The following is a 144179-nucleotide window of genomic DNA, read 5'->3' on the forward strand; positions in this document are numbered from 1 at the left end:
CCAACTTTTCATTGCCAATTGATTGTGTCCATATCACTGCACCCAAAAAATTGTTCCATGTGATAGAGGGGTCAAAGACTCAAAGTTGAACGAAAGTTGCGCTAATATTTTAGAAATAGGTCAACAATACAAATTACGTTAGTTTTGTGGATTAATTTACATTTAATAAGTGACCCCAGTGCCCCCCACAAAATGACCGGAACTACTTAATATTCACCAAAACCAGAGCAGAACTCCCACCACGGGACTCGGGCAAATCAATTAATACAGTTGCAACCATTACATTCTGAACTATCCCTTTAAGAGTGCAAACTGACAGTGAAAAGTGGACTGTAATCAAATGTCAGGTGTGGGGAATTTGGCAGGTGTAGGCTGGGGTTGTCTCAATTGGCTCAGGCAGAGCTAGGTTAAAGATGAATGACCCCTGGTGGACATTCTTGAGTGTCAGCTAAGCCTTGGAGTTGGTATCTTGTCATTTTCTTACACTTGTAATATGAAGGCCTGTGCTAAGCTAAGATGCCAACTGTGCAATGCCTGTTAATGCTTTCAGTACATGCCCTGTCAAAAAGGGTTACATTTCATAGACATTGAAGACACATTCAGTAGTTCATTGTTATTTACTAGTTTATTTCATGTTGTCAGGACTATTTACAATGTTGTAAAAAAAAACAACTGCCAGTGTTAATGTGATTAATTCAACAAATTAGAACGTTTGACATGTCCTGAGAGATCTCAGAAGTGCTACTTCCCGTGCCTGTCCTCTCTCCTGTCTATATTTAGTTAATATAGACATTTGCTTCCGTGTGTAAACCGTGGTCCATTTATGGCAGGACCCCAAATCACTCAATGTGCCTTTTGTCGCTGTGGAAACCTTGTATGTTCAAAACAGGAACTGGGGGGAAACAAATAACCTGTGTTTCTTAGTTATTATTTAGTCTAATACTCGTTATTGGTTCAGTATAAAACCCACAAACAGACTGGGCCACATTGACTTATACTTCCCCACTTTCTTAAATATCTCAGATCTACAAGCTCACAATGCATGCTGTGAGCTTGTAGATCAGTTATTTTCACTACATTTGTGCAACACTGTTGTACGACAAAGTAGGCGTAGTAGGGCATTCAAGAAAAAATAACTATGGAGATACAAGGATTCTACCCGGCAGCCACGCCACGCTATATAAACCACATTCCACTCAAGGCAAGCCACTTCCCAGTCCTCGACCCTTGCTGTTGCAACCACATTCAACATTCGCTGTCTTGTCCTCCAACGAAAATGGAAGAGCTTTTCAACGACTCCCGTCTCCTCACTTCGCCGACCTCGCCATCCTCCGGCCGAGCGGCGGATGAGTCCTCCCCGAGCGCGGCTAAAGTGACTGCGGCGGTTTTCCTGGGCCTGCTCTTCGTCCTGGGCACTCTGGGGAACGTCAGCGTGCTGGTGCTCCTGCTGCGCAAGCTGGAGCTGAAGGACTTCACCCACCTGCTGATGCTGAACCTGGTCTGCTGCGACCTGCTGTGTCTCACCATCCTGCCGGTGTGGATCGGTGACACGGTGGGAAGCTGGGACCTGAGCTACGGCCTCTGCAAGGCGCTCACCTTCGTGACCTTCTGCAGCCACTACGCCAACCTGTACATCATCACGCTGATGAGCGTGCAGCGCTTCATGCGGGTGCTCCACCGTCGCCGGTGGGCGCGGATGGGCGCCCGGGGCGAGAGGGTGCTGATCGCGGTACTCTGGGCCGTGTCCGGCCTCATGACATGGCCTTCCGTGGCCTCCTTCGGCCGGGTGAAGGACGGCCGCTTTGACTGCAGCCGACCGCCGCAGATGGTCGGGCAAACGCTGGCCGCCGCCGTGCTCGACCTGCTGTTCGGCTTCGTGGTGCCCTTCTCCGTCATGACGTCCTTCTACCTCTGCCTCTACCGGAAGGTGAAAGAGGTGGCGCTGTCCGGCTGCAAGAGAACGAGCCAGCTCATCTCCAGGATCATCGTAACCTTCATCGTCCTCTGGGTTCCCATCCACGTCGTTGGCGCTGTGGGCATAGTGGGGGCGTCACTACGTACGTCGCGGCCTGACGTGACGTACAAGCTGGAGTGCTACATGGATACGTTCGAATCGAAAATGGTTTATATTTTCCCCTTGTTCAGGTTAGTCATAGACCCGTTTCTCTATGCCTTTTCTTTTCGCAAAATTTGGCCAAGTAACAGAGCAAGAGGGGATTCTCTGCGGTTTAGCAATGTGTGACCTTTTTGTTAAAAGCCATATAGGTCAATGAATTCTGTATATTTCAAAGACAAAATGTTATATTTCATAGACTCCACTATATGTCTAGGAAGCTACTGTCACTTAAGCCCTATTTCAAAAGTTGCTAAATTAGCTGATGTACAAGCTCGCAACGTGTCACATTGAGATGGGTTGTGAACTCGTGGATCGGCTGTTTTCACGAAAATGTTTTAACATTTTTGGGGAAAAATGTCAATACAGCAATGCATAGATAAAAACACATTGTGCTTTGTAATTGGTACATTTGAATGATTAAGTGTTGTTTAAAGCATGTAGCTATATTTTAAAACGCAAGTACTCCAGTACCTTTTTAGCTGAATAAGTTGAGACGAATAACAGTCTATGTCCATAATTTATTCTGACCCCTCCCTGAAAAGGCCTATCTGTCCTGACCACTTATCTATGATTTATACATTATGGATAATTAGTGTGGACTTAAGTGTTAAGGCTCATTCATAGTATGGATTTTCGGTGGTGAGGTGACCACCGAACTACAACATGACGTCACGAGCCGTGGTGAAGAGCAAACCACCACCACCGCCCCAGCCCTTCTCTCTGTTTTTACCTCACCACCGAAAATCCAGACTATGAATGAGCCTTTAGACTGTTATTCGTCTCAACTGCTCAGTGACCAGAGTAGGCTATCTACTTTGACTCAAGTAATGGGGTTGAGCACTTTGTCCACCAGACCAAAACTGTTTTTATTAGTCACTGAAATAGCTCGGGGTTCTAGTGTGTTGGTAGAGATAATGTGTAGGCCAATTTGTTTAAAAAAAATTCAATAGGCCTATAGTCTCTTGCACACCTACAAAGCACCTTATTAATTTATTTTCTTTAAAAAAAAAAGTTTTTCAAGTTTCGTTTTTAATTGGAACCAAGTTCAATTAACGCTGAGGATTTTTCTGTGTCCCAGAGATTTAAATAAATACATAAAAAAGGGTTTCAAATGAGGGTCCGTGGCCTATATGCATATCAAACTGGTGGTCCTTGAAATTAAGAAGTTTGAGAATCACTGACTTACTTACAAAGTGTATAGATTCATGTAGTGAGATATATGCAATATTTGTATTGTGTCTTCTTGCGTCGTTCTGCTGTTCTGTAATTTGAGGTTCTGTTTTCTCTGTATGTCTTTATCCTGCTATCATGCTGTTGTACTGCACATGGCACTGTGCTATACTGTATTGTACTGTCTGGAACAGTGCTCTTTGGGCATGCCATTAACTGCTACAGTTGGGTGCCACCGATATTGTCCCTTATCATTTGACCCATTTAGGCCTGACCTCAAAATTTAAAAAAATCCTTCTAAATCCTCCAGTTTTCTGAAATAAATATTTTCACGATTTTTCAAAAATAGCAGACCTACAAGCTCGTAGCGCGCCACTCAGTGGCGCGCTATGAGCTTGTAGATCTGCTATTTTTCAATAGCTAAATTATAACATAATGTTTAAAACACCAAAAGGGGTTCCCGCCCAAAATGGGTTAACTGTCCTTTTGCGCAGATCACACAAACCTCAGCAAAAAGAAAAGGACAATATCGATGGCCTCCAACTGTATACTGTATTGTACTGTCTGGAACAGTGCTCTTTGGGCATGCCATTAACTGCCTATAAGTATATTGTTGTATTCTATGTTTTTGCTATTTTTTTTAACCATGCACTTTTTTCTTTTTCTTTTCTTTTTTTTTTACATTTGTAAACCTGTTGTGGGACAATAAATTTGAAGTTGAAACAACGTTTTGGTTTTCAGCCTCAAATTTCCATTCCGCTACAGTTAATCTGATCTTTCCATTTCCTATGTTTGAACTTTTGCATGTCTCAGACTCAGATACTGAAACAGATCTAGAGTGTATCTGCTATTTTGATGTATTTATTCATTCATTTTGACAGATCTTGACAAACATATCCTTGGCCTAATGGGGGGCCGTGACACGGAAATGTTTGAGAAGCACTAATAGCCCACTAAATCAGTCAGGATGTCGAATGGAGTCAGAGTCACTTTATATTACAAAGATAGAAACAGTATTTACAAAAGCTCATGGGAGAAGTAGGCCTAGATTAAACTCTCTGGATGGCGTTCAAGTAGTTCTCATATAGAGCATAATAGTCGCTATACTGTATACAAATAATACAGTGGTGGCCAGGCCAAGTAGTTCTCATCAGAGCATACTGTAGACTACTAGCCTGGTTTCCAGCCCATAGACCCCGCCCAGGCGCCCACTCGACTGAGTGCTCTAGTTCTTTGGAGGCTCAGAGTCTGACAATCAGGCTAATAGACTACTGTATGGGCTAGCTACTGACACTGTATGCAACACGAGCTCAGTGGCCTTGTGATCAGACTGTCAGCCCTGAGACTGGGAGGTCATACCAAAGACTCTGAAAAATGGGACCCAATGCCTCCCTGCTTGCTTGGCACGCAGCATCAAGAGTTAGATTGGGCTACGTCCCTGGGACGTACTAGCATCATGTCCAGGGGGTGTACTTGTACATCAAGCTGCCTGACGCTACAGAAACAGGTGAGACACCTTGAATAGTCCGGCAGCCGGGGGTGTGGAGTTGGAAATTTGATATATCGGTTTTTTTATTGGCCTAAAATATTGTCTATACCTATACATACATTCATGAATCCACTTGCTGACCAGCTGTCTGTATTGAGCAATTTTTTTATAGGGGTTTATATCATGTACCATACCAATACCATTAACATAAGACAAAATGTCAAAAATGTCAACATTTCATTATGCTTTAAGTAGCATGTCAAACTAGGGGGTTTTATGATTCTGAATCCATTCCAAGAATTCGTTTTGCACAAAAAACACTCCTTGGGCTAAAAACGGCCATAGGCCTCATCACAAGGTCAGCACATTTTGGGCACATGGTTATGGCAGTTTTTAGCCCAAGGAGTGTTTTATGTGAAAACCTAATGCTTGGAATGAATGTCACATAATGAATCTTCCTAATCTTGCTAATAGTATGGTATGGTCACATATATCCTTCTATAAAATAATTGCTCAATACCGACAGCCGGTCAGCAAGTGGATTCATGAATGTATGTATATAGACAATATTTTCGGCAAAAAAATAAAATCCCACTTTAAAACAAAAGAAGCCTGTTGGCTGCTGGACTAGAAGCTGCTTTGCAAATTAGGAACCCTTATTAGGCCTACAGTACTGTATTTGACCATCAGGTGGCACCATAAACGTGTATTGAACTAGAGTCTAAACATCTTTCTGTTGAAATAGAAATATGCCAAATGAAAATAGTATCAAGAATAATCTGCAGTCTCTCTCTCCCATATGTTTCCTGTCTCTCTCCACTCTACAGTATCCTGGCTATAAGCCTATATCAATAAAAGCAGAAACAAAATGTATCTAAAAAAAGAAAAGGGTCACTCTCACCCACCCAAGCCAATGCTAACTATAGGCTACAATGCTTTCAATCAGGGGGTTTCAACCATTTATTTCAACGTCCATTATTTATTCGCCATTTGTTTGTGTTAGTGACAAAACAAACATTAAACTCTGTCCATTGTCAATGGCGTGGCGTCAACAAATTAAACAAAATCATTTCAAGATCCAATGTGAATCTGAAACCTGTGCCTAGTGGGCCATTAATGGCTATAATTTAAGGCCAGGAAGTGGAGTTAATCCATTTAGCCTACTATTTACCAGAATTAACTGCAGAGTTGAGAGTTCTCCTCTACCGTGGATTAAAAGGGGATCATGTCTGGCTGTGTTTGTTGTTACAGGGGAATATAAATACCTTGGCCTACCTCTGGCAGTGGTTCAAACCATAGAGTATATGGTTCAAACCCCCAGAGGTCCTTGGGGGGGTTCCAGGGGGTCCCCAGTTCAAAACCACTTAAGCACTTTAACCCTTTAATACTGGAAGTGATGTCAAGTTGTCAACACAAATAAATGAACGGAAAAAAATTGGATTTGGAAAACTTTCAAATTAAAGCTGATAAATGTAGGCTACAAGTATACTCTCTCCTGATTGGACAACATTAGGCAACCCACCTGAAAATGTATTTCCTTTTTAGCTGGAGCTGGAGACATGGGGAGACTCCTGTTACTATAGCAATTATTGCTGTCAGAATATAGAGCTTTATAAGCTTTTAACAAAACACAACTCTTGTCCCCAAAATATTGTTATGGGTCCCTTTATTGTGTTTCCCAAAAAAGGAAAACTATTTCACGAATTAAAATTTGCATATCAAACGCGGGGGGAGGGGGGGGTTACAATTAAAAGGGTTGATTAACACTTCAATAATAAACTCATCCAATTAAGCAGCCCCCACAACCTCCCCCCATCCCATTCCATTCACATTCACATCCATGTCGACTGCGGCAGCCAGAGTAGAGCCTGCCCTCCTCCAACCACACACACACACACACACACACACACACACACACACAGAGAGAGCTTCTACCACTGGGGGAAGAGAGACTCCACAATACAGTTTTCCCCGGCCCTTTGTTCCGCCGCGGACACACATTATATACCCACACACAGAACCGTTACATTGTAGCGACGTTTAATTACATTGTAGCGAACCGGTCCCGTCTGATAAACTAAAAAAAGTGTCCAGTTTGGTTTGTGCTCGGGGTCTTTTGGGGGATTGTTTACCAAGATAAACATGGCTGCTAGTGCTGCTGCTGCTGAGACGCAGTCTTCTGGAGGAGGAGGACAAGAGCTACCGCGGTGTTGAGCCGTTTTACACCGAAGACGAGGCGAGCCCAGCCGGGGCCGAGCCCAACGCGGACCACCACCTCCTTTTTATAGCTTCTGTCGGATTTAAACAGAGGTTTCGCAGCCTATTTGTAACCAAAACACTGTGTGTGGGTGACCATCAAATCCTAGCCCGTTCGGCTACGATGGCTGCTTTTACCCACCACTTTTACTCTTCTACAATTCTTTAGTTTATCTTTTTTTGTATTTCTACCCAACAAAAAGCTCAAACAATACAGCTACGACTGGAAATCCCGGTGGTTGTGTGTTTTTGTGCGTTAGTGTGTGTATTGAACATGCATGCTAACGGTCCAACATGCAGGACACCAGTAGCAGCAGGCTCCAGGAGGAGGACGGATCTTGCGGGCAGATAATCGGAGCAACCTGGGTAGGCTTCAGAAGGCCTTTGATACCGTGGGCTTTGATTCAGCCTGTTCCAGCAGCACCGGGAGTAGAGGCTGGTGGCATGGCGATGGTGGACCCAGGGCTAGGAGGAGGAGGAGGGGGGAAGCAGCTGGTCCTCTTCAGGCAGCAGTTCGGTACCAGCGGTACCACCGGCGGTGGTGGAGCCAACTCTACTACTAGCCTGCGCCGGGGGATCATCAACAGATACCTGGCCGTGTGCGCCGTGGTCTTCTACTTCGTGCTCGTCACCCACGCGTCCTCCCCGGCCAGCAGCAAGCAGCAGAGCTGCGACGACAAGGGCTGCCTGTCCGGGAAGTGTGTCAACGGCTCCTGCGTCTGCGACCGAGGCTGGGCCGGGGAGCTGTGCCAGCACTGCCACGGGAGGTTCAAGTAAGTGTGTGTGCCCTTTAAAATGAACTTGTATCAGTGAGTGGTTCTCAAAGTTAACTTTTTAATTTCAAGGACCCCCCCCCCCCGCCCCCCAATAACTCAGCGTTACAGACCTACAAGGGTCTATATTTTGAACCCCCTCAATGAACCCCGGGAGTCCCTGAGAGCCACCCCACTCCTCAGTCAGTTCTCTGAGAGTGCAAGCAACTTGCAAGCATTTAACCAAGGGGACTAATCAAGGGAGCCATCCTTGGGGACCAGTGCAAGCAAGCACTGCCAAGAAAGGTCCAAGTAAAGTGGGTATAGCATATTTAATGTAATGCTATCTATCCTCTTTGGCTAATCTAGCTCTGAGAGTGTAAGGAAGGTTTAAGTGGTGAACTGGGCATAGTATGCCTTGCCGAGTTATGAGGGCCATTATCCTCTGTGTAGTATGTCTGGGTCTGATATGATGCATGGTGGGGTCAGGGTGGTCCTGGGTTCTGATATGATGCATGGTGGGGTCAGGGTGGTCCTGGGTTCTGATATGATGCATGGTGGGGCCAGGGGGGTCCTGGGTTCAAACCTAGCAGACAGGGCAGGGGCCTCTCTGTGTGTACTGGAGTTGGCATGATTCATGTTCCCCTGTTGTGGAATGTCCTCCTACACCAAAATGCACAGACTACTGGGATAGAATACGTAATTGGCAAGCAATTTAAGAACAACAAGTGTCACCATTCAAACGCGTCAATGTGGATTAGACGCAAACAAGCCAAAGCTTGTTTGTTTCCATTGTGGTCCACTAAACCCAACAGACAAACAAACAACCATATATTGACAGTCACCGTTGAGAACAATACAGACAAGCGGCTTTATTGTGAAATAAGTGTTAAATAGCTATATTCTGATAGCACTCATTGCTGTATAGAGTGTTTGTTCAGTAACAGGAGTCCCCATGTCTCTTCATCTCTTTATTTAAACAGAAAATTCATTTTCAGGTTGGGATTACCAATTTTATCCAATTAACCAAGTCTGGACTTTTAATGTTTGTTTAGAGCCTTATTAACAAAAAGCGTTTGCTAGCCAAGTCTATGCATTCCAGTGTGTAGTGCCTGCGTAATAAAACACATTCTTACCCTTAAGCGTCCTAAACCTGGGGGCTTTGGGGGGGACAAGATCAAAATAAATCCCTTGGCTGTATGATACCCATGAGCATCCCTCACTATTCGACACAATAATTAAGCGAGTACTTGGGAACTAAGCCATTTAGGATCTGGAAAAGCAAACGAAAGCTGGGAAACTCCTCCGCTCTAAGCCAGATCCCTAGATCAGTGGTTCTCAAAGTGGGGTCCTCCAGGGACCCTCAGCGTTCCAGTGATGTAAATAGGGTTTCAGTGTAATGGGTCCTGGGACCCAGGGGCAGTCTTTTAGACGGCACTGTTTATTATATAATAAAATCACACCCGTGTGAACTGTGAACACTCAAAGTTGTCCATTTATTGTCAATGGAATTTGTGTTGGGACAAAGTTTGTGTTTGTCCTTGAAATTATAAAGTTTGAGAATCACTGCGTTCACTAGAGTCTAGACTCTAGGGCCTAGACTACTGAAATTAATGAACAGAGGTTAAATGATACCTGTATGTTAGGAGGAGGGGTCGAGTCCTGGTAGTGTCCTGCCACTAGGCTCCAGTCTCGTGTTCAGTGGCTGCCCACTGCTCCTTAATAGTTAGGATGAGTCAAATATGTGACTATATTTGGTAAATAAAATGTGTCAGTGTCCAGAGTCGTGCTGCGTGCATCCCTCTCCAGAGCAACATTGGTAACTTCCTCCTGGGGGATGGTGTTCCAAGGCCAGTGTGGAGATGTAAACCCCCCCATCTGGTCCTTGGTCTGCCAGGGGGGCTCTTATCAGTGGGACGTGCATCGAGGACCTCCCTAGGGAGATGCTCGGGAGGCATCCTTCTTGAAGATCTACTGTGATCTTTTTTTTTTATTATCGTTATTTACAGTAGCCAATTCTTTTTTTATTATGTCAATTAATTCCTCCCAGCGCATTTTTCTGTGTTGCCACCACTGTTGTATCCTACTGGCTCACCTGCCAGCCAGTGAAGAGCCCTCACCGGGAGGACGTAGAGACTCCGTCCTACACGTTGAACATCCCCTGTTGACAGGCTGGAGTGCGCTCAGTGACAAATATCATCCTTCCCGCCCCGGCTTCCCTCCACCAAACAGAACAGTTGGACGCTCGGCCAAGGCGCGTGCGCCACAGTGGATTTGAACCCCTAGACTCCGGGGTGGTGGGCGGGTACTTCACCCCGGGATCCGCGGCCAAATATATATAATTCTGGGCGTCCTTGACACAAAAAGGATTGAGAACCACTGACATAGAAACATTGGTTTTTCAGAAAACTGTCAGGATTTAGAAGACATTTTGTAGAATCTGGTTTCAGGCTTTCAATTATCTTTCAGGCTGATCCAACTTGGGCAGTTGGGTGGGTGCGCAAATAAAAATACACTACTCGACTGGGTTAATAAGAAATCACTGGTAGACATTTACAGTCTATAACCCACAGCATTTTTTACATAATATTCATTTGCATGTAAAAAAGTCACACCCGTGTGAACTGAGTGGTGCAGTGACGTCACACACTAACCATAGCAACCATGCTCGTTTTTTTGGTACGAACACGTGTACACGGGTACAAAGCCAGTTGTTGGAGTGGTTTGCACCTCTCAAAAAGAAAGAAAGAAAACCATTAACAAAATCCTAAAATACTTGTCAGTTCTATTAGTCAGATGGCTATTGAGAGGCCCATATCTTTTCAGTCTTAACCTACACTACAGACAGTATAATGATTGATTGAATACGGCGCAACACACACAAAGCTGGGCATAGGAGGATAACCCATTAATACATGTCATCAACAAATGTTCTTACTGTTTTAGTCAAACAGTAAGAACATTTAGGCTGAAAGGATGACGCAAAACACACAAAGCTGGGCATAGGAGGATAACCCATTAATACATGTCATCAACAAAATTGAGTACCACAGACGAATAACAGTCTAAGTCCACACTATTGATCCATAATATATAAATGATAGATAAGGGTTCAGGACAACAAGGCCTTTTCGTGGAGGGGTCAGTCTGAAATTTGGACTTAGACTGTTTTTCGTCTGTGGTACTCAAATGTTCTTACTGTTTTAGTCAAACAGTAAGAACATTTAGGATGAAAGGATGACGCAAAACACACAAAGCTGGGCATAGGAGCCGGGGCGACTGGCTCAAGAGGTAGAGCAGGTCGTCCAATGATCCATGGGTCGGTGGTTCGAATCCCGGCTCCTCCTGTCTACATGTCAAAGTGTCCTTGGGCAAGACACTGAACCCCAAATTGCTCCCGATGTGCTGGTTGGTACCTTGCATGGCTTCCGCCGCAATCGGTGTATGAATGTGTGTGTGAATGGGTGAATGTAATGCACAATCTATGTAAAGCGCCTTGGATAAAGGCGCTATATAAATGCACCATTTACCATTTATAGGAGGATAACCCATTAATACACGTCGTCAAAACAAATGGAAGGAAAAAGGGAAAAACGCTGGCAGTGTCTGATCCCTCATTTCAATGAAATTGAAACTATAAAAGGATTCACATACTTTTAATAGATGATTTCAGGGCATTCCAGTTCCAGTATGGTGACAGTAGTAGAATGAGAGTTTCACTGGCTTTGAAGTATTGCAGGCACTCTCCCTTGGCTTTGAGTATCTTAAATACCAATCCTATAGCAAAAATATATGGCATAGCAAACTGGCCTGAAAGTAAAAATAGCTGTGAGATTCACCAGTCTACACTCACTGATACCATACTGTCTTATCTATGCTCTGTGGTTGTTGGTGCTTATTGTTTTACAATGGATTTAAATGGATTAGTTGGAACAACCTCTCTACCTACTGACACACCATACTGCATCGTTTTGTTTGATATTAAACCTTAGTAACATTCCTGATGGCTACAAGTCTCAGCAACCGCATGATGATGTCTCACTGCCTGTCACCATAGCAACAGAGGTTGCTGTAGGTGGCTGGTATACTTGTTTTTGAGCAACTTCTGTCATTTGTAAGATGTCTATCTTTAACAGCAACTTTGACCCATGTAAAATAGGGAAGTGCATGTGTGTGAGACAAATGGGGAGTTCCCATCCCCCTTTTGTATTTTTCTAGGTAGTTGAGACAGCTGAGAGCTGCTAGACATAAATGCTAAACACCTTGGCACTATTTTTTTCTAAATTTAGAACAGCCAATTACCCCCCTTTATTCACCAATTTAGTCGTTACTAATTAATTCCTGCTGTTGTATCCTACTGACCTGCCAGTGAGGAGCCCCCACCGAGACGACGTAGGGTCTTCATCATACTCTTCCCGACCAACAACACTCCCCGCTGACAGGTGCCTGCCCCCAACGTGCAGGAGTATATGAAACCCCGCCCGGATTCGTCCCCCGGCCCGAACACGAGCCAATTGTGTTTGTGTGTAGTAGACACTCGACAAAGCCGGATGCACCACCTCGGTGGATTCGTACCCGCGACCTCCGTGGGGGTGGGCAGGCCTTGCCGCTATTGTTCACACTATAATTCTTTGTAGGTATGATACTTCCAGCTAAACTGTTATATGGGGCTATAGAGCGTCGCAGTCCCGCCCTCTACCATGGCCTAGGAAATGAATCCCAATGCATTTTTCCCATAGACATTTCAAAAAGTATTTATTTAAAGACGGTTACGCCGCGGACAAAGCCAACTCGAGTCGTGACAACTCATGACAACACAAACAATATTTTGGACCAAACAAATAATTACAAAGAAGAAAAACAACAAAAAAAGTGTTGTAACCTGCCGTTTTTTTCTTCTTTCTAATTATTTGTTCGGCCCAAAAAATTGTGTTTGTTGTCATGATTTGTCACGACTCGAGTTGGCTTTGTCCGCGGCGTAAACGTCTTTAAATAAATACTTTCTGAAATGTCTATGAGGAAAATGAACGGAGAATCATTTCCTGGGCCATGGTAGGGGGCGGGACTGCGACGCTCTATAGCTGACACAGTGATACCTCCAAATGGCATCTCTGGACAATCAGACTTTATGCGGAAAATAATATCACTCTTTATTACACGGCTTTCTTGAATGCTTGATTCTGATTGGTCAACTGCTGAATTCAGCGGTGTGTTATTTCTTGATAATGACCCACTCTATCACAGACCGCTGTCTAATCAAAGCCTCAGAGCACCTGGCTACGCTGCTTAGATTTTGTGCTTTATCCAACGTGACAGCCATGTAGACAAACACACCATGTCATTTACAGCTAAAAACGTTGCTCTCAAAAATGTTTTTGAAAAGATTTGAAGCGACGATATAATAACCAAACATATATTCTATTTGATCAACACTCACTTCCTTGTTTTTCGAGGCGACTGTGCTGCAGCTGGGCAGATGGCCAACCACTTTCATACTTTCATTATCGTAAGAAATAATATGTATGACACGGTCGCGGCGGTAGTTGTTTAGAAATAACGCCCGGTCATTATTTCTCAACAACTCGATCTCAATCACATATTCTTCCATTTGTACACTCTCAGAGTCATGATGGTCCTTGAAAGTCAACAGTTTGACTGAGAGAACCATCACTATTGTAAAGGCTTATTCAATGTCCAGTTTTCGGTGGACAATGCTTTCGCTCACACAACACATCTCTCCGTTTTTACTAACCTCTTCGTCAACTCTTCACCAAAAGCTGGACTATGAATAGGCCTTGATTGTAAGGCAGACATGAAGTCCACACAACGGCCCAGACAGCGTGATAGAACTGCTTCCAGAAACCGTCACATCCAAATGCGATGGAATTCCTGTTCCTATGTTTTGGATCTGGTTTGTCCGTTTAGGTTTGGGTTGACGTGCAAAGCCATCAACTGCTTGTCCCACGCCCATGCTGCAAGTGATTTTTTGGGGTAAAAACAAAAAGTATAACCCATTTTGACCTGAGATCAGATTCTATAAATGTCTTCTACATCCTGACAGTTTTCTGAAAAAGCTATGTTTCTATGTCAGTCGTTCTTCGATTTTTCAAAAATAGCAGACCTACAAGCTCGTAGCGCGCCACTCGGTGGCGCGCTATGAGCTTGTAGATATGCTTATTTTTCAATAGCTAAAGCATAACATAATGCTAACACCAAAAGGGGTTCCCGCCCAGAATGGGCCTAATGCTATAGACTACTAGAGTGTTTTTTTTATCAGCTTTTACAAATTTACAGTGTTCCAGCTCCATTTCTGTCTGCTCATTTCCTTTGTGTCATCACTTCCAATTGTATTTGTTTAATATGTATCCTGCTGAGTTCTCTATCCTGATTGGATACAATTGGTATTCCACCCATCCTGAAAATGCATTTTCTGTTTAATAAAGAGCTGGATATATCTCTATATCAGAATATAGAGCTATTTAACGTTATTTTAACAAAACCAACCAAACAAACAAAAACACTTTAAAATGAGAACATGTGTTTCTAGCCAATCAAATCTGTTAGCATTTTCAATGTACAGTAGTCTCTCTCACACACACACACACACACACACACACACACACACACACACACACACACACACACACACACACACACACACACACACAGTACAATGAAAGGAAATGTCCTGCAGGGAATTTGAGCCCATGTCGTTTAATTAAAACCTGCGTGATTCATCATTTGTGAGGAGGAGGATATCCGTGCAGAGTCGGTGCAACAGGCATTCTTTCCCATTAAGAAAGACTGGGAAAGCAACTGCGTAACCATTTTAGATTTGAGCTTAAAAGCATTATTTTGGATTAATAAAAATCACAACTGAAGTGAAGTGAGGGGCACTCATATCATCGTACATCATGACATAACATGCCGATTTGCTCGTCCACATATGACGTACATTCTCCATTCATTGTCGATGGGAATTGAATGTTTGTGTAAGACCATAATCTACACTACAATATAGAATATATGAATATACTGTAGGAGGGGCTAGTGCCCCTCAAAAGCAGATGTACAATTCTAATATAATAACTGTAACCAAATGGACCTTTAACTCTTGAGATTGTGAAATGAAACCAAATGGACCCATACGGGGCCAGTTTGGTTTCATTTTTTATTGTTAAGCATCTCCATTACTTCATTTACAAGAAGAAGAATTGTTATTTTGATCAACATTTGCCTGTTATCTCTCCTATTGTACCAACATCAACACCACAAAATCTTATCCGACAACAAAATATTCTAAGTTTTGGGTCTGAGAGGCTAGATGTCATCAAACGGTGGTCCGTGGCTCAAATGCCAAATAAATAACGGGCCTCGATATGAAATGGGTTGAAGACGCCTCTTCTAATGCATTGGTTGAACTGATCATGCTAATATTTACCACCATTCTATTGTTTCATTGGTTGAAGTGATCATGCTAATATTTACCACCATTCTATTGTTTCATTGGTTGAACTGATCATGCTAATATTTACCACCATGCTGTTGTTTCAGGTTGACGGAGCCCTCGGGGTACCTGACGGACGGGCCAATCAACTACAAGTACAAAACCAAATGTACCTGGCTCATTGAAGGATAGTAAGTACACTTTTGTTTTTGCAAAGTCAAATAAACAGTAGCATACCTAAAGTGGAGTGTAATTTATACTATACTTTTGCTTTCCAAAAATCCAGCAGTGGAAAGTAACTAGGTATATTTACTGTACGTAACGTACAGTACAGTACAGTACAGTACAGTACAGTACAGTACACCTTCGATGTATTTTAACTTTACTGGAGTATTTCCAGTTTTCAGTACTTTTTCTTCTACTCCACAACATCTCACAGGCAAATAGGCCTATTGTACTTTAACTCCACCAATTATTTGAGAACTTTAACTACTAGTTACTTTGTAGATTTGGATTATTATTACAAAACGTACAGTAACCACTTCAGCCCTATATTATATACTTTCAGGCCATTTGAAAATAGCCGATCCGACGCATTGTGAGCTTGTAGATCTGCTATTCTTAAAATATCTTTATACATTTAAAAACTTGTGAGACGGGACATTCTGCATAATGAGTACTTTCTACTTTTGGTACTTTAAGTACAGTTTGATTGCCAATACTTTTGTACTTTTACTCATGTCATTTTGAATTGCAGACTTTTACAGAGTATGTCTACATTGCAGTATTGGTACTTTTATCTAAGTAAAACATTGTAGTACGTTTTCCACCAGTGCCAAACATAACTTGGCCGGTAGCTTGCAGATCTGTTTGTTTTTGGCAAGCCACGCTGTCGTGTGATGGAATGTAAAAGAAGACTAATCTGGACAGAGTGCCTTTATAGCTTGCCTCAGCTGATCTGTACTGCTGCTACTGCTGCTGCACTGTGAAGTAGATCTGGTCTGAACTATTTAACCCATTTAGGCCTGACGTTGAAATAAAAAAAAACGTTCGCTCTGAAAGAACATACCTATTCAAGGATTTGTGCCGCATTTTTACGATTTTTCAAAAATAGCAGACCTACAAGTTCATAGCGCGCCACTCGGTGGCGCGCTATGAGCTTGTAGATCTGCTATTTTTCAATAGCTAAAGTATAACAGAATGCTTGAAACACCAAAAGGGGTTCCCGCCCAACATGGGTTAAAGTCCTGGGATGTTTGCTCAGATGGGGTTTGCATACATACTTTCATTTCAATCTGACAACTTGATAATACACTGTGCCCTGCCTTTATTTCTGTCACGCTCTGATTCCTCATACAATCTAGAGTTTCCTTTGAATGAATGATAAGATGCACTCACAGGCCACTTTTATTGGGTACGCCTCGCTGGTACCGTGTTGTTTATTGGACCCCCTTTTGCCTTCAGAACTGCCATAACCCACAGACTGAGACCTGCGGCAGATTCTACAAATGCATTCTAAAATCCTATGTTGCTATATATATTGTTGCTGTCGAGCAGAAAACCCGTATCTTCATATTTTAAGCGTCACACAAAAGCATCAAAAGTAGCAGTCTAGCAGATCTATTTATCTACAAGCTTGAAGCGCAGAGCGAAGCGGCACATTTTGAGCTTGTGGATCTGCTACTTTTGAATTTGAATCCTGAAAAGTTGCAGTTTTGGACATATGAGTTTTCCACCTGACAGTATATATATAGCCAAAATCTGAAATGACACAGATGCTTTCCCGTTTTTTTGTTTTTTTTAAAGATATATTTTTTGGCCTTTTCTGCCTTTATTGATACTGTAGGTGAAAGTATACCGACAGGAAATGGGGAGAGAGATGGGGGGGGGGGGGGGGGGAGACAAGTGGGAAAGTCCGTCGGGATTGGGAGTCGAACCCGTGGCACGCTGTCCGGCTGGCTCAGCAGCCTAGATACCCAGACGTTTGAGCTAACCGTCCGGGCCAACCGGTTTTAATAGGTTGATTAATCCTTGCCATAGATTCAATAAGGAACTTGAGAGGCCCTGAGGCACTACACTGTCTCTCTGCATTTGATGTATGTGTTTAGCTTTCTTAAAGTCTGCCAAATGCCTAAATTGTAAAGGGCCAGCTGCCAGAATATGTACACTATTTCATATGGCCACACACATTGTTCCCACTGGTTGACGCGGGAGACAAATTCTGGGTGTGTGCAAACATATGTCACAAATAAATAAAACCAACAACCCAAAGCTGTGATTTGGCCTATAAGAACTGGAGATCAGGTGCTTGGAATATACCGAGGCATGTTACGTTTATTTATTTTATGTTGTTTACTTGGGGTTTTGCGATTTGGGAGCGAGTCCATATAGGTACAGGTTAAGAAAAATAAACTTCAGCAGCCACAGTACTTTTAGTCTTTAAAAAGACAATATTTTTCTACCAAATATCACTTGGCTCTCTCTGTGCCCACTAACAGCTGAACAGCGAATAGCAGTGCTGTTTATAGAATCTTTTTTCGTTTCTTTTTTTTCGGTCAGGAAATAGGAAATGGGTCAGGTTCTACTGAAACCGGTGTTTCTGCTGTCAGGGTTGCCATGTCTGCTTATTATAAGGACATTGGTCTTGCTTTTCTGTAAAGTCACTTTTAAATATTGGTAGTTGTGGGTTGCTTTTTTGGGGGGGGGGGGGGCGTTACCCCGCAGCATCCCTATTCTGGGGGTAACGTTCACCAAAGAAATAGGCAATCTTGTAGAGCGGCTATTTCTGGTGAAGAGACTTGTGTATTTTAGACTGAAAAAGAATGCACCGGTGAATCTCAGGTCTGTGTTACTAAGTATAGAGGGTCTAAGTCGGGGGTATTCAGCTAGATTAGGCAGGTGCCAACTGTAGAATAATTGTGTGGGGTGGGCCATGCAGCATGCGCTATGCAGCGTGTGCTATGCAGTGTGCGGCGTGTGCTATGCAGCGTGTGGCGTGTGCTATGCAGCGTGTGCTATGCAGTGTGCGGCGTGTGCTATGCAGCGTGTGGCGTGTGCTATGCAGCGTGTGCTATGCAGTGTGTGGCGTGTGCTATGCAGCGTGTGGCGTGTGCTATGCAGCGTGTGCTATGCAGTGTGCGGCGTGTGCTATGCAGCGTGTGGCGTGTGCTATGCAGCGTGTGCTATGCAGTGTGCGGCGTGTGCTATGCAGCGTGTGGCGTGTGCTATGCAGCGTGTGCTATGCAGTGTGCGGCGTGTGCTATGCAGCGTGTGGCGTGTGCTATGCAGCGTGTGCTATGCAGTGTGAAGCGTGTGCTATGCAGTGTGAGGCGTGCGCTATGCAGCGTGCGCTATGCAGCGTGCGCTATGCAGTGTGAGGCGTGTGCTATGCAGCGTGTGCTATGCAGCGTGTGCTATGCAGTGTGAGGCGTGTGCTATGCAGCGTGTGCTATGCAGCGTGTGCTATGCAGCGTGTGCTATGCAGTGAGAGGCGTGTGCTATGCAGCGTGTGCTATGCAGTGTGCGGCGTGCGCTATGCAGCGTGTGCTATGCAGCGTGTGCTATGCAGTGAGAGGCGTGTGCTATGCAGCGTGTGCTATGCAGTGTGCGGCGTGCGCTATGCAGCGCTGCATAGCATTCCACGCGCATCGCGTATGTGGAACGTTTTGGGGTTCTCAAAATGCATTTTGTGCTCAAACACGAAGATTTATGTATTGTATAATACATTTGTTCACAGTAATGAACAGGATATTAACTTAAACTTAAACTCCACATTAATAATGCCAATTGGTATTGTATTTTATATCATTTTAATCGTTGATTAGTCACCTTTTACAATGAGGTACAGCTTGTAAGGACCAGGCGCTCGTGGAATAAGCAACACTGCTAAACGGCACAAAAAATGTGCCAAAATTGCAAATGGTTGGTATTCAACCCTTGCTTTGAGTTGTTTAGTGGATTGGATGTTTGCACTCACCCACAGTAATAAGGAAAAAAGCCAATTCTTACACCTTATTCATTCTACAGTTGGGGAACTCGGTATCGCCTGGAAGAGGTGCCAATCTGTTGCGGCTGAGTTACATAACACTGAGTGTAGAATTAATAAAGTGTAAAAATGTTTTTTCCTTATTACTGTGGGAGAGTTCAATCATCCAATCCAACTTCATTTGAAGTAGTTAGGCCCATTTAAGTTGTATATTGTTTATGTTAATGTATGTTGACATAGAAGTACGGTACACCAGTGGTACTTGAGGTTTGTGTGTGCGATGTGCATGTGTGTGCGTGTGTGAAATACGCCGGACGGATGTTCCGGCCCGACACTTCCGGCAGAACACTCTCTGCCCAGACCAGGATTTTCTCTTCTCAGATGAGTAAGGCTGGGAATGAGACTCTGAAAACCACTGGTTTTCACCTTGTCATATATGGCCTGTGCAATTTGTGATTACGAATCCTAAAAGGCAAACAGAAATACAAATTGGAACGTTCCAATGTTTAATGCAAAAAAAGAATACACAATTAAATTGTTATTCGCAATTAGGGTATATGTGTGACAATTAATCGTCAACTTACATTTGTAACCGTGGCAGTGTTGATTCATCTATTCTTCATCTATACAAATCAGTCAACATGTCTAGGTCACATAGCTCAATGTCAGAGATGAAAATAATTCTAATCAAGTTGCTCTGTGTGTTCTTTTCCTCCTCCAGTCCAAATGCAGTGCTGAGGTTACGCTTTAACCACTTTGCCACAGAGTGCAGTTGGGACCACATGTACATCTACGATGGAGACTCGGTATACGCCCCTCTGGTGGCTGTTTTCAGGTAAGACACTGATGAACTCATTTACCGCCTACATTGCCATCTAGTGGCTGAAAAGGAACTTGCGGCTTGCCACCCGTTCACTTCAATGTTGGAGCGTCTTAGTTTGAAAGCCGATGTATAACGGAAAATGAGAGGGAGGACATGAAAAACCGCTAACTTTATTGCCAAGCATGTCACGCTCAGCCATGTGTTTATCAGCAGAAGAACTGGCTCGGTTTGTTGTTAAATATTTAGAAATATCTCTCATCCATGCTGCAGACTGCATTTTGTCTATGGGTTGTCACGATCATTTTGTCTATTCATTGTCATACAAATAATAGTGATTAACGATTTTATGTTTATTTATTGCACTGAACTTTGGAACATATGAATCAAAGTTACATTTATGTTTGACTTTTAGGCTATGTAAACAAAACACGACACAGGTCAGGTATGAGAAATTACTTAAATATGCAAAGAAATGACTGCACCAATGATGAAACTATATGTAATGCACTATGGGAAACAGGCCTTGCATTTAATAATTATTAAAAAAAATAGTAAAAATAGCCGATTTACAAGCTCACAACAGACACACAGTGCATCACGTGTTGTGAGCTTGTAGAGTGGCTATTTTGATGTACAGATGAATGGGAACTATTCTGATGATTATGTATATCAATGGAACAATGCAAATGATTATTCCAAAATAATTGCCGTCATCTCAAATACTCGTGATCAGGTGATTATGTCAGCCATGTTGTGACAGCAAAAATCTAAGCAGCAATCAGTGCAGCTTCTACATTGTTCATATAAATTCTATTGGGAGGAGAAAAATCTCTGTGTTGGAAATCTCGTCCCAGGCAGTGATGGAAAGCAACTATGTAACTTATTACTTAAAGTCTTATTACCTTTTTCAATATAACTAATTACTTTAACATTTTGAGTAATACTATTTTCCAAAAGTAACCTGTTACTATTTTCACCGGCATTGGTGGTACTGTGGGCTTGAGTGTTTATTATAATTTATAATGGTAGACTGAGTTGGAATCAAGTTGCTTTGCAGGCTGCTGATCCGGTCTATATCTAGACTCTAGAGCGGCTACAGAAACAATGCACAATTGTCTGTACGTGTGAATTAACAGATGCGGAAGGGCGGGCTTTAACCGTCCGGAGCAAAATAGGTAGTGTGAGACGTTTGGGAACAAAATATGCTTGGGGCAAGGAAAGAAAAGACTCATGTAACAAGAAGTAACTAGTTACTTTTGGCAGGGATTAATATGTAAAGTAATATTACTTTTTTTTAAATGAGTAACTAGTAATAGGTAATATATCACTGTTTCTGTGTAACTTTTCCAGCACTGGTCCCAGGTTATGTAAAAAAAACCCTGTTGAAATCCTACATTTTACGTAGGCTGGCGAAGGTTTTCCAACGCAGAGTGAGCAAGCTCTCATCACACGGAATACATTTTATAAATTAAAAAAACAATCAAATCAGTACGTTTTCATGCCACTTTAAAGCATTGGTTCTCAAACATTTTCAAGTCAAGGACCCCCACATTGATGTGTATTTGGCAACGGACCCTTATGTGAAAATAGTTTGTGTCACGGAAGATTCATCAACATTTGTCAAATGGCAGATCTACAAGCTGTGATATAAACTTCTTCATTTTGCAGGGGGATTCCCCCCTCAAGGAACCCCACTTTGAGAAACAATGCTTTAAAGGATGTCATATTTCTGTACAGAAACAGCAAGTCTGTTGCACACCTACAAAGTTGACAGGTGCGTAGGAGAAGACGTTGCACCAAACGAGGGTCTGACTCACTGAAAAAGAAGAGAGAAAAATAAATCCTGCACACTGTCTTCACATGCAGTTAAAGGCTTTATTGGGAAATCACAATGTTTCGGTCTAGAAGACCTTCATCAGGCTATCTTTTAAAGCTGTATGTAGAAGGATATCAAACGGAACACAACCACCCTAAAGACTAATCATTGTGTATATTCCTGCATTATACCTGCATCCAGTGATCTTGGTACATGTAAATTGATCTATTGAAGATTCTGACTTTCAAATGTAATTTTTTTAGTTTTGATTGTATTGCTGTATTGTGCTTTCTGCTTTGGCAATGTAAACGTATGTTTTCTCATGCCAATAAAGCCCTTTGAATTGAATTGAATTGTGTGTGTCCGTGTGTGTGTGTTCGTGTGCGTGCGTGCGTGCGTGCAGTGGTGTGATCGTACCGGAGACGAGGGGCAACGAGACGGTTCCGGAGGTGGAGACCACCTCGGGCTACGCTCTGCTGCACTTCTTCAGCGACGCCGCCTACAACCTGACCGGCTTCGACATCTTCTACTCGTGAGTACACGGATTAAAGATGTCTGTCGCCACCACTGCTTTCAGTCTTTTGGGTTACACAGAAGCCAGCATGTCTCTGCTTTTAGTGCTATTCACAGTTTCACACACATTCATACACCTATGGCGGAGGAAACTATGCAAGGCACATCTGAAGCAATTACCGGTTCAGACCGGTGCTTACCGATTACCGGTGCTCAAGGACACTGCGACACTAACTCTGGGGGAGCCCGGGATCGAACTCCAGCAGACCAGCACATCCAGCCACTCTACCGGCTACTCTACCCCTGAGCCACTGCCGACCTCCACAAGTTGGAGATGGGTGGTTTGACTGACAGTTTGAGGATCCAATGGACTTTGACCCATTTAGGCCTGACGTCGAAATAAAACGTTCTCTCTGAAAGAATATATACCTATTCAAAGATTTGGGCCGCATTTTTACTATTTTTCAAAAATAGCAGACCTACAAGTTCATAGCGCGCCACTCGGTGGCGCGCTATGAGCTTGTAGATCTGCTATTTTTCAATAGCTAAAGTATAACATAATGCTTAGTTAAAATACCAAAAGGGGTTCCCGCCCAAAATGGGTTAAGAGGTTTAGTCAGAAGCGCCTTTTTAATACTTTTCACTGGTTCAATGTTTGTAAAAAGGGTGTTCAATAGCACTGATTTATTGAACAAAATTAAAAAGTTGAAATATGGAGACAGCTGGTTTCTGCCCGACAGTGACGGTATCTTCTATGGAAGCATGCTGTGCATCACAACACGTGTACAGGCTTACAGCGTGACGTGTTGTGTGCTTGTAGATCTGCTATTTTTGGTTATTGGTTATTTTAAGTGTATTTGAAGTGCTCAAACTAGCAATAGAAAACACGTTTAGAAGCACCTAATTCACTCCCATTAAAGCCTCAATCTGTGACTTCTTCAACTGCTTGGCTGTATGTGGAACAGAACAGCAGCAGCATAGGTTTAGAAAAAAATAATACCTAAACATCATTCCATTTTCAGTCATCAGATTTGATTTAGCTTTGTTCCATGTGAGTATATACAGTGCCCCCTCCAGGGCATCAGTAAACATTGCATCTTATTTGATCTAGGGGCACTTAAAGCCATTTTCAACCATATCTTCACATCCTCACTGATGCTCGTTATATTATAATATCATAATCTTGTAATCAGATTTCCGTCCACTCACTCTGCGTCTCATTGGCTGTAGACAGTTCAGAAAACAATGACATCATCAACGGGGATTCCAAGCTAATAGAAAGCCTTTCTCTTCTTGGAAAGTTGGCATGCTGAAATATAAACCATTGTTCTTGCATTAAAAAAACATTTTGAAATCTTATTTGACATTACTGGTGGTCAGCATTCTGAACTGCCCACAGCCCTCCTCTGAGACAGAGTGAGCAGACGGAATGAGTATTGGTGAGAAGTCTAAACTCTTAGGGCTCCATTTTCGTCACCACTAAACCCCTTATTTGCAAAACATATTTGAATAGTTCAACTAGCCAATCTACATTGACACGTTGTGAGCTTGTAGACTGGCCATTTTAACTATTAAAAAATCTTTGCAAAATAGTAAAAAAAGGCAAAGAAGTTTAGGGATAAGGGGTTTAGCGGTGACACAAATGGAGCCCCTAATGTCCCCAGAAGTGTAGTAATAAAACGTGTGTGTCTGTCTTTAGGATCAACTCGTGTCCCAACAACTGCTCGGGTCATGGTAAGTGCACCACGGGGAACTCCATCGCCAGCCGGGTGTACTGTGAGTGTGACAAGTACTGGAAGGGCGAGGCCTGTGACATCCCGTACTGCAGGAACAACTGTGGCAGCCCCGACCACGGGTACTGTGACCTGACCGGGGAGAAGCTGTGCGTCTGCAACGACAGCTGGCAAGGTACGGTAGTACATAACGCTGTGTGTGTAGGGCTGTCGAGCAGGGGCGTAACGGACAATTATCAAATGGAAACCGCAAGTTGTGCAACTGTACTTCCGTCCCTACTGGTTGGGACGATAGTAGTGCGAAAGTGCCATTTGTCATATTAGACTAGTAGGCTGTTATTGTAGGCCTACCCTAAATCATCATCATACTTTTTTGACCATTGCCATCCCCAGTTCCTGCTTACTGATGCATGTGTCCCTAGTGATGACATCAGGGAATGACAGTTTTCTACCTCTGGTCTGCTTTGAGGCAGGATTCCAGAGAAGAAGGGAAGATATAACCTCATTGTCAGCTCTGTAGCAGTGGCCGGCCAACTGTGTTCTTCTGGATCGGACTAGTGAAGAAACACAGGGAAGGTTGCCGTATATTCGATTAGTCGATGGGTGGCTGTTCCAAGAGAGATTTTGCGCTCTCATTAGAAGGCGGGTGTAAGTGCCATCCAGCCGTTTCTCCAATTTCCAAAGTAGTGTCCATGTCTCTGAGCCATAGAGTAGAATCGGCTCGACGGTCGTCCTAAATACCCTACCCTAAATAATATTTCTATTCCCTAACCTAAATATATTTACCCTAAATAATATTTCCTCTTACTACCTTCGTTGACGTGAAGCCTCCACCATGTGAACAATTTCTGGGAAGAACATTATTAGCAGATACTGCTATACCGTTCTGTGTGATTCTCATTGCATTGAACGTACGTGTTGTTGTTTGTTTCAGGTCCCGACTGCTCCCTCACGGTGCCGTCGGCCGAGTCCTTCTGGGTGCTGCCCAGTGTCAAGCCCTTCAGCACGTCGCTGGCCCGGGCCTCCCACCGGACGCTGGTCCAGGACAAGGTCATGTGGGTGGTGGGCGGCTACACCTTCAACTACAGCTCCTTCCAGATGATCCTCAAGTAAGTCGTGGCATGAGTCTGATCCCCAACTTTCCACCATAGAGGCTATGCACGTGACATCATCATACCCAGAAGTTATGTAGGAAACGGCTACTGAGTGGCAAAAAATACAACAACTTTCTGAGGCGCACAGCCTCAAACCGATGTTTCAAAGCCGAGCTACACTGAGTGAACGAACATCAATTGCTTCCATTCGGGGTTCCTCCGACAGATCTGACGGCGCGTGAAAGAGCCAAAAATACCTTCCCGAGCTGAGTTAGGACTTACTTGGAATCCATTCTGAAGCTCCTGTAATTAATCCCATGAGTGAAATGCACAAGTCGCTGCCAGAATCACCTGCAAGGTCCCTGATAGTCTATGCCACGGTGTTTCCTGACAGGCTGATATTAGCAGAAGCCTGTCTCTTCTCGAGACAGCACAGCTCATGCATGCTGTGATAACCCCCCCCCCCCCCCCCCCCCCTCAGTATGGCTGCTTCCATGCAGCAGATATTTAATTGGCAGTACTATAGCTACTGTTGACAGCTTTATCATAAGTCTCTTGAACACAAATTGTAGTTCTTTTTTCCACCCAGAGCTGCTTCAAGCTCATTTAACTGTTTGCCTTCGAAGTCGTCCTTGCACACTTTTCAATATTTCGGCTTCGTAATAACAAATTGCACAGGGCAGATATGACAAATGAATATACAAAGAAAACACTGACACATTTCATATTTTTGTATATTTCTATTCTTTCCAAAAAATGTACAAAATGGCAAAAATAGTTGACAATACTTCAAGCTTGTAGATCTGCTATTTCTGCTATTTTTGAAAAATGTATGGACATTTTCTACATGGAAACAATTGGCGATTGTAATGCCCAGGATTCGAACTCGGGTCTCCCGTGTGAAAGTCCATCATCTTAACCACTAGACCAAAGGGATATCGCTATGGACTGGGGGAGATAACCACTAGACCAAAGGGATATCCCTATGGACTGAACCACTAGACCAAAGGGATATTCCTATGGACTGGGGGAGATATTAGACTTTTGAGGCCATCAGGCAGAGGCTCTGAGCCACTCTGCTACACCTACGTGTGCTTTGTTTCAGATAGGTTATTTTCACAATTTCAGAAAACCTTGAAAATGTTGAATTCCTTTGAAGTCTTTGGCCGATTCTTTGCGTATAAATGACATGGCCAGAATATGGCTGCCAGATTGAAAGTAGTTCAACGTAAAGTGTGTTTATTCCACAGCTACAACCTGGACAGTGGGGTGTGGAACACGGTTCCCATCAACAGTGGGCCTCTGCCAAGATACGGACACTCCTTAGCTGCTTATCAGGTGAGCATATGCACGCACGCACGCACGCACGCACGCACGCACGCACGCACGCACGCACGCACGCACGCACGCACGCACGCACGCACGCACGCACGCACGCACGCACGCATGCACGCACGCACGCACGCACGCACGCACGCACGCACGCAAGCAAGCGCACACACACACGCATGCATTTCAATTTCATGTATTATCATGTGTTGTTGTTGTCTACTTTTAAGTCGCTCTGGAATAAGATCTTCTGCTAAATCCCTAAATTGTGATTTAGTACAACTCGTCTCAAAGGCCCGTATGTAGAGTGTGCAGCCATCATGTGGCAATAGACTGTAATAGCAGTGACTGGGTGATTGTAATGCACAATCTATGTAAAGCGCTTTGGATAAAAGTGCTATATAAATGCAAATGATTTAGCATTTACCATTTACCATGCGAGTAGTTTCTTCCATCACTGGTGACAATAAAGTTGATTGTGTGTGCGTGCCTGTGTCCGTGTCCCACAGGACGACATCTTCATGTTCGGCGGGAAGCTGGAGGCCGGCTCGGGGAACGTGACGGACGAGCTGTGGGTGTTCAACGTGCCCAGCCGGACGTGGCAGCAGAGGACGCCCGTGGTCCCGGGGGGACCCCCGTCGGGGGGCCCGTCGTCGGGGGCCCAGGTGTACGCCGTGGAGGGCCACACGGCCCACTGCGTCCTGCTGGAGGGGGGCGAGGCGGTCATGGTGGTCATCTTCGGCTACTCGCCCATCTACAGCTACGTGAGCAACGTGCAGGAGTACCACCTCAGTAAGACCCCCACCCACCCACCCAGCACACGTCCTGCTTCCCACCGTCATGGACCCATTTAGACCCGAGACCAGATTCTACAAATCATGACCAAATCATGATCAAGTTTTCTGAAAATGTTTCTATGTCTTGCCAGTGGTGCTTTTCATGTCAAGGACCCCCAGAATGATTTGTATTTGGTCTGCAAGCAATACATGAGCTTGTATATCTGCTATTTTTCAACAGCTAAAGTTTATGCCATTAATATACCCTAGAGTTGTTGTGTGGAAACAATAAAAAGCCCCCCCCCCCTTCTGTTTAGCCTATAACTGGAGGTGTAGAACTTGGGGTCATGTGATCAGTGACATCACGACGGTGTACTCTGCAGGCTAAGGAGTACACTGTCGTGAATTGTGATGTCACATGACCTCACATGACCTCACGTGACCTCAAGTTCTAGATATTGAGTTCTAGGCTAAACAGAATGGGAGGACTTTTTATTATAATTTACACACAACAACCCTAAGGTATATTAATGACATAGTTCAATGTTGAAATGTAGTGGTATTCCCCTTTAACCACTTAACGACAAAGAGCGGACGTAACTTGTGAGCTTGTAGATCAGCTTTCTTAACCCATTCTGGGCGGGAACCGCTTTTGGTGTTCTAAGTTACCCTTCTCGACGGGAACCCCTCTTGGGGTTCTGTACAGTATGTACAGTATTCAAAAATTACAAAAAATTATGCTGCTATATAAATATTTGAAGTTTTTCAGAAAACTTAGGTCAGGATTTAGAAGGCTTTTTAGAGCAACGTATTGTCAACGCCAGGCCGAAGGCTATGTGTTGTGCTTTTGTCCGTCCGTCCGTGAGTCCGTGGACAGGTAATCTCTGGTAGAGAACTAATTAGTAACTAAAGTTTTCAAATAAATCTAGTGGAGTAAAAGTACAATATTTGTCTCTGAGATGTAGTGGAGTAGAAGTAAAAGTATTGGAAATTGGAAATAGCCAAATAAAGTACAAATACCTCAACATTGTACTTAAGTACAGTACTAGTAGATGTACTTCCCACCACTGCCTATGAGATTATAAGGAAATCACATCAATGTTTCCAGGCAGTGAAAAATAATGACGTTCCAACACGTGTGAACTTCCTGTTTGTCCCGTTGCCCTGGGAAACGGCATAAACTAACAGAGAGGAAATGTCCATGAGGATGTTTATATGCATTGTTATCGTTGTTGTTAGCAACCGTGGTGGAAGAATTACTATGATGTTTTACTTAGTAGAAGTATCATTGACATCAATATAAAAAATGTCTGTGAACAAGTAAAAGCCTTGTACTCAACATTTGACCTGAGTAAGTATTGGCATCAAAATAATATACTTAAAATGACCAAATATTCTAAAAATAGCAGATCTGCAAGATATTGTTGTAGATCAATAGAATAGACAGTAGTATAACATTGGGCTTAATTGGTTAACTCTATCTCTACCGCTAGCTGTTAGCATAAACCCCAGTTCCCAGTGCCAGCGTGCACTTTAAAAGACGGAGTGTCCCGTTGGGGGCGTTGCTATAGGAACCGGACCAATGTTAAAAGCTTCCGTAGGCCTCAACCATTATATAGATGGAGTATACATTGGGGTACGTACTGTGTGTATATATACGGACCTGGGATATGACGCCACCTAGCGTCGACGTCCGTACGGACTTGGGGGGAAAAAAGAGTTAATGTATGCTTTGTTATACCGGTAATAATCTAAATCTATAAAGTAACTGGTAACAACATTTTTCAATTTATTTTGAAAGTACAATATTTGAGACGTGGGATAGAAGTATAAAAATGTAAAGCAAAAGTACCATAGAACAGCCATATTGTAAAGAAATGGAGCCTCTTCCTTCACTCGTGTTTTCCAATGATACTAATGAAGGCTCTGTTCCATGTAGTGTAGCACAGTGGTTCTGAGAGTGTTACAAATGAGTTACACACCCATAAGGGGCCATTTGGAACCCCCTCAACTTGGAACCATATGAGAACACACTTTGAGACCCACTGGTGTATAGCAGTTTTTCCAGTGAGCCAACATGCACAATATCAGCACCCTGACTCTGTTTGACCAGAATGTCACAGAGCCTTCATTAGTATTATTGGTAACACCTGCAAAGGAAGTATGGCTGCTGGTGTGCATATAGCCTATTGTACAGTACCTGAGTAAATGTACTTTCTAGCATTGGTTGTAACGGTGTGTGTGTGTGTGTGTGTGTGTGTGTGTTCAGGACAGAACATGTGGACCATGCCAGAGACGCGGGGTGCGGTGGCGCAGGGCGGCTACGGTCACACCAGCTCCTATGACAGTGCCAGTGGCAGTGTGTTCGTCCACGGAGGATACAAGGCCCTGCCCGCCAACAAGTACGGACTGGTGGACGACCTCTATCGCTACGAGGTCAACACGCGCACCTGGTAGGTACATGCACCGTGTCGCGTGCACTCACTCGTACGAAGCCAGCAGTGTGTGTGTTTGTATAGTTTCAATGTACGTAATTCTTATTATTGTTTTTATATTATACAGTGTGTGTGTGCGTGTGTGCGCGCACGTGCGTGCGTGCGTGCGGGGGCATTGATTTGGTTGTCCGGCCACCAAATCTGCCGGAGATGCTGAGTGACATTAACATCCATTCATGTTGTATAGTGCAGACAAGATGTGCCATGACTTTGTGAATGCACCCTTAACTGCACCGGTAATGTTTGTCCTTGTGTAAATTATTGAAATGTGTGTGTGTGTGTGTGTGTGTGTGTGTGTGTGTGTGTGTGTGTGTGTGTGTGTGTGTGTATTCCAGGACCATCCTCAGAGAGAGTGGCTTCCCTCGGTACCTTCACTCTGCGGTGCTGCTCAGTGGAACCCTGCTGGTGTTCGGGGGGAACACGCACAACGACACGTCGCTCAGCAACGGGGCCAAGTGCTTCTCCGCCGACTTCCTGGCCTACGACATCGGTAATGCTCTTTGATACGCTGACCTGACACACGTATACAGTATACGTCTCTGCTGTCGGGACCAAACCTATCTCCAAAATGTTCATTTTTCAGGAAATGAAAACTATACATTTTTCAGGAAATAAGGAAACATCCTTTTTTTCCCCTAAAACAATGCAATACTGCCTCATGTTGGTATTGTGAATTACTTGCATGAGAGGGTGGGAGAAGTGGTGGAGTTTGAGGGTCCAGTGGAGTTAAGAGGTTTTGTCCGAAGTGCTTTTGAATACTTTTCATTGGTTCAATATTCTTTAAACCAACAGGCGGATGTAAAAGGTGTTCAATAGCATTGATTTATGAAAAAAGAAATACAATGAAATCTAAAACCTCAAAAATGGAGTTAGGTGGTTTCCTCCCGACATCGACAAGTAAATCGCTTATTTTGATCGCCCACACATCTGTCTTTCATAATGACCAAATGCACATTGTTTTGTCCCAAATGGGCTTCCGTAAAAAAGGCGAACGTGTTTAAGACCCAGCGTGCATGCTCTGAGCTGCGGTGCGCTCTGGATGGAGTTCTGTAATTTTTCACCCGTACCACTCGTTATTGGATATAACATCAGATTAAGGTTAAGAAAATGGTTATTAATGTGGAATTCTGCTTTAACCTTGGACTCTCCGTCTACAGTCTACGCCAAACCTCTTTGCCAAAAATAGTCGATAGATCTACAAAATTGTAGATCTGCTAATTTTGTCCCTTTATGTACACCGTTCTTTTTTTTGGGCACAGTTTTATGTTGAATAAAATTGCAGAGCAAGACATACGGTGTACACAGTAGATGGAAAAAGACTGTCCAAGTACAGAGCCAGGTCCGTGTTTACTAAGTCTAGACGGTTCAAGTGTCTAACTAACCCATTAAGATCTGGAGCACATCGGTGTTACCGTAGCGCTCCAGATCTTAATGGGTTAGTTAGACACTTGAACCGTCTAGACTTAGTAAACACGGACCTGGCTCTGTACTTGGATCAAGTGTCTAACCCATTAAGATCTGGAGCGCATCTGTGTTACCTTAGCTTTTAACCACTTTAACCATTATTTTAATCTTTAGCTATTGAAAATAGCAGATCTACAAGATCACTCGTGCCACGCTATGAGCTTATAGATCTGCTATTTTTGAGTGGTGTAAACCACTCCTACAACTGGCTTTGTTAGTCTGTCTGTGCTAAAAAAATGAGCACGGTTGCTATGGTCACCCAGTTCACACGGATGTGATTTCGTTACGTCAGACATTACGTCAGACCAGCTGATCAGTCTATATAAGACCTTACACTCAGTTCACACGGGTGTGATTTTTCTTTTAATCGTGAAAATGTGTGCAAATCTTTGAAAGTTTGAATATATATTCTTTCACAGCAAACGTTTTAACTCAAATCTTTGCTTCTGGGGTCTTTATTCATGTTTATAAATGTGTGGTTTTCTGTAGCGTGTGACGAGTGGAAGCTCCTGCCCAAACCTGACCTGCACCGAGATGTCAACCGCTTTGGTCACTCCGCTGTGGTCAGCAATGGGTCAGTTCTGCAAGCACGTGCACATGCACACACACACACACACACACACACACACACACACACACACACACACACACACACACTGTGTTGTTTTAGAATGCAATAAAACAAGAACCGCTGGGGGGAGAGCAGTCTGCGAGCAAAATGGTGGCGAGTGTGTTTTGAGTTACCTACCGTCTACATACGTACTAACCCCAACCTACTCTCTGTGTCGCTGTTGTTGTTGTTATTAGGTCCATGTACGTGTTTGGGGGCTTCTCCAGCATGCTGTTGAACGACGTGCTGGTGTACAGACCTCCCAGCTGCCGCGCCTTCCTGGGGCCAGAGAGCTGCGCGGGGGCCGGCCCGGGGGTCCGCTGTGTGTGGAACAAGGGCCGCTGTGGCCCCTGGGAGCCCAGCATGGCCGACGACGAGGGCCTCAAACCCGCAACATTCTGTCCCGCGAAAGCTGGTGAGAGAAAGCTCCTCGGTAGCCTTTGCTTAAACCCTGATATGGTTGACCGGAGTCCCTCAGGGCTCTATGCTAGTGTGTTTTCTGTTATTGTGGGGAAAGCTTTCGCTGGAGAACCGATTCTGCTATGTTCCACGAAATCCTTCCCCACAATATATATGCTGGGGTTTAAGCAGTGGTTGGAAAACGTTCTCAATCGTTGTTGTAATGAAGGACTCTGAGGTCGATGTCTGATGGACTCTTTGATGTCAGAAGGACCCTTTGATGTTAATGAACGACCCTTTGATGTTGACGTTTAATGACTCTTTGATGTTGATGTTAATGAACGACCCTTTTGCTGTTGACGTTTAAGGACTCTTTGATGTTTGATGTTTACTAATTGTTCTCTTTGATGTTTAACTAGTTGGGTCATCATGACCGTATGTGAGCCAGTGTGACCATATGTGTGTTGAAGCACTTGTTTGATGTTTTGGGTGTTCAGCTCAGAGAGAGAGGGGCAGCAATTACAGCCAGGTGTGTTCAATTGAGTTTGTTCTTTGTAGGGAGGGTTTTTGGTTTGTGAGTCAGTCAGTTTGCAGCTTTCACAGAGGGAAGACCTCTTCTCTGTTGGACATAGGAATACCAGTTTTTGATCGTGTTTGGACTATTTCTCATTGAGGATACCTTTTGTTTTATTATCTGCAATACAGGGCTGTTTTTGGGCAGCCTTTTTCTGTACAAGTATTTACAATAAACAGCTTTGAGGAATAAGAAGCCTTTCTGCATTTTTACCGATGCACCACAGTGGTCGCCACTTTCCAAACCAGTGAAATAGTTTGTCTACATTACAAACGGTCCTTCGAGCCGGAGAAAGTGACTGCTGTGGAGAGAGCGAAGATGTTTCCATCCGACAAAAATGGAGTTACGCAGCCGGCCGACGCCCGCACCAAACGCCAGGTGCGTGCGCCCGCATGGCTTGCTGAATTCGACTATTCTCTGCCCGCCTTTGGGAGACCTATCACCGATGGACCCCCCTCAGCTGCAGCTGCCTCAACCCAGTACCCCCTTCAGCAACCCCAATACGTGCAGGAGCCCTACTATAGTAAGGAGAGGGTTTCTGATATGCAATATCTCACCCCCCTGCTATCCGATCAGTGGAGCCCATCGGCTGGTGCTCGCCCAAAGCTCCCCAGAGAGTCAGTGTACTCGGGACCCCAGCACCACAGTACCCCAGACCCACTGTCATCCCGTGCAGAACCAGAGGCTTCACTTGCTATATTGGAAGTACTGAGACAGATGAGAGAAGATAACCAGAGGCTGCAACTCACTGTCATTGACATGCAAAGGCAGATGAATACCAGCAGAGGGCAAGGCCTACCCTCTCCCCCTCCCCCCTCCTCATACAGTTATCCTCCTCCTCCCACCACGCCATACAGCTCACACATCTATCCTCCTCCACCTCCCCCCACTCCATACAGCCTACCAAGCACAGCGCTACAGGCCATGGCTAACTATCCAACAAGGTCGGTGCATGCAGCACGGAAGGAAGATGGGGACTGGCGACTCCCCCCTCCTCCAGTAGCGGAGGAGGACACAAGGCGTCAGTTATCCACTGCAGTGATGCACACCAAACCCCCTGTACCCACTACCACACTGCCCACAGACCTAGTGGCAGAGCTGACCACATGCCTTAAGAATCTGGGAAGGACCTCAGTGCCCAGACCCCCAACACCTGAGTACTGTGAGCCATACGAGTCTGAGTCGGAGGGGTCACACCATTCCTCAGAATCACCAGTCATCCTACATAGATCGGCCTACCCCGCTCCTACACATCGAGGCCACCCGGATGACCAGAGACATGAGGACTTCTACCCCAGCCGTCACACAGAGTACGTGTACCGGGGCCCTCAACCCACCATCCCAGACTTCAGTAGAGGGGATCCCCGTGAGTTTGCCAGACTAAAGACCTCCCTGGAGAACCTCCTCCCTAAGGATGCCACAGAGAGGTTCAAATATCAGATCCTGGTAGATCATCTCAAATTCGAAGAAGCACTTCTCATCGCTGACTCGTACACAAACTCTGCAACGCCCTATACAAACACCATGGCGTCTCTAACAGAGCATTATGGGCAACCCCACCAGCTGGCGTTAAGGCGCATTGCCGACCTAATGGAGGCCCCTAGCATCCGTAGCCAAGACACAGGTGCTTTCAAATGTTTTGCCCTCAGAGTGAGAGCCTTGGTTGGCATGCTCGACCAGCTTGGACCGAAAGGCCGCATTGAGCTACAGTGTGGGTCCCACGTCACTAGATTGATGTCCAAGCTCCCCCAGAGTATGAGATCTGAGTTCATGAGGTACATTTTCCCCCAACATGTCGGTGTCCCTACTCTGCTACACTTTGCAGACTGGCTGGAGTTCGAGCTGAAGATTCAGGAGTATGGTTATGAGTCTCAACCTCAACACAGAGAGGGCAAAGAAAACACTGAGGCGAAGAGGGACAGGCAGAAGGATTCAAGGTCTGGCAGACCCACCACCGTCCTCCATGGTGCCGAACAGACAGTATGTAGCACCGCTGTCTCAGACCCCCCAGCCATTAGTGCCAATACACCAGGAAAAGTCATACTGCCGTGCCCATACTGTGGGGACGCACCGCACTACCTGAACCAGTGTACTAAGTTCCCCCAGCTTTCAACTGAGCAGCAGAAAGCCTGGATCAAGAGTAACAGACGGTGCTGGCGTTGCTGTCGCACCCACCAGGCTGCACAGTGCAGATTAAGGGCCAAGTGCAAGAAATGTGACGGCAAACATCTGGATGTTCTCCATGACGTCAACCAGAGGCCTGCCACAGTGGACACCTCCTGCCTGGTAAATACTGCCAATGAGGTGCTGTACTTGGACAGGCAGTCCGGCTGCAGTCAGGTACATCTGAAGGTGACCAAGGTCATGCTGCACAATGGAGAACAGACTATGGAGACATACGCGATTTTGGACGACGGATCGGAACGCACCATGCTCCTACCAGCGGCTGCTAAGGTGCTTAAACTGCAAGGAGAGCCAGAGGCCCTTGCCTTGAGGACTGTGCGCCAAGATCTCAGAGTCCTGCATGGTTTGTCTGTGTCCTTCTCCATTTCCCCTGCAAGCCAACCACAGAATACGTTCAAGATCCAGAGAGCCTTCACTGCTGATCAGCTGGGCTTGGCGGAGCACTCACAGCCCGTAGAGACACTCCAGCGTAAGTATAAGCACCTGAGAGGCCTTCCCCTTCAAACGCTGGACCGAGCCCATCCCATGGTCCTCATTGGTTCGGACTACCCCCACTTAATCACCCCAACTGCTCCGGTCCGTCTGGGACCCCCAGGAGGACCAGCTGCTGTGAAGACCAGGCTGGGCTGGACTATTCAAGGGCCTACCAGTGTTGTCCGCCAGTACCTTGAGCCACAGCAGTGTCTCCATATAGCCACCAAGTCACCGAATGATGAGCTCCTTCATCATGTGCAGCAGCTCTGGCAAATGGATGTGTTGCCTTACAGGAGCGAAAAGATGGTGACGCGGTCAAGACAAGACCAAGAAGCAATACACATGCTGGAAACTCAAACTGTAAGGGTGGAAGTTGATGGAGTGCAACGCTATGCTACCCCCTTGCTGCGTGTGAAGGACATGCCCCGTCTGCATACCCCTAAAGAGGCAGTCTTGCCTTGTCTAAGGAGCACTGAGAGACGCCTGATGAAAGACTCAGCCCGAGCATCAGCCTATAGTGCTGAGATCCTGAAACTGGAGCAGGCTGGATATGTGAAGAAGGTGGCCGAAAAGGAGCTGAGCAAGTCATCTGAGTCCTGGTTTATCCCACACCACATGGTGAGTCATAATGAGAAAAATCGGATTGTATTTAACTGTTCCTTCACCCACAAGGGTTGTAACCTGAACGAGCTGCTACTACCAGGCCCTACTCTGACCTCCAGCCTGCTAGGTGTCCTGCTGAGATTCAGAGAGCATGTCGTCGCCATCAGCAGTGACATTAAAGGCATGTTCCACCAGGTCAGGTTGCTGCCTGAAGACAGGCCCTTGGTCCGTTTCTTGTGGAGAGACTTGCACAGAGAGGCACCACCCACCATTTATGAATGGCAGGTCCTCCCCTTTGGAACGACCTGTAGCCCATGCTGCGCCACGTTTGCACTCCAGAAGCATGTGGCAGATCACAGCCAGCCAGAGGAGGACGTCAGGGTGGCCATCGAGCAGTACTTCTATGTGGACAACCACCTACAAAGTCTCTCCTCCCCCACTGTGGCCAGGCAGCTGGTCGACAAACTGAAGACGATATTAGCCACAGGCGGATTTGAGCTGCGGCAGTGGACCAGCAACGTCCCAGAAGTCATCAGCCATTTGCCAAAGGAGGCAAGATCGGAGAGTAGTGAGTTGTGGCTCACAGAGTCAATGGCAGATCCACAGGAGCTCGCACTTGGACTCCGATGGTATTGTGCCTCCGACACCCTTGGCTACAAGTGCCGCCTCACCGACCGTCCCCTACCGACTATGAGGAACATTTACAGCACACTGGCGAAGCTTTACGATCCTCTAGGCTTCCTAGTCCCCTTCACTACACGGGCTAAAGTCATTGTGCAGCACTTGTGGGACAAAGAGAGAGAGTGGGACGACCCGTCCCTGCCAGAGGACGCTCTCAATGCGTGGCTAACCTGGGAAGATGAGCTACAACATCTGCCAGATATCAGTCTTCCACGATGCTACACGACACCTGCTCTAGACCACCCCAACTCCGTGAGAAGCCTCCACATATTCGGTGATGCATCTGAGAGAGCCTATGGCTCAGTTGCGTACCTGCGCACCGAAGGCCATGACGGGAACGTGGGGGTGTCTTTCCTGACAGCACGATCAAGAGTTGCTCCCAAGCGGCAACAATCTATACCCCGTTTGGAGTTATGTGCAGCGCTAACTGGTGCACAGCTGGCTGCGCTGTTGCAGCGCGAACTCACCCTGGTGCTCGACGAGGTGGTACTCTGGACAGACTCCACCACAGTTCTCACATGGCTGCAGTCTGACTCTTGTCGTTTTAAAGTGTTTGTGGGTACGAGAGTCGCCGAGATCCAGGAGCTGACTGAAGCCCAATCCTGGAGATACGTGGACTCGGCCAACAACCCCGCAGATGACCTCACCCGGGGAAAGACACTGAAGGAACTAGCAGCGGAAACCCGGTGGAGCAACGGCCCAGCATTCTTGCTCCTTTCACCACAGTGCTGGCCCACAAAACCACAAGTGGAGCCCTTGGATGGCACAGAGCTGCGGAAGACTGCATTCTGCGGTTCTATCACCACTGCCCCTCTTCCTCCTCAAGTTGATGCCAGTCAGTTCACAAGTTTCAGGGGTATGGTGGAGGCAGTTGTGCAGGCACGCCACGGGGCGGCAGGTGATCAGTCTACCCCATCTGCACAAGATTATCGAGAGGCTGAGAGAGACATGCTGAGACAATCCCAGATTGACTGTTTTGCCGGTGACCTTCAGTACCTGTCAGACAACAAGCCAGTTCTCTCCACCAGCCGTTTGATCACCCTTGCCCCTGAGTATGACAAGCAACTGGAGCTGATCCGAGTTGGAGGTAGGCTGCGTCGCAGTGACCTTCTGGAACCAGAAACCATTCACCCTATAGTTCTGGACCCAGCCCACCAGGTGACCAAACTTATCATCCATGATGTGGATCAAGATCTACATCACCCAGGTGCTGAGAGGCTCTTTGCGGAGCTCAGGCGCAAGTATTGGATCCTCCGTGGAAGAGAGGCTGTAAGGCGACACCAGCACGCCTGCCCGGATTGTCAGAGATGGAGGGCGAAACCTGCAGTACCTCGGATGGCAGACCTACCCCCTGCACGTCTGAGGCTGTTCAAACCACCGTTCTTCTCGACAGGAATGGATTGTTTTGGGCCCTTCACCGTACGAGTTGGACGGCGAAACGAGAAACGGTGGGGTATACTCTTCAAGTGCCTCACCACCCGTGCAGTCCACATAGATGTCCTCAGTAGTATGGACCAGGATTCCTTCCTAATGGCCCTCCGTCGATTCATCTCACGCCGGGGGAAACCAGCAGAGCTTTTATCGGATCAGGGCACCAACTTCAAAGGTGGTGAGAGGGAGCTCCACGACTCGTTCAATGCTATGCATCCTACTCTACAGTCTGAACTGGCCAAACAGCAAGTCAAGTTCAGATTCAACCCTCCAAGTGCACCTCACTTCGGTGGGGCCTGGGAGAGGGAGATAAAGTCGATCAAAGCTGCTCTGTATGCTACTACCCAGATGCAGACCGTAACAGAGGAGGTTCTGCGCACTGTGCTGATCGAGGTAGAGGGCATTCTAAACTCGAAGCCCCTGGGGTATGTTTCCAGCGATGTAGCCGACCCAGACCCGGTAACCCCGAACATGCTCTTGATGGGGCGGCCCGACCCTTCGCTGCCTCAGATACTATACCCAGAGTCTGAACTGTTGAGCCGCCGCCGCTGGAGACACACACAGGTCCTTGCAGACCAATTCTGGAGGAAATTCATCCGGCTCTACCTCCCAGCTCAGCAGACCCGCACCAAGTGGCAGAAAGAGACCGCCCCTCTGCAAACTGGTGTGGTCGCCATGATTGTGGACCCTCAGCTCCCGCGAGCACTTTGGCCTATCGGTCGCATCACCAAGGTCATTCCGGGGGTGGACGGGAGGATTCGGACAGCGGAGATTCAAGTTAACAAGAAGACGTACACCAGGCCGGTTGCCCGTCTCATCCCGCTCCCTGCCATTCCTGAGACGGTACCCGAGACTTTCAGTCCTTCTCAGGGTTAGCAAAATTGACTGTGCATTTTTGGGGGCGGCTGTAATGAAGGACTCTGAGGTCGATGTCTGATGGACTCTTTGATGTCAGAAGGACCCTTTGATGTTAATGAACGACCCTTTGATGTTGACGTTTAATGACTCTTTGATGTTGATGTTAATGAACGACCCTTTTGCTGTTGACGTTTAAGGACTCTTTGATGTTTGATGTTTACTAATTGTTCTCTTTGATGTTTAACTAGTTGGGTCATCATGACCGTATGTGAGCCAGTGTGACCATATGTGTGTTGAAGCACTTGTTTGATGTTTTGGGTGTTCAGCTCAGAGAGAGAGGGGCAGCAATTACAGCCAGGTGTGTTCAATTGAGTTTGTTCTTTGTAGGGAGGGTTTTTGGTTTGTGAGTCAGTCAGTTTGCAGCTTTCACAGAGGGAAGACCTCTTCTCTGTTGGACATAGGAATACCAGTTTTTGATCGTGTTTGGACTATTTCTCATTGAGGATACCTTTTGTTTTATTATCTGCAATACAGGGCTGTTTTTGGGCAGCCTTTTTCTGTACAAGTATTTACAATAAACAGCTTTGAGGAATAAGAAGCCTTTCTGCATTTTTACCGATGCACCACAGTGGTCGCCACTTTCCAAACCAGTGAAATAGTTTGTCTACATTACAGTTGTAATTTCAGGGTCCGCCAGTTCAGTATGTATTAACCCCGCTTGAAATTAAAACAGGTTTGAGAACCACTGTGCTACACTAAACGGAACAGAGCCTTCATTTGTATCATTGGTTATACCTGTGAAGGAAGTAAGGCAGGGGCCCAATTTCATTCCAATATGGCTGCTGCTGTGCATAGCGCCCACCCTTTCAGCATGCAAACTAAAGCAGTGGTTCCTAAAGTGGGGTCCGGGGACCCCCAGGGGTCCTTATGGGAGTACCAGGGGGTCCCCAGCTAAATGATAGTTTGGAACCAAATGGACCCTTATGGGTCCGTAACTCTGAGAGTGTACAAATTTGTACACTTTCAGAGTTACATTAACGGTTTGAGAATCACTGCTAGAGCCGTAAAATCTTCTCTTATGGGGGTCCCTGGCATATGTTTTCAAATGGGGGTCCGCGGGCTAATTAGTGTCAATTTGGGGGTCCTTGACATGAAAAAGTTTGGGAACCACTGAACTAAAGAGACTCTCTCTCTCTCTATCTCTATCTCTATCTCTCTCTATCTCTCCTCTCTCCTCTCTTCTCTCTTCTCTCTCTCTCTCTCTCTCTCTCTCTCTCTCTCTCTCTCTCTCTCTCTCTCTCTCTCTCTCTCTCTCTCTCTCTCTCTCTCTCTCTCTCTCTCACAGCCACGGTGGACGAGCGGTGCTATCGTTTCTCAGACTGTGCCAGCTGTGCGTCCAACACCAACGGCTGCCAGTGGTGCGACGATAAGAAGTGTCTCTCCGCCTCTAGCAACTGCACCACTGTGAGTCTGCCACCGGATGGCACTGTGGGGCCGTCTTTTGAACCACTCACACACAATTTCAGCAGTGAATGCTGAACGTCAGTCATCCCTGTTGATGTTTTACACAGGACATGTTCTTCTTCCAAACTGTTTTTTCCCTGGCCTTTGAGTAGTTACAAGTGTAGACAGCTACAGAAGTGTAGACAGACAGGAAACGGAGAGAGAGAGAGCGCCGGGGTGCAGTGACAGCAAAGGTCCCTTTGCACCAGACTCTACAGTATTATGTGGAAATATGTATCTGAAGCACTCCCATTACATGGCACAGTTTGAGTCGGTGCTGATGTCTGTGCATGTTTAAAACAGAAGGATGAAGCGCTTCTGTCCACAAGTTGTACTTGTCTGCATTCAGCAGACTATAGGGAGAACAAGGCCCCCCTCTTCAGGTGGCAAAAATGTATGTATTTATTGCCGAGCATGGCAACAGAGAATGACCAACGCTAAACTTGGGTTTCCAACAGGGTCTGACAATCAGGGTGATTAGTCACACTTTTTTTTGGTTAGTACGGTAATAGTATTTTATTTAGAGACTAAGTAGCCAATTATTTTTACCCCCTTTTTTCTACCCAATTTAGTCTTTATGCCACAATATGTTATCTTTATGTTACAAATATTAACATTTCGGGTGACTTATAAAAAGGTTGCTGCTAAAAGTAGCCTATCCAATCGTTCCTTCCGGTTCAGGGGTCATGCATTTTTGCGTCTTCAAAATAAGATATCCGGTTTGGAGACAGGGAAGGGACATGGACTGAAACAATTCTGGCAGTCAATGAGTTAAGCAAATCAGGACCTCCCAAAACATTGTGGGGGACCCCGGTTTGGGAAGCAACTGGGGTCTCTACAGGACACGGTTTGACGTGGTGTTGAATGTTGCTCTGTCTCCTCCAGAACGTGAAGAACTTCACCCAGTGTCCGGTGAGGAACGAGCAGGTGTGCAGCAAGCTGGCCAACTGCAAGAGCTGCTCCCTCAACCTCAACTGCCAGTGGGACCAGAACCAGTCGGAATGCCACGCTGTGCCTGGTGAGACCACAGCAATATTGTATTTTTTATTTTATTTTTTACCTAAGGAAGGTCAATTGAGAGAAAGTCAGACTATTTTCCAATGACGCACTGATTACAGCAAACATACTGCAGCATAAAATTAAACAAAACAAATTACAAGGTAACAAACTGTGTGTGTGCGTGTGCGTGTGTGTGCGTTGTCCCGGCAGCCCAGCAGTGCAGCGAGGGGTGGAGTCAGGTGGAGGAGGCGTGTCTCCGCATCAACGCCAGCAGGGAGAGCTACGACAACGCGCAGCACTATTGCAAAAACCTGAACGGGAACATCGCCTCGCTCACCTCCACCCCGCAGGTGGACTTTGTTCTGGAGGAGCTGCGCAAGCTGCAGCTGCAGGACCAGGTGAGGACCATCCCCCCTGCTACGCAGTGCCAATGGGCTCTATGCACACAGCAGCCATTTTGGAAGTAACTGGGGCCCCTTCCCTACTTCCTTCACAGGTGTTACTGATGATACTAATGAAAGTTCTGTTCCATTCTGGTCAAACAGAGTCAGGGTGCTGCTATTGTGTATGTTGGCTCACTGAAAACACTCAAAGTGTCCTTGAGTGGGTTCCAAATGGCCCTGAACAGGTGTGTAACTCTGAGAGTGTACAAATGGAACCAAATGCACCCGTAGGGAAATCACACCTGTGTGATGTGAGGGGCGCTCTTATCATCATACATCATCTCATTCTGGCCAATCACAATTTGTGTCCTCACTTTTTCATCTTTACTTTTATCTTCATTGTTTGTGTTTACACGAACCCGGAAAGCAGGGCATAGGAAGGCCTAGCGCCCCTCAAAAAAGGTTGAGGACCACTGTACATTAAATGGAACACAGCCTTAATTAGTATCATTGGTAACACCTGTGAAGGAAGTAGGAAGGGGCCCCTAAGTAGGGAGAGTTATTCTGTGTGCATAGAGTCTATTCCGTCGACTAAAGCTATGACGAAAAATGTCCATCGACTACCTTTTTTCACTGATGAACTACATGGAAATAAAAACTAAGCTATGATGACCAAATATGAGACTAAATATGTTGACAATTTCATCAACTAATACTAAAATTATTATGTTAAGGAGCGGGACTACTAGTGAAGAAGAAATGCAGTAGAACTAAAACACAAGTAATTTGAAACTTCGGTTGCACTCAGGTGTTGCACCCTGAAAATAGCCCATCTACAAGCTCACACCGCGTCGCAGCACAAAGTGTAAAATCAGCTATTACGACGCCGTCAAGGCCCGGCAAAATATAACTAAATACATTTGTATTCAAAAGACTGACTAAAACTAAAACGAAATGTGTCGTCATAATGAACACTGCCTACTACTGGGAGCAACCGCATACAACCAGGGTTTCTCAAACCTCTTCAACTAGAGACCCACAAGATAAAATCACCCAGACGTCCCAAAATTCATTATGAATTCATCACAGATGGCCAAAGGGGTCGTAGAGAAGGAAGGGACAGAATCATTGTTTTAAGTGTTTCAGAATAGCATGCTATTGTATGTACACTCTGGGCCCTATCTTACTCCTTGTTTAGTATGCCTAAACCTTTAGCAATTTTTTACTATTTTGAAAAAACATTTTAAAATAACATTGTGAGCTTGTAGATCGGCTATTTGAATTATTATGTGTTTTTCAAAATGGTAAAAACAAATGCCCAAAATGTTTTGGCAGGCAAGATAGGGTCCTCTGTGTCTTGTTTAGTTGAGATGTAACGTAATCGACAGAACAGTCGCTAATCGTCAGTCGCAGCCCTACTACTTGACCGACGTCCCATGTGTCCCCCCCCCTCCCTGTCCTCTGTAGCGTCTGTCCCCCTGGGTGGGCCTGAGGAAGATCAACGTGTCGTACTGGGGCTGGGAGGACACGTCTCCGTTCACCAACAGCAGCCTGCGCTGGCTGCCCGGCGAGCCCAGCGACAGCGGCTTCTGTGCCTACCTGGAGGAGCCCCATGTGACGGGTCTGAGGGCCAACCCCTGCACCGCCACGGCGCACGGACTCATCTGTGAGAAGGCTGTCGGTAAGCATTACCCCAGCCCAAATCCCACTCTAAATATCAATCCCATTGATTTTGTCTTCCACCACGAGACACCCCGAAACTAGTAAAGTGTGTTGGAATAAGGTGGGGCCATGGGCTCGAGGGTGAGTAGTTAGTCATTTTGTTTGGTCTGAAGTTTAGTTTTTGCCAGCTGCTTTCAAAGCAGCTGGACAACATGTTGATCTACCTCTACTAGCGACCTTAGTAGTGACCTAGTCTGCCTCCTAAGCCAATGGGAGACGAACCCATAAAACCCATAGTCTGAACAGCATCATTAAAACTCATACTGTATTGGCTGCTTACTCTGAACGTGAGCTGAAAACCTTTTCAAAATAATGATTGGATTGGGTGCAAAAAAAAAAAAGAGCTTGCTGCAGCTTTTTTTCTCCTCCTCTCTCCCCAGGGAGTCCCAGTACGAGCAGTCGTCCCTCCTGTAAGAAGCCGTGCGCGCTGCACACCACCTGCGCCAACTGCACCAGCCAGGCCATGGAGTGCATGTGGTGCGGCAGCACGCAGCGCTGCGTGGACTCCACCGCCTACATCATCTCCTTCCCCTACGGACAGTGTCTAGAGTGGCAGACCGGAGACTGCGTCGGTAAGACCACTCACCATGAGAATAGGAAGTGCGGCGCAGTGCTAAAGTTGCCTGGGTTCGAATTAGAGCTGCTGAACCGTATGGTACACCCTGCATGGTGCAATTGTAGCAGAGTGGCTCAGAGCCTCTGCCTGATGGCCTCAATAGTCTAATATCTGATATCTCCCCCGGTCCATAGGGATATGGTCTAGTTACACAATGCGCTTTTATGGACCGCAGTTTTTCTGAATAAAACAAGGTTCCCTGCGACCCGCGAGTTAATCCAGCTGGTGTTGTTTGCCAAAAAACAGCTGATCCACAAGCATCAATATTTTAAAATGCATGGTATAGAATAGATCATTGGTTCCCAACCTTTTTATACTGAAGTACCACCTCAGAAAACATTTGGCTCTCCAAGTACCACCATAAAAACTGATGTTAAAATACAGGAGCGTATGCCTGCCCTTTTTGTTCCATTCCTAAGCCAATAATGCTGCTGCTCTGACAAAACTGTCTAATTATTAATCAGCACAACTGATGATATATGTAATTAATCCGTTCTCACATCTTCTATTAACGGCTAGGTGTGCTGTCATGCTCATTTCAGCACGGCTGGATAGCCTATTTCAACCAATAGCTTGGTCAGAAGAACTACCTGTAGTAATATAAATATTTCATTCCACTTTTGTCTTTTTTCCTCCTTGTTTGGGCGCCTCCTCTGTGTACCACCAGAGGGGGCTCAAGTACCACCACAGACTAAGTACCTCTGTGTACCACCAGAGGGTGCTCAAGTACCACCACAGTGGTACAAGTACCTCTGTGTACCACCAGAGGGGGCTCAAGTACCACCACAGTGGTACAAGTACCTCTGTGTACCACCAGAGGAGGCTCAAGTACCACCACAGTGGTACAAGTACCTCTGTGTACCACCAGAGGGGGCTCAAGTACCACCACAGTGGTACAAGTACCTCTGTGTACCACCAGAGGAGGCTCAAGTACCACCACAGTGGTACAAGTACCTCTGTGTACCACCAGAGGGGGCTCAAGTACCACCACAGTGGTACAAGTACCAGTGGGTGGGAACCTCGGGTGTAGCTCCTTTGAAAGTGTGAGCTACTGGTTTAGAATGCGTTTAGAATCGGCCTGCAGGTCATTAACCCTTCCCTTTACAATTGCCACTGCCCTTCCGTCCACCGCTTTGAAAAGCGGCATCTCGGAGAAGTCAAAGTGGAGACAACGTGTGGTCGTATTGCTTTGTGAGACCTGCTGTAACCTTACAGTGTGTCGGAAGCCCCTGCCTCAGCCATCCGTATCCAGTGCTGGATATTGGGTCACAAAAGGTCGCTGATGGAAACAACAGTCTCTGCGTGGAAGTCATTTGTGTGGCTGTGGCGAGGGGGGGACGGGGAACGGATGGACGACAAAAACAATACACCATTAGCCTCTGCTGACCGTCCTACAAAGCCTTACCGTTGTTTCCTTGCTCCGTAATGGCCAATTATTCTTCCAATTAGACGAGTCCACACACAGCAGGTGGATTTCCCTCGTGGCCAGGTGGTCACGCAGCCGAGCTGGATGTTCACACGAGTTCAGAGATAGCCTACAGGGGTCATTTTCGACTAAAACTATGATGGAAAATGTTCGGCGACTACCTATTTTCACTGACGAAAAGTTAAAACTAAATAAAAACTAAGCCATGATGACTAAACCCATGACTGAATATACTGATAATTTCGTCAACATAGTGGAAAATAGATTTTATGGAAAATGGCCGATCTACAACGCGTTGTGCTGCGACACGTTGTGAGCTTATAGATCGGCTATTTTCAGCCTGCAACCAAGTGTAAAATTGCCATTATTATGATTCCATCAAGGCCTGCCAAAATACATACTTGTCATGGACAGGTACATTAGCTTATCAATATGCAGCATTTCCAGAAGTGTGCAGGTGATGTGCATAATATCGTCTCTGTCGGGTGGAAACGGGTTACTTTTCAAGATTCAAATTTCAAAAGGGCAAAAGTGGCAGATCTACAAACTCAAAACGCCTGCTTCGCTCCACATTTTGAGCTCTCAGATCTGCTACTTTCGGTACTTTTATGTGACGGCGCCATAGTATGAAAGTAGGACATTGATTTACGGAAAAACCACCAAAACCTAAAAATATGGAGATAAGAGATTTCTGCCTGGCAGCAACAATATACTGCATCTGTACATATCTGTGTAGGTATACAGTAATGTGCATAAGCGTATCTAATCAATAGCAACAATATCACATTGGAGCATAATGCGGTGATGATGTAATGATCTCATATTTCTCTATGAAGGATATGTTCTATATTTATGTTGCATTATGCCTGTGATGTATTGACCATTTTACTATCTTTCTGAAGCGGTTTTACACTACTTGTGGATGTGTTGTGGTGGGGACGATGGCATGCAACACAACCTCATTCTTATTCTTATGCAGCATAAAAATAGATTTGTGCCCTCGTGTTTTTTACAACGCTCTGACGGAGTCTCTTTGCTCCAGCCACGCTCGCAGCGTGAAGTGGCACGATTAAAACATTTTTTTTGCATTTCTATGTCATCGGGTGTTGATATTTGCACAACTGCGGGAACAAGTCACCTATGTCAAATTATCTAGGAGGGAATTCATGATAATTGTGCACTTTTTTTGTTTTTAGTTTAGTTTTTGGTATGGTGTTAGTCAAATTCAAAGGAAAAGAGGGCACTGTTTTTCCTTTGTTTTGCCAATGGTTTCCCAGATTGGGCAACCAAATCAACTGTAGTTGACTATCATCTAAATAACAAGATCGACAAACTAAAACATTTCAGATGACTAAAATATGAATAAAACAAAACACTTGTTTTGTTTTATGTTTTGTTTCAAAATTATTTTTTTTTGTCAAAAATCAACACGGCCAATCCAACTTGCTCTCTCTTTCCTCCCCCCCCTCAGCTCAGAACTGCTCCGGCCTTCGTACGTGCGGCCAGTGCCTGGAGCAGCCGGAGTGCGGCTGGTGCGGGGACCCCAGCAGCACGGGCCGGGGTCTCTGCATGGAGGGCTCGTACCGCGGGCCCATGAAGAGGCCCTCCTCCAAGGTGGGCCTGCAGCAGGGCCACTACCAGGACATGAGCCTGGAGCCGGCCCTCTGCCCCAAGGACAAGAGCTACGAGTGGGCCTTCATCCACTGTCCTGGTAAGAGAGACACCATGCCCCATTTTATACGCATTTTAAAACTACTGAAAATAGCAAGCTAGCAAGCACAGCATGTGAGTTCGCTGATCTGCTACTTTTTTCTAAATTTGTAATATGTACTAATCTACTAAATCTAGTACATTTCATCTAAATTCCCCATCCAAATTGATTGGGTGCTTGCAGGTCTGCTATTTTTTGTAAATTTGATAAATAAAATACCAATACTAATAAATGTTCCTCCCAAATATGTATAAAATATAATATAATATAATATAATATAATATAATATAATATAATATAATATAATATAATATAATATAATATAATATAATATAATATAATATAATATATGTATCAATTAGTCTGATTAACTATTGTATTACACTGTGCTGTTTTTAGTTTTATTTTACGAGTGTGATATCTGGTTTCGTGTCGTTTGTTAAAATAAATGCATTGGGAATTCTCATACAGGAAGTGGTTCTCACTGGAAAGTGTATCAGCGTTACAGCTACACAGTGTATCAGTGATACAGTCTGCATACAGTATGACCGCCTATGCATGGACATGCAGATTGATAAACAGACAGGCTTCAGTTACACATCAACGGTGACATCTTAGATTTCGTCTGCCGGGTGGAAACCTTGTATGTCCAAAACTAACATTTCATCCATTGAATCCAATGGATTCAATGTAGTTTTCATTTTCGTTGCAAGCTCTTGTTAATACGTTCCATTGGTTTAAGCTTGTAGATCGTCTATTTTTGCTACCTTCGCGTGACACTGTCGAATGAAGAAGTAGGGCTTCAATTTATTATGGGGGGGGAGTTGAAATATGGAGATACAAGGTTTCTGCCCGACAGCGAAGATTTAAAGAGATGCTCTTAGAGCGGCAGGATGCCTCCTCCCTCCGTCGTGGAAACTAATCCCATCCCTGTTGACTCAGTGCAGTGTGTGTAGACAACATATGCGATTGAGTCATGCAATACTCTATCGAAACCACAATCTATACGGCCGCGCGGCGAGCAAGATGATATCGCTGCCCCCGCCCCGGAAACTCCGGCAGGTCTCGGCGTGATGGGCTCACAGCTGTCTCTTCCTATCATAATCGTCCCTTGTCGGGTGGAAACCTCACAGGTCCAAAACTGTTACTTTTCAGGGTTCAAAATGGCAAAAGCATCGGATCTCGAAACGATCCTACCTTTGCTGCTGTGTGTGTGTGTGACGCTGTCGTGCAGGTGCTTTCAACCCGTTTCATAGCATTATTTATTAGGCATTTGAGCCACGGACCATAGAGTACTCAACGGGCCTGAAAAATAAGGCCTGGCCCTAACTGGGCCCTGACTGGTCCAGCCCGAGGCCTCCCTTGTTTTTATATTAACGTGCAAGACTTTTGCACACCTACAAAGCAGCCAGTCTGTAAGATAAGCTCAACGCAGAAGAAAGCCTCCCACATACTTAAAATAATAAAAATTTCAAATAAAATACAAAAATACAGTTTTATGGGAAAACTAGGACATATTGGACGATGACGACAGAGCATCGCAGTCCCGCCCCCTCTCAGAACGACGAGGCACCAGGAAATAATTCCCCATTAATTTTTGCCATAGGCGTTTCAAAAATATTTATTTAAAGACCTGTAAGCCTCGGACAAAGCCAACAGCCAAGTTGACAAATCATGACAATAAACACATTTTTTTGGGCCGAACAAATACTATAGAAAGAAGAAAAACACTAAAAATAGTGTTGTACCCTGCCCTTTCTAATTATTTGTTCGCCCCCCAAAAAACTTGTTTATTGTCATGATTTGTCAACTTGGCTGTTGGCTTTGTCCGAGGCTTAAATGTTTTTAAATTACTTTTTGAAATGTATATGGGAAGAATGAATAGGGAATTAATTCCTGGTGCCTTCGTTCTGAAAGGGGGCGGGACTGCGACGCTCTATAAACTGGTATTCATCTCATATTTATCGAGATTAGCTGAGATTTTTCTTACGTGTGTGTGTGTGTGTGTGTGTGTGTGTGTGTGTGTGTGTTTGTGTGTGTGTGTGGTTGTCCACAGCGTGCCAGTGCAACGGACACAGTACGTGTGTGAACGGCAGTGTGTGCGAGCAGTGCAGGAACCTCACCACCGGCCCACACTGTCAGACCTGCATGCCTGGCTACCACGGAGACCCCACCAACGGAGGCAAATGTCAAGGTGAGAGAAAACATGTCTGTACAGCAGGGGTTAAAGGCGGATTATGAGAAAACGGGCCCCTGTCGGGCCCCCGACACACATATCCTGTGCATTACATTCACCCATACACACACACATTCACATACTGATAGCAGAGGAAACCATGCAAGGCACCAACCTGCTCATCGGGAGCAGTTTGAGGTTCAGTGTCTTGCTCAAGGACACTTCGGCTGCGGCCGAACTTAGTAAGTTCGGCACTAACCCAGGGAAACCGCGGTTTTGTCCTCAACACAGGGTTCAGTGGGACACCATTCATGGAGATTTATATTTTGTTAGTTTTTTTTGTCACATTCCTGAGCCAATAATCCCATATTTTACTGATTTGAAGTTAAAGTGATATTTCAATTCAATTTCAATTTAACATGGTTAAAATGGAGTTTGAAGTTAACAATGGGTTTGTATAGGAAGGGGGCGGGGCAGATACAATGAATATCAAATATCAAAATACTAAATCAAGCAACTCAAAACTGTTTGGGGTGTTCACATAAGCCTGAGTAGACAATAAAATGACCAAACACGTTTTTGAAAGTGAAATATTCCTTTAATAGTAAAACTATCTTAACGAGAGCAAAACCATATTTAAAACATAACTTTGAACCTGGATCATCAGTACGCTCATCATCAGTGATTACACTGAGTTGTTTTGGAGTTGATATTATTATTTTATATAGTTTATTGGTCTCCTACTGTACCACACCAGCACATATTGGATTATTGGCTCATAAAATGTATACGACAAAAAATAAAAAATAATAATTCAAGGCTTCATGGGGTGAATAATTACTGGGAAAAAGTATTTCCATTATTCCTTGGAAAACACACACACACACACACACACACACACACACACACACACACACACACACACACACACACACACTCACACACACTCACACTCACACACACACACACTCACATAATGAGCGTGAAGCAGCCTGGAAGTGAAATATGACAGTACTTAATGTTTAAAAGCTAATAAGAAACGTGAACCCACAGATAAAACGCTGCCGATTAGTAAAAGGTCAAGCATTACTATCGCACTCCAAACAGGTGTGGTGTGGGTGGGTGATAATGTGGAACCATACTAATACCATGCTAGCTATTAAATCACACAGCAAAATGTTATGCAAATACAACCTCTGCATAAATCATAATTCATGTACAGTGTACTCTGTTGCATTGTGAGTTTCTAGATTGTCTATTTTCTCTTCTTTTATGTATGAAAGTATGAATTAGGGCATTCATTCACGAAAAGAAAAACATTCAAATATTAAATCTGGAGAAATACGTTTTCTGATATACTGCGATGAAATCTAGCTTCATGTACATACATCTAATTATAGATTGGCTATTTCCACCATATTCGGCCATTTCTTCGCATTTTTACATTATTTGTATCTGCCTTTTGCAACGTTTGACAGAAATGTAATTTGTCATGTTTTGTCATGTCCAACCACCCCCCCAAAAAAAGATTAAATTGTTAATCCCTGTATGACAAATTAAATGTCATGATTGTGAGAGCCTATATCTCGTAGGATGTGGCATGTTCTATATAATTGACATTCAACCAGTCCTTTCCCTTTCAAGCCAGGCTCTCCGTCCTGGGCTAGAAGTGAAAACATTTCTCCGGCTGTGCTTTTCTACAGCTGTGAAATTGCTGTTAAACCATCGCAGCTGCAGCAATGTTTACTAACTATGCTACTGTATGACTGTCATAATTTAACCCATTTAGACCTGAGGAGTCAACGATTCTTAAAAAAAAAATCTTCTAAACAATTTTCTAAAAAACCTATGTTTCTATGTCGGTGGTGCTCAACCTTTTTCATGTCAAGGAGCCCCAGAATTATCTGTATTTGGCTGGTGGACCCCCATCTGAAAATATGTTTCAGGGACCCCCCAGAAGCTAATATTTGAGTTAAAAATCTTCACTGTGAAAGAATATTTATTCAAAGATTTGCGCCACGTTTTCACGATTTTCCAAAAATAGCAGATCTACAAGATCTACAAAGCATTCAAGTTGTATTTATTCTCGAAATTACACAGAGTAATTAAACTCATTTTCAGTGTTGTCAAGTAATACAATATCATATAAAAAACATCACAATTATCAGAAGATCAGGAAAAGGAAAACAAAAGGTATATATGAATTATATAGGTTACAAATAGGAGCTAAGACAAATTTCAAAACGATCTAAAAACAGTTACATATTGTGGGGATCTGTATGCTCACCAAGGTTTTAAAATGACTCAGGGGTACCAATGTGGTCAATTTTAACCTTAGTTTGCAGGTCATTCCATGTATTAGGGCCACAAAAGCTAAAAGCAACCAAGTTCCAAGTTCAGAGTTAACTTTTGGTGCCTTGAATTTGGGGAAATGACTTGATCTGGTGTGTTATACAAGAACAGGTGCCAATGCAGTTGTCTCTCTGTCAGGGAGGACCATCCAACCTTGTTATATAAGATACAATGGTGAGTACCATAGCTATCACCTGTAATAAATCTAATCGATGATACACAGAGTCTATCATCGGAAGAGGAAGAGGAGGGCTCGGGCTGTGCGCGGTCCAAGCGGGCCAACATCCTTCTATTGGGCGGCGCAGAAAGTAATAGATGCCTCATTGGCCACTGCAGTTGATTGGAGCGACGTGTATCGACGCGTCTTTTCCGGGACTCAATTCAATCCAAAGAAGCTTTATTGGCATGAGAAAACAAAGATTTACATTGCCTCTGATTGGCCGAATCGAATGTCTGCTCTGTGACGCACGTGGAAGCATCTGTGAAGCACCAACACGGAAGCTTGCCCTCACTTGGAGCACAGACGCCCCAGAGCCGAAGGGGGCGGCGCCCAGGGCCCCAGAGTCAAATTCAAGGAAACACACAGCAGAGGGTGCTGTATTTTTTTTGACAATGGGTTCCCAGATTGGTCATAATTAGATTGACACATACTGTACACATGCAAAGGAAGTGGGTGCTACACCTGTAATGATGTAACCTCGCGTCACCAGACTTTCCACCTCGGAGGAAGGCCTGGAATTCGTTCCAAAATAGCCTGTGTGATCCGATGAGAGAAAACAAAAACAAGAAAAAACATCTGGTTCCGGTAAGGTGCTTCTGGTTTTACCTTTTCAGATGGGACATTATCTCAGTGAATCCAGCAGGCATATTTGTATTTTCCAAAAAGCTCACTGCAGCTTTGATGTGGAGATGTCTACTCCTAAATAATAAATATTAAATTTGCAAACGTGCACAAGCCACATTTGTTTTTAATGTAAAGCTTTTAATTGTGCATTATTATTATGCATTATAGCAATCGGGTATAAGATCCAAAATAGCTATTGCCTGTTGCCTAAACCCAACAAAACATCGTTTTGAGGTGAGAAAGACTCCATCTTTCACGGTGTGTCACATCAAGTAGACACACTGCTCGATGAAACCGGTTTAACACCCTCTAGGTTTACGGGTCCATTTAGTTCCATTGTATGCTGTGCACACTCTCAGAGTCAACATTAACAACTGAGCTTTTAGCAGAGACAAGGGAGCAGACAATGCCAAATGCCACCACCAGGGGTCACACCACATCCGTTGCATCAGCAGAGCATCTTGAACTCTCCACATGACTTTGCTTTAACCTTTCTCAGCGCTGCAACCCCAAGCCCCCCACCCCCCCCCCCCCTCCCCCTGCCAGACAGAAACATAGAAGGACCTCCCCCTACCCCCAATCCCCAGAGGGTGTGTTTTGGGACCCTCGCACACACACACACACACACACATACACACCCATAGGGGGATTGTTGGATTGGACCGCACGCACGCACGCACGCACGCACGCACGCACGCACGCACGCACGCACGCACGCACGCACGCACGCACGCACGCACGCACGCACCACCGCCCGGAGGGGGTTGGTATTTGTATTGGACAGACTGACAGGGAATTAGAAAATGGTATAGCGCTGGCGTCTATTCATTGTCTCGGGGGAGGGGGGGTTTACTGTACCTCGGGACCCTCCAGTGTGGTTCCATGACATCAATAGCATTCTTGAGAAATGAGCAGCTTTTGTCTGCCATCCGCTGAATGGACGTGCTCGCACGCGCACACACACACACACACACACACACACACACACACACACACACACACACACACACACCCCTCTACCTGTGGTTACTGATATGACGCGTTAATGCACAGGGCTCTAACACATGCATGCATTATATATACATTACATGTGTAAAGTGAACCTATAGACGTGATCATTTCAGTGTCTGGGGGAGACGTTAAGAGCAGTCTCGGATTTACAGAAATCCTTTAAGTGAACGAGTCCCATTCATACTAAACCACTGCGTTCTCACACAAAGGATTTATGGGAATTTTAAAGTCCTGTGGCTCAACGTCGGGTTCGGGGACCACTAGAGGTCTATAATGGACCCTTACGGGTCTGTTAGAGTGTACAGATGGAAACAAATGAGACGTGTCTGTAACTCTTGAGAGTGTACAAATGGAACCAAATGGACCCTTATGGGTCTGCAACTCTGAGGCTCCTTTTCCACCGGGGTTGAACCGGTTCCGTTCTTTTTTTCCCCCGCCTAATTTTGAACTAAATTAATTGGTTTGTTTTGAACTGGAACCAAAACATACTACTTCTTGCCCTGAAGTGGGAACCAACGTAGGCGTGTCACTATTCAGGTTGGAAGATGCAGGTGTGATATAAACCGTCATAAAAAATAAATAACGGAACCATTTCTAGAACCAAAGCTCTTTTGGTGGAAAAGAGGCCTGGGAGTGTACAAATGGAACCAAATGGAGCCTTTCGGGAGACATACAAGAAATTTTGAGAGGGAGACAGCATAGGAGAGACAGACAATTGGACAGCTGAGAGGGAGACCGCACATGAGACACAGACAATAGGACAGCTGAGTGGGAGACAACATAGGAGACAGACAATAGGACAGCTGAGAGGGAGACAACATAGGAGACACAGACGATAGGACAGCTGAGGAGGAGACGGCACAGGAGACACAGGTAGGAAAGCTGAGAGGGAGACAGACAGTGTACAAGAGACGGTAGGAAAGTCTGTGAGAACATAAGAAGCTTATTGAATGGAATGGCAAAACATGGGTAATCGGCACTCTGCAAAAGCGTGATTGGGAATCGGACCCAAAAATGTGCAATCAGTCGGGCTCTAGTCCTTAACTTCCAACCACACGCCAAGAAGGTCGTTCAATCGGCATTCTACCACCTCAAATCAAATCATTCCTGACCACCTCCGACCTGACAAAAGTAGTTCATGCCTTCATCTTCTTCCGCCTAGAATATTGAGAGACACCTGTCTCAAAATAATCCATCCACAGTCTTAAATTAGTCACATCACACCTATCCTAGCATCCCTGCACTGGCTGCCAGTTGAATTTAGAATCAATTTCAAAATCTTACTCACCACATGTAAGTCCAGGCCTTGCCCCCAGCCTATATCTCGGACCTACTGCCCCCCTACGTGCCAGCCTTAGATCAGACTGTGAGATCCTCCAAGGCACTCCTGGCATCCCAGCTGAACACAACAGGACGCATGGCCTTTGTCTTTAGTGCCTCCACCCTCTGGAATGCCCTGCCCCTGGAGATCTGAGAGTCTGTCCCCCGTTATAAATTCCTCCTTAACACAATCATTCCCGGGATTCCTTCAAAATAGGAGCTCTGGGGTGCCGGGAAAACATGGCCGCTTTTACTCTGAACCTCCCCGGAAACAATCCGGGAAAAAAACAGAGAAATATTTTGCTAGCTTACCTTGCTCTCGATTCTATTATATCGCTAAAAGCTCCGAAGCGTTCATATTTTGAACGAGAGGCGGATGAGAAGTCAGAAATGAAGCGCTTAGTATATCCATCAGATCAAAACCACGGAGAGCGCCCTGGATTAGCAGATACGAGGCATTCTTTCTGCCGCGCTAACAGCTAAGTGAACGGGAAGCTAATATGAATGAAGAGCGAAGAGTACGGTGGCCTTAGAGGCTCACACAAAAGGAAAAAATTCAGAATATTATTCTCTCGCCTGATATCATTGAGGATGCATGCATCCGTCGATTGGATTCCCTAGGACGTGTGGACACGTCCTATGGACGGAACATGTTAAAGCTCACTTTTATACACTATCTGATTTTTCATTTAATCTTGTTCTGTGTGTTTACTTTTGTTATTTCTTTTGTAAACCACGTTGTAATGCAGTTTTGAAAGATGCTATATAAAAGTTTTATTATTATTACTAGACCGGTGACATTGTGGGAATTGTAGTGCTGCTGCAATCTCAGGAAAGCCTGGCCTCACAGTGCACTTGTAACTTGAACTAGTACTTGGAAATGGAACACACACACACACACACACACACACACACACACACACACACACACACACACACACACACACACACACACACACACCTTAAGCCATCATTAAGGTATATCCATCGGTGTGCATTACTAATTGAAAATATCCGTTTATTGCCATCTGTTGAAATGCAATTTGAAGTATTGCCAAAGCAGCATTTTGCATGCCAGAATTTGTGTCAATGTTTTACTTCACTAAACCACTTAACTGTTGGTAATTAATTTGATAAAACAAATGTGTAACACTCTCTCTGTCTCTCTCCCTCCCCCAGCCTGTAAGTGTAACGGTCATGCCAACGTGTGCCAGGTGTTGACGGGCAAGTGTTTTTGCACCACCAAGGGCATCAAAGGAGACCAGTGTCAGCTGTGAGTGGACACAACACACCTGGACACACAATCGACACGCAATAACCCACCACAACACACACTGAAAACTGAATTAACACACATTATACAACAGGTCGTTTTGAGGAAGCAATCTGATTGGTTGAAACGGCCTTCTTTCTAGCCGTGGTTCAAACGAGCACCACTCCACACCTAATCAAAACAAAGAATTCAGCTGCTCGGTTCTCCCAGAGCGCAGCAAACTCTGTGGCTAGGCTAGCTAGTTTCTTGGGACATTTGTGGTCGTAGTGACTACATCTGTCATTAAAACAAATTCTTAGTTTTAAGGGTAACTGTTGTATAATTGCAATATTACACTTCTGCGTTGCTTTCGGAACTTGCCCTGCGGGCTCGTTCCTGCAGCATCGCAGGCGTGCATTAATGACGTTAAACCACCCCCTCTTGTGTAATATTGCTTAAATAACCCACCACAACACACACTGACTGAAAACGAAACACACACACACACACACACACACACACACACACACACACACACACACACACACACACACACACACACACACACACACTTCATTGGGGTGCTACTGCAAGTAGAAGTTTTTTTTAATGGCTGCCCAGGAAGTAAAAGGGAGAGGTTCTTTTCAACGTTCCTAGTTCCTCCTGAACTCCCTGACGGATGCTAACGTCAGTCACAGTGGAGGCTGGCTGTCACCTGGCTGCTGACAAGCTGGGGTTTGGAGCCCTCAGGAAGTGCCGGAGGTTCTATTTCTAACCAAGTGGGGTTGACAAGACGGACAGATAATTATGCAGTTGGAATTATATGCAATCTATACATACCGCACTTGAATAAAATTAAAAGTAGAATGTTGGTTCCCCGGGTCTAGCAGTGGCAGATCAGAACCAACCATATGCGACCAACGGTCGCAGTCACAAAACATCTTCTCCAGGTGAAAGCAAAGACGAGCGTCTGTCACAACACACATCGTTTTTCTATATACGGTTTACGTTCTGGGCTCCGGTGGAACCTTCAAAATAAGACTGAAAAATGCTGGTCGCGGTGGTTAAGTGAGAATTAATAAAAGAATACCTGGCAGTGAGTGTGTTAAGTAAAGAAATAAAAAATAAATAGACGACTTCTTCCGCCACAGACGGTTTCTCATCTTCCAAGTACGCAGGTAATAATTGTGAGTGGAATCCGTGATTGTCAGTCTGTACGCATGGCCTCTGTCTACTATACCCTTGGAGTGTCTGTGTGTGTGTGTCCTTGGTGCAGAAAGCTACCACCGTCGCCAGCTCCTGCACCGCACCGTGGAAACTTTAACATTATGTAATAAAAAATGAAATAAAATGACGTCAGCCCTCCCCCCAAAAATAAGTTCCAATGTTGGAGTTGCAAGGTGAAAGAGATTCTATGAGAGGCACTTTGTCCCAAAACCTCACAATTAATACATGAAAGTCAAACATCCAATGGCTGCACATCCCGTAGAATTCACCCTTTGTCAAGTCCCGCCCGTGAAATAAAATGACGTCAGCCCTCCCCCCAAAAATAAGTTCCAATGTTGGAGTTGTGCCCCTCTTCGCACCCATTGGTTGCCGTTTCGTGGTTGGACAAAAATCCTTAATCTCCATCCACTACCATTGAAATAACGTGTTTTTCGGTTGCTTCGTATTGATATTCTGTACGTTCAATTCTTATTTTAAACTTGGTGTCAGTAAAAAGGAACATCACAGGTGACGCATGGTGACTGGGCATATCATGTTTGTCTTTAGTTTTTTTCCAAAAATGTATTTATTTATGCAAATTCAACATAAACAAGGCTGAACCAGGGCGGAACAAGGCAGAAAGAGCCTGCTGTTTAGTCAGTCAGGGACCAATCATAAGTCTGACAAAGGGTGAATTGACATACATTCTTGCGTCAGCATGTCATGACATGTACATCGCCGGGTGGAAACCTCATTTATCAAAGCTGCTTTTTTACAAAAAAAAGAGGTTTCTCCCTGACGGGAAAACTTAAAGCCTTTAGTAAACTAACACTTCATTGACCAGGAGTGTGCTCGGTCTGTATTTTGTCCGCTAATCAATGGAATAAATAATGGACCTTGATATGAAAATGGTTGAAAACCACTGTCTTAAGGCTCATACATAGTCTGGATTTTCGGTGGTTAGGTGACCACCGAACTACAACATGACGTCACGAGCCGCGGTGAAGAGCAAACCACCGCCACTGCTCCAGGCCTTCTCTCTGTTTTTCACTCACCACCGCTCAACGTTATTTCAGCTCCGGTGGTCAGCTCACCACCGGAGCGGTGGTCACCTCACCACCGAAAATCCAGACTATGAATAGGCCTTTAGACCATGTATCTTTCGTGGCTACCTTGTCTTTGGGCATCCCAAGTTGTCGAAACCCTCTGTCAACCAGTCCGTGGGTATGTCCTAGGTTTGATCACTAACTTGTATGCAAGTTACATAGTCAACAGAAGTTGAAAATGCATTCACTGCGCCTGCTACATTGATGATGGTAGTTACAACGGAGCAGTTTAACGTCATGCCCAGGTTCTGAAAGTTAAATGCTTAATGATTGTCACTTTAACAACGAGGCTAATTAGCCTGATCATCTGCGCTTTCCAAAGTACAGCGAATGGTGACATTATCATCATTATATCACATCACAGCTGTGCAGATTGACAACGTTGCCTGATAAAGCGTGAACTGTATGCGTGTATGTGTGTGCGTGTGCCTGTGCGTGACTGCATAGACGTGCATGAGTTGGGAGGGGCAAGTACGCGAACTGGGAAGAATACATTTTCGGCGGACATTGTCACAAATGTTTTAAATGGCACATTTTTCACCAAGCATAGATGGCTTAAGTGGTTAATCTCGCTGCAAAGGACAGAGTACAAATGTCACCATTGGTTTCTAAACACCTGCACAACACTAGCAAGCAATCACTCGCTTTTTTCTCTCCAGACTATCGGCATTGTCAGACCACGCACGCACGCACGCACGCACGCACGCACGCACGCACGCACGCACGCACGCACGCACGCACACAGCTGTACATAATGCAACCACGGTGCGCTGTATCTTAATTTAATCTGCACCTTGCCGGTACGTGCGCACGCACCTGAACCCCAGGCAATCCCCATAGTCTATCTTAATTTGATCTACACTTGACTTAGACCTTTTCGGTGTGCTCTGGCACACACGCACAAGTGTAGCTACATGCGTGCACACATGCGCACGCACACAATAGAGCCAACTGAACGCTATATGCTATATCGCTCACACGTGTACACACACATACAGGTGTAGCAGCAATGTGCAACGGTGCCCTGCGGTGAATCCTTGATGTGCACAACGTACTGTAGGTAGTCACGTGCGAGCACTCCAATCTAACCCTGAGATCACACAGGGGTGGGGGGGCCTGTTGGAAGAGAATGGTGGAGGATGGTTCGTTTATAAATCAGAATTTCTGCTGTTGCAGCATTGCAACACATCTGCCATGCACACAGTTCATTATTATTATTCTAAACACTCACTGGAAAAGGCACAAAGCGTGAAAACTGAACACCTTTGTCTATTTTACCCACTTATATAGGAGTAAACTGACTGACTTGGTGCTTTTTTATCTACAACCAATTCTCTCCCACAAAAGTAGCAGCTCTTTAAGAGCATGTAGATCAGTGATTTTGGGGTGAATGTTTCCCCCAGAATAGGGATGCGGGTGTTAAAGTGGCCAAAGGGAAATTTAGACAACTGCAAGTGTAAAATAGTCCCTAGAAAGCTCACAAGTGAGCTTGGTATACTTCTTGTTTGCCCCGGAATAGGGACGCCGGGGTTCATGCGTTTAAGAAGTTCAAAAGCCATTTTATTAGTAGCCGTCCAACGTAGAGAGCCACATGCGGCATGTGAGCCATAGATGTAGCACGTGGCCGCCTGCTGCCCCCATCACCTGTTTTCCAAAGGCAATCGTCTTCACCCTTCACATTCATTAGTGCAGCCATTATTTTCGCTTCCTTAATGAGGGTACTTGTGGTGATGATGGCGGCAGTGCCTGCGACCTTGTGCATGTGGTGAGAGTACCCTTGTGTAAAAAGGTCTTTTTTTGTTCTAAGGTTACACAGCTCTCTATAACGTGGGCGCTAGGGCTTCCAGCAGGGTTGGTTAGTGATCGATTAAGCTCTCAAGAACAGATTCCGAGCTGCGCTACTGAATCTGTCAGCATTCAGAACCCCTCAGATCAACAAATAGGAATATACAGCACTGCAACACACGCCAGCTCCATATCTGTCACAGTCATCAGTTGTATTCCCCTGCCCATGTCCAGGGGAGGGAAGCCGGACGGGGATGGTGCTTTTTGTTGTAACGCTATGCACTCCCTTCAGGCTGGGGTAGCTATGTGTCTCATAGGAGGGCTTTGGGCAGTTCGGACACCCGTCCACCAGTGACATCATCATTAGGCAGATTTGTTTTTAAACAAGATTTTTATTATCGTGAGAACGATGGCTTCAACTTTTGCATTGCAACTTTTCAGGAAAAGAAAGCCTGCCGTTTCTATTAGCTTGGATTCACCATCGATGATGTCACTGGTGGACGGGTTTCTGAACTGCCCACAGCCTTCCTTTGAGACACAGACTGAGTAGAAAAAAATTGTGGTATTTTATCATGAACGATAGTTAGGACCAATTATAGGAAGAGAAGTTGAAAAGTGGTGAAGTGGTCCTTTAAGCACTTTGAAAGGGTAGGAAAGATTAGAAAGGCGATATATATATATATATATATATATATATATATATATATATAGGCCTCTATATAATATAATATGATATATATAACAATTTACAGACCTCAGGAAGGACACAGGGCATCGTGAGACAGATTAAAACACAATGACACGTGGGCAGAGGTCCGTCTGTGTCTCCAATATATGGCTCCTCCATATATTGGAGCATGATTGGGTTTCCGATTACCAGTTTAAAACGGGTAATCTCAGTAATTGGATCCATGGTGGGAGGGGGAGGTGTTTCCTGGGGACATATTTCCGCGGGCGGACCACGGCGCCAGTAAACGGGAAATGACGACAGGTCTGACTGGTATTTAAGTACATTTTGTGACTTTTTGTTTTTCTGTTTTGTGCAAGCTGATGACTTTGACTTAATTTTAATTGGAAATATTGCACATTTGACTCCACTACATTTCTAGGAAGGGACACTTGGGACGGAAACGTACAGAAATATATTTAATTAACCACTTAAGGTCTTTTTCAAATGTTGTTGTTGTGAGCTTGTAGGCTACATCTGCTATTTTCAAAAAAAATTACCATTTCTAAACAATTCCCATCAGGGTCGACTCAGCCATAGATCATACGAGATCATCCATAGCTGATTTCAGATGTACAATAGAGGGTATGTGCTAAATGAGTGGCAAAGTGAGTTTTTTGTCATTTAATGCAGATCAGATGGGACTTTTCTGTTTGGATGTACAGTATGGACTGTCGAGGCCAGAAAGTAGTAGGCGTTCCCGCATAATTTCCGAGTATGATGATGTTACGTGCATAGCCTCTATTCTGAAAATTTACATCATAATTTGTACTTTTGAATACTTGAGTATTTACTTGAGTCCAGTCCACCACTAGCTGGCGAAAATGTGTCCTGTTATACTTGATTGTGAGTTGCGACGAGCACCGGAAATAGCTGAGCTTGCAGGTCGGCTATTTTCTGTGAACGCGCGACCACAGCCACTACCTGTAAGTACCCTTTGGTGTTAACCCCCACCTGCTAGCGTAGCACTGCTCTTGTGTGGCGTTCCATCTGCCACCGCTGATAGACCCATGTCATTCATGTCATCGGCCAGCATGGGATCCTGTTTTTATTTGCAATTAATGTGAAAATGTCACCGCTTTGAAGGAAGTCTATTTTCTTTCTCTCGCTCTCCCGCTCACCCCTTTGCCCTCCCTTAACGTTTTTCTCGGTTCTCTCTGTTCCCTGCTTTCCAATCTAACCTCGCATTCAGCACAGTGTGCGGGGAGTCATTGTTAAAACGCACTGATACAAATAAGTAATTTGGTTTGCTGCCCTTACCGATATTCCACTCTGTGCATCGGCCTGATGTTGTGTAGCTCCACACACGATGCACACGACAATAAGACGGCAATGTAGACATTACTGAACATTATGGGATGTAACTGTACTCTACATGTGTTTATTATAAGCAATGCATAGGCCTAGAAATCGCCCTAATCAACAAACCTGGAAGCACCGTTCAAATATCGACCCAGTGCAATACATCACTTCATCTACATGTTTATGGTGTGATTCTAATGTTGGCTTTATAGAGCTCTGGGAAGTTCTCCCCCATTTCTCTCTCTTTCTCCACTCGCGCACGTAATTATAGACCACGACTGCACTTGGAAAGGTCAGCGCTAATGGCTTCAAAGGTACACGTTTATGGTTGAACTTTGAACGTCTTTGAACGCCAAGTTCGAGCTCCTGGTTCATCTGATCTGTTGAATCAGGTCGGTTTGTCCCGCTTTTGCTGCCATAGTCCATTAGGGGCATGTGAAAGGAAGAACTAGCTTGTTTTGGGTTTTTTTTTTACCCTCAGTTCTCTAGTTGTCAGTTGAAAATGGCTCCATGGAAATAATATGGGCAACAACACAGCTGGCTGGCTGGCTATAGTACACTCTCAGAGTTACAGACTTTCTATGGTCATTCACGGCTATCTCTCTTTGTGTTTCTGGTAATATTATTGCATGTCCATGACAAAAATTTAATTTTGACAAAAATGTCCACCACAAGCCAACATGGCGATGACCCCTTGTGTAGAGGCCAGGGAGGGGTCCCAGTGTAGACCCCTGGGGGACTCCAGTTATAATCGATCCAATTAAAGCAGCTCAAATAAGTCTGTACTAGTTTGTCCGGACATGTATAGGCTTTCAACGGCTATTGACTGAACAGTGAGAAATTGAACCTGTGAATAGTGGAGAAAAAGTGGTCAACTACAGTATGAGTATGTGAATATCTGCTGAATCAGTGACACACACACACACACACACACACACACACACACACACACACACACACACACACACACACACACACACACACACACACACACACACACGTGGTGGAATGTGCAGACTCTGTATTTTTGGTCTTGGTACACATGCACATGGAGTGGGAGGCACTTTAAAGGGGAAAGGGGTGTGTGTGTGTGTGTGTGTGTGCGTGTGCGCGTGCGTGCATTGGCTGACGATGGCAGATGACCCCTCCATAACTCCTGCACCATTAGTGGTATTAAAAACACTCAAGTGTCCATTCCATTCCCACCGATAGATGGGACGCTTGGCGAGGGAGAATGTGCTGCGTCGGCAGAACGCCGGTTCGGAGGTTGGAGGAGATGGACGATGGTCCTCTTTTTTTTTTTTTTATAACACCGATTCTCCCAACCTTTATTTTTTTTCAAAGCCCCCCCAGTTTGATATGATATTTATAGGCCATGGATCCCCTATTTGATACAACAGTTTCATCTAAATAAATAAAACACTGTGTGGAGTGTTTTCTTTGAAGAGCGTACACATGGAACCCAGTGGACACTCTCAGAGTTACAGAGCCGTAAGGGTCCGTTTTGGACCCCGAGTGGTCCCTGTACCTGACGTTAAGAAAGTGTGGTTTATAACGCTACAGCAGCTGTCCCTGAAATCTCACACAGGTCAACGCGGTCTTCAAATGTCCCCTTAACACAATGTCTAAAGTCTGCAAAAGGGTCTGTACAGCAAATGATCGATGTTTAATCCCCTGAGCAAGATTGCAATTAGCTCAATCGTGAAACGTTCAGCACTTGCGCAGGAAACTGGGTTCAAACCCCGGGTAGAACAGGAAAGTTACACAGTGCAGCTTTAAATATCACAAATGCTAGCCCCTCCAATACATGGCTTTTTACGTCATATGGCAGTCAAGTCTATGGACTTTAATGTTTGTTTAGGGCACTTAACGATGTAAATAGTTTGCCAGCCATGTCTATGGACTTGTTTAGGGCACTAAATGTCGATGTAAGACAGCATGTGGCTGATATACATCTTGTGACTGATTCCGTTTTATACAATACAATAACAGACTGCATTCATGTCTGGTGGAGGACGTTGAGGATGATGATGGTGTCAGACTGTTAGCCACATCACTAAAGCACGAGAAGGAAATGGACTTTTTAGACAGTACGTGGACATGACAAACAAAAAGCAAGCACCCCTCACTTCCAACTGAACATAACACCTGCACAAGACCCATACTGAATCTGCCGGCCATGTTTGTGCTGGTCCCAGATAAGTAGTAATAACACACTATAAGGGAAAGCCCCACAGGGCCTGTGTGTTCCGCATGGATGGATGGATGGATGGATGGATGGATTGATGGCTCCATGCTCTCTTGCCACAGGCCCTGCGTCCGCCCATGCCTCTCCGAGCTGTTTACTTCCATCAAGACGTGGCACGTTTTCCCTTTGATCCACACTCCTCTCCTCTCTGCACCGCCGCCCTCGCGGTCATACCATACGTTACTTTTGTAAAGGAAGCTCCTTCTGTATTTTCTCCAAAGCTCTTGTACTTATTTATTTATCATTTCATAAATTGGAGCCCTATTTGATCATACTACAGCATCATACAAACACATCAACCCGAACACATTTCGGCTTGTCGATTTGCTATTTTAGCTACTGTATTCTTTTACTTTAATCTTTTAAAGTAACAGTTTTGAACATATGAGGTTTCCACCCGACACATGTTCCCACCCGACACATGTTTTTATGAAGCCACACACCTGAGATTGTGCCCTCTTTGACACCCTGCGGGGTGACGTTGCGACAGCGTCCGCACATCCGTGCGATAAGCGAAGGAATAATGTGTTCTAATTAACTTTTCATAAAGCAACCCAATTATCTGCTCTCAGAGAGGCTTGATGATGGAGGCGCCCACAGGCAGCGGCAGGAAACAAAATGCTAGTGCTATGCCAGCGTGGCTGATAAGAAGGTTTCTCACTATCGCCGTGTCAGCTGTCAACGTGACGGGACGTTTATGTATATTGGTCTAGTCTCCCTGTATAGGATTACCTTCCCTCATGTGATTACATTCATACTTCCTATGTGGATTTTACCGTCTGTGGTTTTGTGGGAAATATATATATATTTTTTAATCTTGTTGCACAAACTGGTCTGTGGAACTTTGTGAGCTTGTAGATCAGCGACTTTCACTACTTTTGCTTGCCACTCTTGTATAATTAAGTAGGGAATTATATGGCAAAGAAAAACAAGAAATCATGTCGACCATGTAATGGTCTGTCTGTCTGTCTGTCTGTCTGTCTGTCTCTGTTTGGGGTACGGACAGCTGCAATGTAACTGGGTGACCTAAAGTGGCACTGTTGAGCAGCCTAAAAGGGCTTATTGCTTGGTCCCGTCTTATCGCTGCTTGCAGCTATATTTGATATTTATAATTGAATTGAAATGATAATAGATTGAGATTGTGAACTCTCCATCTTGTCTTCTGTTGTCAGGTGTGACTCTGAGAACCGTTACCTTGGAAACCCCCTACGAGGAACCTGTTACTGTGAGTAACATGCACATAAGCACGCACACACATGAACCTGTTACTGTGAGTAACATGCACATAAGCACGCACACACATGCTCATGGTACTGTGAGCAAAAAAACGAAATAAAATAAAATATAACTGAAAACAAACATTCACAATACAATATGCAAATACTGTCATACTGGTCAAAATGTAGAGTATTATATGTGTCCGTGGTGTGTGTGTGTGTGTGTCAAGATAGTTTGTGTCAAGATAATGGTCAAATTGTTTATTTTATTTTTCTATGTGTCCCTCATTTTGCGACATGCAGTCACATACTGTGCAGCCAGATGTGCTGCAGGTCCCTCTCCTAATACAATGAGTTGTTTGTCATTGTCATCTAATTCTTTAAAATTTGGGATCAACAACTCAAATTTATTAAAATATTCGGTTCTTGTATCATTATATTACATTTTAATAAAAAGTGTGTCTCAGTCTCTACCTCAGCTGTGGTGCAGTGACCACTCACTCTCTCTCTATCTACCAACTTGTCTCTTTCGCCCATGCTCATCACATGAGCAGATGGTGCACTTTGGCACCATCGTGGTGACAACATGACACTCGTGGTGACAACATGACGCACAATGTCAAGTGCATCAGGACTAGGGTTGGGATTCGGAACCGGGTCCATTTCAGACCCGGTTCCGACATTGCGGATCCGGAGCCGGTTCCATCGTTTCTTTATTAACGGTTCCCCAAACGGATCTCATCAGTCGTCATTTAGCTCCGCTGTGTCTGTGTGTGCATGCATGCGTGCAAGCAGAGCCTGGGGTGACGTCACCCCACCTACACGAGTGAGTGAGGTCGGGGTACGCCCACTCTTCTGTGCATTCAGCGACCGGCGCGGAGCGAGTGGGACAGTATGTCGCACAGATTTCCAAAGTGTGGTTAACAGAGAGGGAAATGACTGAGGCTGAGCACGCAACGTGCAATAAATGCGACGCTATAGTTCCCTGCAAAGGTTGTTGCAACTTGTACCAGTTGCACCACGTCCACATTGAGGAAACATCAAAATCAATATGCCTACACGAGTCCACAACTCACGAGAATAATCTAGGCGCGTTTGTGAGCCATGCGGAAAGCCGTGCCCGCTCTCCCCGCAGCTCCACCACAGCTGGCGGGGGACGATCTGATGCAAGGCTGGTTTACTTTCCCCAGGCTAGTAACGTAATAGAAAATAAAAACTACTAACGTCTACAGAGCTTTTCATTAGGCGTATTGTACAACTGTTGTTAATGGTGTTAATTTAGAACGCCAATGACTCGATGTCTTTCTGTCTGATATTTTATGAATCACGTTAACTATAGAGCCAAATCAATTTGTCTGCACTTATTTTTACAATTTATAAGCAACTCAACTGCTTTTGATTTGGCTCTAAATTAATCGCGTGACTGTTGAGAGCCCAGCGTTTAGGTGCATATCTCCATAGATTGATACTTTATAAACAGTTTGCAGAAAAAAGCACAGGAACGTAGCCTACAGTTCAATACAAGGTCTGCTAAGAGGATTTTATAATCCAAGAAAGCACTATGGCTTGTTTCCATTAGGGTAAGGGGTCCTTCATATTAAATTAATCTGAACATTAAGACACCACAACAATATCATTATTGCAATGTGTACTGTATATTTAATATACAGTATAGAAATTGCAATATATATACAGTACAAATTGCAACAATGATATTGTTGTGGTGGCTAGCTGCTGGCAGCAGCTAGCCACCACAACAATATCATTGTTGGTGGTGGTGGTGGTGGTGAAGTTTAAATAATAGTGCCACCTCATAATTGTAAAGTGCATTTTCAATAATTGAATGAATTAATTTGTGTTTATTATGTACTTGGTTAGGTTAGTTATAATATAAGCATAATCTATGACAGAAAAAAAAGGGGAAAAAATAATATTAGGATCCGTTAAGGGAACCGTTAGGATCCGGAACCGTTAAGAGGGATCCGGGAAGGATCCGGAATCGTTAAAATCCTAACAAATCCCAACCCTAATCAGGACCACGACTGAGTGATGGAGCTCATGGCGGAGACGGGAGGGGAGGTGTCGCTTAGTTTCCATGTCCTCAACCACTCCCTCTTAAAACACATTTGCCGCCGTAAACGTAGATCTACGCCAAGTTTAAAGGAGCATTCAGTGATTTGGGTGATTTGGAAAACCACCCAGTCCGCCCCGGTAACAAAATGTGCACATGCACGCTCTACAGTGGGGGGAAGTGCAACAGGCCAACAGCATGTGCACCAAGGCCCGCCCCCACTCGATCATGATTGGAGGAAGGCCCCTCTCATCCTGATTGGAAGAAGGCTTTGCCACCTGCCACCAAAACTGAAACTAGGGTTTTTTGACCCCAGGGGCTCACTGGGGACAGGGAGGAACTCCTTATATGGTCAGCACACTCTATAGTAGGGAGGATTATCCAGAAAAAAAGAAAAAATAAGTGATATTTGAATTAAGTCAAATCACTGAATATACCTTTAATCCAGCGGTTGAACACTGATAACATAGATCTATCTCAAGTGGTCTTTCTAGTGGTTTATGATAGATCGCAGCCGTAATGCTACATACATTAGCATTGGATTGCTAGGCAATGAAGTAACTTGAATTCAGGGATATGTTTGGGGCGAAAGAAATCCAGAGGATAGCTCTTAAAATGTAAGTAAATTCCAAAAAAAGCCTGGCAGTGGCTAAACTCAGCCAGAAATAAATCTGGCCGTCAATGAGTTTTAAAAGGATTTCTTAAATTTCCATTGTGGCCATTGAGTGAGAAACAACACATGGAAATACATAAATAATACTATAAAATAACATTATATAACACCGATACTAGCCTTCTAATCACACTTAGAATCAAAACCAGTTTGCTTAACCCATTCAGGCCTGACGTCGAAATTTAAAAAAAATGTTTTCTAAATCATGACAATTTTCTGAAAGATTTGAGGCACATTTTAACGATTTTTCAAAAATAGCAGATCTACAAGCTCATAGCGCGCCACTCGGTGGCGCGCTATGAGCTTGTAGATCTGCTATTTTTCAATAGCTAAAGCATAACATAATGCTAACACCAAAAGGGGTTCCCGCCCAAAATGGGTTAAAAAGTGAGTAATTCAGTTGATTCATGTCTTTATTGCTGTGCACCTCCTGCTACTACGAGGACACAGACTGTTCTCCTGCTACTACGAGGACACGGACTGTTCTCCTGTCACCAGTAGTTTTTGTCCCCCTCTGAAAGCCTGCACCGATGCCATGCCTCCCATCTCAATGAGCGCGAGACAAAAGACAATGTCATTATAACCTCCCGACTGGTCCGCGCAACCACGGACGACGTGCTCCGCCACCATTACTGCTTTATGCGTGGTGTTATCATAGACTCTGAAAAAAGCCATCCAGTCCCAAGGACTTTCATTCATTTAACACAGGTACGCCATTGAGCCTGCCTCAAGGAGCGAATGAGTCGAGTGCCGGTGCAGACTAATTTAGAGCTAATCTCCATTCTCCAAAGCCCAGAGTTCCCCCCCCCCCCCCCCCGGTGTACAATCAGTGCTGTCTAAAAGGCCAACATGCAGTCGAGAACCAAAGAAGTGTGCACGTAAACAGACGTGGCTCTCTGGCGGACATTTATCTGTTTAGCGTTTTAAGTGTCTGTCGCTGCCAACCTTTACTGTTGTCCTGGGGAGGGTGTAGTTCCCCAAAACAGTGGGTCGGGACCAGAGAGAGAGAGAGAGAGAGAGAGAGAGAGAGAGAGAGATACAAGCAATATATCTCTGTCGGGTGGAAATATGTCCAAAACGGTCACTTTTCCTGATTCCAATTTAAACATGGTAGATTGTCAGATTGAGGTGTTTGATCAAAACGGTGATGTTAGTGTCTCATAACTAAATTGACGCTACCTCACGGTTACAATATTAACGCTTCAGGTGACTTGAGCTAAACGCAGCAAGATCTGGCAGTAAATGAGTTGAATACATCATCCTTGACTCAACGTCATAAAAGAGGACCATCTACTTTTGGGGTTAAAAAGAGATTATTTTTACAGGGTGCAATATTTAGGGGCGAGACCTGAAAACGGGGACACAGAGACCGAGGTTGAAGAATGGAAGTTTAGGGGGCCTGTGGGAGACCATAAACACGGCAACAGTAACGGCAAGCTCGAAGCGCGTTTCAAACCCACATGCGCTACTTTTGATGCTTTTGTGTGATGATCACCTCGTAGGACATTCATTTGCACACAAAGAGGGAGAGATGAGAGGTTTGTGCTCGACAGCGATAATAGAAACGGCGGTAAATCTATCGCACCAACAATTATGCTGTTTGAACATGTTCTGACTGTCATTTTTCTGTCTGCGAGCAGACAACCTGCTGATCGACTACCAGTTCACCTTCAGCCTGGTCCAGGAAGACGACCACCACTACACAGCCATCAACTTCATGGCCTCGCCTGAACAGGTAACCGACTTTGAACACACGCTAGAAAATCCTTTTGATACAAGATATTACTCATTTACTGCCAAGAAAGACGTACAAACGTATTTATTTTATTTGATATAGTACTCGCTGTGCAAAATGTATACACATCTTTAGGAAATAGCCGATCTACACGATCTGGTAGATCGGCTATTTTCAAATGGCCAATATGTATATAGGGCTGAAGTGGTTAATGTGTGTTTTCGTTTTGTAATAATAATCAAAATCTAACTAGGAACTAAAGTTTTCAAATACTTGTAGTGGAGTAAAAGTACAATATTTGCCTCTGAGATGTAGTGGAGTAGAAGCAAAAGTAGTGGAAATTGGAAATACTCCAGTAAAGTAGCCTGGTTTCCAGCCCATAGACCCCGCCCACTCCACTGAGCGCACTGAGCTGGAAGCTCAGAGTCTGACAATCAGGCTACCAGTAAAGTACAAATTCCTCAAAATGGTACTTAAGTACAGTACTTGAGTAAATGTACTACCACCACTGGACTTCAGAGCCTCTTCCTCTGTGCTGAATGAAACTCACGGTTTGTTGGTCGTGTTGGCGACTGTGGCTCAAGAGGTAGAGCAGGTCGTCCAATGATCCATGGGTCGGCGGTTCGAATCCCGGCTCCTCCTGTCTACATGTCGAAGTGTCCTTGTGCAAGACACTGAACCCCAATTTCTCCCGATGTGCTGGTTGGTACCTTGCATGGCTTCCGCCGCAATCGGTGTATGAATGTGTGTGTGAATGGGTGAATGTAATGCACAATCTATGTAAAGCGCCTTGGATAAAGGCGCTATATAAATGCACCATTTTGTGTCTTTTGCAGGCCAACAAGAACTTGGACATGTCCATCAATGCATCCAACAACTTCAACCTGAACATCACCTGGTCTGTGGGATCCACCGGTAACTCTTCTCATTTATACATTCACAAACAAAGTAAGATTACAGGAAAAATCCCCCAAAAATAAATAAAATCAATAGAAATATAATAAACAAGAATGACTCAGTCATAACTGCCAGGCGCAGAAAGCTCTTGTTTATGAACGTGTACAGTAGAATCAGATTGTGTGCCGCAGCCTCTGCCTCAGGCTTCACGTTAACGTTGCGGGTATGGGTTTTATGCCGTTCAGACTATGGGTTTCATGGGTAAGTCTCCCATTGGCTTAGAGTCAGCCTAGAGACGAGGCAGCCAATCATGAAGAAGTGTCCACTACGGTCGCTACTAGAGGTAGTAGCAAATGTAGTCCAGGCGCTTTTCAAGCACATGCGTTGTGAGCTAGCAGACCGGCCACTTTGATTAGTCTTGAAAAAAGTGATTCATCTCTGTGTAAGTGTGGGCCGTGCCTTTTGGTTCTTGAGCCGGGAAGTTTGGGGAGCCGCTGCCCAAGGACGCCAGAGTCATTGTCCTGTGTCTATTATTTATCTGCCTCCCCAGGCCCCCACCCTCCCAAACACGCACGCACGCACACACACGCAATTCCTCCCAAAAGTCAGGCCGCTCTCTCTCCTCCCCTGCACGACATTGACATTTTCTCCCGGCAGATAAAACGGGTTAAAAGCTGCTGCTACGTGGCCCCTTCCGCCACCTCAACCTTTTACTTGGCGTGCTGTCATTAATATTTGAAGTCAGACCACCCCTCCCTCCCCCCACCCACCCCCTCTCCCTTTTTGCCCACAAATATACTTTCAGTCTGGAAGAGGGGGACCGGAGGGACCCTACGACAATCGACAAGCCCAAGCCAAGCATCTTTGGCGGCTGGGGGGTGGGGGGGTGGAGTGGGGAAGGGGGGGGCGACGTGCGGAGTGATTTCAATTAAGATAAACGCGCTCACGTCGGCCCGCTCTCCAGCTGTCATTTTCAGCGCTTTTGTTTCAGAGCCGTGGGTTGGAATGTCGATGTCGGAGAGAGAAGCCACTCTCGCCTTGAAAGGGGGGAAATAAAGAAATGGCCCTTAAAAGAAAACGGGGGGAAAATAAACGTTTTCGATAGACGGACAATAAGGGGCCGGCCCTTTGTGCTTCGAGTTCTCTCGTCTTCTTCTCCGGGGCATTATCAAGTGGCGTTTTAAAAGCGCCACTATATCTAAAATTGATATTTCAGTCGTGGTCATATTGAATCGGTGAAAAAAATTATATATAATTTGCAACGTTTTTATTACTTTTTCGTTGGAGCCATTTTCTGCTGAATATCATGTTAATGTGGCTTTATCACATTGGCATTGACTTTGAAGGCTTATTAAATGTAATCATAACATATTTATGACAAGATATATATGGCTGACTATTCATAAGCCTGAACTAATGGGTCAGCCTGGATTAAAAGCATTTAATATACTGTAAATATCAGGGGGTCCCACTTTTTCCAGACCCAAAAGATACAATTGGTGTCACTGGGACCCAGACTTACTACAATCCATTATAAATTAACCTTTTAAGCCATATAAAATGAATGAAAATAGCAGTACGGTATACAGTACTTATAGATCTGGTATTATCATCCGTCTTCAACCGTTTAGTTGTGTCGCAGGGGCAGCAGTTCCAGCAGAGAGCTCCAGACTAGCCACTTCCTCCTGGGGGGGATCCTGAGGTGTTCCAAGGCCAGTGTGGAGATATATCCCCCCCCCCCCCATTTGTACACTCTCAGAGTTATGGAGATTCTTGGAAGTTACGTTTCAGAATCACCACTTTAACCCATTTAGGCCTGACGTCGAAATAAAAAAAACTTTCGCTCTGAAAGAATATATACCTATTCAAAGATTTGTGCCGCATTTTTACGATTTTTCAAAAATAGCAGACCTACAAGTTCATAGCGCGCCACTCGGTGGCGCGCTATGAGCTTGTAGATCTGCTATTTTTCAATAGCTAAAGTATAACAGAATGCTTGAAACACCAAAAGGGGTTCCCGCCCAAAATGGGTTAAAGGAACCCTCAGAGCGTTGCTGTGTGAGAACATGGTCATTCAGCGTGCTTCGAATGAACCCTTGTGTTCCCCCGCAGCTGGAACCATCTCGGGAGAGGAGGTCCCCATCGTCTCCAAGACCAACATCAAGGAGTACAAGGAGAGCTTCTCCTGTGAGAAGTTCACCTTCAGGAGCAACCCCAACATCACCTTCTACGTCTACGTCAGCAACTTCTCATGGCCTATCAAGATACAGGTGAGGACTTCTTCTTCCTCATCTTCATCCACGGCCCCCCTGAATTATTTTTGTTACCTACCATTTACATTTGTCATATTTCGGCACGTAAATATGTACATCTTTCCCCCTAAGTCACAGGGTTCCCCAATAGGCGGCCCCTTGTGGCCCCTGGAAGATTTTTTTTTTTTAAAAGAAAAGAAAGTTTTTTTGTTTTGGGGGGGTGTCCCAGATATAAATGGCATTAAATGGGGGTCAGTAGCCTATGCATGTCAAACTGGGCACCCCCTCAAGGACCACTGGTGGTCCCCGGACCACTGGTTGAGAACAATTTTTAATTAATTAATGAAAAAATAAAAAACCCAATTATTTGCGCGTGCGGACTCGGCCCCCAGCCTGGTTCCCTAGTCAAAATATGGCCCTTGAGGAAAATGAATTGGGGAACCCTAGGAGGAAAGTATATCCACTTTCCATTAGGACAGATTGAAAATAACTTTAACCACTGGAACCCCAGCATCCCTATTCTGGGGGATAACATTCACCAAAAATAGCAGATCTACAAGCTTTGTAGTTTGGCTGGTGTGGATTGAAATAGAACACACCAAGTACAGTGCAACTCAGGTCAGTTTTAGTATCGAGGGTTAAAGGTGAAGTGATCTAACTACTAATTCTGGAGATTGCGTCCTCAGAATGTGTCATCAGGATGAGTCCTCAGCATGCGTGGACTGCGTTGTGATTGGCTGAGCATTGCATAACGGGTGTGCTACATGAGCCAATATATGTGGCAGAGGGGGGGAGAGAGGGGGGTAGAGAGACTACACAGTACAGTAGTACAGTACAGAGAACTGTGAGGCATACAGCCGCCTCACGTGCCTGTTTGTGTTAGTTTGGCTGTTCTTAAAGTAAAAAAAAAAGCTTGTTGGACCCTGCCTTACGGAGGCTTGAACCAAAACCTTTTGGTTAGATGCAAAACGCAAACCCTAGAGTATCAGCCAACTGAAGGCCACCGCACATGTAAGACTCCACAGGAACTCTTCCACAAGCGTGTGTCTGGCCATGCATCATGTTTGCATCACGTCATAACAGCCAAAGGGTGCTCTACTAAGTACCCATGACAGACCTATTTCATCCCATGGGGGAAATTCAGCAGTTGCTTCCCAGATGGGATATCTAGTTGTGTTGAGCTATTCAAATTGTTCTTGATTTGTTTATTGCAAACAGTTTGTTTGCCAATAAAACCTGCTTTTGCAGTGGGGTTTGGATCATTTTGAGTGCAACCTGTACTGATAACCACATGTACGTACCTCAGAATCCCTACTCTGGGAACGTCATAGTAGGAGAACATTCAAGAAAAACAGGTGGAGATTCAGCAAATATAACAGATGTACTTTATGCTAGCTATTTTTCGATTTCATATACACCAAAGGTTGTAGGATTTGAGTGGTTACGACAAAATGGGAAATGGGCTTGAATCCACAATAGAGCTACATTTTAATAATTATGATATAGACCGTATTGCATTAACCCATTTTGGGCGGGAACCCCTTTTGGTGTTAGCATTATGTTATGCTTTAGCTATTGAAAAATAGCAGATCTACAAGCTCACCGCCACCGAGTGGCGCGCTATGAACTTAGGTCTGCTATTTTTGAAAAACGACTGACATAGAAACAGACATTTTTAGAATCTGATCTCAGGTCAAAATGGGTTAATGCAATTTATTACAATCACAGGATTAATATGCAGTAATGAACCGGCACAGTAGCACACAGCTGCTTTTTTTTTTTTGGCAGGCAGAAAGCATTTCAGCATTTGACTGTTTATAGCGCTCCTGTAAGCACATACCACGGCCATCGCTTATCTGGAGTTGTGCTAAAAACAATGATGAAACCCTGACAGGTTGGAAAAAATATCCATACTATACTCATGAGCCGTAAAATAAGATGCACACACGCATGCATTGAACGTACGCACGCACGCACGCACACACACTGCTGCTTGGCAAAGATGGCTTTCATGAAATAACATTTTGAGGGTGATGTGTGGTCACCATGTTGACATTGAAGGGGGGGGACATTATTCTTAAAGATTTAGAGGCCTTCAGGACAGTAACAGCAGTTTGAGGTGGGATAGCAATGCAGACGTTTGGTTTGAGTTCCAACATAGATATTAAGATATGATATGATAACATGAGACCTTTGTCGAGTGATACTTTTGACATTTAGTTTAGTCTTTTGAATAAAATTCAATGTAGTTTTAGTCATGTGCAATGTTTTACTCTTAGTCTAGTTTAATTGACTAAATAGTAGAAAATAGTAGAAAATATTTTCGGAGCCAAACAACTCTGTCTTAGTTCTATACTGTATATATACTAGTCCTCCCGGTACATTTTAGTCTAGTTTTTATTTGACAAAATTGTCAGTATATATCTAGTCATAGTTTTAGTGTGCGTAGCTTAGTTTTCATGTAGTCGGACAAAGTAAACACTGATCCCGTGAGGGAAATTCATTTTGCCAAAGTCAGCACAACAGCTCTGACACATTACTATAGATGAAGCAGGATTAAAATACATTGCACACAACTGTGATGATGGAGAGGGCCAAACTATTTCCACTCTCACTCCAGAGGGCCACATTGAATAATACTGCACTATCTCCGTATTTTTAAATGTATTGCTTCTCACCAAAAATAAAGAAACCGGTTTTACTTCTCAACAAAAATGAAGAAAACAATTTTGCTACTCCCCAAAGTGTCGAAAGGCTATTTTCCGCCTACAGGTTGCAAATCTGTAAACATTGCTTTGATGGGCAAAAGGAAACACACACACACACACACACACACACACACACACACACACACACACACACACACACACACACACACACACACACACACACACACACACACACACACACACACACACACACACACACACACACACACACACACACACACACAAAACACAGACCCCTCCCATACACGCCGCAAAGGCTAATTAATACTAAACCAGATTTGAATTTGAAAACTTAAACAGAAAGTCAATACGAAATAAAAATAAAAAATGTAAAACTATAATTACCTCGTTTACAGGCGTTGGCTCCAGGATGAAATGACTGAGGGGGAGCAGTTGACAATGGCGAGGGGGCACATTTCTTTTTTTATACAAACATACAGCAGAATTTGCTCTCCCCTCTGGCACCCCCGTGGCGCCGGGCCTGCTCGTTTATATAACCAGCGTGAGCATACAGCCGAGCTAAATGTCTCCAGTCTGGAAACGAACCCTGTTACCCTTACCACCTGCTTCCCAGGCTGGCTCATCCCTCTGACTATTTTCGTGTTGATTCTCTTGTTGAGAGTGTAAACAGTGCAGTGTGAGGGGGAAATGAAAATGGATCCCTTACCTCATTTGTTCGCGAGACCCGAAACCCCGATGATACATCACTGAGGATACGTCCCAGTTGCATCCATGCGATGTATTTTCGTTCTGAGGTATTCTATTTATAGTGACTCATAGGAATAGACTATGTGACAACCAGGTATAGTCTGGTAACCACCGGAGAGACGGGTGACAGCCGGAATGTAGACGGCACCCCGGGAGCAGTATGCGTTAGCGCCCCAGCCTGCATCCTCCGTGAGGAGGAAGCCCAAAAGCATTCGTTGAGGTCTTTAGGAGGACCATTCGAGCCGCAAGTGGAGCCTGCAGTACTACCGTTGCCCAGCGGTGGAGCCTGCAGAACCATTGCGGCTCAAGAATCCACCACTCCTGAATGAAGTGTCTGGTGCTGGGAGTCTGGTGCAACGCACAGGTCCTGGCTGTACTCCTGGTGAGAGCAGGAGTGGACCTGGTGAGACTTAGGAGGGGCCCGGACAGGAGTCAACCCACAGAGCCTAGTCCCTCCACATGCCAGAATGGTACCTCTCAGTCCCGGCATAGTTCCAGAGTGGTTCCAACGGATTGTGTGATATATCTAGAATATATATATATATATATATATATCTTGATATGTATGTATATATTTGGCAATACAAGTTGTATAGAAAAAAATAGATTTACAAGCGCGCCACTTTGTGCCACACTGCGAGCTTGTACATTGAGCTTGTACATTGCAATTTTCTTCGTTGATTGAACAGACTGCAGGCTCATTTCTGACTTTCTGCTGCATCACGGTCAGAATATTAACAGCTCAACAGCTCTTGTCACAGTAAACTAGTTCCACTTATCCAGGAGCATCAGGAACCTCTGGTCAGACCCAGCCAGCAGCTATTCCTCTCCACTAGATTATTTTTAACAACTTTAAACCCTTTTTAATTCAATGACCAGCAGGGTCCCTCCAGGGGTTTATATGCTTGGACTTTTGCTCTTGTACCTCTAGACCAGGCGTCTTCAACGTGTTTCAAGCCAAGGAACCTTTAGCTGAGAGTAAGTAAGCAGGGCTCCCCTTACATTATTTTATAAAATTGTGTTGCAGAATAAACTTTCTCATAGATTTCGTAGAGGGTAGGTGTATTTTCAAATATTTTTCAGATTTTCTGATATTTAACCTTTCAAACCCTCAATTTCTTTTGTAAATCTGACTGCTCCATTTAGCCATGAGTTTTCCCATTATAGGCAAAATAGCGGAAATAGTTTATTGCGATTATCGCCAACAATTGCGATTAGGCGATTGTAACAGGCCTATTCATGTGGTAAAGCCATGTACACTTTGTCATATGACGAATGGGGAAAGGCGATCTGCAAACTCACGACACATCACAATGCAATATTTTTGAGCTCGTAGAACTACCAACAGGTTTTGAAGATTTATTTTTGACGTTTCACACGTGTGACACACACACACACACACACACACACCCCCGACTGGAAAACCAGTCAGATTGAAAAAGGTCCACCCAGTTTCACTGATGAAGGCGTCTATACGGCATGTCTATAGCATGTTATAGACGGATGCCAGCAGGTTCATTTTGTGGACCTGTCTTTCTAGTGTGGATAATTTAAATGTACAGATCATAGCTTTCTTTTTTTATATTATACTGTTTAGAGTACTCTTATTACCTTGTGTTTACCTCCATTACTGTAAATCGCTCTGGATTAAGAGGGTCCGCTGAATGCCTAAATTGTAAATTGATATCCCACCATGAAAGCCCACTGTGTGTCCAGCGTTCTGCTGGACTGCATACCGCTATAAACCGAGAGGAACCTGAAGGCCTCAGTACTTTAAAAGACCCCATTAACGCCCTCAGATGTACCGTTACCTCTAATGAAAAGTGCGGCACATAATGGGAAAAAAAAGAAACGCCGTTGTAATTATCTTCATATGGCGGTCGTGGTGCAACATAGCTCACGCCAACACGACCGGCGCTGGCCGGTATCGATCTCACATTCGTTTCTATTAACCCCTCCCCACCTACATGAGAAGTGTTGCCAGATTCTGCGAGAGAAGAAAGCAACCTTTGTCTATGGAAACAAGCCCAAAACTACTATATAGGCCACAACATGAGCATTCTCAATTTATAGCCATTGACTATTTGAAAATAGCAGATCAACAAGCTCACAAAGTGTGACCTGGCAACACATGAGTACATGAGTCAACCCCGGGAGGGGGTGATGTCTCCGGGGTCGTTCCATCTGCGGAGGCGGCCGCAGTAATAGTTTTTCTATTAGATTTCCTGGCAGCACCACAGTCAATTATTTACCAATGGACTAAAGGCCTGGCTGGTTTAAATCAAATGGGCCACGGTAACGTAGCGGGATCAGGTCTCTGTCATTGGTCCGTGTTTACATTGGAGAGAGAGAGAGGGAGGGGGGGTAGATCTGGTTGAGATAGCTGAATAGTGATAGTTGAGACGACGAATTTGAGACTGCCGATGGTTATCTTCGCTGTCGGGTGCAACCTTGTTATTGTTATGTTCCGTTTATTTATTTGGCATCGCAATCACATTGCAGATACATTGCTTACAGTATTATATTAGCGGTTTTCAACACCTTCTAAAAATAGGATCACACTACAGTCTAAAACCCAATCAAGTACACACACACACACACACACACACACACACACACACACACACACACACAGTAGTAGAGACAGCACAGGGTCTTTCTCCACAGTAGTACAGTTGTAGCATACAGTAGTTTACGATTGTCCGTAGTCAAGTCGCGAGGGCAATAGCTCCACCAGAGAGCTCCAGGCTTCCCTCTCCAGAGCAACATTAGTAACTAACTCCTGGGGGATCCCTAGGTGTTCCATGGCCAGTGAGTCGATGCATTTCCTCCAACTGAGCCTTGGTGTGCCCCGGGGTCTCCTCCCAGTGGGACGTGCCTCGAGGACCTCCCTAGGGAAACTCCCGAGAGGCATCCTAACCAGATGCCCGAACCACTGTCTCCTTTCCCTCCCCATGCCCTACTAGTAATATTTTACATATCCAACAGAAAAGTAGACATAATCATTCGAGTAACCAGTCAAACTATACATGTTGTTTCTCAGAAATGTGTACAGCAAAAAAAATGACTTCTGAATCCTAACAGTTTTCTGAAAAACCTAGCTAAAATGCTTTCCCGGATTGAAAGGTATATAACAACATAATCATCATGGCTTTGCTTCGCGAACGAAGATCTAGGGAGACGGATGTCCACGTCTGCTGCAGGCACGTTGGTGCATGATGAGGCCCGCTTTTGACCGGCAAGCTCTGCCACAACCGCTGCAGGGAAACAAGTGTCTCACGGGGTTAATTGAGAGACAGTCTATTTTGCTTTCCTGCGAAACTGGCCTGTTACCTTCTGTGAGCTGTGTGGCATCACAGCTAAGTGCTGCGTCCATCCTCTCACCAGGCGGAAGCTGTCACAGCACTTTCTGCAGCCAGTCTGGCCACTAACCTTTTGGCTGCTCCAATCTGCTCTTAGCGCCGATCTGACCTATAGACACTGCACCCCGTTAACCCCTTCAACGCCGCCGCTGATCCACTCGCACATGGGCTCTGGCGGAACACACTATTTCGCGCACTGGGCTTAAGCCAAGCGTTTACCCTTTTTCCAATCTCCTCTCTCTCTCTCTCTCTCTCTCTCTCTCTCTCTCTCTCTTCTGACAGTTTTGGAAAATGCTTCTGCATTCTCTCTCGCCATTTTAACCAAAAACATTGAGTCCAATTACTTGATTACTGTTGTAATCATCATTTATCAATCACAGTTAACACATTGAGAGCCCACGCTTAACTGCCCAAAATCACTTTCACCTAGAAAATCCATTCACATTTTTTATAATTCAGCTGACTGTGGAGACACATGCTGGAACTTTTTACTTTGAAATGTTTTATAGTTTCTGAGTTATTTAATTTAAACGCCAAATGCATTCTCAATGGCGAAAAAAACTAACTTTGGCACCACGTGTTAAAAAAAAAAAAAAAAAAGTGTTTTGATTTTTCTGATTTTTTTTTAATAAAAAAAATAATAAAAAAAAAAAAAAAAAAAAAACTTTTTTTTTTTTTTTTTTTTTTCCAAGACGTCCACAGACCAAAACAGACAAAAAGTCACATTATTGTAGTGTGTACAGTATGTAATGCAAGCTTTATATAACCATCAGTCACATTGAGGTTCAAGACCTCAATTGCAAGTGAAACGCAAATTTATCTCATGTGGGTTTGTGTCCATCCTGTAGTTCTGTAGATCTAATAAGTATTCCCATGGACCATGGTTTGTGTTTGTCCCACAGATTGCCTTCTCACAACACAACAGCATCATGGACCTGGTCCAGTTCTTTGTGACATTCTTCAGGTAAGACACCATCTTTGAATAAAACAATGACACTTCCATTGAACTGATTCCTGTTGACAGGCTCACCTGTATAAAGGGCTGTCACACACGACACACCAAGCGCTGTAGTAACTATATACGGTAAATGTATTGTTATGAAAGTTGCACTACTGTAACTCATGACGATGGTACAGTCAACTGAAACTAAATACTTTTGTTGTCGTGCTGCTGTGAATGCAAAGTTTGAAGCAATAAAAGGGAGTCGAGAGACGCTTTTGCCGTTTGGGCTCGGCACCGAAGACGGAGGATGTGTGCGACTGTGCGTTGTTAACTATTTTTTGTCTTTGGATGGCACAGTCCACTGCACACAACTATACCGACGACACTGTGCGTTGTTAACTTGTTTTAGTCTTTGGATGGCACAGTCCACTGCACACAACTACTGTATACCGACGACACTGGTGAATGATATACAGTAGTTGGAGTGCTTGGTGTGTGGACGGCCCTGAAGAGAACAGCCTCTATGCACACAGAATAGCTCTTTCTACTCCCGGGCACCTTCCCTGTGTTACCGATGATACTCATTTAGGCTCTGTTCCAGTTAGTGTACACTGATTCTCAAACTTTTTTTTAATTTCAATAACTCTGAGAATGTACAAATGGAACCAAATGGACCCGTCAGAGTTACAGACCCGTACGGGGCCATTTGGAACCCACTCAAGGACACCTTGAGGCCCACTGGTGTAGCAGTGTTGCCAGTGAGCCAACAAGCACCCTGACTTGTTTGACCAGAATGGAACAGAGCCTTCATTAGTATCATTGGCAACACCTGTGAAGGAAGTAGGGAAGGGGCCCGAGTTCTTTACAAAATGGCATGTGTGCATATACAGTAACCCATTCAAGCAACAACTCAAATTTCTTCCCCTTGGCTCGGGGGAGATATTAGGCTTTTGGTCATCAGACAGAGGTTCTGCTACTTCCCCTCCCCCTCCCCGGGATTCGAACTTCGGTCTCCCACGTTGAAAGCCAATTTCTTAACCACTAGCCTAAATGTGAAATCCCCTTTAGCCTTGTGGATAAGATGTTGGCTTTCCACGTGGGAGACCTGGGTTTCGATTCCCCGGCGTTGCACCAGGCTGAAAAGTGGTTAAATAAATAGAACCAGAAGATCATTTGTGAGTGCCGGTGATTGTTACGCTTGGTTAAAAAAAACAGGGTCACCTCTAGCGGAGTAGAATGCATTGTTGTTCAGCACAGTTGCTTCCTCTTTAGTAGTACTTTTTTCTGTAAATGGACCTTTAGCTCAAATAGGTGCTTAATGCACTGACAAGTGCCACCAGGAGAGTGCCTTCCAATAATCATGGACGTGGACAATGTCACCGACTTGCATGGTCTTGTTTTAAAATGCCTCTTGGTGAATTGAAAAGAAAAAAGTTTTTCAGAGCATATCCTTTAACCCCGAGCAGCATAAACTGAGTTCTCCGTCCTATCAAATAGTAACGCCCAGCACTCAGGACGGAGATTAATAAAAGGACGGAGATTTATTGATATCAAAATTGATCGCATCACTCCACAGGCTGGGAGCTGGGAGCAAAGATTATGTTTTAGACGGCCCATCGCGGTCCCGTCGCTAGTCGCGTTAGAATTAATACATACCTCCCGTTGTTGTCGATCACCTCTGGAGTGTTTTGGCTACATCAAGCTACTTCAGCTACATCCGGGATAGCGCCTGGTGCGTCGCTAAATGTGTTCCGTCGCTAAATGTGTTCCGTTGCTGTAAATCGATAGGGCACACCGTAAATAGCAGGTCTACAAGCTCACAACGGATCGCACTGTTGTGTTCTTATCGATCGGCTAGTTTTGGCTTTAGGCTCAGTTAAAATTTGCATTAATCAAATCACTGTCCTAAAACGTTGATGTCCTCACAAGTATAGGACACACAAGTAGCGTGTGTGTGTGTGTGTGTGTGTGTGTGAAGGCTGGTGACAGTGTGTTTGATCACCGCACGCAGCCTCTAGAAACATTATGAGAGTCTCTCACAAACACTAACAGTACTAATGGCCATCTGTCATATTTTCTTTACTTCATAGTTTCTTTACTTCCATAATAAATACCATATTATGGTTACTACTTACTACAGTGATGATTTACATGAACAGCAGTTGACCAGTCTTGATTGGAGCTGTGTGATATGAAAGAGTAATGTAACAGCGATTGCATCACTATATCAATAATATTGATATACTGTAGATTTACAGATCCAGCACACACAAACATAGATATGCACGCACGCACGCACACACACACGCACGCACACACGCACGCAGTAAGCATTGGGGGAGAGTCTCCTTGAAGACGTGGAATTTCCCTTCAGGGGGTTGAAAATCATTTTCATTATAAATGATATCATCTTTTTCATATGAACAGCAGTGACAGCAGCCAGCCATACAGAACCTGTTTACTGTTAACAACATGCTGGAGTTTTGATGTCGGGTGGAAAACTTGTATGTCCAAATCCATTCCTTTTTTATTATTTTGAAAAACAATGACCAAAACAGTGAAAATAGCCATGTTGCAAGGCGTTGTGAGCTTGTAGATCGGCAATTTTTGCTACTTTTGTGCGACACTCTTGTGTGATGAAGAAGTGCATTAATTTACAAAAAAACTAAAATGTAAACATGGAGATATGAGGTTTAACAATAATTAACTCATTCCAACTCCCATAACCCCATTCACCGCTATCTCTAAAACACATCAGAGGGGTTATTTTTTTTCGTTTTTTTTTTTTCATTTTGCAAATCATTTAGAAAATACAAAACCGTCTGCCATCGTCTGGGGGTAGTATACGCAGCTGAAATTAATTTCACTCTGGGACGATGTTTATCACACAGACGGATTATTGATGCTCTCTCTCTCTCTCTCTCTCTCTCTCTCTCTCTCCTATTATTTATTTGTCTGTCTGTCAAACAGTTGAGTTGTGTGTTTTCCTTTTCTGCACTCTAATGTGTCATGTCAGGATTCAAGGGGAAACAGCGGAGAGATAGAATGATGCATTTTTTTCCTGCTAAATAATTCATCCTCGCCATTTTGAAAATATCGTTTGACAATAAATATCTCTTGCTATATATTCATTATATTGCTAAATAAAATGGGCATACCTTTTGCCCATGACTTTCCTCTTCTACACTGGTTTTGTACCCTGTTTCCTGCTCAAGAGCTGACATTTTTACCATTAAGCTGATAGAGCATGCCTGCTTGATGAATTTTGGTCAAAATTGGTTTCACATGATCTAAATGTCTCTGTGTCTTGATACATTAGCTTTCACATGATCTAAATGTCTCTGTGTCTTGATACATTAGCTTTCACATGATCTAAATGTCTCTGTGTCTTGATACATTAGCTTTCACATGATCTAAATGTCTCTGTGTCTAGGTGAGACATTTGCTTTCACATGATCTAAATGTCTCTGTGTCTAGGTGATACATTTGCTTTCATATGATCTAAATGTCTCAATAGAAGAGCAGGGAGACAAAATAGAACCACCCCAATAGTATACGTTGTATTGCATTAGCACACTCTACCATACACATTGAACAAAATTACATATTACTTTATTTAAAAAAAAAAAAGTTACATACACCGCTTAAGATGAGCATAATGTTATGCTAACCCTTTTAATTTTTTTCCCCAAGACGACAACAACAAGGGTCTCTTTACAGAAGTTAATCTCTAAAAGCATGAATCAGACGAGGCAGGGTAGCTATCAGAAAGTTGCTTTAACATCACAATCATGGCACGGGGAAGCATGTCGGTAGCGCTGTCGCTTCACAGCTAGGTCCTGAGTTTGAGTCCCACCGGGTGTGTTCTCTCCTCCGCGTCATCAGTGCCCATACCCTAGGTGGGGTTGGCGAAATGGCCTTTCTGTGAGGAGTCGAGGACTTTGTATGTTCTCCCTGTGGGCCTAGGGTAGGTACCCTCACAAAAACATGCAGTAATTTGTCCCTATACTGCCTCCCCCTGGTCAGCCGGGGCACCTGATTCAGGTTAAAGGAACTGGTTGGAATAATGTGTTCCTTCCACGTGCTACCTCCTACCGTGGAAACTCCCCCCTGTCAGGTGATAAGAAACGGCCTGCATTGAAGGAAGCTCACTTCGGGGCTCTCCCCAGGTTGGCAGAGGAAGAGTAGCGTCCATGCCAGGGTTACAGCTGAGCTTAGGCAATTCGCTCCACGTGAAAAATCTGGTTAAAAAAAAAAAGAAGAAAACGTCATAATCATAACCGTCTGTCACTGGGTTAATGAACTAGGATCTCCCTATCAATCATAGTTTTAACACCAGAGCGTTTGGATCATGCTGAATTTCCTCTTGTAAATGATTTCCCCAGCGGGCTATTAATTGACACAATCAGCTGGACATTCACAGCCTATAGAGAAATGACTGTATTATCTCCTGTAATTTGACACATTCTCCCCTTTTGAAGCAGAAGTTAAAAGGTGCGACAGAGGAGTTTGAGCATTTCAGAGGTTCCAACCCTGTGCTGGCGTATTTAAAATCAATTGGCATAATACATCTCTGAATATTGAATGGTTTATTTCGATCTATTCAGTTAGACAATTTCAAAACATTATTTTTCTTTTTTAAACACGATCGAAAAGGAATAGGCAGAAGCTTATAGCTTATGTATGCCTATCCTCATTACATAAGAACGTAGAACATGTACTGGGTCTACAAAACAATCAACATTTGGACGAAACATAAAAAACAAAGAATAAGACAACCACAAATATATTTATATATTATTACCTGAGACTTGTTTTATTGAATAACATTAGTTTAATCAACATATATGGTACATATATGGTTTCGCCTGGAAAGGAGCCAGCTGAGGTGGTTCGGGCACCTCCCTAGGGAGGTCCTCGACGCACGTCCCATTGGGAGGAGACCCCGGGGCAGACCAAGGCGCAGTTGGAGGAAACACATCGACTCACTGGCCTTGGAACGTCTCGGAATCCCCCAGGAGGAAGTCACTAATGTTGCTCTGGAGAGGGAAGTCTGGAGCACTCTGGTGGAGCTGTTGCCCCCGCGACCCGACTACGGATAAGCGGTTGAAGATGGATGGATGGATGGATATGGTAGAGTGCTTGAGAGCTTAACATGAAACCAAATGGACACGTATTTTGGTTTCATTTTACGCTCTCAAGAGCGTATTTTGCATTTGGTTACCAACTCTCCATCATTTAGCTGGGGACCACCTGGCTGGAACCCCCTCAAGGACCACTGGTGGTCCCCGGACCACTGGTTGAAAACCACTGCTCTATGGGAAAGATGACTGGGTTCTGGGACGACAGCACCAGAAAATGACTCACTCTGCTATGCTCTACTGCAAGTTGGAACTACTCCCAACTTTCAAAAGTAATAGAAAATACCTCAAAATTGTACTCTCGTACAGTACGTGAGTACATGTACTTAGTTGACACCTGTATTATTTTCTGTGTGCGTCTAAGCTATCGTCTGTAGCCTGTAGGCTTATAGGACACCAAGAACAATGAAATGAACCGTCGACACCTTTTTCTCTTTTTGTGCGCGTACCATCTATGCCTGTAGGCGGCAGAGCGATGGGAAGTGAACCGTCATTTATTGGATTTTGCTCTTTCTTTTTCCTCTCCAGCTGTTTCCTGTCACTGCTGCTGGTGGCCGCCGTGGTGTGGAAGATCAAGCAGACCTGCTGGGCGTCGCGGCGCCGAGAAGTAAGTCCCGCCGCACATCAAACACCCGCCGGGGAGGGAAACCTTATATTATAGGCTATGTTCGTAAGATTGTCACTTTCCCCCACAAAAGCAACCTGTGTCTTCGAATGGATCCAGTGTAGTTTTTTAGTCACAAGCTCTTAATACTTTTGTTTTCATTGGTTCAATATTTTATAAAACCCACAGTAGTAGTAGTAGTAGTATAACGAGTATAACCGAACGAGTAAACTGATCTACAAGCTCACAACGACGCGTCACAACGCTCATGTCGTGAGCCTTGTAGATCGTCCGTTTTCGCTATGTTTGCACAACACTGTTGTGTGATGAATGAAGGCATGCATTTACCAAAATTAAATGTAGTAAATTAACGCCATACTTGTGCATACCACAGTGTCACACAAAAGCACCAAATTAGCAGATCCACAAGCTCACGTTTTTTTTTTTTTGCCGTTTTTGAATTTGAATCCTGAAAAAGCAACAGTTAATTTTGGACATATGAGGTTTCTACCCCGACAGAGACGATGATAAAGTTGAAGTACGGACATACAAGGTTTCCCCCCCCCCCCGACAGCAGCGATACACATCGCCTTGACACCTGATACGCGGGCCGGCCCCCGAAATGGGATATGATATTATGAGCGGATACTTTGGGAGATGGAAACATTACTCATTACTTCGCCTTGGGCCGATAAAGCCAGCCCCTCGACACCGGAGATGTACACAGATCTCAAAGTAATCAATACAATCTGTTCCCCAAATCTCTGATCGCAAAAACGTGATACTAATGCATGTCCTGCTTGGATGCGACCACGTTTTACCTTGACTGCTGCTATACACTTGGAAGGGGGAGTTATGTAGAGAGGATATGTCCATATCTGTAACGCATATCTTCCAAAGAAAGAGACAATTGAAAACGAGACAAGGTAATTTTAGTCACAGAAAAAATAAAAAAAGGGAAAAATAATGCTTTTTTTCTCGAGTTTCATGAGTTATTGCATTACAATTCATGGCTAAGTGAAAACATTTTTCATTATGTTCCAAACTTTGTTTTTGCTTCTGGGGTCTTTTTTTTGTTGTTGTAAAACCGGAACTTGGTTTGGCCCCTCCCCTTTCTTATTCCACTTCCTCCCGGGTGCTTCTGTGTGTATTCCTACTAACAACAACTTTACATGTTTAAGGCAGTGGTGCTGACAGTCTATACATGTTCTATCTCCAGAAGGATAGAATAATTAGAATATGTACAGGTAGATATATGATGAAATGAATGGTAGAAAACAAGAAAAAGAGAGGAGTATTGAAAGATTTATAGAGGGCCAGGAGATTGAAACGATTCACTTCAGTGCATGGCTTCACTGGAGGCGGTTGCCAAGTTTAGGTGAAAGGCAATCATTTCAATCTCCTCAAATCAAACCTCCGTTTTCTGTTGCTGTCACGAGGCCATCCGTAGCTGCAAGTGTCCATTTCAAGTTGAATGTGATTACTTTTTATTGCTTAGTACTTTGAGTATTTGTATTGTTGGATACTTGTGCCTTTCACTCCACTGCATTTCAAAGACAAATATACTTTTGGCTAATAGTAGATTTCTAATTTCAACATTTTTATTTTTATTATTTTGTAACCAATTTTGTAACCAATTTTTCACCCGGTGTCAATTGCCTAAACTGTAATCCTGGGCGCTACTCTCCCTCTGCCAACCTGGGGAGAGCCCCGAACTGAGCTCATGCTTCCTTCAATGCATGAGGAGTGAGCAGGCGGCCGCTTCTCATCACCTGACAGTGAGTGGGGAGTTGGAGGAACACGTTATTCCAACCAGTTCCTTCTTCCCCTCCATCAGTTGCCCCCGGCTCCAGGGGGAGGCAGTATAGAGACCAGGATTACTGCATGTTTTTCTGTGAGGGTACACGGGGAGCACATGCAAACTCCCCACAGAAAGGCCAAACTACATTTCTAGGAAGGGAAAAATACCTTGTGAATTAACCATCTAAGCCCTATTTCAAATAGGGCTTAAAGGTATATTCAGTGATTTGACTTAATTCAAATATCACTTATTTTTTCTTTTTTTCTGCATAATTCTCTCTACTATAGAGTGTGCTGACCATATAAGGAGTTCCTCCCTGTCCCCAGTGAGCCCCTGGGGTCAAAAAACCCTAGTTTCAGTTTTGGTGGCGGGTGGCAAAGCCTTCATCCAATCAGGATGAGAGGGGCCTTCCTCCAATCATGATCGAGTGGGGGCGGGCCTTGGTGCACATGACGTTGGCCTGTTGCACTTCCCCCCACTGTAGAGCGTGCATGTGCACATTTTGTTACCGGGGCGGACTGGGTGGTTTTCCAAATCACCCAAATCACTGAATGCTCCTTTAAAATGTTTTAAAGCAAGTACTTAATTGCATTTAACTCATTTGACAGAACAACTTTCACTTAATAGTGGAGTAATATTTGAGTATATACTGTACTTTGACTCAAAGTACCGGAGCCGAGTGCTCTGTCCGCCTATGATGACCGGCAATCATATCAATAAGAATATGATGGCTCCCGCCAACGCATTTCCCCTTGACATTGATAATCATAAAAGGCCGCTTTTTCTTAATTGATATATGAAAATAAAACATGACTGATAGCTGCTGTGTCACAGAGTCCTGGCCATCCGCAAAATTATAGTTCAATAAAGATTAATGCGTGCAGATGGGACTCTGCATATTAACCCATTTTGGGCGGGAACCCCTCTTGGTGTTAGCATTATGTTATGCTTTAGCTATTGAAAAATAGCAGATCTACAAGCTCATAGCGCGCCACCGAGTGGCGCGCTACGAGCTTGTAGGTCTGCTATTTTTTGAAAAATCGAAGAACGACTGACATAGAAACATAGCTTTTTCAGAAAGCTGTCAGGATGTAGAAGACATTTTTAGAATCTGATCTCAGGTCAGAATGGGTTAACATTCCGCTCACTTGTTCGCCCAGTGCAAATCCCATCATCTGTTTTGTCACCGCCAATCCAGATGCCAGCATGGGAAATGATTACCGTCGTTGTCACACAGAAACCTCCTATCTCCGTAGTTAACCCATTCTGACCTGAGATCAGATTCTAAAAATGATCTTCTACATTCTGAAAAAGCTATGTTTCTATGTCAGTCGAAAATAGCAGACCTACAAGCTCATAGCGCGCTATGAGCTTGTAGATCTGCTATTTTTCAATAGCTAAAGCATAACATAATGCTGACACCAAGAGGGGTTCCCGCCCAGAATGGGTTAATCTTGGGCGTTGTTTGAGTGTAAATGAACGCCCTACTTGATCACACTGCAGCGTCACACTTAAGCATCAAAAGTAGCAGATCCGCAAGCTCGAAAACGTGGTATGGCGCGAAGAGGCGTGTTTCAGGTGTTTCTAGTCCATCTGTTGATGTCGATGCTTTTGACTTTTAATGCTGAAAAGTAGCGGTTTTGGACATGTGAGGTTTTCCACCCGACAGAGACGATAATATAATAATGAATAAATGAATGCAATGTTATCTTTTAACCCATTTTGAGCGGGAACCCCTTTTGGTGGTTACATACATTATGTTATAATTTAGCTATTGAAAAATAGCAGATCTACAAGCTCTTGTAGGTCTTGCTCTTGTAGGTCTGCTATTTTTCAAAAATCGTTAAAATGTGCCTCAAATCTTTCGGAAAATTGTCATGATTTAGAAAACTTTTTTTTTTAAATTTCGACGTCAGGCCTGAATGGGTTAATTTAAAGTGATTGAAAAGGTTTTTTTTTGTTGTTTTTTTATTCAGGGGTGGGGAAAAAAAGAAATGGCTTTGAAGGCCTGGTCGTCCATCCTTTTGTGTTGTTGTTGTTGATGATGATTGAGAAGAGTCGGGTTGAGCTGTGTGTCTGGGCTTTGGTTGATTGATTGGACATGGAGAGAGAAGTCTTCTTTGGAGCCTGATGTGGAGAGGAAAGAGGCCTGGTTTTTATAGGGGTTACTTGTGATGTCGCATTTCTCATCACATGCTTCAATTTTTATAGTGGTTACAATTCAAAACATTTCTACTCTTTCATTACTGCCAATTTCTGTTTGTCCTGTATCCTGTGTTCCTGAGTTTTTCTCTTTGGATTGAATGGAACTGATAAATCCGACCTGGAAATGCATTTACTGTTTAGAGCTGGAGATTGATCTCCGTTAGTTAGAACAAACACCATATGGTAACGATTACTATCATTTAATATTTTAACAGTAGCCTATTTTATTAATCGGAATATAGAGCTGTGTAACACTGAATAATAAATACATCTCTGAGATAGTTCACAATTTTTGAACTTAAGTTGTATGAAAAACTTGCCATTAAAACTCATTCACCGCCACCAGGGGGTGCCAAAAGTCCCAGACCGCCACCATATATATTTTATTTTATTTTATAAAAAGAAATGTTTTACCATGTTAAAAAACACGAAAAACACGTCCTTGGCGCTCCAGGACATATAATATAGTGGTTGCAACTGTATTAATTGATTGCCTGAGTCCCGTGGTGGGAGTTCTGCTCTGGTTTTGGTGAATATTAAGTAGTTCCGGTCATTTTGTGGGGGGCACTGGGGTCACTTATTAAACGTAAATGAATCCACAAAACTAACGTCATTTGTATTGTTGACCTATTTCTAAAATATTAGCGCAACTTTCGTTCAACTTTGACCCCTCTATCACATGGATTTTTGGGCGTAGTGATATGGACACAAAAAACATAGTTCCGTGTGATAGAGGGGTAAAAAATGAACGAAAGTTGCGCTAATATTTTAGAAATAGGTCAACAATACAAATTACGTTAGTTTTGTGGATTAATTTACGTTTAATAGTGACCCCAGTGCACCCCACAAAATGACCGGAACTACTTAATATTTCACCAAAACCAGAGCAGAACTCCCACCACGGGACTCAGGCAATCAATTAATACAGTTGCAACCACTATATTAATTAAACAATTCTGAATTATCCCCTTAAGGCAGAGCTGAGAAAATGACACGGATGCTTTTCCGGTTTTAATGGGTCGACCCTGGCGTCCCTATTTTGGGCCACAACATTATAGTTGGCACATTTCACAAGGTGACAAGGCGTGGATTCTGTGAGGCCACAAAGGGATGAGAAGACGCACAGAGCCTTTTGGTTGTAAATGTCACCCCAGAGGCCACAGCGCTCTGTCTGATGGCTTTGAAGACACCTGTGACGCCGGGCAATGACATTTAGCAATGTCAAAGCAGACGCACGCACGCACGCACACACACACATACACACACACACATATACAGTACACACACGCACACGCCGCGCGCACACATTTGTCGTCTCTGGGCCGTGGAATAAACCTTGTTTTGACCAAAAAATGCCATCTGGGACAAGGAATAGGAAGATACAGGCGATTGAAAGAAATGGATAGAGTGGGTATATGGGCACGACGATCAAAATGGCGCAATCCAGTGTTATTGACACCACCACCAGCTAGCAACCCAATGCTAACGTGAGTAGCATTATTATGACTTGAACAATCAAAAGCACTATAAAAGAGTAATTGCGTACATCTACGGCATTGGCGTTAAGCGCAACATTTATTAATTGACGTAGATCAACGACAATGGCCGTTTTTGTCTTAAGTATACCTGGTATACCGCCCACAGCTGATAATAATGTGAGTGGCTGATTTTAGTGTGTCATTAAAGTGGTGTATTTCGATTGGCCCTTTTGACTCAAAGGCTTTCAGCTTTCAGGAAGAAACCAAAAATACACAGGGAAGACATATTTGCATATTATAACCACACCTGGGGGTCCATTAGACTAGAGTAATGTTAACTCCATAGACGTATAATAGAACAGAAAAAGTACAAAACTATGGCATCCCATCTTTAAAAGGTGGTTTCTGCCAGACAGCAACGGTATCTATGTAATTATTCTCCTGAAGCTAAAGTGTTTGTCCATAGTCTTCGATTTTCTTAACGTATACCCGACATGAGCAAAGTTGAAGGAGCACAATAATATGGCTAATGAGCAATTTCTCCCAACGTCCTTGTGTGGAGCGTACAGCGCTGATGGGCGCACCACTCCACCGCAGCTTTGAAGAGCTCAATCAGCTCTCCATCGATCGCTGTAATAAGATTACACCCCCCTCCCCCCCTGGCACGGACAAATCCACATGTCACCTTGTTTGTTTGTTCCTTTTTACTTTGTTCCAAGTTTTCATCTGGTAAATGACCCTCCAGAGTAAACTATGGATGAGTTTAATAGTGTGCAGTTTGAATAGTGTAGGCCAGTATTTGATGTATTGACTTTTTGTTTTGCAGCTCTTTTCTTTAACCCATTGATACCTGAGGCTGAATCTGGGAACGCCTTCTAGGGCCTGACCTAAGGTTTCTGAAAACCTTCAAAATTTTGATTCATTATTTTTTTAAATAGTTATGTTTTTTCAAAAATAGCAGACCTACAAGTTCATAGCGCGCCACTCGGTGGCGCGCTATGAGCTTGTAGATCTGCTATTTTTCAATAGCTAAATTATAACAATAGCTGATGAGACACAGAGAGCGCCGGCATCAAGGGTAGAACAACGTATAGGTTGCACCAGGCATCAATGGGTTAAACACTTAAACCCGTTTAAACAGAGATAGCAGGGGCGCGGTGGTGCAGTCGGTAGCACTGTCGTCTCACAGCTAGAAGGTCCTGGGTTCGATTCCCCCTGGCGACGCTGTGGGTGCTGGGTGCGTGTTCTCTCCGCCACGCCATCAGCGCCCATACCCTATAGGTGGGGTTGGCTAAAACTGTGTGGAGTTCGCATGTTCTCCTCGTGTCTCCCCACAAAAAACATGTAGTATGGTCTCTATACTGCCTCGTCCTCCATCAGGCGCCCACCTGATGGATCATGGAACTGGTTGGAATAACATGTTCCTTCCACACGCTACGTCCTACTGGGGAAACTCCCCACTGTCAAGTGATAAGAAGCGGCCTGCTCACTCCTCATGCATTGAAGGAAGCATGATTTCGGTTCTGGGCTCTCCACAGGTTGGCAGAGGGAGAGTAGCACCCAGGATTACAGCTTTAGGCAATTGGCACCGGGTGAAAAGTGGGTTACAAAAACCGTGGGATAAAAATCAAATCAAAAACATTGATTAGAACATTGGTTTAGAACAGTGGCTCTAAAAAATAGCAGGTATACTGTATTTTTAAAAAACAAACAAACAAAACAAACAAACAAACAAAAAAAATAAAACACAAATCTTCTGTGGGTACCTGGCACAAAACATTTCCAGATGGGGGTGGCCAAAATTACATAATATCATTTTGGCGACTGTGGCTCAAGAGGTAGAGCAGGTCGTCCAATGATCCATGGGTCGGCGGTTCGAATCCCGGCTCCTCCTGTCTACATGTTGAAGTGTCCTTGGGCAAGACACTGAACCCCAAATTGCTCCCGATGTGCTGGTTGGTACCTTGCATGGCTTCCACGGCAATCGGTGTATGAATGTGTGTGAATGTAATGCAGAATCTATGTAAAGCGCCTTGGATAAAGGAGCTATATAAATGCACCATTTACCATTTACCATTTAGAACTACTGGTTTGGATTCGGCATTTGTTGAATTTGCCATAGGTCTTAATGGGTTAAATGACAATAAATCAGATGGTAAGTTCCGCAAGAAAACAATTATAGCATCTGTGTCCACTGATTGCATCCAGTGTACAAACACTTATGCAGTCATTCAAGAGAAGGTCACTTGCATGACCTTGCAACCTGATTCATTTAGTGCGCTGGTTCTGAACCACTGGTCCGGGGACCACATGTGTTCCTTGAGGGGGTTCCAGGTGGTCCCCAACTAAATGATGGAGAGTTGGTAACCAAATGGCCCCTTATTAGGACTATTGAGAGTGTAAAATGAAACCAAATGGACCCTTAGAATAGTTAAATTAGAGATATTGTTAAACATCTGCTTTACATAATTTTCAAGAGGTCTAGACAATTTGAGAATTAGAATAATTGTTATTCTGTCAACGTTTGCCTGTTATCTCTCCTAATGGTAACCCATCAATACAACATGGAATTGTGGACAAAATCTTATCCAACAGTTTTTGGGTCTGAGAGGCTAAATCTCATCAAATGGTGGTCCGTGGCTCAAATGCCCAATAAGTAATGGTCCTTCATATGAAAAGGGTTGAAAACCACCAATTTAGTGCTTGGGAATGCAAAAAAAAAGTGTGGGACGCCAATTTCATCCAATCAGGGGAGAAGAACTCGTATATATATATATAGGATAATGGGATAAACAATGGAACACTTGAACTGGAACATTGTAAAATTGAAGCTGTGGGGTTCTCTCTCTCCTGACTGGATTAAATCGGTATACTGAACTGAAAATGCATTTTGTATTTTTTTTTAAATAGCTGGAGAGACACTTACCTATACATGATTAAACATTACAAGGTACTGTACGTTTGATTAAATTGAATAGTGACCCCCATCATGTTTCAATATTTAATCAAGTAGATGAAATAACCTAATGCAACATCTCCCTTTCATCTGTCTAAAATACAAATGTGTATTTTAAAAAGAAACTGGCCCCTCGCCTTTTTAAACTGAAAATCAGCCTTGCATTTTAATTTTCACTTCCGTGCTGCACACGGGAGTGGCCTTTGATGTGTTTCTGAAGGTTATTTGCCGAGTCAGAGGCACATAGTTGTCTTTTTTTGATCAAATAGTAGATGACTCATTAATTTAATTTCACTCCTCGGATCTCAAATGAATCCACACCGGCTTTAGAAGGAGTTTACTTGACCGTAGTCAAATAACCAAGTGAAGAAAACTGCACGTTATCTTTGTAGGTTATTCTGCCGATAGTTGACAGCGACTTAAGAAGTTGTGAGCTTAGATCTGCTATTTCTTTGAATAGCCAACGCTAAAATCCACCACATGGGGACTCGAACCACACTTTGAAAACCACTGATTTAGATGCACGAGACAGGTGGGCACGGGAGCCAGACCCCCCCCCCCCTTCCTCTCCCCGCTCCACTGAAGGTGGCATGTTGCTTTAAATGAATCCAGCAGCATGATAAATAACATTCCCGCTATCTGACATTTAGGATGGATGCTGTTGAATTTTGAAGCTTTTTGTGCTAGAAATTACAATAAGCTGCGAGCTGTTTTCCCCCCACCTTCTTTCAGCGAACATGCCAGGCCCTCTTGTCTAGCACCCCTTTTTTGCTTCCTTCCATGAGTAAATAATACATATCCCTTTTTTATAGTTCCCTACAATACTGTAAATACATTAACAAGAGAATGTCAAATAAAAAATATGAGTGAATAAGAAATTCCATAAACAAGAACAACAAACAAACTTTTAAGAATTAGTGACTATAGCAGATCCACAAGCTCCCAAAAGCTTGGCAGTAAATTAGTTGAGTCACAATGTCAAAAGTGTGTGAACCACCGACAGATATATACTGTAAGCTAGACTCTGGCTTATATTCTACAGTATCTGCTCAGAAAGGCTAAATTATCTCACGTTGACCCGTGGTGCTCAATCTATATATCTTCATATTGACACTGTCAGGTGGAAACCTTGTATGTCCAAAACTGTTACTTTTCAGGAAATGGCGGCTCCCATGGATCCAAAATAGTTATTATTTAGTCACAAGCTCTTGTGACTATCCCCTGAGCAAGCTGGCAGGCTCTATGAGCTCAATGGTAAAACGAGGAAGAGGAAAGTTACACAGTGCTGCTTTAACAACTTTCACTTATACTTTCAGAATGTTTTAAATACAAGTGTGAGCTTGTTTTCTGCCAGACAGCAACGATATTTGGAGTAAAAAAAGAAATCAAGGCTTGGGGAAAAGAAAAAGTGTTGAAGAAATCAATGAGCAGATCAATCTCAATTTCAGCCAGGCGTAGTTTGTTGTGCTTTTTTTTTTTTTTCACTGGGTTTGAGCTCCCCTCAGGGAGATTTTGGACTGGAGAGTGATTCTGTACAAAAGCAACAATTACATGGATTTGACCTGAACTTTACCCGCCGCTCGTTCCCGTCTCGTTCCCGTCTCTTATTGGACCAGAGCCAAGACCGCCGCGTAGAATTTGGGGCCATTAAGACCTGAGGCCGATTCTACAAATGCCTTCTAAATCAGTAGTTCTCCAGTTCTGTTGAGCCAGGGAGGGACCCCCTAAATGACACGGAGGCCTATTTGGACTCACCCCCAACTCCCAACTTTTGATGCTTTTGTTGATCACGTAGTAGGGTGTTAAGTTAACCCATTTTGACCTGAGATCAGATTCTAAAAATGTCTTCTAAATCCTGACAGTTTTCTAAAAAAGCTATGTTTCTTCGATTTAAAAAAAATAGCAGACCTACAAGCTCGTAGCGCGCCACTCGGTGGCGCGCTATGAGCTTGTAGATCTGCTATTTTTCAATAGCTAAAGCATAACATGATGCTGACACCAAAAGGGGTTCCCGCCCAAAATGGGTTAAATTATGAAAACAAAAACTTAGATGAGAGGTTTCTGCCCGACGCTGCCGACAGCGACATTGTTAGATGTACATTGACACATTCCGGGTGCTGTATGTACAGGACATCTTCACCTTTCATGGCTCAGTCAGTGCTGCTAATGGTCTCTTCCCTCCTCATATAGAAGGGTTATAATAGCCCTAGAGCTAGTTGCGGGCAGATGGCTGCTTAATAACGTATAGTGCTGTAATTGATGAGAACTTAAATGGTCCGCTCTCTCGCGCTGCATTGGCCCCCGCTGTGTAAATGCACAGCCAGGCTCGTTAATGGAGCTATACCGTTGCTTTTGAAATGGACCGAACTCATTTGTGAGAGCTTACCATTGCTTTTAAATGGACCCGCACTCGCGCAAGTTGACCCTTTAAAGGTGGCCTGGCGTTAGCAGTGCATTTAGACACTGCACTGTGTTTTTACTGAGCACTAAGTGTTCGCACCTGCATCAATCGGATGTGTCTGAAACCACTCTGAACCTCACGATCCTGTTAGGGAAAAAACTGTCAAACATTACTAGTGCTATAAAATGAACCCAAGTGTCAATCCGACTGTCTGTCGTGACTTGTCGTCATCGTTTTTTTGAGTGGTGCAACCACTCCAAGGAACAGCAATGTCCGTGTTAACCTATGTGACTGTTTGTGTGTGACTCATTGACTATGAGTACCAGTAGGGGCGCTGTTGTGCCAGAAACAGAGAGAGAGAGAGATAGTGCTGCACTGTTGCCTGCTAATGAGAGAGAGAGAGGGAGAGGGGAGTTGCACCACTCAGTTCACACAGGTGTGATTTTTCTTTTTCAGTGGGTTGACCAATCGAACTTACTCATGAACATTGACCATAGGGAGCGAGGAAGTAAATGTTTCACTATGTGTGTACGCTATGTATTGGCGTTTGCGCCACACTGTGATGGGGCTGAAACCTTGTGATCGGGCTGAAACCTTGCCCAAATCTGGAGTTATGCTTCATAGATATGCCATAGATGACTATCGTAATGGATGACCGATGTCACGGGATGGTTACATGAAGTCTGAGATCCATGCTGTTCCCATGTTGATTCTGAGATCCACATAATTAAGAAAATACGATTTTTCGAGAAACAACACTTTGTGAGCCTTGCACATGGGCTATTTTCTCTGTTATGATTCCGTTTCAGATAGAGCTAACTACAGTCTTATCAGTGTCTAGTAGCTAAACCAGAAGTGGTTGGTCCATCAGTAAAATAACATGGTCCAGTTTAAAATAAAATCATGCCTCGGATGATTTGCGATCCTCCATCCTTGCGATTATTCGTGAGCTAACGTCCGGTTAAGGCCCGGGGTAATTGTTGCCCCTTAAATTAGTCAAAGTCAAAGTCGTACGATTAGTCACAGACGTTACCGCAGTGAAATTTGTTCTCCGCATTTGACCCATCTCTTGGAACGGTGAGCCGCAGCGTGCGCCGTGCTCGGGAATCATTAGTTGATTTGACCCCAAAAAAAAGTCCATGGACTTGGCTACCATATGACATATTTTCAAAAGCTAGGCATTGGAGGGGTGCTAGCCACCTAAAACATTGTCATAAATTCAAGGTTTCATGTGTGAGTAGATAGGAAAAAATGTCCTTCTGGGGGTGAACTATTCCTTTGAGTGGTTGAACTTAAGAATGAGTGATTAGAGTGGAATAGAAAGGTGCAATCTGTTTATCCTGTCATACATTCCTGTCACATGGACAAGCTCCTTGATATGACCAGTCACCAGATGGACACACACACACACACACACACACACACACACACACACACACACACACACACACACACACACACACACACACACACACACACACACACACACACACACACACACACACACAGTCACACACACACACACACAGTCCTCAGCAGAATGTAGTAGCAGCAGCACATTATTGTATTCAAATTATGAGTTAATCCACAGCATTATCCCCACTTGCTACTATATCACAAATAGGTTTATATTTAGGATTAATGCACCAGGACTCAAAGAATAGTGCTGCTCTTAAGAGATGTACTGTACTATAGTAAATGATAGTTTAGGTAGACCCCAGCAATATTCTGCTATATACCTGCTGTTTTGCCTAGAACCTGAATCTATTTTGTTACAATAAATGTCAAAAAGGCGGGCCAGACAAAACGACTCACAGTGACTAGTGGTTTTCATTCCAAATAAGTGCACGATTGAATCTTTTCAAGATTAAACACCAGACAGATGAAGGTGAGGTGAATGTCTATTCGAGTGCATCTTGAAATACGACTCTCAGCCGATGCTATTTTTATGAAGTACAAGAGAGGGAACATTTCAAAATTGTCCCTGTACTGTACTTCAATAACCCCACGTATAATACAGACGGGGATGAGAAAGTAATAGGAATGACTGCATTCTCAGGTGCTACAGTGAAATCTAAAGAAAAGATGTTCCTCCACAAAGCAGGCCGGGTATTACTGTACTATATTGTTGCCGTCGGGGAGTGTTTGGTGTTCTTCCGTAAATTAACTTCCTGATCATACTACAGCAAAAGCATCAAAAGTAGCAGATCAGAGTTTTAAGCTTGATCTGCTAGTTTTGCTATTTTTGAATTTAAATCCTGAAAAGTAACACACATACATATGTTTATAATATCTTTATTTTTGTTTGTTGTTTATGAGGTTTCTACCCCACATAGACGCTACTGTATGTGGGTACAGTATGTAGGTCCTCCTGGCATATTGAATATGCTCGTATGTCGTCACTGTCGGGTGGTAACATAGCATGTCCAACAACGGTTGCCTTTCAGATGTTCCCAATGGATCCACCGTAGTTATTATTTAGACACAAGCTCTTGTTAATACTTTTCATTGGTGAAATATAAATACAATCCACCACACACACTTGACCACTTTTAGTTTTACTTTCAAAAATGAAATAGTAAGGGCTTGTTGATGGGCTATTTCCGCTGTATTTTCCCACGAATGTCATAAATTAAAGGTAGGCTATTAATTTATTGGGGGAAAAAAAACATTTTTAAATTAAAGTTTAAATGGGGAGATACAAGGTTTCTGCCCAATGACTTCAATGGCATTGAAAGAATTCTGTGGTTTTATGTACATCGATTGTGTATTTTATCCTTATAGCACATGAGCTACAGTATCTGAGCTATCAGATCTTACAATTGTAACGGAATCCAGTCCATATGCAGTCGTATACCTTTTTATAGCCACGCCTGTGTACTGTGCATGTACAGTAACAGGAAAACAAGCTTTTCAGCTGACATGGAATGGATGGCATGCTGCCAGGTAGTGGGCAGCATGCCATAGTCCTAATCCATTAGAGTATTTGAAAGGAAGGCACCTAAACCGCATTCAACCTGGCATCAATATTTTGGGTCATCAGGCCATTACAGGTGAAAATGTTCAGGACTTACCCAAAATGTTCAAAAAGCATTTTCAGAAGCTTTCAATATTCGTCGTCCATATTCCGGCGGGAGCTCACAATGAGTTGTGTTTACGATCGCATCGTGAGCTTGTAGATCTGCTATGTTTGACGATATTTTATATATGAAGATATTTGGGAAAAGTTGTCAAAGTTACAGTTGTCAAGTCAAGTCCAGCTTGTGCGTGCGTGGGTGTGTGCGAGCGACCGTGTGTGTGAGTGAGTGTGTGCGCGCGCACTGCTACAACAGGGCCTTGCTTGGCAAGCTAATCCGACAGACAATTAGAGCTTAATGCAGCACACTTGAGCTCATCACAAATCCAATAGCAATCAGCTCTGTCCTTGGCACCAACATGGCGGCCACATTCACATATTGATCAGCCGGTACGTGGCTGATCAAAAGTGTGCTGCTCGTTGTTTTACAGCATCGATTGGCCACGAACAAGAGAAGCCATTTTCAGCTCAATCTAGGCGTCGAGTCTATTTGGACTCCATGTGTTTTAACTCACCTTTAAGTAGTCACAGAATATTCATTTCACTACGATCGCACACCGGATGGTTGGTAATGAGAGAGCCGCTCGTTGTACGTTTCTGGGAAAATAAAATCGGTCTGTGCCAATGTAGTCCAGGCGCTTTTCAAGCACCTGGCAAGAAAAAGATCACTCACTGCACCTTTAACAGTGTACCCCCAGCCTGAACTACACAGTGCTCCTTTAACAGTGTACCCCCAGCCTGAACTACACAGTGCACCTTTAACAGTGTACCCCCAGCCTGAACTACACAGTGCACCTTTAACAGTGTACCCCCAGCCTGAACTACACAGTGCGGTATAAATTCACTGCTCCTTTAACAGTGTACCCCCAGCCTGAACTACACAGTGCGGTATAAACTCACTGCACCTTTAACAGTGTACCCCCAGCCTGAACTACACAGTGCGGTATAAACTCACTGCACCTTTAACAGTGTACCCCCAGCCTGAACTACACAGTGCACCTTTAACAGTGTACCCCCAGCCTGAACTACACAGTGCACCTTTAACAGTGTACCCCCAGCCTGAACTACACAGTGCGGTATAAACTCACTGCACCTTTAACAGTGTACCCCCAGCCTGAACTACAACGTGCGGTATAAACTCACTGCACCTTTAACAGTGTACCCCCAGCCTGAACTACAACGTGCGGTATAAACTCACAAATCATACAAGTGGAAATGACTAAATCAATTTGTCTCTTTGTGTGAGTAATGTGGGTCACACTACGCAGCCCCCCCATAACGTGTGCGTCCCCCCCAGGCTGTGGATTCCCATGGATACACCCCCAATGTAGCTGCATTGATATTTAGTATTGATTTGTGGGTTCATACTGAAATCGCCAGAGGGTGTAGATTTACTGCACATGAGCACTGCTATTGTTTTCTCCCTCTCTCTCTCTCTCTCTCTCTCTCTCTCTCTCTCTCTCTCTCTCTCTCTCTCTCTCCCCCTCCCTCCTCTCACTCGCTCTGTCATGGTCCCACGTGCACTCTCCTACGCTCACGTACGTGCACGGCACTCTCCCACCCTCATATGGACTATTCTCTCTCTTGTTCTCCGACTCTACAATCAAATGCTTCTAATGTGATTGTGTAACGTGATTATTTTGTTTTTTGATATGCCATTTATTTGGTTCCTTTCGTACACTCTCAAGCCCCTTTTCCACCAAAATAACTTTGGTTCTAGAACTGGTTCTTGGAACCTTAGTGCTTTAATTCACGGAACCGCGGCAGCCATTTTTTTGTTCCAGTTCTGAACCAACTTTTAGGGTTCTGAACAAATTCAGTGGAAACACTCTGAACTGGTTCAATATTATCTGAAGCGGTTCAACCCCGGTGGAAAAGGGGCCTGAGAGTTACAGACCTGTAAGATTTAATTTGGTTCATGTCGTACACTCAGAGTTACAGTCCTAATGAAATGTTCTGTCTTATAGATTCTTTTTTTAAGGGGGGGTCTGATTCTCAGAAACCCTGCCTTAGTTAAAATGCAGAGGATGAGAGGTTTAAGCCCAAACGCGTCGTTAATTAAACCCCAGCACTAGAATACTGATGACCACGGGATCAATGGCTGAATAATTGCTTGTCATACACATAATGACAGGAGCCATTTTCTACCTGACTTCTGATTAGCTTTAATTCAATGAAGCTGTTGATCTGCCGCAGAACAAATGGGGCCTCTGTCTGTTTTCTTTTCCTTCTCCTTTCCCCCGATTTACAGATGTTTTTGCCGAAGGCGAAAGTATCCTCATGTGTCCGACTCTATTTACTTTAATCCATTTTGGGCGGGAACCCCTTTTGGTGTTAGCATTATGTTATGCTTTAGCTATTGAAAAATAGCAGATCTACAAGCTCATAGCGCGCCACCGAGTGGCGCGCTACGAGCTTGTAGGTCTGCTATTTTTGAAAAATCGAAGAACCACTGACATTTTTAGAATGGGCCTAAATGGGTTAAATTGGCAGAAAATGATGAACCCCCTGCTGAAAGTATGTTAAGCTCTTCTTAGGCAATTCACCCTTGAGAGGAGGGTTCGTTCGGAGGCACAGATGCGCCCCCCCACCCCAACGGCGTAATTTGTATTTTTTTATATAACCATTATGATTTATTATAGGCGTGCGTAAGGGCCCCGGCCAGTGTTTTACTCTTGACTGTATCCGACATGCTGTCTCAGCATGTTTGTCCTCATGTCTGCTGGTGTGGTATGGTCCAAGATGGTGACTTGAGTACATTTACTCAAGTCAAATCTTGAGGTACTTTTAGTAACAACTTGAGTCCCTCCATGTTTGCGTTACTCTATACTTCTACTCCACTACATGTCTGTCTCTGCCGTTATGTGTTTGACAGCTTTACAGCTTTTGAATATTATTACAAATCATACCTTAACCTTTTAAGTCCTATGCTATACTTGAAGCTAATTGGACATAGCCTATATACAAGCTCACCACACAACACGTTGTGAGCTTGTATACGTAGACAGGCAATTTTTTTTACATTCATAAACTTTTGAAAGAAATGTGAAAAAGTGGGGGAAAACGGGCCATTCATAATATTTCGATGCTGCTACATTTTGCACTTTTACTCGAGCAAAACGTTAACAAGGACTTGTTAATAGAGTATTTTTCGATTGTGGTATTGCTACTCTTTCCTGAATAGAAAATATGCATACTTACTGTATTCCCAGTGGTGGAATTGTACAGAATGTTCAAAATGTACAAATAATTCATCTGTAAATTTCAAATGGCTGAAGTGGTTAATGTATTATGTTTTGTAATAGTAATCAAAATCTACTATAACTATAGTACTAAAGTTTTCATATAATTGTAGTGGAGCAAAAGTACAACATTTAGTGGAGTAGACGTAAAAGCACAGACAATTGGAAACAATCCAGTAAAGTAATTGTACTTAGAGTACTTTCCACCACCACCACTGCTTATTCCACCACCGGAGGTGTTTCCCCCCCCCGCTGAGTGCATCCGAGGCGCTGTGTCCCAGCGTGTCGTCTTCATGTGGCGCTCTGCTGTCTCGCTGCCATGTCCTCACCCGTTCCGCTCTGCTCTGCCCTGTTGTCTCCCTGTTGCAGCAGCTCATGAGGGAGCGCCAGCAGATGGCCAGCCGTCCCTTCGCCTCGGTGGCCGTGGCGCTGGACGCCGCCGCCGGCGCCGAAAAGCAGCCGGAGCTGTCACCGTCGCCCCCTGGAGTTTATGTGAGTACCTACCGCGTTCCCTTACACGCCGTATGAGCCTCAGGACTCAGACTGCAGGTGCTATATGAGAGCTTAAAGGTATAGACCAGGGCAAGTGATTGGTTAAAATGTAGTGTTAATTAAGCCATTAAGACCGGGAAAGCATCTCTGTCATTTTAGATCTGAACCACTTTAACCATTATTTTATACTTTGGCTATTCGTGCCGCGCTTGTAGATCTATTTTTGGAAAATCATGAACATTATTTTGTGCCATTCTTTGAATATATAGGCTATTTTAAAGTGGACATTTTTAACTCAAACTTTGCTTCTGGGGGGTCCCTGGAACAACTTCTTTTGAGATGGGCAGTAGTGGCCAAATATAATTTTGGGGTCCTTTTACATGAAAAGGTTTGAGCACCACTGATATAGTTTTTTTCCCCAGAAAACTATTAGTATTTAGAAGACATTTGTGTAATCTGCCTCATGTCTTAATGGGTAAAAATTGCTTTATAATCTGATAGTACTCGTTACCGTTATTGAGTGTTAGTTCAGTAACAGAGTCTCCATGTCTCTCCAGCAAGTAGGTAAAGAGAGAATGCATTTTCAGGTCGGGATACCAATTTTATCCAATCAGGAGAGGGAACTCGCACAGCATACCGATTTAAACAAGTGAAAATGTCAAACCTTTCATATTATGCCTTGTGTTGTTCCTCCCACAAAATCTTATTCCTTCAAGATGGGGTCGAGTTTGTTTGGACTGGTCACACCAAGACCAAGTTGTACAGTGTTTTACGCCGTTTTGGGCTGTTACCTAACGTTGTGATATTTACTGATGTTAAGTTAACCCATTTTGACCTGAGATCAGATTCTAAAAATGTCTTCTACATCCTGACAGTTTTCTGAAAAAGCTATGTTTCTATGTCAGTCGTTCTTCGATTTTTCAAAAATAGCAGACCTACAAGCTCGTAGTGCGCCACTCGGTGGCGCCCTATGAGCTTGTAGATCTGCTATTTTTCAATAGCTAAAGCATAACATAATGCTAACACCAAAAGGGGTTCCCGCCCAAAATGGGTTAATGTACCGACTGTCATGGCTGTTGAGCATTTATTATAATTTCACACCGACAGTTCTGGATTAGGATCTCTGGATTCTGATCTCTGGATTCAACCGTAGGCATACATCACATACAAGGCAGACCTTTTCTGGTATCAGGTGGGGGGCCCACTTGCAATACCCTTGTGGGCCACCAGTGGGGCCCCGGCCCACAGGTTGAGGACCCCCATTAGCACCCTGTTGGCAACCAGCTGAAGGTCAACTATATGAAGAAACTAATTACCTTTCATAAAGGTTAATTGACGGACATCTGGCATCGTTTAAGCTGTTTAACATATGCTAATGACCGTTCAACACAACACTAAAGCCAACCCTATGTCCATATCGCATGTTTGTCGAGGGGCAAATGCATACGTCCAAAACCATTCCTATTAATTCTTTTAATTTTAAAACCTATTTGAAGTAGTGGTCTGCTATTTCCACTACTATTGTGCAACACTCTTGAATGATGATAAAGTAGAGCATTCATTTACGAAAAAATATACAAAGAAAGAAATATGGATATATTTAGGTTTCTGAGGATGTGTACCGTAGAGACAAGGTTCAAGTTTATTTAGACACAACACTGTGATTACAGCCATATATTTATATATTATATATTTTTTATGAGTAGGCTCGTCTTGAGGTGTTTGATTTAAATATTATATGTCCTCGCTCCCCAAACAAGCAAGCAACCAAGCAGCTATTTAAACTGCCTAATGGCTTCCTTGCCGGCATCCATAGACATTTGTGTTCGTTCATTCAAAGCCACTTTACTTCAAAGGTGAAAGTGGAGAGCCTGGCTTGTAATTAAAGCCACTCGTTCCTGTTTGTGTGCTACGTCGTGTTAAGCTACTGCTGCAGAATAAACCCGAGAGCAAATGTTAATGCTAATGCACACATGCACCGAAACGCAAGGAGGCTGAAAATAAATTATAGACACACAGGTTATTGTTATTACGGTAAACAATGACAACGGGCCGGAAACCAAAATGAACCCTTTCATCCCTGCCAAGTTTATTTTATATCTTTATTGCGTCTGGCAATTTGCCTGCAAATTATGAACAGTCAGACATTTTTATTTTCCCTTTCTTTCCCCATACCAAACCATCTTGTTAGTGGTGAAGTGGAGGGGAAGCCGGGGGGGAGGGTGATACATACTCACACCGTCTGCACTTGCAATATGAACACTTTTATTATGCAACGTTTCGGTCAAAGACCTTCTTCAGGCATCTCAACGTAGCTATTCAAAAATACGATGCAATCTGGGAAAAGAATCTGAGATAAATGTATTTTTCTAAATCTGATAACATTGAGGCGGATGGCAGGCGATCTATCCATCTAAAATAAAATCACACTGGTGTGAAGTGAGGGGCGCGCATATTTTTGTGCTGCATGTTGATGTTCTCATGGCTGTGAAAAATTTAATAAATGCATTACAATATGTATTTATATCAACGAGAAGACTTCTTAACATAATTTACCCCACACAAACATTATAGTCCATAGACTTTGTTGGCACAAATTACATCATAGTTTACTACAAACAATCATTATAGTCCATAGACTTGGCTGGCACAAAGTACATCATATTTTATCTTAAACAAACATTAAAGTCCATCGACTTGGCTGCCATATGACAATCTTCAAAAGCCATGTATTGGAGGGACTGGTGCCCCTCGAAAAAGGAACCATTTTGGGACATACAAGGTTTCCACGCAACAATATGAAGGTCCACAGGTGTGAGATGAGGAAGCCATTTAAGAGCAGACACCTCAGGACTGGACCTGAATGACACAGATGTCCCCATGCAATGTGTTGGCCCGTTCAACATATGGACCCACTAACGGACAGCTAGTGTGATGGATGACACCTGTCAAGAGCAATGCACACGTGTGCGTGTGCGCGCGCGTGTGTGTGTTTGTATTTCAGTACTATACTTGTGAGGGCCAAATATCCTCACCATTTGAGAAATAGACATTGTGATAACAGCAGTTGTCTTGGTCCTCACAACAGACATTATTGTAGGCCATAAAAATGGGTCCGCAACCCACAAATGGGTCCAGACCCAGTGTTTGGGTACCAGTTACTACTACTTAAAGGGACATGAAACCCAAGGCTGATTGTATAGTTTGTGTTTCACTACAGCAGGGTAAAACATGGCAGGCTGCATAACACTGACCTTCAAGTGCACAGTGATGTACTGTAAGCAACACAGCTGCATCTAATCAAATTTCCAGTAATAATGGGTGTGTTAGATTGTTGTTGTGTCAATTTGCTGGGCATCATGCTTGCACATTGGCCACGCCCTTGGCTCTGGACATGCCTATGAAAATCAAACACACTCATTAGTGCAGCTGTGTTGTGTTGTGTTGTGTTGTGTTGTGTTGTGTTGTGTTGTGTTGTGTTGTGTTGTGTTGTGTTGTGTTGTGCAGCTGTGTTGTATGTTTTTAATCTGCTGTAGTTTTTTTTACCTGAACTGGAAAACAAACCACAAAATCAGCCTGGGGCTTCATGCTTATTTGAACAGAAAGATATCACTTACCAGCACCTTTAATTTTGACATGCAATATATATTCATTCTCGCTCACTGACATTCAACGTAGGCTACTAATTTAGCTTGTGTGCAGTGTCCACAGATTTCCCTTCGACAGCAGTAAAGATGTTTACAGTCAGAAGCACGGTGATGTCCATTTCAAGCCGGCGATGCGTGCACGCCTAGCTTGCGCTCGGAATCAAATTTGCACCGTAGGTTGCATTAGTTCATTTTTGCGAGCGTGGCCAGGGCATCTCTCCATCGCTATTCATTAGCGTCCATCACTTCGGCGCTCTTCAAATGGCCCCGCGATGTAATTGTCCTTCCGTGTGTTCCACGCTACATTTAACCCATTTTGGTCGGGAACCCCTTTTGGTGTTAGCATTATGTTATGCTTTAGCTATTGAAAAATAGCAGATCTACAAGCTCGTAGCGCGCCACCGAGTGGCGCGCTACGAGCTTGTAGGTCTGCTATTTTTGAAAAATCTAAGAACGACTGACATAGAAACATAGCTTTTTCAGAAAACTGTCAGGATGAAGAAGACATTTTTAGAATCTGATCTCAGGTCAAAATGGGTTAATTATGCCACCCCCCCACCCCCACCCCTCCCAGAACATCACTACCTGAGCATGTGCAGCGCTGCTAAAGGTTATGTTTGCTGATGGGCTTTATGGACGGAGCCCAGGCGTGTTGTCAATCATGCCCAGTCTCTTTGGCGTAACGATGGCATGTTTTCTCATAATTATATGATATGGCCCCGAACCATTTCAAATGGAATATGACTATGAATATGAATGTATATGTGTGGATGTGTTGTATATTTAAACCCTGTATACGTACAGCACTGGCCGGGGTCCCCTAGGGCTCCATTGTTTTCCCACCAAATATCTTTGCCAGCACGTTGCGACATGTTGTGAGCTTGTAGATCAGCTATTTTCAACCTTTTTGCCTCTTGAGTGTGTTAAATGACTTTAGATTGGCTCGGTTGTGATTGGATTTCCCTGCCAATCGAAGTTTGGGGAATCACTGACGTAAAAACAAGGTCAGATCTAAGGAACAGACTAGTGATAATATAAAATGATCCACGTGAGCTTGTATATCTGCCATTTATTTTATAGCCAACGTATAAAACAATAGTTAAAGTGGTTAAAATGTAAAATCTAAAATGACACAGGTGCTTTCCCGGTGTTAATGGGATAACAAATCACCGCTCAAATGGGAGTTAAATGGGAAGAAAAAATTAGAGGGGGAAAAAAAACGAGTGTCATTGTGTACACTGTACAGGGTCAGGGTGGTTTGTGAGCAGAGCCAATGATGTGTGCATCGCTTCATTTATGCACTTCCTGGACAAATTACAGCCGTGATGTGTGTCCTCAAAAATGAACCGTTTAATGACTCTGATTACCGATCAGAACTGTGTCCTGGTCCGTAACGTTCTCCATCTTCTCTCCCAGCCTCGAGCAGTACAGGGGCCTTCAAAATTTTTCAGCCCAAGGACCCCTTTAATTGATGGAGATATAAAGCAGGGACCCCCCACTGCTTTGTATAAAGTTGTGTTGCAGAGTAAAAGTTTTGATAGATTTCATTTAGAGCGTCATCATTGACTATCATCAGTGTTGTATACATTATTATTGAGCGGTGCACTCCACTCCAATGACTGGCGTTGTGTGTCCCTATGTGTCTATGTACTGTATGTCTGTTTGGGGTATGAACAGCAATACCGCTGGATGACCTAAAGTGGCACTGTTGAGCAGCCTACAGGCCCATTCACACTGACACCTATATGATCAAAAGAGCGTTGCATCCCTTCAGCCTACGTATGTCCAGCACGGCTAGTGTTTGTTTACAAGTGAGACAGATGACCAGCTATAAGCTTGTTTGTTACTTTGTGGCTTATTTCTAACCTAAGATGTTTTCAGAGGCATATTTTAGCGTGCTGATTAAGTTTAAAATGAGTAACACACTGTCTGGATGTCATCTTGAATGAGATTAAAAACGGAGTAGTTCTGTAATCAAAATCAGCTGTATTTGGAGGAACGTGCAGACGGTGCAATTGGAAAAGTGTGAAAAACGTATGTTTCATTTCACTAGACCATTAATGTTCCCTGAAGTATTTATGCCAAACAACATTGCATTAATTCAAGTAGCTACGGCTTCTCGGAAAGTACAAAGTCAAAGTTGTCATTTCGCTAACTGACAAAATGTGTGAGTTTAACTTGGGGAAAGTTGAAGGATAATACATGTCAAACTAGATGCCTCATACTGTGCACACACACATGCGCGCACATAGTCGCATACGCACACACAGTGGCTCACAGTCAGATATTTGACATCTAACATTTCTCTGATGTAACATTTTCACTGGTGGTGATTCAAATAGTGTGACAGACAGACAGACAGACAGACAGACAGACAGACAGACTGGTCAAATCAGTTCAGTGGTCACAACTTATCTCTGCGCCAGCTGACGTGTCTGATGTTTATGTCAACTTATGCATCTTATGAAAAGGTTTGGTCTACAGCACAGACGATGGCGCCGGTCGTCTGGCCGCTCAAATGTTTGATCGCTGGGTGTGAAGGGAAAATATTGTTGCTGTTGCTACTTTTGCTGTTTTTTTAATCCTGAAAAGTAACCGTTTTGGACATGAAGTTTCCAACCGACAGAGACGATATTATGTTTCAGATCAATAGCTCTTGATGATCCTTGATTTATTTGGTAAAAACTGCAATTATTATTCAGCTGTGAAGTGCAATCAGTTATGTTCTCTCCCCAGTATCGGTGATCTCCATCGCACTTTAGTTATACTAACATGACAAGTTAAGAAACCCTTTAGATGTACTAACATGACAATAGAAGAAACCATTTAGATGTACCAACATGACAAGAGAAGAAACTGCACACTCCAGCCTTCATGTGGATACAGCACAGTGAGCACAGATGAAGGCTTTGGCAGAAAGTTGGCATCTACCACTGGAGTGTGATTGCTTCTCTTTTCATACCAACCATTCCTTGCCAACCTACTGACATTAGTCTCTTGAGCAGCTGGGTCTTCAGTACGTCCGTACATGGACAAAAGTGTCTGTGTTAAAGACTTGTCCTTGTCCGTGGAAAGTTTTAGATTTTTTAGACTTTCATTAATCCATGGGCTCCTCTTCAGACACCATATCCGGTGAAGAGCATATGTCGCTGGTTTTGTAATCAAAACAATTACATATAAGCAATGCTAGACACGGATAAACATGTGATCTTTTCTGTGGATGTGTGCTTGTGTTTCCAGGGCCCGCCCAAACCAATTGCAATGGAACCCTGTTCTAGTGGGAAAGCCGCAGTGCTGACTGTCCTCTTGAGCCTGCCGTCTGGACTCAACGGCTTACCACCCCCTGGACAGTCTGGTAAGAAACACAGTCTTTACCACGCAAATGTGTCCGTGGTAAAGCCTTGTCCTTGTCCGTGGCACATTTTAGATTTTCTGTTTTACACACCATTTAGTTTTTGATCATACGACCCAATTACTGAATGTCAGTCTCCATGTTTTCTTCTGAATATGTATGACACTATGAATATGTACGAAACTATGGCACATTGAGTCTACTAGTACTAGTGGTTCCCAAACGTTGTATTTGCAAGGACCCCCGTAACTCTGAGAGTGTACAGATGGAATGGTTCCATTTGTACACTCTCAGAGTTACAGATCTGTTCATGGTCATTCAGGGCTATCTCATGTGCTTCTGTTAACCCATATACTGCCTCCTGCTGGACGCAGAGCCAACCGCAGACTGCCGAGCCGTTTTCAATGCAGCACACGCTGGACTCATATCCTGTCTGGGCGTCCATCTTTAATGCTAAATAAATAGCGTCAATGCTAGCGAGCTAAAATGAAGCCATCCTTGATCTAGAAAGCGCCAATGTTTCCATCTAAACCACCGGATAATCAGCAAAGACCTCCGAACATCGCATTTTATCCAAACCATGGAGAGCTCCGTAGATTTCGAGTTATTCAGCTTTTTAGTCAGCCTGTATAAAGGGATCGAGGTGAACGGCAGCGTGGTTGCGCAATCCGGTCTAGGATCGCTAAAGAAGGAAAGGCCAAGCCAAAATAATAATAATAAAAAAAGAAATCAGCGATCCGGTTTGATATCAATAATAAAGCTTATCAGACGGAACATTACGCCAGAAGCAGTTGCTGGTTGGATTCCTTATGACGCAACGTTCCGCCAGGAGCAGTAAAACCGTTAATATTATTCTCCGCTCATTATGTATGTCCGTGGCAAAAACAAATATATAAACTCCACAAGCTACATGGCGATGAACCCTGAATACAATGCTTTTTCTTGTAGGTATCCACACGTTTTCCCAAGGAGCTTTCTGGGGTAAAGGGGGTTGTGTGCTTTACTTTTGATGGATCAAATCAGTCAATAATAGCGTGGGAACACGACCTGGGGAAAATGACGTTTACTGTACATGTGCCACACTAGCCGCCTCCTAGCTACAGAAACAGGAGATAGACTCCTGTCCCATGGGGCCCACATGCTACATACTTTAACTTGTTACTCTCTAGATCTTGGGCTATAAGTGCGATGTGAAGAGATTATACCTTTCAGAGTGCACTCCAACATATCAACACCATCTAAAAGCCTTCTGACTTACTGTACCGTATATCAAGCACATCGCCAGCACCATCTAAAAGCCTTCTGACTGGCTGCAGTATATCAAGTGGCTTGTTTCTCGCCAAGATTCTCCAAGCAGAAGATCACACGCGCGAGCAAGTGTATGTGTGGCATATTATGACTTGGCCTCTAAAGGGGGATAGACACTTTAGAGGCCAACAAACACATAATTCTTCAGAATTACTTTCTCAGAGGTAAACTCTGCTGTGATGGTACCGTTAAATTAAAATTAAATCCTTAAGTTTGATAAACTACAGCCTACTCATATCCCGCTTGTGTGTGTGTGTCCTTTTCCCACCCTCGCAGGAGTCTCCATTGCCAGCGCGCTGATAGACACGTCACAGCATAAGCCCATGGACTATAAGGACAAGTCCCAGGGACTGAAGAACCGCAAGGCGCACCCCCCGTCGCACCAAGGCACCTGTGTCTGAGCGGACACGACACACACAAACCTCTCCACCGCATCGCACCGCCTGCCCCGAGGTGTGTGGCGGTGTGCGGGGGGAAGGGACTGAACTGTAGCCGCTTAGCACCGCAGGGTTTCCCAGGCGGAAGACAAAAGGAGGGCAACCAAGGGCAACACAGAGCCTTAATTTTTCTGCTCTGGTCGCGGTTCGGTGTCGCGCAAGCGAGAACGAGGCCCGAGAATAGACGTACCTGTAAGCTCACGACGCGTCCAGCGTCGTGAGCTTACAGGCCTGGCTGTTATCGGCCCCGTTCTCGTCCGTGCGGCGGAAGTACGGACGTGGGGGGCGTAAACGCACGCTTTCACCGCTGACCGAAACCTTGAGCGTTCCTGCCTCGCCATCTTTCCACCGTCTCCCTCCTCCCTCTGTAATTGGCTCACGACCCCGACGCTCGACCCCACCACCACCACCACCACCACCATACCGTACATCTTTCTTTTCCAATTTGACCTCTGTGGATTTATTTTATTCACTTTTTTTTTTTTTTGTCTGGAAGCTGCTGCTGCTCCTCCCATCCATCGTCCCCAACCTGCGGGGGGGAAAAGCCTCTCCTCCCTGACCTGTGAACTTTGGGGGAAAACGTCGACGTTGGTTAACCATTGGCGGCGTCCGCTGGATTAACCCCTCGACACAACCACTGACCACCCAAAAAACGGGAGTCTGCACGCGAGAGAAACCGACCAATGAATAAGCTCCTTCATGCCACTCAGAGCTGTGTGTGTGTGTCTGTGTATGCATACGTGCGTGCGTGTGTGTGTGTGTATGTGCGCGTTCTTTCTTTACTGTACTTGTGAGTATCCAAATGTTCCCACAAGTATCATAGAATTTGAGAAATAGACCTCACAAAGAAATTGTTGATTACACATTTAGAGGCACATTTACATTTTTGCGGTCAGAAATAATATGCAGAAATGCAGAAATAAATATATCCTGGGTTGCGTGCAAATGTCGCGCATCGAAAAATAGCTGATCTACAAGCTCTTGCTGAGGCGCGTTGTTTGAGCCTGTAAGATCAACTATTTTCGGCTTCAGGTTTAGGGACAATAATGGCACAGAACTTTTTAAATGGCATTCATAATATCACCACCCCAAAAATGTTGATGTCCTCACAAGTATAGCAATACAAACGTGTGTGGGTGTGCGTGTGTGTGTGTGTGTTCTACTTTTACGTTGCCGATTAATGCTGTTCTAAAGCCTTAGATTTTACTTCTATGTCACACAACTCTGCTGTCGCTGCATGGACTGAATTTTCTCTCCTGCCTTTTTTTTCCTCGAGGGAACGGCGGACAGATCACAGTTACAGTTGGAGGCATTTTCAAGGTCTTTCTGCCCCCACACCCCCACCCCACCAACTCCACCACCTGCTAAAAGAAAAAAAAAAACCTTTTACAATCTCCTGTACATAACAGTACCATGAATATACCTTCCACCCAGCCAAGCTGAAGCAAAAAGTCTGTATTTTCCCGGGCGGAATGCGTCGTATAAACACAAGTCGGCCGAGGCAAAACATGACTGCAACCCCGTAGCTGAATGTTTGTGGCAAAAGACGGCAAATCACGGTGGGGGAGAACGCGACCGGCTCAGACCGTCGTCTCTGGTTTAACCTTAAAAGCCTGGAAGCTTTCGAACTCTGCGGAGGGAAGAAAAAGAGACACTTTAAAACGGTGCAACTTGAGGTTCCTGCTGTTAATGAATTGGCAGTGGACCCTGATGTACAATAGTAAGTTATGTATAACCCAGAGGATCACAGCAACTCTAGAAATGCAATGGTTGTTGTTTTTTATATATATATATATATATAAATAATGGTACGGTACAGATTTGTGATTTTTTTTTTTGTTCTGGTATTATTCACGCTGCTGCCAACCACTCGGATCATGGACTTGAGAGGTGATGTTTTGACTTGCTGTGGCGTTCGTTAGGACGTGGTCCAGAAGAAGTGTTCCCCAAAACGTTTTTTGGCACGAGACAGAAAAGATTGGTGTGTCTCCCTCCGCGACCCAAACTTAGAAAGATATATATGTTCTGAAGACTTATTTCAAAATGAGTGAAAATAGCCAATCTAGAAGTTCATATATTGGACTTCTTTTTATTTTTCTTTATTTTTTTTAAACTTTTTTCAGAATTTCAAAAGACAGATTTTTTATTTATTTCTGAATTATTTGATTTTTGAAATATTTTGGAGAGAAATAACAATAGTTATAAAGGGAATCAAATAATGAAAACAAAATGATATGTACTCATAAAAATGTGTCTTTGTCTGGAACATGGGTCCCGATGACTGCCGAGCCATAGTTTGGGAACCAGTGGACATCTAGATCTGCACCACAAAGATCTTTTTTTTTACCCTCACGTATTTAGTTGTTTTTTATCGAAACCAGTGGTTCTCAATATTAGTTAATATAGCATCGAACGTTTAACCACCTTAACCCTATTTTATACTCCGGCTATTGACAAATAGTCGATCTACAAGCTTGTTAGATCTGCTATGTTTGAAAAATAATCTTGAAAAATGTGGAATAATGTAGAATTCACTTCTGGCCGGTACCTGGCCCCAAGTATTTTCAGATGGGGGTCTGCGGCTAAATACATATCAGTTTGGAGGTCCTTGAGTTGAAGAAGTTTGAGAACCATGCTAACTTAATGCAAACTAGAGAGAGAGAGACAGAGAGACAGAGAGAGAGTGCAGTGGACCCTACAGAGCAAAACAATGTGAATCTCTTTTGTTGCTATGAATTTCTGCTGGGTTATCATTTTAATTTTAATGTCTTTAATTTGGATCATGTTTTGTTTCACAGAATATGGCAAGAAAAGATTTATCATGTCAGTTGCTGCAGGCCTTGTCACCTGTTTAACTACCATAATATGATATTATATAAAAGTGGAAAAAAAACCTTTTACACTACAGTAAGAGAGCATTTCTGTATTTTTTTGTTTGTTTGTTTTGATATTTGATGGATTCCTGTGTAGTACCACGTTTCAATTGACTATCCTTGACTGAAAAAAGAAAAGAAAATTGATGTCCAGTATTCTTTGTTTATTTTTTATTGTTTCTGAGTTTTGCATCTATGGACTATACGGGCATTGCTTACTCTGTTAAAGTGTTCAATGATGATGCATTTCATTCATACGGATAGTATTCAAGCTATTGTTTATTATTATTATAATTATAATTATTATAATTTTATTATTGTAGGTTGTTTTTATATATAAAGTAAAGCCTGTAACAGTGTTATTACACGGGAATCAGTCTCTCACTGTAACATGTGTAAAAATGATGAGTAGAAAAAAAATCATATCATTAATATTCAATGTATTTTAAAAACTTGGAAAACTTGGAAAACAACAGAAAAAGAATAAAAATCTTAAACAAAATAAAAATCCTGGATTGTGCGTCCGTCCATGCGTGCGTGCTGTTTCAGCTCACTTTGCCACTCACTTTATGCATGCACATACCCTCTATTTATGTTTTTCAATAAATGAATGTCTTACTTCGTAGTACAAGAGTGAAGCATGTAAAACTAGAAAAAGTGCCCTTCTGGGCACAGGTCTCCACCAGGAGGATAGGAGTGTGTGTGATGCTTGGCAAAATGTTTAGGAGCAATATAAACTGTGTGTGTGTGTGTGTGTGTGTGTGTGTGTGTGTGTGTGTGTGTGTGTGTGTGTGTGTGTGTGTGTGTGTGTGTGTGTGTGTGTGTGTGTGTGTGTGACGCGGCTTGGCCTGTTGTAGCGCCACCATGAGGCTGATTTGAAAACTGTCAAGTGGCATTTCTTCCAAAGCCTAGTGGGAATATGCATGCACAGTTTCACCACAATCGGACGCTGCGTTTAGTAGTTGTGGCGATTTGTACAAAACAGGTACAAGGCGGGCTACTCCTGAAAAGTTTAGAAGCCAATTGTAGCCAATGAGGGTGGATTATGAGAAATCAAACAAACCCGTCTTGATCACATGACTATGGAGAGCATGTGTACCGATTTGCGTGAAATTTGGATAAAATCTGAAGGAGTAATATTAGAAAATGTGTTTAACATATGTCGGCCTCCTGGTGGCGCTATAAAGAGCAGATGTGAAAAATTCCAGGCAAAGGTTTTTCCTTGGCTTCTAGGGAGTTGGCATACAAAGTTATCCACAGATCCGTGCAGTTAGAGGTAAAAACACTTTTTGGCCAGTTATAGCGCCACCATGAGGCTGAGTTGAAAATGTTCATGTGGCATTTCTTCCTCGGCCTAGTGGGAATGTGCGTGCACAATTTCACGGATATCACACGATGTGTTCATGATTTGCAGAATTTTGTTTGAAACTGAGCACTCCTGCGAACTTTGGAAGCCAATCTTAGCCAATCAGGATGGAGTCTGAGAAATCTGAAACACCGGTTTCGTTGAATGGCTCTAGAGAGACTGTGTACCAATTTGCGTGATGTTTGTAGGTGTACTGTCCAAAAACTTGTTTTGCACAAAGTGGCCTCCTGGTGGTGCTATAACAGGCCGTTCTGGAAATTTTGGGGCAGAGGTTCATCGTTGGCATCCAGGGAGTGTGTGTGCAAAATGTGGCATCGACCGGGTTAACGGTGCCGGAGATTAGCTGTTCAGACCGAAGGACGGATGGACGGACGGACGGACACACACACGGACACATGGACGGACGGCAAAACATACTCTCCCCCCATGCCTTCGGCCTGGTGGAGACAATACAATGTTGAATTGCAATGTGTTGAGCTTGTATATATCCCTGTTTTTTGTTTTTCTGCCCAAATATAGTCTTTATTCCATCAATTCCTCCCCACACACAGTTCTGTTGTCACTGCTGTTGTATCCTTACTGTTTCACCTGCCAATGAGGAGCCCCCACCGGGAGGATGTAGAGCCTTCGTCCTACTCCTCCCGCCCAACACTCCCTGCTGACGGTTGGGCTCAGGAGATTGGCCGCTTGGAATCAAAAGGTTCTTGGTTCAATCCCTAGCTGTCTCCCCCTGCGTTAGCGTCAAAGTGCATGTGCTTGAGCAAGACACTGAACCTCAAACTTCTTGTGATGAGCAGGTTGGTGCCTTGTATGGTGTAGTGGATGTATGGTGTAGTCCACCATTGTGTGTGTGAATGGGTGAATGTATCAGCAACACATGTGTGGTGGTTGTATTTGGTCTACAGTAGGCTACCATCTCTTCACTTGAGAAATGTATGTCCAACTAGAAAAAGTGCCCTTCTGGGCACAGGTCTCCACCAGGGGTTTGTTGTGTGTGTGTGTGTGTGTGTGTGTGTGTGTGTGTGTGTGTGTGTGTGTGTGTGTGTGTGTGTGTGTGTGTGTGTGTGTGTGTGTGTGTGTGTGTGTGTGTGTGTGTGTGTGTGTGTGTGTGTGTGTGTGTGTGTGAGAGAGAGAGAGACGTGGCTTGGCCTGTTGTAGCGCCACCATGAGGCTGATTTGAAAACTGTCAAGTGGCATGTCTTCCTCAGCCTAGTGGGAATATGCATGCACAGTTTAACCGCAATCGGATGCTGCATTGAGTAATTGTGGCAATTTGTACAAAACGGGCTACTCCTGAAAGGTTTAGAAGCCAATCGTAGGCAATGAAGGTGGATTATGAGAAATCAAACAAACGCGTCTTGATCACATGACTATGGAGAGCATGTGTACCGATTTGCGTGAAATTTGGATAAAATCTGAAGGAGTAATATTAGAAAATGTGTTTTTCGGCCTCCTGGTGGCGCTATAAAGAGCAGATGTGAAACATTCCAGGCAAAGGTTTTCCCTTGGCCTCTAGGGAGTTGGCATACAAAGTTATCCACAGATCCGTGCAGTTAGAGGTAAAAACACTTTTCGGTGAGTTATAGCGCCACCATGAGGCTGAGTTGAAAATGTTCACGTGGCATTTCTTCCTCGGCCTAGTGGGAATGTGCGTGCACAATTTCACGGAAATCACACAATGTGTCCATGATTTGCAGCATTTTGTTGAAACTGAGCACTCCTGCAAACTTTAGAAGCCAATCTTAGCCAATCAGGATTGAGTCTGAGAAATCTGAAAGACCCGTTTCGTTGAATGGCTCTAGAGAGACTGTGAACCAATTTGCGTGATGTTTGGACAAAATCTGTAGGTCTACTGTCCAAAAACTTGTTTTGCACAAAGCGGCCTCCTGGTGGCACTATAACAGGCCGTTCTGGAAATTCTGGGGCAGAGGTTCATCGTTGGCATCCAGGGAGTGTGTGCAAAATTTGACATCGACCGGGTTAACGGTGCCGGAGATTAGTTGTTCACAGACGGACGGACACACACACACACACACACACACACACACACACACACACACACACACACACACACACACACACACACACACACACACACACACACACACACACACACACACACACACACACACACACACACACACACACACACACACACACACACACACGGAGTGCAAAACATACTCTCTCCCCATGCCTTCCGCCTGGTGGAGACAATGATTACATTTCTGTAATCTGCATCTCGATTACAGAAATCAAACCTTTCGATATATCGAAAGGTTTGATTTAGATTTCGATATATCTTCATACACCATGGCAGTGTTTTGTATAGAGATGGGGATAGGCTACCTTTATTGTAATACAACATTTTTGTTTAACCATCCGCCTTTAATTTAATTTAAAAGACCATCAATGCTGTAAAGCAATTTTACTCACTAGTATGGAAACAAGTCATTTTGCATTCACTGTACTGTATGTATGGAACAAAGTCCGTTTTTTATTTTTTGTATTTTAATAAAAGAAAGTCTTGGGAAAAGGGTTTTATAGGCCTACACCTTAAAATTATTCCAAATAGGGAAGTGTGCATCACATTTTTTACAACTACAAATGTCCAAAGTACACACATTAAACACTCCGAACGCCCAGGACGAAGTTCTAGTTTCTATTAGTAACGCCCGACGCCCAGGACGAAGTATTGTCCAAAAGACGAAGTTTATTGATACGAGAACAGATCGCATGGCTGTATAGCCCAGGCGCGCCTCCTGGGCTCTGCTCGGTGACGCGCAAGAGTGAGGCGTCATCGAAAAACTCCCTCCCCTGTTTAGCTGATGAAAACGAAAATCTTAAAACGTTCATAAATCGCAATCTAAATCATCCCGTCTTTTTCTGAAAAAAGATCCTGTGTTAGACGGCGCTCCGTGGTCCAGTCGCTAGTCTCGATAGATTTATTCTTGTCTCCCGTTGTTGTCGATCGACTCTATAGTGCTGTGGCTATTGTTAGCTGCTACACAACATCATGAACTTCCGGCCGGTCCGTCCGGAAAAGGCGTCCGTGTTTATAAATCGACTGGGCACATGAATGTAATGGATTAAATAGTTCCGGGCAATTAAAGTGTTAAAGAAAAGTGGAAAAAAAAACATTTGAATAAGTAAGACAACATGGCACAGCTACTGTTCATGCCAGAACTCAAATATGAATTATAATCATGTTAACAATTGTTTTGATTTTTATTCTTGTGGCAGACATCCGATGACTTTTTTGATTGATTGATTGATTGATTTGAAATATTTATTAACAGTTTGTAGAATTACAGTACAATTCAAGCACAACTCAATACAAAGACTGTTAACTGTGAGTGGACGACCCAATAAAGCATTACACTTGTTTACAAGAGGGTCCACCTTGTTCAATTCATCAAAAATGAGTCAAACAATTTCAGTTGTAGAACCTTGATGGGCCACCCGAGTTACCTCCATTGGGCCTTTTGAGTTGACCTGGGCCTCCATTGGGCCTTTTGAGAAACCAAAAATACACAGGGAAGACATTTCAATATTCTAACCACACCTGGGGGTCTATTAGACTTAGAGTAATGCTAACTCCATAGACACATTCAAAACAGAAAACGTACAGAAATCACAGCACAGCACAACACAGCATAACATAGGCCACAGGGGCATTTCAAAAGGTATACCACATATTTTGTTTTGCATGAAATCCTGCCTTTAACTGCATATGTTTTCCCCGAATGTGGGTGTAGAAATGACTCACTCTTCCAATGTATACAATTGTGACAGGGGAAATGACCAGAGGGAAGCGTTGACAAGAAGTGTCAATGAGGAGCTTCTATTGGGCTGCTTCCTTTAATGTTTAGTCTTAGGCACGATTCATACTCCTATTTTAGAGCCGAATAAAAGTCGGCTCTTCGGTGCTACTGAAAATGTATGACGAGCCGAAATCATTTCGGCACTACAGCGGTAAAATAGGAGTATGAATCGGCCCTTACACTTTGGTGACTTGGCAAGTCCTGCACAGAAAATAATAGCAGAGTCAGACCTATAGAAGTGTCCACAACCACTTGTGAGCTTGTAGAGTGGCTATATTTTCGAGATGTATAATAAATGTCACGTTATAATGTAGGCACAGTGACAAATGCAGTCAAGGGTGCGCCCTTTATTACCTAAACAGGAGAGAGCCATATGCGCACAGCGACCCACTGTATACTTTCTTCTCACCATTGACACCTCTCTCTCTCTCTCTGCACCACCCCTCTCTCCCCTCCATGACCATGACCATGAAATGGAGAGCAACATACAGCACGAGAATATAGTTTCACATGGCTATGCACACACCACGCATAGACAGTTAGACTTGTTGTTGCAGGTGTACTGCAATGGCATTTGGCCTGGGTCCTTATTGGTTAATATCCACAGTTTATCTGTAGCGGTCCGCAATTAACCTATTGTTAAAGCTTCGCACTCGGCACCAATACAAATTAAATCACCAGTCCGCACTGGACTAGTAGGCTGATATATGTATTATTGGATGCAGCAGAGCAGAGCCTTTGCAGTTGATGCAACATGTGATAAGTTTTAAAGTTGTTAACAGTGATATATAAAAATGAACAATTGGATAGAGGAGTCAGGTTATATTCGTGTAGCCTGGGCCTAAATGTAAGGTTGCAAATATGCTTATCGGTGTTGCGAGGATGAGGAGGTACCTGGAAAAAAATCTTCCCCCCAAGGGGTACCTGGGCCAAAAATGTTTGGGAACCCCTGATCTAGCTGATCTTGAGGCCTAAAAAAAAATATCAACTATCAACTAGTACCAACAAGGTCAACTAGTGGATTTACTAGTAGACTAGTTGAATAGTCGACTAGTTGCTTAAAGCCCTACTGCTTCGGCAGTACTTGTCTTTTCTCCAGTGTGGACACGCTGGTGTCTCTTAAGGTCACATGACTGACTGAAACTCTTGTCACAATCTTTACACTGGAAAGGTTTGTCTCCAGTGTGGAGATGCTGGTGTGACGTCAAATTACCTAACTGACTGAAACTCTTGTCACAATGTTTACACTGGAAAGGTTTGTCTCCAGTGTGGACACGCTGGTGACTCTTCAAGTTACCTAACTTACTGAAACTCTTGTCACACTGTTTACAGTGGAAAGCTTTTTCTCCAGTGTGGACAAACTGGTGTGTCTTCAGGACAGCTGCCCTTCTGAAACTCTTGTCACAATGTTTACACTGGAAAGGTCTGTCTCCAGTGTGGACATGCTGGTGTCTCTTAAAGTCAACTGAGAGACTGAAACTCTTGTCACAATGTTTACACTGGAAAGGTTTGTCTCCAGTGTGGACACTGGTGTCTCTTAAGCTCACATGACCGACTGAAACTCTTGTCACAATGTTTACACTGGAAAGGTTTGTCTCCAGTGTGGACACTCTGGTGTCTCTTAAGGTCAAATGACCGACTGAAACTCTTGTCACAATCTTTACACTGGAAAGGTTTGTCTCCTGAGTGGACGTGTTGGTGTCCCTTCAGATTACCTAACCTACCGAAACTCTTGTCACAATGTTTACACTGGAAAGGTTTGTTTCCTGAGTGGACGTGTTGGTGTCCCTTCAGATTACCTAACGTACTGAAACTCTTGTCACAATGTTTACACTGGAAAGGTTTGTCTCCAGTGTGGACACGCTGGTGTACCTTCAGGCTATCTGACCTACTGAAACTCTTGTCACACTGTTTACACTGGAAAGGTTTGTCTCCAGTGTGGAGATGCTGGTGTGTCGTCAGATTACCTAACAAACTGAAACTCTTGTCACAATGTTTACACTGGAAAGGTTTGTTTCCTGAGTGGACGTGTTGGTGTCCCTTCAGATTACCTAACGTACTGAAACTCTTGTCACACTGTTTACACTGGAAAGGTTTGTCTCCAGTGTGGAGATGCTGGTGTGCCGTCAGATTACCTAACAAACTGAAACTCTTGTCACACTGTTTACACTGGAAAGGTTTGTCTCCAGTGTGGAGATGCTGGTGTGCCGTCAGATTACCTAACAAACTGAAACTCTTGTCACACTGTTTACACTGGAAAGGTTTGTCTCCAGTGTGGAGATGCTGGTGTGCCGTCAGATTACCTAACAAACTGAAACTCTTGTCACAATGTTTACACTGGAAAGGTTTGTCTCCAGTGTGGAGATGCTGGTGTGCCGTCAGATTACCTAACAAACTGAAACTCTTGTCACACTGTTTACACTGGAAAGGTTTGTCTCCAGTGTGGAGATGCTGGTGTGCCGTCAGATTACCTAACAAACTGAAACTCTTGTCACAATGTTTACACTGGAAAGGTTTGTCTCCAGTGTGGACACGCTGGTGTCTCTTAAAGTCACCTGAGTGACTGAAACTCTTGTCACACTGTTTACACTGAAACGGCTTTTCTCCCGTGTGGATACGCTGGTGCGTCTTCAACTTACTGAAACTCTTGTTACACATTTTAGACTGGAAAGGTCTTTCTACAGACTTGACACCTCCACTTGCCTCCCCCCAATCACCACTGTCATCAGTGACTTCAGTGTCAGATTCGAGTTCAACTTCAGAGCAGTGTGAAGAGATGTCTTCATCAACTTCACCTTTCACTGCTAGTAATGTCAACATTGACCCATCAGGTTCCTCTGGTCTTTGAAGTAGTTCCTCCTGTTCTTCTTCAAGCTCCTCCTGTTCCTCTTTAATGTGTGGAGGCTCTGGTTCCTCCTGGAGCAGACTGGGGATCCTCTCATGTCCAGGAGAAACTTCCTCTTTGCACACAACCATGTGCAGAATCTTGAGTTGTGGGAGGTCTTCAGGTTCCTCCTGTTTAACTGAAATGTCTTCAGGTTCCTGTTTAATAGAAATGTCTTCAGTTTCCTCCTGTTTAATAGAAATGTCTTCAGGTTCCTCCTGTTTAATAGAAATGTCTTCAGGTTCCTCCTGTTTAATATAGATGTCTTCAGGTTCCTCCTGTTTAATAGAAATGTCTTCAGGTTCCTCCTGTTTAATAGAAATGTCTTCAGTTTCCTCCTGTTTAATAGAAATTTCTTCAGGTTCCTCCTGTTTAATAGAAACATCCCTGGCTGAGTCTGGAGAGTTCATCTTCACCTGCAGTCTGGGCTCCACACACTGGTTGAGGTATGGCTGGTCTTCAGGTTGGTCTGGCTAGGAGCTACAGGTGACATAAAAAAGTATTTTTTGTAAAAAACAAAAATTGGTTTTCTGAGCTCAAAAACTGAACTAAAAAACCTGAACTACAGAACATTCAGTAGATGTTCTGTGGTTCTGTGGTCTGGTGTTTTCTGGCTCAAACAAGTGCTCTGATCTTCCTGCTGTTTATGATGTCACAACCTGCAAATTCCATATATGTCAATGGGATTTGCCAGCAGATGTCACTTTTTTTATTGTTTTGCCTGTTTTCATTGCAGCTCAAAATGCTTCCAAACCCCAGAGAAAACGTCAGACCACAGAAAATCCACTGAATGTTCACAGTTCAGGTTTTTTTTGGGGTGTAATTGAGGTCATAAAACCTAAAAGAAAAACGAAAAATAGCAGGGGGCGGACTTGTAAAGATTTGGCTTTTGGGGACTAGTTTCTGAATTTTGGTGTGGTGTTAGGTAGGCTATGTGGCTATGCCTAATTCTAAATGACGGAGCAGATGCGCAAAGACCCGCCCGGCAGCACTGTTTAATGCAATTTATTTGTTCCAGTTATAAGTATTTTTTGTTGAATTACTCATGACAAAGTTGTAAAAGTCAACAGTAGGTCTACCCATAACTTGCACAAATAAATTGCATTAAACAGTGCTGTCCGGCGGGTCTTTGCGCAACTGCTCCGTCATTTTGATACATGCGTTAGGTATGGGTATATTTTGGGTATCAAAAAGCTGTGCAAACGCGTTGGGTGCGCCCCCTAGTGGTCTGTTTGCACAGACTCAAATATTAGATACGTATAGGTATCGTTGAAAACCAAAATAATTGATAAAAGCAGTGTTGTAAATAGGTTTTCAATGTAATGAGTCCCGGGATGCAGGGATGGTCTTTTAGATGAGTCCCAGGGACATTTTATGAGTCCCACTTCAACGACGCTAGGAGTCATGTTTTGCCATTTTTACAAATTGCAGCATTTAACTCCCATTTCATTTTATATGGTTATAATGTGTTTATATTCATGTAGAAAACAGAAGAAGAAATGATATTATAACTAAAGCTAGCAAAATAAACTAGAATAAAAAACAGTACAGTAGTACCGTAGTGCATCCTGTGGTCGTGGATGCAGAGGTTGTTGTTTTATTGCGTCCCTTAACTATAAACTGTGTTTTGGGATGCAAAATGCACCCTATTTTAATCTCTGTAAAAGAGATTTTTCAATGGATTCTGTTACTATTGGGTGTGCTAAATAACATACTAAAAGTTTGGGAACAACGAACAACCAGAAAGGCATAGTTTTCAAGATGGCGTCCACGGTGGCTAAAATGTAAATGTAAAAAATCATAACAATGATGCACTTCATAACTACTTTTTGAATTGAATTTTGCATGGTGTTAGGTATGGGCATAAGGTTTTCAAAAACCATTGCAAACTAATTTGGCTCGCCCCCTAGTGGTCGGTTTGCAATGAAAGGATTCTGTTACCATTGGGTGTGCTGCTAAATAACATTAACATTTTACGGAAAACAAACAACTTGAAAGCATAGAGAATATAAAGGATAGAGACCGAACTGGAGCACTAGCCCCGCCCCCAAGCTATTCATTTCGATGAAGTTGCTCAGTGGCGTTTTGAAGCACCCGGAAGACTGCCGGAAGTACCTCCTCCGGACCTCAAATTTGAGGTCCGGGGTGAGGTATGGGTGACGTAGGGAGTGATGGTCCTAAAAGCACGGGTCCGCCTGTCCTTCCTTTTACCACTAGGGCCCAGTGCTTCAACGTTGGAGCGCCTCACTGGCCCCTTGCTTGAAAGGGATCGTTTTCAAGATGGCGTTCACGATGGCAAGCTTAAAATGCCCGTTTCATTCCAAAGTTGCAAACCGACCACTAGGGGGCGAGCCAAATTAGTTTGCGATGTTTTTTGAAAACCTTATGACCATAACTAACACCATGCCAAAATTCAAAGAGCAGTTACCAAGTGCATAATTGTTATAATTTTTTACATTAATCACAGTTTATATGCATTTTAGCTCCCGGCAGTGTCACGTAAAAAATCATAACAATTATGCACTTGGTAACTGCTTTTTGAATTTTGGCATGCTGTTAGGTATGGTCATAAGGTTTTCAAAAAACATTGCAAACTTATTTTGCTCGCCCCCTAGTGGTCGGTTTGCAATGAAACCATAGCCATTTTAAGCTCCCGACAGCTCCATCGTGGACATATCCAAGACTACTAGGGGGCGTGCCCAATGCGTTTGCACAGCTTTTTGAAAACCCATACCACACCAAAATTCAGAAACTAGTCACCAAAAGCCAAATATTGCCAAAGTCCGCCCCCTGCTAAAAGAAAAAGGAATGAAAAATGAATGTGAGAAACCAAACCTTTAATGTGGTATTTCAGTCCACTCACTGCCTTCTCAATCTCATTCCACGTTGCCAGAGGAACTTTGAGTGAAGCCCTGGTTGTTCAAAGCTCTATCTGGGTTGTCCTCTTTGTGTCTTCAGGTTGAAAAGGACAGACTGTCCCTCCAAACGGCGACCAACTGGTTCGGTTCACGTTAAACTTTCTATTCACTTGTATAGACGGACTGTACTTGAGGCTAGCGTAGCATTATCTCACAAAGCAAACAGTCTTTTTTGATCCTGCTGTTTTCACAACTTTACGCAGACTGTCGTGCAAACTTGCAAAGACAATCTCAGACACAAAGTTACAGAAAGGTTTGTGCACTGCAGCACACGTCTATTATAAAACGTCCTCTGTTCGTCTCTCCTCTGCTGTTTGTTTCATTGTTCTCATCCACTCTCTCTGAGATGAATTAATTTGGTCTACTCCCAGTGTTGCCATATCTTGTGGGAGAAATAAGCAACCAGGTCTATGAAAACAAGCCCCAAAACAAGCAACTGTTACTGCACTATTTCCAGCATCGACTCGTCATAGATCTGTTATTATTTATCAGATCTACAAGCCCAGTGCTTGTAGATCTGATATTTTCAACAAAACAAATGTAGGAAAAAAGTGACAAATGTGGAATGTTTTTGAACAATTTGTCTTACACAAACATTAAATTCCCATTGACAATGGAGAATTTACGTCATATGTAGACGAGCACTAGCCTGACACTCAGCCTGAATTTTCATTTCGTTTCACTCCATTATTCGCCTGAATATATTTTTTTAATGGGCGTGGCTAGCGATTCAGGGGCTGGAGCCAGGCTAGACGAGCACCGCATCGGCTCTTACCTTTTTACCTATCCACTTCGTGCCTTATTGTGGCACAAAAAACATCGGCTACATTTGTCCTACATTTGTCCTTGTCCTTTCACAATGAAGGGATGATATACGATAAGAGCGCCCCTCACTTCACAAAGGTGTGATTTTTAATTGTTACAGCCTACTGCTGCACAAAATTTTGGCATCAGTCAACCTTGTCTTGCTGCAGTGCACACTGATATAGGAGAAATAACATGGGAAATAAATAGAATATGATTGGCCGCACAGTGCACACTGATTCATCACAAACAGCCTGTGCAAATGAAATGCAATTAAACCAAAACAAATGATTACATTTCTGTAAAATTGCATCTCGATATATCTTCATACACCATGGCAGTGTTTTGTATAGAGATGGGGGTACCTTTATTGTAATTTAACACGTTTAACTTTAATAATTTTTGTTTAACCATCCGCCTTTAATAAAGACCATCAATGCTGTAAAGCAATTTTACTCACTAGTATGGAAACAAGTCATTTTGCATTCACTGCATGGAACAAAGTCAGTTTTTTTTTTTTTTGTATTTTAATAAAAGAAAGTCTTGGGAAAAGGGTTTTATAGGCCTACACCTTAAAATTATTCCAAATAGGGAAGTGTGCATCACATTTTCTATAACAATGTCTCCAACTACACATGTCCAAAGTACACACATTAGAAAAAAAGTGAAGAAAACATGTGAATACTAGAAAAAGTGCCCTTCTGGGCACAGGTCTCCACCAGGAGGATAGGAGTGTGTGTGTGTGTGTGTGTGTGTGTGTGTGTGTGTGTGTGTGTGTGTGTGTGTGTGTGTGTGTGTGTGTGTGTGTGTGTGTGTGTGTGTGTGACGCGGCTTGGCCTGTTGTAGCGCCACCATGAGGCTGATTTGAAAACTGTCAAGTGGCATTTCTTCCAAAGACTAGTGGGAATATGCATGCACAGTTTCACCACAATCGGACGCTGCGTTGAGTAGTTGTGGCGATTTGTACAAAACTGGTACAAAGCGGGCTACTCTGGCCAATCGTAGCCAATGAGGGTGGATTATGAGAAATCAAACCTGAAATCTGAAGGAGTAATATTAGAAAATGTGTTTTACATATGTTGGCCTCCTGGTGGCGCTATAAAGAGCAGATGTGAAAAATTCCAGGCAAAGGTTTTTCCTTGGCCTCTAGGGAGTTGGCATACAAAGTTATCCACAGATCCGTGCAGTCAGAGGTAAAAACACTTTTCGGCGAGTTATAGCGCCACCATGAGGCTGAGTTGAAAATGTTCATGTGGCATTTCTTCCTCGGCCTAGTGGGAATGTGCGTGCACAATTTCACGGAAATCACACGATGTGTTCATGATTTGCAGCATTTTGTTTGAAACTGAGCACTCCTGCGAACTTTGGAAGCCAATCTTAGCCAATCAGGATGGAGTCTGAGAAATCTGAAAGACCCGTTTCGTTGAATGGCTCGAGAGAGACTGTGTACCAATTTGCGTGATGTTTGGACAAAATCGGTAGGTGTACTGTCCAAAAACCTGTTTTGCACAAAGCGGCCTCCTGGTGGCGCTATAACAGGCCGTTCTGGAAATTCTGGGGCAGAGGTTCATCGTTGGCATCCAGGGAGTGTGTGTGCAAAATTTGTCATCGACCGGGTTAACGGTGCCGGAGATTAGCTGTTCACAGACGGAAGGACGGAAGGACGGAAGGACGGAAGGACGGACGGACGGACACACACACACACGGACGGACGGACGGAGTGCAAAACATACTCTCTCCCCATGCCTTCGGCCTGGTGGAGACAACCAGTAGGACCACTACTATGGTTGACGTGCATGAAGCTCAAAACGCAGTTGATCTTCTGTCTTCTGTTCTAGCTCAACAGAAGAAATTATGGATTTGCAGCTTTGACCTCACAAAATGTGATGAGGTCATATTTGGGCAACTGACTACGGCCGAATTTAGCCCAAGGAGTGATTTTCGTGCAACATGAATGCTTGGAATGGGTTCAGAATCGGACCAGAACTAGAATAACCCCTATGTCAGATGCTACTTAAAGCATAATTTAAGTTTGAAGTCTTTGCCTTATATATAGGTTTTCAATGGTCCCAACGTTCAACCCCTGAATTTACCATGATCCACAATTTATATACAATACATTTTTAATATGTTATTTGAACGATTACTATTTCAATTTATTTTGGGTCACCCCCTTTTTTTAAGCTTAGATTGACTGGCCTATAACATTAGTAGCGGGTGGCAGAAAAGGGTTTATGAAAACCCTGACACTAGAGCAGAGAAATGGCCCAGTCTGTTCACAAACGGCGAGATTCTGTTCTATTCTAGAGCGAAGAGTCCAGTAAATGCCACAGAGAGAGAGAGAGATTACGTTAATTGTCCGTCATGTTAACAAAGGCTGCCCTATTTGTCTTTTTTTCTCCGTGGCCATGAGTCAGAGCCCATTGACCATGGAAAATAAAAGCCATTTGTGGTGGAATTCCATGTGTGTCCATGTCTCTGTGGCAAGAAGTTTAACCCCCAGCATAGCTGATGAAAGAAAATGGCCCTTGACTAATGGACCAGTCAATGGGCCCTGAGATGGAATGTCAGCCAGAGTGACAACCGCTAAAATATGTTGAGGTTTTCTGACTCTTAACAGACAGCCTAACATTGCCCAAATGAAATGTCAACAGACTGGCTACAAAAGTGTGTGTGTGTGTGTGTGTGTGTGTGTGTGTGTGTGTGTGTGTGTGTGTGTGTGTGTGTGTGTGTGTGTGTGTGTGTGTGGTTTTTCATGATTTGACGATTAAAACAATCACACCTGTGTGAACTGAGCGTTAGAACGAAAAAAACACAACTGGGACGTATCCTCAGTGATGTATCCCAAGGTCATCGGGGTTTCGGGTCTCTCGAACATCATACCCCTCACTCGGGTGTCCCAGCCGGGGTGATCAAGTCCCGACTTACGTCCCAGTAGCTACCCTCGATCAGACCACTAGGGAAAGACAGGGCCGCACAATCCGTTGGTACCACTCTGGAACTACTATGCCGGGACTGAGAGGTACAATTCTGGTATGTGGAGGGACTAGGCTCTGTGGGTTGACTCCTGTCCGGGCCCCTCCTACGTCTCACCACCTCTTACAACTATACGTATTGTTATAGTTACTGTACTGTACTGTGCTCAACATCCAGACCCCCAGGAACGGTACCGGGGCCCCAGCCCAACCATGGCTGCCCCGTGTCCGAAGCGGTCGAGAAATGATAGAATTATAGTGGGGGTCCACGGGGGTCCCCCAGGAACGTGGCCAGGGCTCGTACTGTAGTGTATTCTGTGCCACTTTACTGTGCTGTACAGGTATACTGTACTGGCCACTTTAGGTGTTGCAGCCGGAAACACGGACACATACAGACAGACAGACAGACAGACAGACAGACAGACATACTGTGTACATACATAGCTGTAAAAAAAAATCACTCCGACACCATTGCCCATGGTCTCAGAGTGATTTTCGTCTTTTTTTCAAATCCTCGTTTTTCATCATTTATGGCCCATGGTCTCGGACGGCATACTATAGCATGCATTTGAGGATTTGAAAAAAAGACGAAAATAACTCGGAAACTACAAAACATTTCAAAGTCAAAAGTTCCAGCATGTGTGCCTGTTACATAAGTGTTATTATGTTAGAAGAAGTGCAATATAATATAGTATGAATATAGCCATATTTTGGTGTGTGTGTGTGTGTGTGTGTGTGTGTATATATATATATATATATATATATATATATATATATATATATACATATATATATATATATATATGTATATATATATATATATATATATATATATATATATATATATATATATATACTTGGCTTATGCATGTCCATGATTGGAGAGTGGAACACTGACACCAGCTTTCAGTCAAGGTCCTGTTGCCATGGGAGGAGACCTACCTGTTGCTACGCCTCGCCTCCAATCCAGCCTGGACCAATCCAGCCTGCCCGTCATCTCCACTATTTTAACAAGTGTTGGCACCTGTGCTCACTGGCAGTGTGTCACAGTTTGCAGTAGCTGTGGGTGCATGCTGTCCAGAGCATTTGGGTTTGGTTGCTACTTTGGGCCACTAAAGTGTTGGTGTGTCCTCAGTAAAATACCCTCTTCATCTTGAGTTGAACACATGTTATGTTAAGCCACTGAGAGTTTGTAAGAAGCAAACATTCTGCTAAGGTTAATGGAGTATGGGAGCTTGCTTTTTGTAAACCGCTATTCTTTTGGTTAGGTGTTGGTTAGAGTAGGGAGTTTATCCTAGTTCTCATTTCTGTAACCCTTTTCTTTTTCATGTTGGTTAGCATAAGTTAGTATTTGTTGTTTAGAGTAGGCTCAGTTCCCTTTTGCTTATTTCTCTGAGTTAATTGCCCCATACATTCTTAGTTTTCAGTTTAAACCTCAACATAACCTTTATTGTAGCATTTGATGGTTGTCTAATAAGTACAAGCCTTACTATACTGTTACTATACTGTTTGTAATTGCATGTGAACTCTTTAAAAGAACCTTATCAAAGGCAACAAATAAACAACAGTTCACTGTCACAATCCATTTTACCCCTAGACCTACTGGATTGTAATAGTGCCCACAGTAAGTTGAATTATAAAAAGTGTGAAAGTGATTTTGTTTTTTGACGTGCCAATATCTGCCATTGAGCCCCATTGTAAATTTCTCAAATGTGTCCACCCTAAGATGCACCTAAATAGGTTTGAATGGGGTTTCTAGGTGTAAGTATGTAGGACTAGTAGCATGCCAAAGTTTGTGCTATTGCCATTGAGAAGCGTTTAAGTTAAATAACTCAAACTACAAAACATTTCAAAGTCAAAAGTTCCAGCATGTGTGCCCACAGTAAGCTGACTTATAAAAAGTGTGAATGGAGTTTCTAGGTGAAAGTGATTTTTTGACGTGCCAATATCTGCCATTGAGCCCCATTGTAAATTTCTCAAATTTGAAAGCACTATAGGCCTACTGGTAGGCTATTATAATATTGGTACTTGGTAACCTTCCATATATTCGCTGAAAATGGCAGATCAGATGTAGGCTCAGAAATGTTTGTTTCTCCTGTTTAGACATACAAGTAGGCTAAGGCAAGCACATGTTAAACACTAATGATTCAGTGATTATTGGGTTATTTATGCTGTAAATTGAATTGTATTTCTGTGGTTTAGGTTCAAATAAAGTCCAAAACCCCAACCCTGTTGCTGTGGGCTGGTCACATGACAACTCCAGAAAGCAGGATGTAATTAGTTTGATTGAGAACATGCAGGCTCAGAAATGTTTGTTTAAATTGTTTCTCCTGTTTAGACATTATCAGTAAGTACATATGTTGTTAAACACCTTAGTAGTGATTCAATGATTATATTTGGGTTATTTATGCTTTAAATGTAATTGTATTTCTGCTGTAAATGGGTAAACTGGCCTTAGTTAGTCTCCTTAGGCTACACTTAATCCTATAGTATCGATCTGTATGATAGATTTAGTAACCTGCTGGAAGGGTTATAAATACAGTACACTTGTTTGCCTTCTACCCTTGTAAAAGAAAACAGTCACCATAATAATTTTTATCATTAGCCTACTAATAATTTCATGATGTACTGTATGCTTATTTTTCTAATTCAATTGAACCAATGAAATCCTGCCAACATCACATGCAAGGTGTCACTTTTTAAAATTCCTACATTGACATCGGAATAGTATATGAAGTTATGATATACTATGTCATAATTAAGTTGTAAAAAACTATAGTTAAAACATTTAGTACAGTGCTCTATAGTTAAAAAAAGAAAGGCATACAATGTCACAATGTGTTATTCTTGTTAGCCTAAATTGTTCACAGCACAGATGTTTTGATTGGTGTTTGTTGAAATAAATACATGAAATGTAAGTGGTTGGATTCAATTTTCATCCCGGGTCACTCAGACAGAATGCAGTTCACAAGTATGGGTCTCAGCCTATAATTGATTATTAATTTGATATTTGTCATACTATGACAAATATAAATCTGCCTTCTTTAAATGTAAAGTCTGAAATGAGTATACAGCAAAAGTAATGTATCAAACAAGTACATTTATATTTTTGGTTGATTAAAAATGCTATAGTTTTTATTAAACAAGAACATTTATATTTCTGGTTGATTAAAAGTGCTATAGTTTTTGTCATCTAAAACTAAGAAAAGAGAGATGCCAATAACTGGTATGCAATGAATGACATTACTAAGGCAAACTAAACATCTTGTTTGCTCAATGAAAGAGTAAATGTGGGTAACAGAATGACATTTTTTCCCACAGATGGTTTTAAACAATAGTCTAAATCTCAGTTTAGTCATGAACCCTGATCATCAGGGGGTATATCTGTAGATTCAGTCATTCTGGCAGGGTTAGAGGTGTCTGATGTGGATTTTCATCCCTTGACCTGTCACCTCTCCCTTCAACCTTAAATACAACATCCAAATTTCTATTAGTGTGAAAAGCTTAGTGGCGCAAGAGAAAAGCAGAGGTTTCACAAGCTGAAGGTGGTGGGTTTGAATCTTGCTCAGGGTAAACCTTCAATTTCTGGCTTTTTAAGGCGAAGAGTGCCGAGGAAGCCAGCCTCCCTCCTCACGCTCTCTTTTGGCTCCGGTAGAAGAGGGAGGAGCATTGGGGTAACACCTCCAGGGGGAGGATCTTTTTAGGAGCCCGCCTCTAGAGGGATGATCTTTTTTTGGGAGCCTGCCTCCTTGGGGAGGAGCTTAATTAATTTACATATTATGTAAAGCAGCATTTTTTATTTCATGATTTCACATTAAGTTGAGTCGTTGCTATTTATTTTATTTTATTATTATTTTTTAGGTTTGAGTGTTGTTGTTATTAGTTGGCTTTTTGTTTTTTTTAGGTTTGAGGGTTTTTGTTTTTAGTTGGCATTTTTGTTTATTGAGGGTTTTTGTTTTTAGTTGGCATTTTGGTTTTGTTTGAGGTTTGAACCTATGACGTTAGGTTTATGAAGCCTAGTTTTTATCTATTGAGCATCACTGGCTTGTAAGCTATAATCGGCAATGTAATACTTAACCCACATTCGAGAATTTAGATGGACAGTGAAAATGTGAGGTTTGAACACTGCACCTCCGGTTTCTAAGTTCCAGATTTATCTCTTGAGCCATACTGGGATGTTGGCTATATCGGCAAACGTCTTACTTGACCCACCTTTCAGAAATTAGATGAACAGTGAAAATGTGAGGTTTTGAACACTGCACCTCCGGTTTCTAAGTTCCAGATTTATCTCTTGAGCCATACTGGGATGTTGGATATATCGGCAAACGTCTTACTTGACCCACCTTTCAGAAATTAGATGAACAGTGAAAATGTGAGGTTTGAACACTGCACCTCTGGTTTCTAAGTTCCAGATTTATCTCTTGAGCCATACAGGGATGTTAGATATATTGGCAAACGTCTTACTTAACCTACCTTTCAGAAATTAGATGGACAGTGAAAATGTGAGGTTTGAACACTGCACCTCCAGTTTCTAAGTTCCAGATTTATCTCTTGAGCCATACTGGGATGTTGGATATATCGGCAAACGTCTTACTTGACCCACCTTTCTGAAATTAGATGAACAGTGAAATTTCAAGGTTTGAACACTGCACCTCCGGTTTCTAAGTTCCAGATTTATCTCTTGAGCCATACTGGGATGTTGGATATATCGGCAAACGTCTTACTTGACCCACCTTTCAGAAATTAGATGAACAGTGAAAATGTCAGGTTTGAACACTGCACCTCCGGTTTCTAAGTTCCAGGTTTATCTCTTGAACCATACTGGCCTTTTAGATATATAAGCGAACGTCTTACTTAACCCACCTATCAGTATTTAGATGGACATTGAAAATGTGAGGTTTGAACACTACACCTTTAGCTTATAAATGCCAGGCTCATCTCCTGAGCCACACTGGCATGTCAGAAGTATTGGAGAACGTCATACTTAACCCACCTTTCACAATATAGATGGACAGTCAGTAATGGACAGTAAGAATGTTCTTCAGGAGAATTGAACTCTAATCTTCAGTTTATAAACCCCAGGTTTATCTCCTAAACTACACTGGCATGAGCAGGGTCCGATTTAATGTTGGGCTAGGGTGGGAAACTGTACTTCGTTAGACCGACTACAAACAATATTGATCTATAAGCTAACAGCACGGAATTAACCTTAATTTGTGTTTCCCTTTTTTAACTTCCATCAGTTTGATTGCAGTTTTAATGAAGCTTTTGAACCAGTATTTTTAACACAAGTTTTGTAGTTTTTGTTGTTGTTGTTGATTGAGTTGCTTTTGAACCTTAGAAGAACCTTCAGTTTATAAACCTTTTTTTATTGAGTTGCTTTTGAGTTTTGAACCTTAGTAGAACCTTCAGTTTATTAACCTTTTTTTATTGAGTTGCTTTTGAGTTTTGAACCTAGAACCTTCAGTTTATAAACCCCGGACATTATTTATTGTGCCACGCTGGCACAGAAAATTCAAGTGAGAACGAGCTACTTAACCCCGTAATATCAAGTATATTGGTATCAAAGGTCAAATTGCCTCCTAGAAGAGGTGATATCAACACACTTCTTAATGTAGTGGGAGTCAAAAGTTCAATATCCTGAGCAGTACGATCATGTCATTATCATGATAGGCCTCGTAAGAGAACGGTTGAGGACCTTCTGTTTGCAAGTTCTGTATCTTAACCACTGTTCCACGGCTCATGGAGAATTCATCCTCTTGCACGCTCTTCAGTGAAAGATAGATAAAGATGCAAGAGTAGGGTAAATGTTGGAAAGATGTCATTGCTGGATTTGAAACAGGAACCTTCTGATTATAAGGCTGATATCTTAACCACTGTTCCACTGTGGCTTATACTGAAAGAGCTCTCTTGTGTTCTCTTCACTGAAAGATTAGATAAATGTGCAAGACAGCTACAAAAAGTTAGAAATATTTGCATTCTGTATTTGAACCAGGAACCTTCTGGTTGAAAGTCCTATATCTTAACCTCTGCACCACCATGGTTCATGCATTTCAGGTTTCATGCTCTTCAGTGAAAGATTAGATAAAGGTGAAAGCCAGGTAAAAGAGAAAACTCCTTGCTGTTTTCAAACCCATAACCTTTGGTTTTCAAGGCCTGTATCTTAACCACAGCTCCACTATTATTCATACTTTAATTGTTCTCTTTCACGCTCTTCTCAACTGAAGTTGTAATGCACTGATGCAATGATTTTGAAGTTTTGAACACAGAACCTTCTGTTTGGAAGTCCCATAACTTAACAACTGCACCACCAGGACTCACACTGAGTTTGCTCTATTGCATGCTTTTCAGTGAAAGATCAGATAAGGTAAAAGTTGGAAAAAGGCTTTGCTGGACTTGAACCAGGAAACTTCTAGTCACAAGGCCTGTATCTTCACCACTGCACCACCATGGCTCACACAGAAGAGTCATGCTCTTGCACACTCTTCACTGAAAGATTAGATCAAGATGCAGGAGAGGTAAAAGTTGGAACTGTGCTGGATTTGAACCAGGAACCAGGAAACTCCCAGTCACAAGGCCTGTATCTTCACCACTGCAGCACCATAGTTCATACTTGTTCTCTTGTAAACTTAATTTCCATGATGATTTTGATGAATAAGCGGAACTTGGCTGTTTTTAACAGTGCAAAAATAACTGCAGTGTAAAGGACAATCCTCAAACAAATTAAGCAGCTTAGTTCCCAGAATCCAAAGGGAGCATACAGCTAACAGCTCGATCACAGCTTCACAATAGTAATCTTGATGATAGATATTCACATGGCCGCAGGAAGATATTTACAGTAGGAGGTGCTGAACGTTCAGTAGGGCCGGGGCCTCATGGAAGAGAATCTCTTGACTTCATACATCCTGCTTCTGCACTCTACTTCCCAACATTGCACCAACAAGAGAACTAGCACCATCTAGAGGCAGCATTTTCAGTATTCTTTCCACTTGGCTACATATGCTTCAGATAGAACAGCCTTGGATGGATTTAAACCTACAACATGAGGATCATATACAGTGTCAACAGTGTGTTAACAGAGGGACATGTTTGCTGCTTAAACCAGGAAGATGAAATTAGACATTTTCTGTAGAAAACTATTTTTGGTTTGCTTGGAGTGAAGCTCTACTTCTCCAACTGACTTTATTTAAAAATATGGTTCTAAAATATATTTTTCTAAAATATATTTTTCTAAGCTTCAAAAGGTGGCCTCCTGCGTTGAACAAATCCAACCTGGTACATATGTTGTTGCATGCATTTCTTAGCCGTAGTTTCCTTTGTTGTTTTTCATGATTGTTCATCTTTTTCTTGTTTCACACAAAAGGAAAAACATTGTAAATGTAAAAGCCCACAGACCTAGTAGGATTTGTGAGATCTTTATTTTGATGTACGGGTGAAATGAGTATAAATAAATATATATATATATATATATATATATATATATATATATATATATGTATATATGTTTTTTAAATCGGTTTTAAATTGTTTTTAATTGTTGCACAACAGTTTATTGTCACATCATTGTCTGGGTCCCCACCCACTCACTCAGGGGTGACGAGTCACACCTGTAGTGATGGGAGGGGCACCAAAATGTGGTGTTTTGATTGGTTGATGGGGGCACTCCCTGAATATAAAAGTACAAACTTTTGTGTATGTTCACATGACCTGATGAAGATCGGATAGATCGAAACGTTGTCATTCTCAATAAAGAACGTCTTTCTTATACCCATGGTGTGCGGGCTCCATCCATATCCTGCTGCCTGTAACACACCACAGTTTTAGGCTGTTCTTCTGGATGTGTCTTTAACACATGAGCATATAGAGCCACCATGCTCTATGAGAATCTCCTCAGCTTTCCATCTATTTCCAGTGTTATTCTCCAAACATGCTCCAGAGTGAAAGGACCTCAGCTGGATTTGGCCTCTTAAGTTGTTCTTCTGGTTGTCACTCTTCAAAAGGGACCTTGGGATCATGTACAGAGCAACTTAACATGTTTGTTGTTCCATCACTGGTGTGTTTAGCTTAAGTGTTATCATCGAAGTTAGAGAACAGTCATTTGAGCCATGCTTGTGACTGGGAGTTTCCTGGTTCAAATCCAGCACAGCCATTTGTTCCAACTTTTACCTCACTCCTGCATCTTGATCTAATCTTTCAGTGAAGAGTGTGCAAGAGCATGACTTTTCTGTGTGAGCCATGGTGGTGCAGTGGTGAAGATACAGGCCTTGTGACTAGAAGTTTCCTGGTTCAAGTCCAGCAAAGCCTTTTTCCAACTTTTACCTTATCTGATCTTTCACTGAAAAGCATGCAATAGAGCAAACTCAGTGTGAGTCCTGGTGGTGCAGTTGTTAAGTTATGGGACTTCCAAACAGAAGGTTCTGTGTTCAAAACTTCAAAATCATTGCATCAGTGCATTACAACTTCAGTTGAGAAGAGCGTGAAAGAGAACAATTAAAGTATGAATAATAGTGGAGCTGTGGTTAAGATACAGGCCTTGAAAACCAAAGGTTATGGGTTTGAAAACAGCAAGGAGTTTTCTCTTTTACCTGGCTTTCACCTTTATCTAATCTTTCACTGAAGAGCATGAAACCTGAAATGCATGAACCATGGTGTTGCAGAGGTTAAGATATAGGACTTTCAACCAGAAGGTTCCTGGTTCAAATACAGAATGCACATTTATCTAATCTTTCAGTGAAGAGAACACAAGAGAGCTCTTTCAATATAAACCACAGTGGAACAGTGGTTAAGATATCAGCCTTATAATCAGAAGGTTCCTGGTTCAAATCCAGCAATGACATCTTTCCAACATTTACCCTACTCTTGCATCTTTATCTATCTTTCACTGAAGAGCGTGCAAGAGGATGAATTCTCCATGAGCCGTGGAACAGTGGTTAAGATACAGGACTTGCAAACAGAAGGTCCTCAACCGTTCTCTTACGAGGCCTATCATGATAATGACATGATCGTACTGCTCAGGATTTTGGACTTTTGACTCCCACTACATTAAGAAGTGTGTTGATATCACCTCTTCTAGGAGGCAATTTGACCTTTGATACCAATATACTTGATATTACAGGGTTAAGTAGCTCGTTCTCACTTGAATTTTCTGTGCCAGCGTGGCACAATAAATAATGTCCGGGGTTTATAAACTGAAGGTTCTAGGTTCAAAACTCAAAAGCAACTCAATAAAAAAAGGTTTATAAACTGAAGGTTCTACTAAGGTTCAAAACTCAAAAGCAACTCAATAAAAAAAGGTTTATAAACTGAAGGTTCTTCTAAGGTTCAAAAGCAACTCAATCAACAACAACAACAAAAACTACAAAACTTGTGTTAAAAATACTGGTTCAAAATCTTCATTAAAACTGCAATCAAACTGATGGAAGTTAAAAAAGGGAAACACAAATTAAGGATAATTCCGTGCTGTTAGCTTATAGATCAATATTGTTTGTAGTCGGTCTAACGAAGTACAGTTTCCCACCCTAGCCCAACATTAAATCGGACCCTGCTCATGCCAGTGTAGTTTAGGAGATAAACCTGGGGTTTATAAACTGAAGATTAGAGTTCAATTCTCCTGAAGAACATTCTTACTGTCCATTACTGACTGTCCATCTATATTGTGAAAGGTGGGTTAAGTAAGATGTTCTCCAATACTTCTGACATGCCAGTGTGGCTCAGGAGATGAGCCTGGCATTTATAAGCTAAAGGTGTAGTGTTCAAACCTCACATTTTCAATGTCCATCTAAATACTGATAGGTGGGTTAAGTAAGACGTTCGCCTAAATATCTAACATGCCAGTATGGTTCAAGAGATAAACCTGGAACTTAGAAACCGGAGGTGCAGTGTTCAAACCTCACATTTTCACTGTTCATCTAATTTCTGAAAGGTGGGTCAAGTAAGACGTTTGCCGATATATCCAACATCCCAGTATGGCTCAAGAGATAAATCTGGAACTTAGAAACCGGAGGTGCAGTGTTCAAACCTCACATTTTCACTGCTCATCTAATTTCTGAAAGGTGGGTCAAGTAAGACGTTTGCCGACATATCCAACATCCCAGTATGGCTCAAGAGATAAATCTGGAACTTAGAAACCAGAGGTGCAGTGTTCAAACCTCAGATTTTCACTGTTCATCTAATTTCTGAAAGGTGGGTCAAGTAAGACGTTTGCCGTTATATCCAACATCCCACTATGGCTCAAGAGATAAATCTGGAACTTAGAAACCGGAGGTGCAGTGTTCAAACCTCACATTTTCACTGTTCATCTAATTTCTGAAAGGTGGGTCAAGTAAGACGTTTGCCGATATATCCAACATCCCAGTATGGCTCAAGAGATAAATCTGGAACTTAGAAACTGGAGGTGCAGTGTTCAAACCTCACATTTTCACTGTCCATCTAATTTCTGAAAGGTAGGTTAAGTAAGACGTTTGCCAATATATCTAACATCCCTGTATGGCTCAAGAGATAAATCTGGAACTTAGAAACCAGAGGTGCAGTGTTCAAACCTCACATTTTCACTGTTCATCTAATTTCTGAAAGGTGGGTCAAGTAAGACGTTTGCCGATATATCCAACATCCCAGTATGGCTCAAGAGATAAATCTGGAACTTAGAAACCGGAGGTGCAGTGTTCAAACCTCACATTTTCACAGTCCATCTAATTTCTGAAAGGTGGGTTAAGTAAGACGTTTGCCGATATATCTAACATACCGGTATGGCTCAAGAGATAAATCTGGAACTTAGAAACCGGAGGTGCAGTGTTCAAACCTCACATTTTCACTGTCCATCTAAATTCTCGAATGTGGGTTAAGTATTACATTCCCGATTATAGCTTACATGCCAGTGTGGCTCAATAGTTAAAAACTAGGCTTCATAAACCTAAAGTCATAGGTTCAAACCTCAAACAAAACCAAAATGCCAACTAAAAACTAAAAACAAAAACCCTCAACAAACAAAAATGCCAACTAAAAACAAAAACCCTCAAACCAAACAAAAAACAAAAAAAACAAAAAGCCAACTAAAAACAACAACACTCAAACCTAAAAAATAATAATAAAATAAAATAAATAGCAACAACTCAACCTAATGTGAAATCATGAAATAAAAAATGCTGCTTTACATAATATGTAAATTAATTAAGCTCCTCCCCAAGGAGGCAGGCTCCCAAAAAAGGATCATCCCTCTAGAGGCGGGCTCCTAAAAAGATCCTCCCCCTGGAGGTGTTCCCCCAATGCTCCTCCCTCTTCTACCGGAGCCAAAAGAGAGCGTGAGGAGGGAGGCGGGCTTCCTCGGCACTCTTCGCCTTAAAAAGCCAGAAATTGAAGGTTTACCCTGAGCAAGATTCAAACCCACCACCTTCAGCTTGTGAAACCTCTGCTTTTCTCTTGCGCCACTCAGCTTTTCACACTAAAAGAAATTTGGAGGTTGTATTTAAGGTTGAAGGGAGAGGTGACAGGTCAAGGGATGAAAATCCACATCAGACACCTCTAACCCTGCCAGAATCTACAGATATACCCCCTGATGATCAGGGTTCATGACTAAACTGAGATTTAGACTATTGTTTAAAACCATCTGTGGGAAAAAATGTCATTCTGTTACCCACATTTACTCTTTCATTGAGCAAACAAGATGTTTAGTTTGCCTTAGTAATGTCATTCATTGCATACCAGTTATTGGCATCTCTCTTTTCTTAGTTTTAGATGACAAAAACTATAGCACTTTTAATCAACCAGAAATATAAATGTTCTTGTTTAATAAAAACTATAGCATTTTTAATCAACCAGAAATATAAATGTACTTGTTTGATACATTACTTTTGCTGTATACTCATTTCAGACTTTACATTTAAAGAAGGCGGATTTATATTTGTCATAGTATGACAAATATCAAATTAATAATCAATTATAGGCTGAGACCCATACTACGTCTGAGTGACCCGGGATGAAAATGTAATCCAACCACTTACATTTCATGTATTTATTTCAACAAACACCAATCAAAACATCTGTGCTGTGAACAATTTAGGCTAACAAGAATAACACATTGTGACATTGTATGCCTTTCTTTTTTTAACTATAGAGCACTGTACTAAATGTTTTAACTATAGTTTTTTACAACTTAATTATGACATAGTATATCATAACTTCATATACTATTCCGATGTCAATGTAGGAATTTTAAAAAGTGACACCTTTCTGCATGTGATGTTGGCAGGATTTCATTGGTTCAATTTAATTAGAAAAATAAGCATACAGTACATCATGAAATTATTAGTAGGCTAATGATAATAATTATTATGGTTTTCTTTTACAAGGGTAGAAGGCAAACAAGTGTACTGTATTTATAACGTACTTTTTAAGTTATTTTTCCCTTCCAGCAGGTTACTAAATCTATCATACAGATCGATACTATAGGATTAAGTGTAGCCTAAGGAGACTAACTAAGGCCAGTTTACCCATTTACAGCAGAAATACAATTACATTTAAAGCATAAATAACCCAAATATAATCATTGAATCACTACTAAGAGGCCATGTACTTACTGATAATGTCTAAACAGGAGAAACAATTTAAACAAACATTTCTGATCCTGAAACAAACATTTCTGAGCCTGCATGTTCTCAATCAAACTAATTACCCAGCCCACAGCAACAGGGTTGGGGTTTTGGACTTTATTTGAACCTAAACCACAGAAATACAATTCAATTTACAGCATAAATAACCCAATAATCACTGAATCATTAGTGTTTAACATGTGCTTGCCTTAGCCTACTTGTATGTCTAAACAGGAGAAACAAACATTTCTGAGCCTACATCTGCCATTTTCAGCGAATATATGGAAGGTTACCAAGTACCAATATTATAATAGCCTACCAGTAGGCCTATAGTGCTTTCAAATTTGAGAAATTTACAATGGGGCTCAATGGCAGATATTGGCACGTCAAAAAATCACTTTCACCTAGAAACTCCATTCACACTTTTTATAAGTCAGCTTACTGTGGGCACACATGCTGGAAC

At 43.4% G+C, this 144179-nt stretch overlaps 1 protein-coding gene across 1 annotated transcript; it reads left to right on the plus strand.

Moving 5' to 3' along the window:
• The first annotated feature begins 6612 nt into the window (after nucleotides 1-6612).
• atrnl1b (attractin-like 1b) lies at nucleotides 6613-116869 on the plus strand. The gene is made up of 29 exons (XM_079493392.1): nucleotides 6613-7804; nucleotides 15338-15421; nucleotides 19937-20050; nucleotides 22258-22386; nucleotides 24067-24275; nucleotides 25035-25209; nucleotides 26445-26532; nucleotides 27033-27315; nucleotides 29569-29752; nucleotides 30130-30284; nucleotides 31748-31832; nucleotides 32066-32283; nucleotides 40418-40536; nucleotides 41461-41593; nucleotides 41785-41972; nucleotides 43425-43638; nucleotides 44060-44251; nucleotides 47193-47432; nucleotides 49489-49626; nucleotides 56315-56408; nucleotides 65934-65986; nucleotides 70363-70457; nucleotides 71294-71372; nucleotides 73467-73624; nucleotides 81308-81369; nucleotides 87018-87096; nucleotides 104622-104744; nucleotides 111632-111746; nucleotides 113328-116869. Exons 1-29 carry the CDS (start codon nucleotides 7326-7328, stop codon nucleotides 113450-113452), a joined length of 4410 nt encoding a protein of 1469 aa, XP_079349518.1. The 5' UTR covers nucleotides 6613-7325; the 3' UTR covers nucleotides 113453-116869.
• Nucleotides 116870-144179: the final 27310 nt, after the last annotated feature.

This window comes from Electrona antarctica (genome assembly GCF_951216825.1).
Source record: "Electrona antarctica genome assembly, chromosome: 22".
In the NCBI taxonomy this organism is placed as follows: Eukaryota; Metazoa; Chordata; class Actinopteri; order Myctophiformes; family Myctophidae; genus Electrona; species Electrona antarctica.

Excerpts from the sequence above, each read along its gene's own strand:
- atrnl1b (XM_079493392.1), top strand. The coding sequence starts at position 7,326 with ATGCAGGACACCAGTAGCAGCAGGCTCCAGGAGGAGGACGGATCTTGC. Across the intron at positions 7,805-15,337 it reads CACTGCCACGGGAGGTTCAA|GTTGACGGAGCCCTCGGGGT; the intron begins GTAAGTGTGTGT and ends CTGTTGTTTCAG. Across the intron at positions 44,252-47,192 it reads GCAGACCGGAGACTGCGTCG|CTCAGAACTGCTCCGGCCTT; the intron begins GTAAGACCACTC and ends CCCCCCCCTCAG.